Source organism: Thermobia domestica, chromosome 16, assembly GCF_964235325.1.
Source record: "Thermobia domestica chromosome 16, izTheDome1.hap1.1, whole genome shotgun sequence".
In the NCBI taxonomy this organism is placed as follows: domain Eukaryota; kingdom Metazoa; phylum Arthropoda; class Insecta; order Zygentoma; family Lepismatidae; genus Thermobia; species Thermobia domestica.
The window spans coordinates 94,017,806-94,161,984 of NC_137469.1; the positions used below are offsets into that span (position 1 = coordinate 94,017,806).

The 144,179-nt window shown below is 36.0% G+C and overlaps 2 protein-coding genes across 8 annotated transcripts in view; one reads left to right on the forward strand and one right to left on the reverse strand.

Annotated features, from left to right (window-relative positions):
• The first annotated feature begins 8,354 nt into the window (after nucleotides 1-8,354).
• On the forward strand, nucleotides 8,355-83,160 carry LOC145673253 (constitutive coactivator of PPAR-gamma-like protein 1 homolog). Of its 7 annotated transcripts, none has more exons than XM_081742772.1 (20): nucleotides 8,355-8,510; nucleotides 17,456-17,729; nucleotides 18,443-18,615; nucleotides 20,255-20,368; nucleotides 23,351-23,497; nucleotides 25,194-25,361; nucleotides 27,864-28,062; nucleotides 33,357-33,469; nucleotides 35,661-35,835; nucleotides 36,988-37,124; nucleotides 39,114-39,257; nucleotides 41,096-41,252; nucleotides 44,552-44,690; nucleotides 46,690-46,815; nucleotides 51,809-51,923; nucleotides 55,773-56,073; nucleotides 58,564-58,775; nucleotides 69,177-69,296; nucleotides 73,639-73,772; nucleotides 78,964-83,160. In XM_081742772.1, exons 2-20 carry the CDS (start codon nucleotides 17,525-17,527, stop codon nucleotides 79,163-79,165), a joined length of 3,081 nt encoding a protein of 1,026 aa, XP_081598898.1. In that variant the 5' UTR covers nucleotides 8,355-8,510; nucleotides 17,456-17,524; the 3' UTR covers nucleotides 79,166-83,160. The 7 variants fall into 7 exon arrangements, with proteins under 7 accessions (XP_081598898.1, XP_081598901.1, XP_081598903.1 ...); XM_081742775.1 differs by having other exon boundaries at nucleotides 73,657-73,772; XM_081742777.1 differs by having other exon boundaries at nucleotides 73,660-73,772.
• A 15,210-nt stretch (nucleotides 83,161-98,370) lies between these two features.
• Nucleotides 98,371-144,179, reverse strand: part of Gp93 (heat shock protein 90 Gp93) — a 46,295-nt gene continuing 486 nt past the window's right edge. Inside the window, exons 2-17 of the mRNA XM_081742780.1 lie at nucleotides 133,257-133,340; nucleotides 132,324-132,484; nucleotides 130,000-130,116; nucleotides 126,751-126,949; nucleotides 124,143-124,272; nucleotides 122,781-122,892; nucleotides 120,679-120,854; nucleotides 113,995-114,184; nucleotides 111,770-111,913; nucleotides 109,479-109,573; nucleotides 105,702-105,870; nucleotides 104,717-104,962; nucleotides 103,839-103,975; nucleotides 101,404-101,537; nucleotides 100,423-100,523; nucleotides 98,371-98,830 (exon numbers count right to left, since the gene is read on the reverse strand). Of these exons, the coding sequence (XP_081598906.1) occupies nucleotides 98,717-98,830; nucleotides 100,423-100,523; nucleotides 101,404-101,537; nucleotides 103,839-103,975; nucleotides 104,717-104,962; nucleotides 105,702-105,870; nucleotides 109,479-109,573; nucleotides 111,770-111,913; nucleotides 113,995-114,184; nucleotides 120,679-120,854; nucleotides 122,781-122,892; nucleotides 124,143-124,272; nucleotides 126,751-126,949; nucleotides 130,000-130,116; nucleotides 132,324-132,484; nucleotides 133,257-133,340 (2,309 nt within the window). The 3' untranslated portion in view covers nucleotides 98,371-98,716. The remainder of the gene's footprint in view (nucleotides 98,831-100,422; nucleotides 100,524-101,403; nucleotides 101,538-103,838; nucleotides 103,976-104,716; nucleotides 104,963-105,701; nucleotides 105,871-109,478; nucleotides 109,574-111,769; nucleotides 111,914-113,994; nucleotides 114,185-120,678; nucleotides 120,855-122,780; nucleotides 122,893-124,142; nucleotides 124,273-126,750; nucleotides 126,950-129,999; nucleotides 130,117-132,323; nucleotides 132,485-133,256; nucleotides 133,341-144,179) is intronic.

The following is a 144,179-nucleotide window of genomic DNA, read 5'->3' on the forward strand; positions in this document are numbered from 1 at the left end:
TGATTAAAAAAAAAAAAAATGACACGACACAGCAAGATATCTATGATAGCAGTTCAGAGCGGGAAGAAGACAGCAGTCTAGAGCGGGAACCGGGAATCGGGAAATGAAACTCCAAACAGTGAAATGTGAAATCATCAGCAGTCCAGAGCGGGAACAAGGCATTAGTCAAAGCGAATATGACGTATCTTCATCATGAAAACTGAAAAGAACAGGCATTTTGTCGCAGTTTACGGACAATGAAGTCCGGAGTATATACAAAGATTATCATGAAGGAGAATACGACTCGTACCGTACAGGAAGCTTCTGGCACGACACAAGAAAATTATTTATTTAAGTAACTGGAAACCTATTTTGGATTATGGGCACGCGCTGTCTACGAACTCCGCTTCATTTAAAGGGAATTCGGAAATGAAACTCCAAACAATGAAGTGTGAAGTCATCAGATTATTTGACGAGGCGCGAGAGCATGGAACATTAGTGCATTACTGGTATTTACAGTGCTGGGCTTTCCAAGCTGCAAAATAAGTTGGCTTATCAGATTTCAAAACGTAGACGACTTTCATTGAAAATCTTTAGAAACAAGCAGCTATTATTTCAGGAACGAATACGACCTTCATCAAATAATCTGATAATTGCACATTTCACTGTTTGGAGTTTCATTTCCCGGTTCCCGCTCTAGACTGCTGTCTTCTTCCCGCTCTGAACAACTATCATAGATATCTTGCTGTATCGTGCCATTTTTTTTTTTTTTTTATCATCTCTGGCGAGTGTCGATGTGATATCATTTCTAATTCATTTTCGTACTCATTGATAATTAAATTGCACCAACATGTCGCAAACGACTCATCTTCTGCTCCGACTGATGTTTGATTCTTAAATCTGCGCCTTAGTTTGTCTTTTAGCAGTTCAACTACATGAAGGGGGTTAATGCCAACAGCCCGCCCCATTTTTCCACACTGACTATCACACCTAACACTAATTCGAGCTTACTACCACACACTGACGCACCTGACTGATCTTCACTCAGCACCTATAACGTGCAATTTAACTGTTAGTGTTTCGAAGGATAGGTGGCGCTGTCGGCGGAAAGCGAGTTTTACACGGGAATGATACCATACAGTGGTCAGTACTTAGTCCTGTATATGTCTACCAAGTTTTATGTTGATCCTCGCGTTCGAACCGAAACATGTCCCTTGTGAGTGTAGTATGACTTTTACGTCCATGAGCTGTACTATTGTATAATAAACATGGTTGGACAGAGCAAGTGCAGATAACAAATAGACACACAGAATAGGGATATAGAAAACAAACCTTTTGTATCCTTTCACACGATTTTCCCATTCGAGAAGGACAAATAGACAGTGCGATGTTATGACGACACATTTCTCATTTTCCATTGCATGTTGAAGAATTGACTTGACATATCAAACTTAGTTGTTCTCAGGCCGGTTACGCCCGGCTCGTATGTGCCCGGCAAGTTTAGGGTCCGGCCCGTTCTCCTCCCGGCTCGAGCCGGGCACAGAATACAGATCCATCCGGGTCTGGCCGGACCGTCTTCATGCCTGGGTTTGCAGGGCTCTGGTGTAGGTATGGAGAAGAAACCAACTCACTCCGAGAAGGTACAAAAAAAAAAAAAAAAAAAAAAAAAAAAAATCGCGCCCGATGTGCCAGTATTAAGAAAATTGTGCCCAAATTTAACTCTATAAAATCATTAAGACATTTTTTCCCCAATTAATAGGGTCTATATTACTCAAAGTTACATATTAACATTGCCGTGATATTGAAAATATTCACATCTTGCTTAAAAATATCGAACAAATTTGATCTTTTCAGCATAGAACAAGGTATTAAGGAATTGAAATATCAGACCATTGACCATCAAAACGCTTGGATATCCTCTCAAAACAAAAATGCGTCATTTTGCATCATTCTATCGCTTCACCCTAAAACTAACAATTTTATGTTTTGGTTTCCTTCCTGTATAAGAACATCCAAATAATAGTAGCTAGTAACAACAGTAAAAATGAAAACTTTCAGTAAAATATATGACGTGACACTATTCGATAAAGTCTCCGCAAGTTACTTAAGTCCATTTGCTCAATAAAACTCGAAAGCAGTGACGACGCTAGAAAGGGGGCAAGGAGGGCGAGCGCCCCCTAGTAGCTACTTCTGCCCCCCCTGACTGCCACCTAGACTGCCCTCCACCAAACTCCTACAATCTTTAAACATTCTACATGAAGTATTTTATATCAGTATCATAACCAATCTCATTGTCAAATTGTAGTCTACTTTCCATGCATTTACTATGTGGCAGATTAGTCCTCAGGCGTTCTTCTTTGAGCGTCTGGGTATGCATGCATATTTCTGTTTTCTAATTTAGCGCCTTTTGAGGTAAATTTTAGTTATACAGTACTTCTTTCTTATGATTTTTAATTATCGTGCCTAGCGAAAAATAGTAGATTTGTTCGACTTGTTTTCTTCTCATTGGATCAACTTCGATTGGAAACAAAAGAAAGGTAAAACCAGTTACGTAACTTGTTTGTATTTATCCAGGTTTGAAGTTTCCAGTTTCATATTTTGTTTTATTTAAAGGTTCTATACTCCATTTTTCTGAAACATTATTCTCGGCTTTCAATATTCAGAGGATGTGCTTATAACAGCTTAGTTTGGAACTACCAGGGCTTAATTTTTTGAATTGGATAAAAAGAGTTGTGTTTTCCCTTCCTGCAAATGATAATAATAAATTTATGGAATTAAATTGATTCCCAATAAAATGTATTGTCAGAGTGCTGATCTTTAGTTAGTAATTGGTTTATACTAGTGCTCCCTTACTTATTTTGTTTCAAAGTACGGACGTGACGTTGACCATATTAACTAGGAACTGCGGAAAAAATCGTAGCCCAACCCAGAAGAAGTGCACGGGGAATGATGAAGTATTACTTCTTCTACACTTCCCCCGAGTGCAGAAAAGTTAAAAAATCTGAAGATTTCCTCGCACCACTACCCCTATCAGATCACAATGTAATGTAAAATAAGTCAAACGTAGTAAATATGTCATTTTTGGTATGGCAAATAGCCGCCACCCCGAAAATGTATCTGCCCCTCTTTGGTCCCCCTAAGAACTTAAAGCTAGCGTCGTCACTGCTTGAAAGTGCAACATTTAATTGTCCTCACCCTTGTCACTAGAACACTTAAAAAAAAAAAAAAAACCTTAAATATCACTAATAACAACACGAAACATGAAAGCTTGAACAAAGTAGTTTGAATATCCACCATTAACTTCCTCTGGAATAAAAAGTTCTTTTTCTGAAGCTATTCACATCTCTAAGCTCGAATCTACTCCACACTTATCACATGAAACTCTTATTAATTAAATAACATTGGTAAAAGATTTTAAAAAGCTTGAACAAAATAACGTTACTTTAAAGCTCTTATTATTTACCTTCAACAATATAGCTTTGCACCAGTTTACTTAAAAACATTCCAAAGCGTATCTTTTGATTCTTCACAACAAATGTCACTAGCGCGTTTTGCACAAACACTCGATTTACTGTCATTTGTAGCCAAGGGCGCCCATGTTGTGGTTTCCAAGGGGGGGCAAGTATAAGCGACGTTCAGTGGCGGCCGGTGGAATGTGGTTTCGGGTGTTGCAATACGAACGATAAGAGACAGAAGATATAAAGTGGACTCATTGACTAATCAGCATAACTTTAGATGCAAATGCTATGTGACATGTTAAATTAAATAAAATTCGGTTTTTAAAAAATAAAAAATGCAGAATATTTTATCCGACTAATCACCTTAATTAATTAGTAAGTTCATTCTCCTCTCTTTGATTGGAGCAAATCTGTCTAATACTTGCTGGTTGAACTCTGGTATTCTTATTGTCAGGTGTTTTTCGATGGAAAGCATAACCAGTGGTGATAACCTTTCTTGGGACATTCAATTCCTTGAAAGTGTCAATTCTTTTTCATGTAGAAAAATACTTTTCGTCTTTTGCTGACGCCATAGGTACAGTTAATATTAATTTCAGAATCTTTGTAGATTCACTAAATATTTTTTCTAGATTACTGCGAACGATTCATTCTAGCAAACTCAGTCCCTGATAGTGATCCGAATTCCTCTTCAGCATTGACTGAAGAAAGTTCGTAACAGAGATTAGTGTTATAAAAAATGTCCATTGAACACACTTTATTCACTGTTTATCCAGGAAAATTTAAAATAAATTGATGAAATGTATCTAGTGCAAACAACATTACTACCATAAAACATCCTGTAAATTTAAACTGGATTTTTTTTCGAACACTCTCCTGAATTGTCCTTTGCTTGTTTTGCCTAAGCCTTAATTGCAAGTTTTTCCTCAGTTGAATGCTGCTCAATGTTTTTTGTAAGTTATTTACAGAAGTCACGGTGTACAATTCATTTAGAATTTGTAGGTTATTTACAGAATTAAAGCGCACACAATAAAATTAAATCTAATAAATAAAAACCAAAACAGTGATACAAAAGAATATTGATATATGAATTCCGAATGTCACATATTCATACATCAACACACACATGTGCGTAAAAGAAAAAACTACATTCCAAATCATCCGTCTTGGTTGTTACGCAATGCACGATGAACACAATATACTTCCACATGAGGCGAAACAATGCTTATCAATGCAGAGACCTGCACGGGCCGAATTTTTCGGCCCGAGCCCAATCCAGCCCGAACGTATCTAGGCCCGGTCCAGCCCGGCCCCGCAAAGTTTTGGAGACTTTCGGCCCGAGCCCGACCCGGCACGAAAAGTTTTTTAAAATTCTTGGCCCAAGCCCGACCCAGGCCCGATAAATTTTAAAAGTTTTTGGCCCGACCCCGGCCCGATAATTTTTTTTAAAAAATTAGCTCAAGCCCCAATCTTTCTAAACATTTAATACTAAATTTGACCTAACCCTCAGAAACATTTTCTAAACTTTGGTTCACAACCTGACGCTTGCCTTCCGAATGGTACCATTGCCTCCTAGAACTTTGCCTGTCATCGAGAGAACAAAAACTCCATTCCCTGTAACAAAAATCTAACTTAATTGATTTTCAGCATAAAGTGAAGATACCAATATTGTTTTGCGACAGACAAAACATTCCCACCCCTTCTTTTTATATTTTGAGTTCAGTGAAGGTCAAGGTCAGAGCTCAATTTACCGCATAATGCCTGCAATCCTCTATAGTGAAAAGGAGCCACTAAGCAACACAAACTGTAAATAGCTATTGCATTCTTTGTAACATTTTTCACGGACACACTTCTTCAACGTTTGGCTTTATTCCAATTATCGTTTAACGAAAGTCAATAATTATTAAAGAATTGCAATTGATCGGCCCCAGTCCGGCCCTACCTGAAGAGAAATCAGTGTCGGCCAGCCCAAGCCCGGCCCGGTTCATAGAAATAATAGAGTCGGTCCGACCAAGCCCGGCCCGTGCAGGTCTCTATATCAATGTCATGTTCTGGAAAGGAAACCTTGAAACCCGCCACATGTAGGATCAGCATGTATACCTAACAGAAGGTAAAAGTCGAAGAACATCGAAACAAACAACACTGCCAGTTCTATACCCAGAAATGTGTGTTGGGAGGGGTTCGATACGTCTATGCAATATATACCTTTCTTATTCTGCATCCGAAAAGACGATAAATAATACCTGTCACCTATATTTTTAGAAAAAAAAAATGATAGAACGATTGTTTTTAAGAAAAGGGAGAGTACATGATGAGGCGTAAAATAAAATATTCAGCCTACATCAATCGTTTCTCTGTTAAACAAGTATATTTCTTTAGGAAAGTCTACAAATGTTAGTAAAGTTTCGAAATTTTTGGGAGGTCCGGACCTGGTGGACCCCCCTCGTGGCTACGCCCCTGAGCATTGCTAACTAGTCCCAAGTTCAATGTGGCGTTCCCCATCATACAGTTTTATGTGGAAATTATCAAGAGTATAAAATACACTTATTTTATAAAAGAAATATGTATATACTAAAATACTATGTATATACTATCCACAGAGGGAGGGAGGCGATTCTACATACTGACTTATTAATATTTGAATCACAAATTACTGTGGAAGAAGCCTTCATTATTAGGCCTAATATAAGCTAAGAATTAACTTGTAAATGCGAGTCTACTTTCATTTGTTTTCTGCACTACTACATATTTTCTTTCTTATTTTGTAATTCTGCAATCACTTTTTTAAATTGTCATTATATTGATTTGTTTCAGTATGGTCCTGTAATTTAAATATATGAATGCATAAAAACAAATTCCATTTGTTAATTGCTAGTGAAATAAAATTACTTATTTAGCGATAAATCAGAAATCTTATTTAGCGCGAAAAACCTTCTCGTTCACTGGAAACCATGCTGTTGCAGAAGCACTGCAACGACCAGTCCCTTTAACTTCTGAGATAGGGGAAAGAAGACTTAACATTTGCTCCAATTGCCGCGCTGAAGGAATTTGGTCGTTGTATGCTCGCTGCAACACAATATAAATTAGAGACTCTGTGACGGATTCTTTTTCGCTTTTTAAAACGGATTAACGGAACGGACAGTTACAGAAGTAAAAAATATGTTATTTAAAGTGTACAGTATATATGCGAGTATTAAAAAGTATTTTTCTGTTCTTTACTACTATTGATAATAATATTTTTTTCTTGAAATACTTTGGTCGTTGCGCAACGCTGCAACATTAACATTAGCCGCCACTGGCGATGTCTCAAATATAGTTTCAAATTTTGCTGTAACTAACGTAAAAATTCTATTGGGTTTTCAATATTCCCAAGTACAATTTCCTCTTGGGGGGGGCGAGTGCCCCACCTTTCCCCCCTGATGGGCGCCCTTGTTTGTGGCACGGAGATTTTGAAGCCACATGTTCACATATTTCTGAAGCATGAACTAATCAAGTGATGGTTCATTTGATTTGATAAACATAAGACTGGAGACGCGGGTAATCAGTAATCATGATCTCAAGTCCGGGATGTTATTAATCATCAAGCTAAATCCTCTCTCACTCCGCTGTGGAACATGGCAATATCAAGGTGACCAGAACTTTTACTTTTAAAAACGAGACGCATACGAATCGGCGACGAGGGGTGGGGGTGGGTGGGGTGACTTCCACATTTCATTTTGGGACTCAGCAGTGTTTTCAATTTACGAAATACACAAGTAAGAATGATGACACAGCGAAATTCTTCAACACTCAGAATTACCACTCAATTTCCACTTGAAGCACAGAACACTCAATTCTCATTTGAATATTTAGAAGTTCTAGGCACGGCTGAACCTTCCCAATGAGTGTTAGTACAGAAGAGTGTAGAATTAATATTGACCATTTATATTTTGAATAGTAATTACGGGACACCTGGACCATGTTTGCTTAAAAACGGGACATTTAGGCGTCCCGTTTGAGAATCAGAAAAAAAACGGGACAACGGTTGAAAATAAGGGACTGTCCCGGCTAAAACGGGACGTCTGGTCACCTTGCAATATGGAAATTGTTCTCATTACTGGTAATATATTTGGTGGAGTATTTTCGGCTGTAGGGTTGTCTGCCAAGTCCCTTACGCCAGTTTCATCAAGACTGAAACGCCTGTAGATTCTTTTAAATTCATGTTCTCCATTACATATGTTTTCCTTAATTATATTAGCAGAAGGTGACCAGAACTTTTACTTTTAAAAACGAGACGCATACGAATCGGCGACGGGGGGTGGGGGTGGGTGGGGTGACTTCCACATTTCATTTTGGGACTCAGCAGTGTTTTCAATTTACGAAATACACAAGTAAGAATGATGACACAGCGAACTACTTCAAAACTCAAAATTCCCACTCAATTCCCACTTGAACCACAGAAGAACACTCAATTCTCATTTGAATATTCAGAAGTTCTAGTCGCGGCTGAATTTCCCAATGAGTGTTTGTACGGAAGAGTATAAAATTAGCATTGATCATTTATATTTTGAATAATAATTACGGGACACCTGGGTCATGTTTGCTTAAAAACGGGACATTTAGGCGTCCCGTTTGAGAATCAGAAAAAACAGGGACAACGGTTGAAAATAAGGGACTATCCCGGCTAAAACGGGACGTCTGGTCACCTTGTCGTTTGTTATGGACAATAGCAGTTTTGGGTTTTATGAATTATCAAGGTTAATAAAAATCACTTGTGATGTGTGGTTTGAGACCATGAGAGTGATGTGTGAAGCTGAAATATCTAAAAAAAAAATAATTAAAATTTAACGTCGATTCATCTATTATGTCAATATATCTTAATCATCATTCTAGGGAACGCTTTCCATCACCTTATAGTTATGTATCAGAAGTGCATGTGCATGAGACGCAGTTTAAAATATAAATGCATTGTACTCGAATACGGCGCGAAACACTAATGCCATCTGCAATTGCACTGCCTCTACGTCATCAGCTCGTGGACGGGACCAGGATCGAAGAAAATGGTGGTGTACATAAAATAATGAATTTTAAGGAGAAGTAAGTTAGTAGTCCGTAACTTCATTTGTTTATAGATTGTAGTTTTCAGAAATACTGATTTCAGTTTGAAATATGTGTTTGTTTCTGTAGGGAAGGCTGGGTAACATCACATAATATACCTCCGGGGAGGGGCATTTACAGGCCATGCCGGCGGAATGTACATGTGTGTGTGTGTGTTGAATGAGTAATTTTCAAATTTTCTTGTAATATTAATTAATTTAAATCAATAACAAGTATGAAATCGTAAAAACAGGACGTCAAAATTTTAATGTACACAAAGAATTTAGTAATAAGAAATAACTTGAGTAATTCGGTCAAATTAGCGTACATTGCTTTGTAATGGTGGATATACGAGCACGTTTTTTTTCTGAATTCCATAATGGTTCCAGGGAACTTGAAGTATGGTGATTTCTTTTCAGTAGGTATGTAGAAATCTTCGTTCTGTGATTATTAATAATTTTGTTGTTTTCAAGATTAATTTTGTAATATAGTGTGCAAATTGTAAATTTATATTCATTTGATTGAAATTGCTTGGGACAAATTTTTAATGCTAATTTTGTAGTGTGGTTTTCATGAATGTTAAAAGTTTTAATGTAGTTTTATTATTTTTTTGGTGGCAATTAATGTAACAATTACACAATTTTAGAAATGATAAAAAGTTCAATTGTAAAACCAGTCAGTGAAGTTTCAGCTTGATTTCCGAGCTCTTTTTCCACTTAATTGAGTTACAATGATGGAAAACTGAAGTTTTTGCTGATCTATATAGGCCTGTATAAATATAATATATATATCTATGTGTGTTCAGCATTGCTTTCATATGAGTGCAGTTACCTTCAGTTTTTGAAGATAATTGCTGTGCAAGAAGTCATAGGTAATTAATCTAAAAGAATTTATTTACCTTCGGGTCTTGGAAACAGTTTGAACTTAATTTGTCTTGCACTTTCTTCATTAGAGTGAATAGATTCTTCTGAATAAATAGGCTGAACTATACTCTTGCCCAGGACTCAAAAATTCCTAGACGCCAGGTCGTCATGGCGACTAGAAATACGATTCTAGCTTTCTTCAATGTTAGTTCCCAGCTTTTATCGGATATAGTATACATGAAGCTGCATCAGTTTCCGAAGGAGCAGGACGCTCATACTTTTAGGGATTATTCATTGAGTATGTACGAACTTACAAAGGGGGTAACAAAGCGACTTTTATTTACTTATCGACTGATACGAAAATAAAAAAGAACGTATCTGTACTTTATATCTGCATGTGTAGTGCCCTTGTACTTTATCTATGACTATATGAGGGGGGAGGGGAATTTAACGCATATCACATGTCTTGTGCACATGGATACTTCTTACTATTCCACTACGTAGAAAATTTATGGTATTTCATGTAGAAGTGGTAATAGAACACAGAAGAAACTCAGATCAGGGGGTTCTCATGTATACTATTACCTCTGAAGCAATTGCGAATTATTTTAGCATTCTGGTGGGAAATACTAATCTTCAGGTATGGAATCGGAACTATGTGAAGTGAAAAGTGAAATCAGAATCGGACTTGGTTTAGTTTTTATATCAGTAACCGTGATTTAAGACCAAAATATTTATATTTATTTATCAGAATGGTAGGAAACCGGATTTTTTTTTAAAAAAATTTGATGATTGGGAGTACCGGTATATTTACCGATTAGTGTTCAGTGTCCAACGCTCAACCACTGATGAAACCGCCAACACAAGCTTCTTGGTAAGAGGATTGGAAAAAAAAAGGCTCATATATAAAGTGCAGGTTTCATGGATTTCATTGTACTCGATCTTCATAACTTATTCATTCATTATGTATGAACGTACGTATGTTTTAGGTAAAGCTAACTACGCATTTTATTTGTTGTTCCATGGAAAGAATTAGGGTAAACGGAAAGAATTAGGGTGTAACACACACTTGAGCTGCGCATCGATAAGTAGGACCGCTTTTAAGGGTATAGTAGAGTAGGGTAGCATAGAGCGGTAAGTAGGGTAGAGTAGGAATGGGTTAGCGTAATGTTAGGGAAGTTTTGACCCATTTTCATAAAATTAATAGTGTAATTTCTTCTTTCTGAGTGAGTATACCAGCTGGAGCGGGTATTGTAAAGTCAACCCTTTCAATATGATAGTTACATTCCCATTCTTATATTGTGAGGCCACGGTGGCTCTCAGGTAGTTCTGGTGCGATGGATCGCTGGTTCAAACCCCGAGCACGGTGCACAGCATTGCGTCCGTGTCTCTTCGTTTTTCCTCCAAGTCCTCATTCCACTGATTCTTTTGTAGCAAGTCTGTCTAATCATTCATCTGCTTCAGCGTAAGAGATACAAACGTAGGACGTAAAACTAGGAACTTCGTTCATTTTCGATTCCTTTACCTGTGACTGTGTTTTCTGAGGAGTTGATACGATTCCCTTCTACGAGGACAAGCTTTCGCCAAACTTAAGCCTAATAAATTCTCACGCACAATATTTGCAAATAATGTCGCAGTTGACTTAACACGAAATTGGAACTAGGCCTAGAAATTGAAGAAAGTGGATTGTTTGTCTACCTCTACGTCGAATACACTCTCTAACGTTTATATGTTTCTTAATGCAAGTCTTTAAGTTTGTAAAAGAACGGAACACAACTAAGAGAAATACAGCAAAAATCTTTTAACTTGATGACCCAAGAGACTGTAATAATTTCATCAAGGTACAGAACTGTGGTACTGATACAAACATGTGCACTGTTTATATATTTCGTTAAGGAACACTATTAAATTACTGTACGGGCCAGGTCACAATTGTGCGTTACCAGCTAAGTATTTTGGGCAAGGTTCTATAATACAGGTCCCCCTTCCCATTTAGCTGTAATAAAGACAGATAAACAACGTGCCCTCTAAACCACCTTCACTCGCTGACGCTCGCTCGGCAATACTATGTGAATTAAATATTAAACTTTGGCACAGAAAGGAATCAACCTAGCTACTAAACTATATGGGAGGACCTGTGTTCTAGAACCTTCCCAGTATTTTGTGTCGGCATTCATATTTAAAAATGATTTGTTGTGTGAGAAACAACAGTAGTGAGTATCTAAAAGCATATGTGGAATTTCTATTAACTATTTTCTTCCGCAATTTAGAAATACATGAAAGTTTTCTTTTTTATATGAACAATGTTCTTTTCCGTGAACATTGTCCTAGCGCTGTGTTCTTATGTGAACAATGTTCTAGCGCTACGATGATTTGAACATTGCCCTACATTTTGATTGCATCGTTGTGTTTCTTAAGAAGATCGCTGTTGAAAAGGTCTCTACATTAATGGTTAACAGCAAAGTTTTTTAAAGTAAAATTATGTGCTCCTTTCTACCGCTTGTTGTGAAGTGGACTTAGCTGCTCATGGCCTAGAGGATAAATTAGTATTGTCTGTCACAGTCTAAGTGATTAAGGTTCGAATAGAAGTATTTCTCAACATGTAACGATTTCTACTCAATAATCTGATAGGATGAATATCTTATATTAAATAATGTTTGTATTCGTTTAAGCACCCAATTTTTTAAATCTTCATCGTAGACATTTCAGCTACCGACTTCGTACTTTGTTCAGTAGTACTACTTTAAGGTATATTGCATTGCTTAGAGGACACATTACTGGTAACGCTTTTGCATTGTTAAATTATGATCAGAAATCTCAGTTTACTTCTGTATTTTTAAAAATGGCTAAAGAAGCCATCGTATAATCATTCTACTTTTCTTTCTTTCGTTGTCGACTCGTCTTGTCACTCTTTATTGCAAGTATTGAAGCAAATAAGTGATTCCTTTCATTAATCATCATCGGTATATTTTCTCAGGGACTACAAAAGTGATAAGAGATTGCGTTTTGAGTCATTCTTTTCGTGAATAACACGCTGAGATTAAAATTTCATCAATATTTCTCATACGCAAAGTATGAATAAAAACTAGCGTCAAATTAAATTGTTTTGAAACATTGAAAGTCATTGTGTATGTCCTTTTAGAACAGAATGGTCGTGAATCGAATTCATATTAGCGCCTGTCCTGCATTTAAAAAAAAAAAAAAAAAAAAAGTCCATGTCGTGGTTATAAGCTTGAATATCATTAACCACTTTAGTCACGAAAATGTGTGTGCTTGTGTTTAATTTGTTGTATTGAAATGTAGCGTTCCTTTCAGCTCCTAGACTATATGAAACTTACCAGCTAAGTATGGAATCCGAACCACATGGAAATCAAACCTGGGTCTCGTACACTGAAGGCGACTATGCTGTCTCTGGTCATATAATACTTCTGTTATGGATATGGTACGAGATGGTAAGGAAGGGCCACTATGATCATCTGTAAAGGGAAAGAGCCTAAGAAATTGGAACTTTTCTATTAATACAGTTGAGAACGGCTTTTAGACTTGAGTCCTATAGGTCGTGAATGGATTTCGGAAGAAGTAGACATAATGCAGTGCAACACTTCATTTACGTCACTTAATGACTGAAAAATTGAATTGAAATCTTTGTTTCACGTCTCACAATTATGAACAATGATTCAGAAAGCAACTGCGCCGATATTTCTTTAAAACTGACCTTAGATATGCCGATAATTTTAAAGTAGAGAAATGGAGCGGACGCGTTGAACTTGATCTACAAAACCACACCTGAACAGGCCTGGCTGTGTGTGTGTATATTTGGCAGATTGTCATCTTGGAAGACTTCGTCGTCGTTATGAAATATCGATACCATAGGATGTGCCTGGCCACCTGTAACGTTCACATATTCTTTTGATAGTAATTCGTCCTTTGAGACCAATAATAAAACCAACGAAATAGTCACCCACCCTAGCGCAGGGCTACCGCCATGTTTCACGATATCAAATGGGCAGTCCAAATAATACGTCTGTGAGCGTGTAGTATACATAAACCCAGCCTATTAGAAACAAGGATTAAGGTGACTAATCGGACCATATTACTGTTACACAAAAAGTGAAAAGCGAATGATTAAACCGGGACTCGAAGCTAGGATTTCCGACATATCGTGCCGATGCGTTAACCACTACGCCATCCAGTTTGCTTCCCAAGAGTCCATGTGGTCTGAGTGGAGAGCACTGACTGTAGGAGTGAAAGTGTGTGTGTGTGGCTGTTCTGGTAAGCGGATTGGGTGGTGTAGTGGTTAAGGGTCTTCACTACAGTGACATTAAATGACTGCTGATTTTAGAGTTTTTCTGTAATATCTTCAAAACAAATGAAAATATTCGAAAAGCAGAAACGTAGTGAACTAGACAATACGATTTTTCATGTGATACCTTTACCACAATTCACCTATCTGCTTTAGGTATGCCGCTGTTTACAGAACCCGCAAAAAATTCTAAATCTATCTACGGTTGCAAATCGAAATCAGATAGATGAGTTGTGGTAACGGTATCACATGCAAATTCGTATTGTCTGGTTCACTACGTTTCTGCTTTTCGACTGTTTTTGTTTTGAAGATATTACAGAAAAACTCTTAAAATTAGCGGTAGTTTAATTTCGGTGTAGATATGGCACGGTATGCCGGAGATCCTGCGTTCCGAGTCTCAGTCCATTCGTTCACTTTTTCACTCTGTGCGTTATTGAATTCGCACGTACAGAGGATATGTTGTGTAAAAGTAAGTTCAAATAGGTTGTTTCCTCCTTTCATTCATTATATATATCAACTATCAATTGTTCGTTTGGTCTAGGCACCATCTGGCAATCGCAACTTGACCGTAATTAAGTTTATTATAGAGTGCTTGTGGGAAGGAGATCGTCTCAGATAGACATTTGAGTTTTACTGCATCTAATTGTGCTGTACTTAATGACGGGCCTCTTCAGTATTCTGTGATACATTTCACCTGGGCTTGATTCTCATCCTCGGGTTCCTTTTGTGATTGTCTTGCAGCGAGTCCATTATGACCGCATCACCTTGACGTGCTTGAACTAACGATGCAATGACCTATTTTGTTCACCGTTCTTTGTTCTGTTGTACACAGAAATTTGTATACATCTCTTTGCATGCTATTCACTCACCCACCAGAGCACAGATATAAAGACAATTGCATCGCACGAATTGCTAGTAACTCTGAAGATCATATGCAGCAAGAAGAAGCATATTTTGAATGTTCCTTGGGTATAAAGCATATAGACATCTTCAGATAGCGTACGTACATTTTTTCTACACACTTCAAAATTTTAAATTTAAAATACCACAGGTTGTACTTTTTCAGGTTTCAGTATTTAGTATAATCACCCGTAACTTGTAAACGAACACAATCTTTCAAAAATAAAAGGTATGGGCTGGCACAGTAAACTTTCTCGCTCCAATTTCTTAAAATAAATCGTATTGTGAAATAGGAACAAAATTACAAGGAGTTTTCACAAAATTTCACCCAGGGAAAACTAATCCCCAAAAGTAAACTACCCTCTTGCAGATTTTTTCCATAAGAAAAGACTTATGCTATATGTTACGGTTATTGATTAAATATTTGTTTTATAAGATAGTAACAAAATCCCATGAATGTTGTTTTACAAAATTGTCAAAAGTATATATATATATATATATATATATATATATATATATATATATATAAAAATCTCAGGCATTTTGGAGAAAGTATTGTGAAAAACTCATTCCCAAGAGTAAACTTTCATGTAACGGATCATACGTCGGTCATCGTCGGAGAGGGAGGGGGTCGAGGGTGACATCATTTTGTCGTTCATGCATTACATTTCATCCGCATGTCCTCGCATGCCTTCTCAGCCGCGAGTACTGCTTTGTGCGCGTCCAGTGTCCAAGTCTGATAAGTATAAAAAAAAGTCCCAAAAAAATAACAAAATATAGAAGAGTAAAGAAGATAATAAAAGCTCAAAACGATTTAAAAAAAAAGTCCGCACCTTTTGTTATCCTGTAGGCTGACGGGGGTCTTTCTTTTTCATTTGACAGGATATTTCTTTTAGTTTCAACTTTCCGGGGCAACTCTTGTATGCCCGTTTTCTCTTGACCGTCTGCGCCCCACGCTGATCGTACGCTGAAGGTGTGCTTATGGGATAGCCAGGGGAGTAGCGTAAGTTCTCTTCGCAAACTTCCGGTGTTGAAGTTGCGGCGTTTATACACATTTTTTGTTTATAAATGTATATTTAACACCTTTTATGAGTATTAAAACTTTAAAATCGGGGCCAGAGTCACCCTCTCGTAAAAGACTCAAAACAGCGAAGAGAGACAAACTCAAGTTGAGATAGTGTAGAAAAGACAAGTATCGCGACGCCTGTAGTCCTGATAAAGATGCTGATAGTGGCAGTGCTGAAGCTAACACGTGTGTCTTTATTACACTAAATGTTGTAGTATTCAAGCTGTATCTTCATCCCTGTAACTGCCATTAAGTCATATTGTCAGTATGTATTTGTACAATATGTGTAGATCAGGGATGCAAATAAGCAACAAAATTGTACTAGCCCACATCTCAATAGAAATCATTTGCTTACCTTCGCTATATTAAATACTAGCCCGTACCGATGAATCACTCGCCCCGAGCGAGTGGTTATTTACATTCCTGGTGTAGATATTCTACTCCTGTGCCAAGTGGAATTAGGTGCGAGCCCTATACTTGAAAAGTAGCTATATGGTGATCAAATCTTTCCCTTAGAGTTTGAGTGTATAAAAGACGGTTCATTAATGAACTGATAGAGTAAACATGTACAGAACAACTCAGTGATTATGAGTAACTTTATTAAGCAGATGTTTGCTTGCACAGTTCAATTACAGTATTGTATTATTAGTTCAGTTTTTTATCAGATATAAGACATACAGTGAAGAAGCCAGATCACTGTAAGATGTTTGTCTCTATACGAGTAGTACCACAAAAATTATTATTCTCTACAAATAGTTTGCTCTCAGTAATAATAAGTTTTCGGCCTAATTTCTGAAACTGTCTTTTTTATTTTTTTATTATTATTATTTTTTTTTTTTTCAATCATGTTTGGCTTAAGTTTTGGCTATCATCTTCTCCGTGGGTCCGTAACCTTTAGATACTTCGGCTAAGAGTATTTTTTTGGGAATTCGAAAGTGCGTGTGCAGTATAATTATAAGTAGGAATTAGTTTATATCCCAAGGCTGCCAGATGATGATTTTTTAAAGTCTTTTCCAGCCATATGAGGTAGGCTTAGGTAACAGCTAGACAGACGTAAGCCACAAAAATGAAAATAATAGTGCAAGAGACGTGACTATAAAAATATGAAGAAACAGAACAGACAATTGTCTTACTACCTATTATGCATACTGGAGAGAGTGCAGGGTGTCTGTTTTTTAATCTGTACAAATATAAGTACAAACTGGAAAATGTTGTTGTATAAAACGTCAAAATTCACCACCATAAAATGTCTTAGAGGCTACCAAATCGCAGGCAAAACACGCTTCTATCGCTTACCTGAAAATTCGGCCTAATTCGCATCCAAATTCACTCTTGAGAATTTTACGAAATTTTATGGTTTGGTAAAGAAAAGGTTTCGAAAAAATCACGAAATTTAATTTGGAATTTAGTAGACATCCTGGAGTGGCTAGTGAGTGTACAAATTGCAACATCGTTTTTTTTAGCAGTCCATGAGAAGACAACCCTTGTACTGAAGGGACATAATTTATGATATCCCCTTATCTGTCAACGGAATGTGGGCCTATCAGTGGTGTGCTGCTTTCTTTAATACTGCTTGGGCGGTTTGGTCGTATCAACTATAATGTCTATTGATAGTATAATAGAGAAATCTCAAGATTCGGTACTGCATTGTTATATTATGTTAGTGACTAAATGTTGTGGTATTTAACAGGTGAGTAAAGGAGAGTAAGGATAGGAAAAAAATGTACATTTTCTAGGCCACGAAGTGATGATCTGGTGGCTTTTAAATGTTTTATAGTGTTTTTTAGTGAATAATTCCTCTTTAATTTTTCAGGAAATTTATGTTAGTTTTGTAAGTGAACAAGTGATATTTTGGTGACGAGAGTGATCAAAAGTAACCGACATGGGGATCCAGGACTTGCAAACGTTTATTGAAACTCAAGTATCGTCAGCAAGTGTTCCTGTTGATCTCTTAAAAATAGCACGTGGCGTCGCAATACAACGAAGACCGCCTATTCGGGGAAAGGGAGTGATTCCTCCAAACAAACTTAGTTTGGTTGTAGATGGAGAGTGCTGTTTGGATAGATTGTATGGTGGATATTTTTCAGGTATGTATATGCTTCTAATTGGAATTTACACATAAGGTAGTAGATTGGTAGAGATTGTTTATTGATTTTAATCAGTTGGAAAAATGATACAGTAGTAGAGAAAGTCCTATAAAATTATGTTTGAAGTTAATTTAAAAAATGAAAATATGCCCATTGTTGTTTTTTCTTTTCTATATTGCCCGCGCGATAAATTGGCAATAACTTTGCATCATATTTCACGTATTATTTTATTGTGGTTAATATTACTTTTTCCTGTTTTTCTTGAAGAAATCAATTAAATAATTTTCTTATTGGAGAAGTTCCATATGATACTAGAAGAACATCTAGTACATTTTCTTGTTTGCAATGCACGGTTAAGGAAAGCTGGCGTTTAATAGGTTAAAACACGTGGTGTGCTGGAGGTGGATGCTAAAGGCTCCTCAACAAGAGACAGCAGCTCTAATAATGTGAGAAGGTTGTTCCTGTGATTTCCAAATAAAACTAATTACTAGGAATATTTGACAGAAGGTTGAACGTTCTAGTACCGGCAACAGCACGGTCAGTGACCATGGTTGCTTAGAAACAACATGAAAAAATAATGCAGTGATCAGCAAACAAATTGCCTGTTCGTTTCGTTTATAGCACATAGAGCTTTGTCAGGCTCCAGTTTTCCTTAACTGTACAATAGTATTGACTAACTCGATAACTTATTAAAAAAAAATGTCTATTCTTAGACTGGGCTTGTGGTGGACAATGGAATCGTATGGTTCAGTTTCTTGCCGTCCTGATCCAAACTATTCAGAGCAGCAACATAGAATTGGCTGTATTCTTCAATGGGTGTCTGGAGCAACAGAGAATGAGCGAGTGGGTTCGAACTCAGCAGAATATGCGCAGGAATGTTAATCAGGTACGTATAAAGGCTAATTATTCTTTCTTGTGTTGCAAAACCAAATAATAGTAAAGTTCCTGAAGAAGAAAGTGTGGAACATTGCATTCAGTATGAACTTAATACTGAAGTTCTTTGACGTCCAGCGATTCTTGATCTCTTTGCCTTGTTATTTTACCAGCAGTTATTGTCTCCTAATAGTTTTCTGAATATCGAAATTTTGTAAGTAATGAGAAACTTTTACTTAAGAAAAAAGTTTATGGGTCCTTTGACTAGACTTTGTCTTTCCTAAGCAATGTGAGGAGCAATCTTGAAATAGTGAAATAAATTGACGCATATTTAGTATTTAAGCAACATCTCAATTTAAAAATATCGAACGATTTCGACAGAAGTTTTTTTTCTTTCTCAGTGGTTTAGAAATTCCTCTGCAAACTAACTTCACATCTCTGAGGGCGTAATACCATTTTGTACAGCACGGGGAGCTACATTTTTCATTTGTGCAATACCGGTGATAGTGCAAACTGGTATCACTGAGTCAGAAGGTGTGAAGTTAGTTCACAATGGAATTTTCAAGTCACTACGGACAGCAAGAGGTCTTGTCGAAACCAGTTGGTATTTTCAAATTGAGACTTAATTAATGGTAAGGTATTACTAAATATCAAATGGATACTAGTTTGAAGAAAACAGAAGTGCTTCAGTATTCTCCCTTGAGGAGTTGTTAGTGGAGCCCTGTGCACGTGTCTGTAGTATACTCGTATATTGAGTGATAACCAGAATAAGTGAACTGGATGTTGCTTTCCTATGATATATATGGTTTCTTGTAGTAGACCACATTTTGGTCTGTACATCATTCTAAAAGGATAGGTTTTGATATCCCCTTCACTTTCTATTGTAACTATATAGTAAGTATTAGAAGCCTCAGAAGCATATGATCTGGAATGGTTACGCCTTCTAAAATGAATAAGAAAATTACTTATACATGCTTGCCTACAAATAAATTTGCTCTATATTCGAGTTTTTTTTAAAGACCAGTGTTGTTCGTTATAGTTTTTCTCTTGGTCATCTGTACAGATCCTCACCTCTGCCTTGTTTGATTATAGATTGTGTATCCTGGTTTCACTGTTTTGAGTATTTGTTCCATTTTCAAAAAAATAAATTCGAATAGGAAATAGAAAGTCTTCAGTGGTTTTGGAACTCTCTTTCAATTGTCAGAGTTCTTTTTCAATTATCACTCGAAATAAGGTAGATATAGAAAGATAAATAAAAAGGCTCGATAGTTTATTAATTCCAGTTGACTTGAATTAAAGTATTAATTAGTGATTGATTGAGAGAGAGAGAGAGACTGAGACTGACTTAGTAAGGGTTCGTCTACACGAGTATCTACTTTTGTGAAAGATAATAACCGTAATATGTTGTTTGCAAAGCACGAAGAAAAATGAAAGTTTCAAAGTACTATTTCTATATTTATACAACTGATTCAATGATCTCGTGAGTAATTATAGATTTAGAAAAAAAAAAAAAGTCTCTTAGTTAAATTCTAAGGTATATGTGGCCAAATTAATGTATAAAAAACGTCAATATGCATTGCATAAGAATAATATTAGAAGAAAAGTTAGCTATAATCTAATTAAGTAGTTAAATTATTTTTTCTTTAAAACAGGTTCTCAAACATATAAATACAAAAGGAACGCCCCCTCCGAAAGTCTGGTGGGTACCACCTGTCTGCCTCCGCACTTGTTTAAGAATGGCTCTTAGACACCTGAATGTTACTGTGGTAAGTGTCATCTTTAGTTGTTTCGTTAACGTGTGTTATCCTTATTTCCCTATTGCAATTGAAGGAATTTGTATGTGAATTAAAATGAATGGCTCCAGGATCATTGGAGCAGAAATGTGAAATAATTTATTTAGTCTTGTTCAAGTGAATGAAATTGATACTACTTGCCCTTTCTGACAGCTCGCTACGCGCACGTGGTGCTCAATGCTGTGTTGCCAGCTTTTACGTCGGGTATTGAAACACGAAATTATTCACTGCTAGTAAATCTCAGTTTTATAAAATTAAATGACACAAAAGAAAACTAAGAAGAATGTTCTCAATAACCAGCAGGTCTACTACTAAAGTTGATATTCGACTAGAACGATGTGCATTTGTTTATATTCAAATTGGCATCGTGCAAAAAGAGTGGAATGTTTAGCATTGTAAAGGGAGAGAAATGAGGCACTACAGAAGGCTGTTTCATCCTTATGGTAGCATTGCAGTCGCCACCAGAGGCGCTAGTTTCGCGTCAGCAACGTGATGCACGCACTACGGAGTAGGCAGACACTTGTGTACAAGCCGTGCAGAGGAGAGACGTGTGAGAGCAGAATGCCGCCGAAAATCGACCCTTTTTGAGAGGGCTACATCGTAGCACTTTCTGACAGGCTACAGCTATAGCCGAATAAGAACACAGTGCAAGAAGAAAGATTTCACAGTGTCTGATAAGGGAATTAATGCAGCCATCCATCGCAATGCAAACCCAGAGCAAACCATTGCATGCGTCGTCAAAGGGGCAAAAGAAGCAACCGGCTCCACAACGCAGTCAAGACGTCATTGCCAAGGTCCACCGGTTTGTGACCCAGGAGAATCCACCCACCCAACGTGACATAGCGAGGCATGTTGGACGGTCAACTGCAACTGTACACCGAATCCTACGCGACAATTTGAGACTTAGAAGTGCACACAAGCGGCGGGTCCATATTCAGAAGCCAACGCACATCGCAGAACGGCGGGTGGCATGCAAAAGGCTGTATGAAGGTTACCTGGCAGATGATAAATGGTGTTATGTGATCATCTTAGATGAAGCATGGGTCTATTTGACAGGATCCCAGCAGATGCGTGCAATTTACTACCGCTGCAGTGATGGAACCAATCATTCAAAAAATGGGTTCGTTCCTGCAAGGAGAGTTTTCCAAACGGATTTATGGTAGTGACGGGTTTCTGTGCAAAAGGAAAGCTTCCTATACACCGGGTATCATCAAATGTCAAAGTGAATGCAGCGTATTATATCGAGCATGTACTGGAACCCACCTATCGCCAACATGCCCCGGCGTGGTGTGGGAAGGACACTGACGGTGTGTTCATCCACTAGGACAAGGCCAGCAGCCATACTGTCAAACGAACGGTGGCCTACATGACACGTATGGGACAGGAGACAGGTGTAAAGCCTATCCCATTTCAAGACATCCCCGTCAAGTCACCAGATGCATCCCCTATGGACTTCTGTGCTTTCGGCCTCCTCAAACGGAACATCAATAAGCGTCGTCCGACCACACTTAGTGGCCTTTGGAAAGTGTGCAAGGAGGAGTGGGCGAAATTGGATCAGGCAGTGCTCAATAGAGGTCTCCTTCAGTGGAAACTACGATGTACGATGTCGTGCAATCGTTCACCAACGGGGATCTTACATCAAACGTGATCGCTGGTGGAAACGGGGTTTACGCCCTAGGGCACGGGTTTGTACTTCACTGCCGTAAGGCTGAAACAGCCTTCTGTATAATTGACTGAACGTGCTGTTGCCATAGAAATACTTCTTGCCTGATTGTTATGACCACGTGCAGGAAGGGAAAAACAAGAGGAAAGCAACTGTCAGAAAGGACAAGTTGTATCAAATAGACTGTAGTGATAGCATAAGTTTTAGCGTGACTACAAAACCTGAAATTATTCTCAAAATCACATATTAATTAAAGTGCTTTCAAAATTAGAAACAAATTGACAGCTTAAAAACACGTGCAGATTTGTTTTGAAAAAGGGACTCTACGTCACATAGTTATTGCGGTCACCCAGTGATGGTCGAATCAGAAATGTCATTTTAGCAACAGTGGGTGGAGGGTTTCCGTGGAACAGACCTTAATATTTCAATGTTGCCGCTAGTAAATACGTATTTTAAGAAGAAAAGAAGCTTTCATGTCTTTGTGTGGAAGTGATTTGAAAAAAACACACAGTCCCCCCGTCCTCAACCTTTCCAACATGCACAAACTGGAACGACAAACACATTCCTTCATCCATCCAAACCAATGTTTAGAGATTCTCCTTTTCGTTAAGACTCAAGAGAACAGTTCGACATAATGACTTACCGGGATGCACACGAAGTGGCAACAGCGTACCACGTGCTTCTCCAAACGTTAATTTGTTTCTAGTTTTGAATGCGCTTTAATTAATGTATTGTTTTCCTGACTAATGAATTCAGTGAATAAATGATTCGATGTTTAGTTGGTACATTGCTCATCTGGATATCCACTGCATTTGTATATTATACGAACCTTGCACTAAATGTTAAAGGAGAAAGTTTAACCCTAACTGAATTTATCAGGCAGTTAAGTTACAAGCACACTCACCTGTGAAAGCACCCATGTGAAGAAATTTTATGGTAGTATTTCAGGACCTCAGTATCAGTATGTGGAAATTTTTTCAAAGCATTATGCTCACAATATTCCGGCTTCTACACAAGATGATTTTCAAATCACTACGACTCGGTGCTAGAGCGCTTACCTTTGGTTCGATCCTAGGCCAAGTGAGTTCGTTGTAAACAACGTGTCTGTCTCGAGGCTTTCCCGGTTTTTCCCCCGCGTTAACATTCCCCCAAATTGTTCAATCATAATTTCCTCTCATTAATCATCCATCTCTTTTAACCTAATGAGACATTATGGAACGTAAAGCTAGAAATTTTATTTTGTTTCTTTTTTAAATATATATTTTGGTATAGCATGTACCTTTGTTTTTTAGGTTTGTACTATGGATGATCACCACCAAGAAGTTATAGCATACTGTAGAGAAAATAATTTCCATGGTTTAATGGCCGAAGATGCAGAATATGCTGTGTTTGACCCACCACGATATTTCTCATCTGAACAGCTCAAATTGACATACAAGGTAAAATAAAACGGAATGATTTCTATGTGAGTGATGAAGGTTTATTGAAATATATTTTAATACTGTTTGTTTAAAAGTTTATTTTGATAAGGATGATGATAATGCTTTAATTATACATGAAACAAAATTAGAAAAGAATTGACAGTTCAAAACCACGTGAAAGTTTGTGTTTGAAAAGAGAAGCTACGTCACGAGGTTATTAGTCACCAAGAGAGAGAGAGAGAGGGAGGGAGGGGAGCATTACTATGTTGCCGACGACTTGTATTACATGTTCAGAAGGTTGTCAGCCGAGGTGGAAATGGCACAACGGACGCCTAAGCAGAATGCCCACAGCGTAGCAACAGGGCAAAATGTGCTACTTCAAATGTCAATTCCATTTTTGTCTTGCTCCAAGTGTAATTGAAAAGGTGCTCACTTTCGTCTTCTTAAACCTGATAACGGATTTCTTTAGGGAAAGACAAGCTGAGTGACTTTTTGAATGTTTAAAACAGCTCTTCAAACGGCTTATATTGACGTAAGATTTGCTTTAAGTTCGTATTCTGTACTTTGCACCTGCATTTATGTGAAAGACGTGTCTAGTTCGGTTATTGTTATTAAGCATATTGACATGCTAATAACATTAAGCGTTGGAAGGTGAATAGAAAATTTCATATTTTAATATCGTAATACAATCTGTAGTAATGGTTTATTTTTCAGTGATTATGTAGATGTTGAAAACAAGTTGGTGTGCGAAGGTTCCGTGCAAGAGTGCATATTCGAAGTTGAGGATATGCGCTTAGTTAGAATTGCATTATATATTTGCTTAGAATTAATGAGTAATGCTCAGCTAGTTTCTTATCTGGTTGTTTTTCTCTTTTCGTGGTCAGTTACAGATTAAATAGTTATATAAATGACTGGGAGGTCGATTACTTCATACTTACAGGGATTGTTTGCACTGTTGTGATTAGTAGATAATGTGAGAGTAAGGCGTAGTAAAAAAGACAATGATCAGATGAGAAACCATACACCTTACCTGGATTACTTTACAATACCTGCATGAAACATACTGTTCGATATGTATTTGAGGTCGAAATCTGATTGATCCGTTATGGGAATCACAGAAACAAATTATTAAATATATCATACCACCACCTGTGTCATTAGACAGCTAACTTGCCTTCTTTCGGATATTTGCAACCATCACGCATACTGATTTGAAAGAAATTACGCGTAAAAATATGATTGTGTTTCTGACTTCGTCGGTTTTCTCTTCTGATAATTGCTTTTTTAGCACCCTAAAAGATATGAAAGTTAGTATTCTTTGTGCAATTCCAAATTCTTAATTTACTATTACTATTACTAACCAATTCGAAATCACATGAGCCACAATATGTGCAGTTATTTACATAAGGTACTAATCAAAAGTTGGTAGTATATATGCCTACCCTGAAGCAAATAAATAAAACCAAATAGATTTTTTTAAAAATTGCATAACTGGTGTTTACAATATCTTTAAGGATATGGATTTTTTGAGAGCATATTTTATTGTATGCTGTTGTAGTCTTGTATTACCAGGAATAGTACATTTATCACCTGAGCACCCGTAAATTTTGAAGTTTTTATTGAAAATAGTCATTCAGTATGATTGTGTATCAGCAAAGAAGTTTCTTACGATATGTTGTAACGTAATTGGCATTTTTTTTTTCTTTCTTCTCAGGGCTCACTGGAAACCAAAGAATATATTCTGAACGAAGTAGCGAAGGTGCTCGATCTCAATCCTAACAAATTTTGTGTGTTGGCAGCTTTACTTGGTAACTACTTGCTAACCGAGGAAGATCTAGCCGACTTCTATCGTACAATATGTCCGGACTATCAATCAGGAAAGGTAGGTTAATGTTGTTGTACAGCTTCCAATAGAAGATCAAGTTCTGATACATTTCGTTAATTGCAAATTAATTTCACGTTTACTACGTTTTTCCTTACAGCTGTATCCGGGAAGAAGAACTTTATCATACGGTTTCGTTCCTCTGGCAACGTTATCATTGTCATCAACTTCGTTGCTCGAGTTGTAGTATGTTAATTGGGAAAGAAGGTTGTTACCTGTCAAACTTTTAGCTATCTTAGGGTCGATTATCCAAGACTTCCAACAAGAGAAGATTGATCGTTATATTAACCTGATTAAAATGATTGTTTCTGATCAGGGTTGGCTAGTTTAAACCAACTGGTTTAACTCCCCCCCCCCAAAAAAAAAAGTAACGAAAAATGCTTTAAATTGTGTGAACTTCATGGTGACGTTTCTACATATCAAACCATCTGCATTAGTTTTATCTCCTTTTCATCTTTTAATCAAGGCGTTCCATTTTCAATTCTTTGTCAAACCACAACCTCTCTTTCAAGTGTAAACCAAGTAGCGGTTCGGGTATCACTTTAAGCGAAAGTCTTCTCTTGATAAGCTTCGTATTACATAAGGATGTTAAACCCAAACGTGCGAAACGTCGCCAAATTTCTGCTTGCCTGAATGCTTGTTTTATAAAGAAACCAAGGTTGCTTAAATATATTAATAGAATTTGACAAAATTTATCGACTGTCTTACGTAGCTTCCAGCATTAGCTTGGATTGGACTTTGTTTTACTTTTATTGAATGATATCTACATACTAAATTTGTAATTTAATCCTCAGTTTTAACGTACTGTTTATGATACGTTTTCCTTAGAATTTTATATACCTAGCAATAACGGGATTTTCCCAATGGCTAAGGCGGGAGTTTCCCGATTTATATATAATGGTTTCACTTGTGCAGCTGTTTATCTTTTCGTCCCTCTAAAATGACTTGACGATTATATTACAAGTATGCAAAGACCAGTACAACGTATTTTTATCAGTAGTGCGTCGTGAGTGAGCCGACAGACTCATCGTGTTTGTGACCAATTAGTCCTGTGTCGAGTCCAAATGGAGGACCTTTTTCTCTCGGATGTAAGCCGAGAAGCAGTTTGGATTTAGTTTTAAGTCTATGTGATTCCTTCCACCATAACCCCGTTGTTGCATAATAACACCAAGGCGAAACAAACTTATTTCTGTCCGTATGTAATATAAATACATAGAGCAGATCATTTAAACCAAAAAAACAGGTTTTTTTGGTTTTTTCGAAAAAAGTTTTTGCCAACCCTGTTTCTGATTATAGAAAAAGTTAGTTTGCAGCTTAGGAGGAAGTTCATTTTTGTATTCTTAGCTAATTGCCCTTGTCTGATGTAATGCATCAATAATTAAGGAAAGGCCAGTTTTTCAAGGAAATAAGCTGTCTTTTCGATGGAAGAAAGAAACTCAAGAACAGCTGGCTTTTGGTGTTTATAAGAGAGTAAAATAGAAACCCTTGTTAAAAATTTCGTAAAACTTTGTAGGCACTGAGGATATTTATGAAATTGTAGAATACTTGTAACTCATGGAGCGAACCTTCCAGGAATACCTTAGTTTTGTGATTTTTTTTTTTTTTTATTATTATGAGAGTCATATTTCTGGTTGCAGGAAATATGTAAGGTATTTTTATCTCTAGTGTTCAATACGTATTCTATAGCTACTATTAGCAAATAAATTTTTCTTGCTTAAAAGCTGAGAGATTTTCGTAGTTCAGTAGTGAATTTCTGAGGTCTCTTTTTAGTAATCTTCGTTGATGTCAGTTTTTATTTTTAAATTTGGTATGCTCGTAAACGAATATACCTGTATGTGGTATAGCCAGAAAAGAAAATTTGCCTCACGTAGTAATGTTCAAAAATTTTTGGCCATTAAATTCATCATCGAGAGCTCATATTCAGTGCCAATAATTGTCTGTTTCAGTATATACATGTATCCCTCCTCGCTGGCTTAGTGGCTAGCATTTGGTGTATAAGTTCCTGGATTCTTTCTGGTGGGAGAGCTTTACAAAAATTTAACATACTAGGTAGTTCATATACTACCTTAAACTGGAGATCCACGTCCCATATGGCCTTGGTGCTGAAAAGGAACTATAAACTTCAATTAACGTACTAATATTTACATGTGTAATAAAGGTATATCAATCACTTACTAGAAAGGGTAGAGATTTCGGAATATAGGATCAGAGGGTTTTAAAGTATGATCCTGTGCTTGTTGTTAAGAACAGGCAATATCTTCAAGTTTCTATCCGTATAAGTCTTCCGTTAACAGTCTATCTTACTTTTTTTTCTTTCCTTTTCTTGTAGTACTTCTTACTCTCTTCTTCTTGTTGCAATATTTTATCACTGCTCATAAGTTCTTGTAGCTCATTTGCTTAGAACACTAGATACAATCTTCTGTGTATATACGGGTCTTCTGCCGGACATCAGACGTATGTTTCCAAACTTCGCAGTCTGATTTATTATTATTATTTTTCTAGATGCAGGTGGCAGCGGATATTCTTGTAAAGAGTGTGGCATCGTTCGTCAGAACTCTTTCATCCATTGATAATTTAGACACCATTGCTGCACAGGTTTTCGGTTCTTCTTCAGACAATCGAGCTGCAAAATTTAGACAGTGTGTCCAATACTACTTAAATGGTACCAAAGACGGATTTCTTCGATATAGACCTACGTCAGGTATGTATGAACCAATGTTATATATAATTTTTACTTTTATTGATCACCCATTAACCTAAATCTAAAGGATGCTGAATGTTAAAGTACAGATTTCATTTGCGAGTGGTATGCATGATACATGAATTTTGTATTGTACAACACCAGTTATTAACCTATAAGGCAGGAAATTTATGTGGTTACCGTTTATTTATGTATATTATAATTAGGACAAATTTCAAATAAATGTTGTTGTCATTTTATCTTATAATAATAAAAAAACTATACTAAGCTGCTAAAGTGAAATCCATTGTATTGCATACTCTTTTTCCAACGTTCTACGAGAGTAACAATCCTACGGTGATAATAATCGACGTATTTGAAGGTCAAAAACTTGCGGACCTCATTTTTCACGTTGTAAATTGTTTCAAATAGTCATGCTTATAGGAAATACGCGAGGGAGCGAAGCAAACGATTGATCGAGCTATGTCTACGCTGTACCCGTACGGGCTGTTTCACCGGTTCGAACCTCTGCGATTTCTGTACTTTTCGGGTAACTACTCATGATTGATGGTATGGTGCATTATGATCTGAAATAAAACTTCGTGCTGTTGATCGAAACCGAGTATTTCTATCGCGTAACACGACACGGTGCAGTTGTTGAGGGTAAAGATTCTAATTTTCAGCACGACTGTCTGGAACGAGTTCTCAGAACACTGGCCATCAGTAGGGGCAGGAGCTTTTCGCAAGTTGCGAAATCGCGAAAGCTTTCCGACAAAGCCGAGAGTTAGTTTTTCGACGAACTACGTCAGATTGAGTAAGAAAATAAGTATTTTGAAGTCGCGACAAAATGCGATAACTGACATTTTGAGCGAAATATTCCGCAAAACGCGACAAATTGCGAATTTTTTTAAAACGTCAATTTCAATTGTTAAAATACAGAAATAAAAAGTAAAATTTTCCAAGCAACGTTTTCCATTTGCAACTCTCAACATTGATTACTCTAACTTCCGTTTGAAGTTCATATCTGGTAGTTGTGGAATGTGTAACATTCAGCGTCGTGTTAAAACAGCAGAAATCTTCACTTCGGTGTTTTTTTGGAAAAAGCTATAATTTTAAAAATGGTGAATAAAAAGGGGACGGGTACAAGATCATGCAAGTGAATTTGCCAATGAAGGCTTGTACGTTAAGTGTAGTAACTGCATAAAAAACAACTTTGTCCTAAGTAGTATTATTGTTTATTACTTATATTGGGCCCACATATTAGAGTTAAAAGTTCGTATATTAGAGCTTGTAAAATAATTTAATTAGTGACATATTGAGAAATTTTATGTCTCAAAATGCGACAAAATACAACATTTTTAATTTAAGTCTTCATCCCGGCGAAATTAAAATACCGCTAATTTTACAGCAATTATTTGATATCTTCAAATAGATAAAAGATAATCGAAATGTGGAACAAGAGCGCCCTAGACAATATTATTTTACATGAAAAACCGTCATCACGTCTCACTTATCTGCTTTCGATTTCGAGCCATTTTGAAAATCCGCATTTATTTTCGCGTTTCTAAACAGCTGAAAACGGAAAGCCACTAGGTGACTTATGATAACGGTACCTCACGCAAAATAATATTGTCTAGGGCGCTCTTGTTCCATATTTCAATTATCTTTTATCTATTTGAAGATATCACATAATTACTGTAAAATTAGCGGTATTTTAATTTCGCCGGGATGAAGACTCTTAAAATGCTAAATGTTTAATTTCAAATTGCGAAAAACTCCTGCCCCTAGCCATCAGCAATCCACTATATGAACATGATCGTACTTCAAATCTCTCCATCTTCTTGGCGTGGTCATAATAGTTGATCGACCGGCAGACTATTGCAGAAAGATATGTTATCACCTATGACATTTCGATGCCAAAATCTATCATCACGAGGATTCTTCAGCAATTGTTGATAGAAGTCTTTTCCGTCCGTTTGTTGTGTTACTTTGGGGGGCTTAAGCTACAAACCTCATCTGACAAAGATTATGACACATGGTGTTTCGAGGTGATTCGTATTACCAATTGATCTGAGCTTGTGCATGGTTTGGTCGTTACAGTTTGTTCCAGGTAGTTCTAGTCTTAATTTGTGGCAGCTGGTCTCCCGGACAGGTTTCCGTTGCCTGACCTGAATCGCATAAGTGATTTGTGGTCTCTTTGAATATTCAGTTCTTTCCTTCCACAGCATAGATTTCCTTTCCGGTTTTCATAGCCATTCTAATGACGAAACTGGCGTTGTCTATACGATGACGCAGCCGATCCACTTCATACTTACTTAAAATTACGCTGGGTGCTTCTATATATCAGGATGATAGTCAGATTGGTTCAAAAACGAACAAACATTTGAGCTAGCCTGGTGGAACTATATTTTGTTCATGTAATTGAAAATGTGAAATACCAAATATTGGTTCTCAAGAAAGAGAAAAGGAAAAACAACGCTCTAGAGCTGTGCTGCGCTAAAAGTGCCATATAAATTATGTACAGTCGCCAGAAAAGTGTATACTATCTCGTAGACCTCTCTTTAACAATAACTAATAGAGCCTTTACATTCATAGCAAACAGTGTTGTAGGGTCTTTCCTGCGAGTCTTCCTTTAGCAGTGCATGCAAGTGAATGAATTAAAAGACTGGACACTGCAACACTAGTTTGACATGTAAAAATTGCTGTTCACTCCTCCGGAATGCACTACGTGCGGGACGTCTACAAGCCGTGGACAAGGTGCTTAAAGGAGCTGTTCAGGCCGACAGTGGCCAAAGATTGAGGCATTGGCGGAACCATTCTATTGCAGTATGGAAATAATTTCCCAACACGCCTACAAGTGTAAAGTAATACCATGGGCTTCGCTTTAAGTTGACTTCTGCTCAGAAACCAAAATGAGCAGCCTATGTTGCTTTGTCTCGTGAGCTGAAAAAATTAGTTCTTATGTGTAATGAAGACTAGGTTCTTCAGAGTGCTTTACGGCAAAATCATTGTTAATTGGTACGGTATAAAAACAGATCAACTAACCAAATCTACCACATTGTCAAGTTAACGGTCTGCACACCACAGATTCACAGAATAGCTCTGGTGGAGCGGCGGTAGTGCATTGCAGTAAATACAGTAGGTGTCTGGTTCGTGTCAGAATATGTGAATTCACAATGTATTCGGGTTTTCTTTGTTCCCCTGTTGTAATCACGTACTTTTCATTGATACGTCTACAGTTTATTGATAAGGCATGGGAGTGCTGTTAGAGCTATTGCCTTTGAGGTCCCTAACTCGAATCTTGCGGCCGAATATCCAACTAAATTCGATAATACTAGAAATAGGGATATGTTGAATCTTACCCTTTCCATAATCAAATGGGGGGTCCCTTCACGTTATCAGAAAATACAAGTTAAATCAGGCAATGAAGCTAAAGTTTACAATCACGTGGATTCTGATTACGAGCCACGCTCTCTACCGTCATATAACATGGAATTTACTTCTTTCTGCGCTTAAAACTTGAGTAAAAATTGAAGTTTGATGCGTAAGTCTCAAACATGCAGTTAGAGAAAAACGATGTTGAAACTTTAAGTAGTGTTTTTTTTTTTCTTCTTCTTCTTTCTTAAAACAATGTAATATGTAGCATTTTATTCCGATATTGAATTGAAATGTTACCATAAGGCTAAACAAGCATGGCAAAGGCTCAAATGCGTTTGATGAAAAAAAAAAAAAAAAAGCGTAAACTCGCTTACGCCCTTATTACATCAAACCCTTCAATTGTGTGTGTAAACATTTACATTCATAGAAGTATAATGACCATTCATTACTTAGGGTGAAAACCATACGTAGACTTTTCTCTTGTTCGAGTGGCATGTTCGTTCAATATATCAATCATATAGCTTACTAAGTTCACACTACTGTCTTAGCTTAGCGTTAATTTGTCTTTTAGTTGTCAGTAAATGTTATCTTCCTCTAAGCACCTTGCTGTTGAATAGTAACAGTAGTGGTCGTCGTAAGGAAGGATACTAAAGATACAGTTCTGGGTGTGGATGTGGTGTTCTCGTTATCACATACTGCAATCTGAACTGTTACATTAGAACGGTGTATTTTTTTAAAATTTTTTCTCTAGTGTGTTATCTCTGTACAGTAAGAAATCATTGCGTTGTTGCGATTATATTTCGCTTTTCTGCGGATGAACTATTCAGCAGAGCTATCTGAATCTGTAAAAGTCACTTGACCTATTCAGTGTTTTGTCAGTGTTAGTGTGCTTATAGTTTACCTCTCTTGAACCTATCACTTCATCAGAGCAACTCAGAAGAATGAGTTAGGAAATTGTAGTATGAGTGAAGTTTTTCTTCCTTGTAACAATAAGATCACAAAATGTTACCTTGTGTTCCGTGAATTAAAAAGATCCCAAGAAATTTCTCTGCCTTGTGGTGACTCAATAAGATCACAGGGTAGCAAGATGTTATCTCGTATTCAGTAAATTACAAATGCCGAAAAATTAGTCTACCTCGTGACAAAATTACAAGATAGAAAAGGTGAATTAAACCTTGTGTAACAATTTTGATGTGCGCTGTCATCTTTATCGCTGATATATGTGTAGATTTCTGTCTTCCAGTGGTACCCTTGTAAGAGAAACTAAATTTTCACTTTCTTCTTGAAGAAACACGTGCAGAATTGATAGGCAAGTTCTTAACATTTTGAGAAGTGAGGCTTTCATTTATTTTCTCGTAGAAGAGTTAGAAGAGTACCATTAGAAGGCAGAAACTTATCCATAAGAGTCTAGTCTAGCAGCGAGCTCCCTCGTGGAATCTCATATGGTTCCGATTCCACGTTAAGCTGTGGGTCCATGACTAACATAGCCTCGCTGCTGAAATGAACGCTAAACTTAGATCAAATCGAATCTAGTTCAGTGGCGAATAAAGGTCACCGATGACAGCGCACATAGAAACAATTCTGTAGAATTTTTGATTCAGTTGGAAAACGTAACATCTTCCAATTTATTTTTCTATAGCATCGGTTAGCAATTACCACAAAATAGGAGAAATTTCCTAAATCAATAGCGCCTAAAATTTCCTAACCCATTTTTTCGTATTTAAAGTTGACAGGCTAGAAAGAGAATAAAATTGTAAACACTGCAGCATTGATTTATATTCTACATCTGCATGACTTGCAAAACTAATATAATTTCTAGACTCAGTTTACAAGTTATTGTGAGAAGAGTATTGCATAAATTCTTTTGCCAAGTTTTAATAGTGAATGTGAAATTAGTGTAGTTTTTTTTTTCAAAGAATAATTTTATTATTTTTCAGTTCGAAAATCTGAGTCAGGTCAATATCCTTCTAAAATCTCCCAGCAAAACTCAAAAGGAAAACAGTCTGAACACGATAGCTCAAGATTTGCTTCAGAGACAGTTGAGAGTGAGGTAATGCACATTTTAGTTTTCTACTTGTAACAATATACAATATCTTTTATGCAATAGAAGATGTGTTTATTTTATATAAAGATTAATCTTCTTAAACATAATTATATTAAAGGTAGATTGTAGTAAATGGTGATTTTATCTATATTGCACTGGAAATGGATATCACAAAAAATTGTCACTTCCGGAAAATCATTGATACTGCTGTTATAATTTGAACTTATATAAAAGGGAGCAAATATTGCTACTTGTGTGGTGCGTCTTGGGGTATTAGTTTTCTATAATATTTCGCAAGCTGCACTGGTTGGTCATTCATAAGAGTGCTACAGTATCAAAAATCTCAACTTTGCAGGTTTGTAGGACAGTAATATCTCAAGAGAGATGCATGAGGCAATGCACATCCGAAGTACCTTACTAACATATACTATGGTTATGATACGATGTTTCGAGTAAGTAGGAAGGAAGTTAAGGTCGGTGTAAAGGGACAGGCTTTGCAGATAGATGCCACTACGGTCTTCGTATCTCTCTCATGCATTTTTTTACCTGTCACGAAGATTCACGATTTCTCTTACAAATTTCAACATAGAGACTTCAAATTTTTAGAGGAGGAACTTCATAACATATCGAAGGCAACAATCCGTGGCGATTTTTTATTTAGAATTTTCTTCATTGTTGCAATGGCTTGATTATTGAAATGAATATCCAAACCTCTAACAATATAATTGTTTCAACAATGAAGAAAATTGTAAATAAAAAATCGGCACGGATTGTTGCCTTCGATAGGTTATGAAGTTCCTTCTCTAGAAATTTGAAATCTCTAGGCTGAAACTTCTAAGAAAAATCGTGAATTTTCGTGAAAAGTACAAAATACATGAGAGAGATACGAAGACTGTAGTGACATCTATCGACAAAGCTAGTCCCTTTACACCAACCTTAAGGGGGAGTTAAAAATTTGAATTTTTTTCGAAGTGCGTTATTTCTAAAATGGGTCTAGATCACATCAAGTCAAACAGATGATTTTTCAATAAATGTAAAGATCGTAACGCCGTTAACGGCAATTTGATATCTCAAACCATTCCAGAGATAACTTAAAACATGAGCATAGAATGCAGAATTTTCTAAAATTTTCCTTTGCTTCTGTATAGCATTACAACAATAGTTTTTGTGGTTGTAACTACAAGTTATCACAGTTACAAACTTGCAATGTTCCTCATATCTCTAAAAAGATTTTCTTGAAAACTGTCCGTGATTGGATGTGATAAGCAATGTTCGGAAATAAAACTGTTCGGAAAACACAAAGTCAATTTTTCAATCCCTTGTAATTTCATTTGTATTCATTTTTAGAAAATCATGTCATGGTCATAGTATACAAGGGTACGGTACACTCGATGTGCATTTCCAGGCACGTCCGTCTCACTTGCGTTGTTACTGTTGTTGAGGCCTTCAAAATTTCGATGTTCAAAATACTGTAGCGTCCTTATTTTTATAATATTGAATAATAAGAATGGTATTGTAAGTTTTCGCGTTAAATGTAAGTTTGAAATGTGTAGTAATTGACGTAGTGTCATTTGAAAAATAACACGTTTGTTGGGTTGGCAAAAATATTAATATGGTGGTTTTACAGAGTACGTCAATGGCCTCTTGTCAGTCTTTGCATCTTGGAAAATTTCAATGTCTTTTGTCTTATTAGTTTAAACAAGGGGAGTTTTCAAGTTTCACCGTGGGTATATTAGTCGTTATTGGATTATTTCCCTGCTACGAGGGCACCTTTTCCCGCTGTTTTCTTAGAGCGATACAATGTATTCAGCAGCAAGTTTGAAGATGGTCTTACCTAAAATCTAACTAGTTATCCGAGTTCCTGGTTCTTGTCTTTTAAGTATAAAATTACAGAACAGATTTCCGCACTTTGCAGTTGTTATTTTAAATTCTGGGGCCGCGGTGGCTCAGTGGTAGAGCGTTCACTTCTGGTGCTTGGGAGTCCCGGGTTCGATCTCAGCTCCCGCCAAGTGAACTTTGTGGTGGACAAACACCGTGTGCGTGGGTGGTTTCCTCCCACTTTCTTCATTCATTACTCATCATCACAGTCTCCTTTAGCCTAACCGGCATAAGCGTGGGACGTAAAACTCAAAGATTACATTTTTTTTTTTTTGTTTTAAATTCTTAATATAAAACTGGAACTTTTTTTGTGTTGTAGAGAGACAGTTTGGCTGCATATGAAAAGGCCACTGCAGGTGCTAAGTGTACTCCTCAAATTGTCATTGACCCACCTGGGCCAGGAGAAGCGAATCAAAATCTTCAAGCCAATGGTACCACCACAACTTCGACTGTGATGAAAAACCACGAGGGAACGGAAGAAGATGATACTCTTGGTGAGTTTTCTTAAGTCATGTGTTAAAGGAAGAATCGTAGTAGTGTAATGATTTCAATAATTTTCATTTCGGGAAAAAACTTGAAGCATGTTGCTGAATCTTAGATATATAGCTGACATTCTCGTGTGAGTTGTAAAGTGTCCTTATGTAAGTCAGTATTTCTTAACTCATCTTTTTGGTCTGACGAAGGTGTCAGTGAAGTCGCCGACAAAATACAAATAGAGAACAACTTATGTGAGGTTGTAAACAGAATTGCCATGGATCTTCTGTTCACACAGCGAGGAATGTAGTATCGGTAAATTGAAATTGTGGCTAATAACTAATTACTGTTGATACATGGAAACTCAGTTGACAGTAAGTCTAATAAGTAATACAGTACATCAATAAATCGTACTGTGAGCATAAGGACCAAAGTTCATCTTTTGGCCAATATATGATAAAGAAGCAGTCATATACACTTCAGTCAACAAGTTTACTACTGCTAATTTTCCTTAGAGAGCTTGCTTGTGTCAGAATGGATAATATTCCTGCCTTCGATAGAGGGAACCTGGTTGTTTGTAAAGATATTATCGTTGCCTGAGAACCAGAGGAACGTAACTCCATTTTCGCAGGTTTACAGGCGAGGTTTTCGTAGGTTTGCGTAGAAAGATGTGTTTTTAATAAGATAGTAATTGAGCTACATTACAACAAATGATCGACAAGGAGAATAGATGGTGTTCCGCTCCATTTACACCAAGTGGAGTTTTCAAAATTATGTCCAAACATGGAAGAAAACGAAAACAGCACTTTTGGAGTTGCGTTAATCTGGTTCTCATGGGACGTTATATGTGGTTCAGATCTCACGTTAAATTGTAGGTCTTCCTCTCATACGGCTGCCGTGATTAAACGGAGAAGTAAAATAAAAACTACTTTCATATGAGGATCTCAGAACACAAGATCATCATCCCAGCTTAGTTATCTAATTTTTCATTAAGTACGTGTACTATTTTATTGTCTTACAGGTTACATAAAATTTGGTTGAAAGTAAAACTGAGCTCTACAGCTAACAATTGGCAGTCTGCTCTCAGTAAGTCAAATCTTTTCGGTTATCTGTTTAGTTGAGCCTTCATTCTACCTCTCAGTCGTTCAACGCACATTCACTTTGTTTTGTAGCTATGTCAAATACTAACGCACCGCAACACGCAGTGAACGGTGGGACCAGCCTTCTTCTTAGTTCATCGAGTTCCAGCAGCAGTTCCAGTGCTACATCCCCCAGCCGACTTACTCCAGACGTAGTATTTAATGCTCAGGTGAGTGTGTTAATATTTTGTGACAAAGACTGTCTTGTACTGTTAAATGAATAAACGTTACTGAGGTTTTAAATGTAATTAATGTTCTTCCTAATGAATCGTCTTGTGAATTATGTTAGTTCCTAAGAATAACGAGAGTCAAAGATTGATAATGGAACGCGAAAATTTGAGGTTTTGTCTTTCCTGTCGTTCCGCAAAGTCTGTGAGTGGATGATCTTAGCAACAGAAAATTTCAGCAAATGTAGTGGAATTGTTGGCTTCAGTAAAAATCGCACAATTTTTTCAGTGTATTTAACTCGTAGAAATCGTAGAATGATCATATCAGTAAAAAATAAAAATTATATATATATATATATATATATATATATATATATATATATATTAAATAAAGGATATGGCAAACCAAAAAGTAATCATGATCACTCTGAGCTCGATCATTAATGTAGAAAGGGGAAGATATAGCTGTATGTATTTAACACTTGTGAGGTGTGCATTCTTCTTTAACTGCACATTATAATGTGTATGAAAGGAAAATATTTGTAATGTATTATTGAATTAATTTATTTCTTGAGCTGATTCCACTCATATATATCTGTAAGGTTATTATTTTACACTTAGATAGAAAAAAAAAAAAAAAAAAAGTGAGACGTGTAGATGTTTTGTACAAAACATTTTAGTTTCGCGATTATTTATGGAATTCAAATTAGAAGTATAATTTTATCCGTTTGGTATGAATATAAAAGTCGAGAGTTCAGAAGAAAACAACTTGCTGCAATGGTTACGGTAATCAAATATCATACAGACAATAATATTAAAGCGATCCTAGTTCCTCTAAATGTTCTTTGTGGTAGACAAACACTGTGCACGTGGGTTTTCTTGGGGTTCACCCGCTTCTTTCCACTAGCGCCATTCCACCATTATCATCCGTCTCATTATCACCCTTTTCCTAAACTCGGTGCATTAGTGTGGAATGTTCAACAGAATCAAATTGAAAAAGAACATTCTGCCCTGGATTGTGTGCGTGCAATGATTTTTGGAACTTTCTCATAATACCTCTCTGCATTTTGTTTATTTCGAGAAATTCAAAGCTGACCAACTATTTACGAGGCTCATGTAGTGATAGTAGGGAAGCACAGTGGTTGCAGCAAGTCAATAATACCTAACGTGGACTAAACTAGAGACGCAAATCATCTTTACTACATGAAGGATTACTTCTGGATATGAAAGAAGTTTCTTTTGCAGCGTTGATGTTCTTAATTTCTTAATGTAGAAGTTTTGATAACTAGTAGCGATGAAAAGTAATAAATAAAGGACTTCCCGCGGAAACCGAAACAGTCGTAGCGAATGGACAATAGTGGACGCACATGTAAGTGGTAGAACTCACTTCTAGTACGAACGGTTGCTTTTTTGATCCCAGTGTGTGGATTTGTAGTTAGCAACAACTCGACACGATTTTACCAGTATTCGTCCGTTTCCTCCCACCATGTACTTAGTGGATCATTTGTTTCCTTTTATCATCTTTCTCCTTTAGTGTCAGGGCCATAATCACTGGATGTTTACCTAAAGATCCTATTTCGTTATTGTGGATGGTGCTTGACTTACTTCCATACACTTTTGTGTGTGTGTGTGTGTGTGTGGAGATTACGCGTTTCACCAGTGAAAAGAACTTAATTCCTAACATTATTTAATTGACTGTTCTTCACTGTATGATTAGTGATTTACCCAACATTTTCATATTAGAAGTTAATTAAAGTTACAGGAAGATATCTTGAGAGGAAATATACGAAAGGGATATACAAAATAAAATATTACAATGAATTGCGTTTCTAGTTGGTGAATTTTCTGTACTAATATTTCAATAGAACTTGGTGAAACTAAGTTGTAAGTTTAGTTGTTTTCTAATCTCTGTAATCACGCATTTCTTACAATTCCTGACTATATTTCATATGTTTTGTTGATAACTTTCTAAAATAGAAATTTTATTTCTAGAGTGGAAAGCCCGTTGAAGATGGCCCAATATCCGATTCAAAGATTCCTCCTCTTCCTGTGATACCTCCAGAGGTGATGCGTACTGCCAGTGAAAGGCATCAGAAAGGACTCATGTCGCCATTTATTTACCAAATACTTACACAGGTAACGAAAGAACGTTATATAATTGTTCTATTCTGTAGTCTAGGAAACATATTTGCATATTTTTTTTTTTTATTATTATTTGAAACTGACAGTTTTTTTTCTTTCTTTTATGTAAGTCTTGATCAGTGATTTTGAAAAATAAAATTGTCATTGAATGAGATGTACTAAAACTATACTACATTATATTAATTTTAAGTAATATGATGATGAGTTTTACTGAATTCTTTCATACCATTGTTTTATTATGGCTTTTAATAATCAGTTCTAATTTGGAAGGTAGTACAAAGAGGTAGAATTGGTTGTGATCTTGGCATTAAGAAAATAAGTTCATAAAAGACACAACTGCTGCTTCTGTTCAAAACTTCACCTGAAACATTGAAAAGTGATTTTACTAGTCATTTTATCTAAGCTGATAGATTATATATCAAAACAAACTTTTTCTTCAGCATAATCTCTCTTAAGGTCTGTCAAATGTAGATATTGCTGTTTCTTTTACTACTATTCACGTCTCTCCCCCTTCGATTATAATATATGTTTAGAAGTGTACTATGCATGGAAGTTTGAGTGAATTCAAATACATGTTTTATATCATTATCTTTCATAATAGTACATACATATTTTTAAAGGTTATACCTGTATTAATATTGAATTGTTTTGAAATAAATAACTTCCCATGTAATTATAAATCAACTGAATATACAATAGTAGAACACTAACGTGACTAATATCAGAACTTCAGATGATCGGGAAAATGCTTAGATATGTGTATTGTCTTAGTCTCCAATAAAGCAATGTTTTCTTATTAAGTTTATTTTAATTTTAGATATAATTGGTATATAACGATAATGATCTTTAATTCCTTTCCTCCAAGAAAGGGAAATGAAATGTGCTTTATTACTGTATTTTAGAAACATGTATCGGTTCCTATGAAATACGCCAACAAATAAACTCCTTAATTAATAAATCATTTATCAAGTATAGTTCCAAATTAGTAAATCATTTTGCAAGACAGTAATTTCATAAAGTTAATTTTAAACGATATTGAATATTTAACCATCCCTTCGAATCAGGTGTTACTTTTCTTAGTGGCAGTGGGTAGGTGTATTTGCCTATCAACTTCGGAGGAATGAAGAGTAGAGATTTTTTGTCTACAAGATGGAAATAAATAATCAAAGAAGACAAACATTGATCACAGCGTATCTTTATGAATCTTGTAAATTATTGATACAAATGATCACTTAGTGCTGGAAACTTGGGGGGAGTATGTGGATCGGAACCCACATTCAGGTCTCATAAATTCACATCTCTTATTGGGATTCATAAAATTGATTCATTTCTTAAATGCGTAGTAAATTGTGGTACGTGAAGATTTGTGCTGTTGAGATTGTTGCTAAGGTGTGTGGTATTTTATTTCTTAAACTTCGTTGACAACATGTAATATACGTTTTCCATTTCACATTAAACTTATAAGTATTCATGTCATATATCCTTAGTGCCGTAAAATGTAAAACTTAGTTCGTCACGTTAGCATTTAGTAGGAAAGTAATTGTTCGTGTAACTATTAATGTGGTTCAGTTTCAGTTGACCTCAATTTCATTTTGCAGGTTTACGCTGAAGTGTGTGAAAAATCATTGCAGTTTGTTTTATTTTTCTGAGTGGATATTGTTAACACACCCAACTGCAACTATTTGTGTGTACGGTAAGCAGTGTCAGTTTGGTAAGAGATACTTTTATTTTAAAACCAAGTAGCAGTTGGGCAAAGTATAAATAATTATGTATGCGTGTGTGTTCGAATGTACTGTTAACTTTAATTACATACAATTGCTTATATCTTTTAGGGTGAAATAAAACTGCCAATAGTCATGGAGGAGGAAACACACAAAGACTTGCCAAGCATCCATCTGTTTTTCCGACCAGTGAGGCAAATGGTCTATGCAATTCTATTTAACCTTCATCATTACACTTTTCTAGCAGCGAAGAGTAAGGAGAAAGGAGGTAAAGTGTGCATGAATTTTCCAGTTTTGATATATACAAAAAAGTTTGCAGACAAGTTTTTTGTCTTCATCGTAATGTACATTCAAATTTGACATGAACTCCGTCGTGGATATATTGTTCGCGTACGTGCTTTCAGCGTGGAAGACCTGAGTGCTATTGCCAGTAGAAACTCTTGTGGTTCATAACTCACTAAGCTGTAGAGCTCCTTCGTGGCTAAGCGATTAGCGTGGGACACACGGGTTCGATTCCCGGCTGGAGCTCATGTTCGGATTCTACGCTATTCAATAGGTCTACGACGTTAAACTCGAAATCAAGTAAACTTCAAACTTCACTAAGCTGTAGGTCCATATCTTAAATAAAAATTCAAATCAACAAGGATTTGATATAGCAAATTCTTTCGAGTGAAAGATAATTGTATACCTTCGTCTTTCGGGAAGGTTCTGCATATTAAATTGTATTAAAAAGAGAGATTCGCTTTCTAAGTGTATTTAAGACGGTGCTAAGTTCACCTGTACTTATAGTTACTAAACTGTGTTCTTGGATACATAGTTCAAAACTCAATCTCACATTGTAACTCCATTTCAGCTCTCTCTCGCGAATCGTTATCAAGTGCTGATATGACACAAACTAGAATCTATTTATGATTACATTTGTATATCACTCTGCAACCTGTAAATAGAAAAATTGACACGGAGTATTCTCTGGTACACTCCTGTCAATTTCAACATTTCTTTGTTTTTATGCTAACAAGCCTATTGCCTTAACTTCTTTAACTACTTCCTTATTTCTAACCACTGGCAGTTGGTTAAACGTGATAGTTTTAAGATGTTTTATAGAATAAAAGGAAATAGCAATTAGTGCAGCTATTAAAAAATAAAATGCAAAATAAAAACCCAAAACAAGTGTCAAAATTCAAATTTTACTGGAGTAAAACTGGTTCATTTAAAGGGAAAAAAATTGAGGGCTCAAATGTAAATGTTGTACATAGCAATTTTCAAGCATAAATAATGACTGAAGTTATAATTTTAGCGCTCTGAGTCCACAATAGGGTAAGTGATATTTATTCTATAGTTTTGTAAGTCCTAAAACAGGTTCAAGCAACTCACAGTGGTTGGAAATAAGGTAGTAGTTAAAGAGATTAAGGCAGTGGGTTTGTTTTCATAAAAACTCAGAAATATTAAATAAATTGATAGGAGTGTACTGTAGAATACTCGATGCCAATTTTTCTATTTACAAGTTACACATACAAGTTACGAGTGACACACAAATGTAATAATCGTAAATACCTTCCGACTTGATAGTTCCAGAGAGAACTAAAGTATTATGTAATGCTGTCCTAATTAGGAGCGACAGTTAGTACAAAATGGGATTTTGACTCATGCCTACTCCTTTTAATTTTGAGTAAATAACTTAGATAATGAACAACATCAAGATTAGAGAAAGTGAGCCGAAAGTATCTACAGGATGGTATTAAATTTATAAATGATTCCAAATAGTTTCATATAAAACAGAAATTTGGATGCAGTTTATTGGGCACCCAAATTTATGCACTATACGAATTGCAAATACTGTGGGGCCCACTTTCTAAGTTCTTGATGTTTTTCACTCTATTTGGGATTTTATTTTTTGATTATATATATATATCCTTCTGTTTCATTACGAAATTTGTAAGTTACTCTGTAAGATTTAAGAAAATGCAGGAGTGAACTTAGCGGAAGAGTCTTACGACAAGTTTCAAACTGAGATTTCGCGACATGAAACTAATACTTCCTGTCGATACAGCACAATGGATATGATGGGCAAGGCGGCTTTAGTTGAACGATGTATGGTCAGCACATTGGATCCCACATTGTTATATCGGGCTTTCTAGACCGAAGTTCGCTGATTTCTGAATTCAAGTAGTCCCATGATTTAGGTCAACACTACATTTTGAGCCTTATCGGGAATTGAATCTGAACCACACGTCTTAAAAAAATTTTGGTGGAGGAAGAATGTTGGTCAGATGGCTTAGGGGAAGCACACACGTCTCCTGCGAAAAGTTACCGGCTTCCTCCTCTTTTCCTGCTTGAGCTCCTTCGTGGCTAAGCGGTTAGCGTGCGCGTCTTTGGCGTGGGAGGCTCGGGTTTGATTCCTGGCGGAACTTCTGGGATCGGATTCCGCGTTAATCAGTAGGTCCCCTTGTCAAATAGCCTCGCTGCTGAACGGGACGTGAAACTCAAAATCAACTCAGCTCTTCCCACTTTTGGTAGTTTAATCATTCCACTAATATTTATAATCATTTACTTCCGTTGATTATATGTTTTACCTAGCCTACATGATGTAATCGTTTAAAGAATATATTTCGAGAGCTTTGAGAAACCTCCGTTTTGTGGTCAATTAAGTAACCACTCATAAAATCTATTTACATTAATAATTCAACCATACTGCATAGGGATGTTTTTCGATATGTCGTTTGGTTCAGAAAATAACCTGCCAACAAATGGTACTTACTACCTGTTTTCATAGTAACTGTTCTGGTAGTTACATTTGTAACCACCAGAACAGTTACTTTGAAAGCAGGCAGTACAATCTGTTGGCAAAACAGTGTAGACGTGTAGTGGTTATTTTCTGAACCAAAGGACATATCGAAAAACATCCTTATGCAGTATGGTTTAATTAATAATGTAAATAGATTTTATAATGAGCTTTAAAGGCAGTGGTTACTTAATCGACCACAAAACATTAAAGGGTAATGTGGAAAGTAACCGTGTTCATTATGCAATCAATACCTTTCTGCGCACTAGACCCAAAAATTTTGCGCGTTAAAGGATTAACGCTTTGGGGCATAATAGTTTCACCACCGTATCAGTTACCGAGAACTAAATCGTATTTTCAGATATAGTGATCTTTCAGTCATAACCATCGCTCGACTCGTTAAGTTTGTTGTGGCATTGAAGAACTTATTTTACGCTGTGTTATGATAGTTTGTTCATATATGTTAAGGGCAAAGTTGGAAAGTTTTTTAACTTAAAAATCGTCAAATTAGGACCTGTATATAATCCATTAGACAGCCTAGTTGGTTGCAACTGACTACAGTCCTTAACAGGTGCTAAGAAATATATGGTCGTTATTTCCAGATTCTTGTTCGGTTTCACTGAGTTTTCATAAGCATACAATGGTTTATTCTGTTACTCTAAAATTTTTCTTAAAAGTTTGCATTATGTATGCATGAAATAAATAAATTCATCATGAATTTAGATCAGGAAAACTGATATGGTGTATATACATTTTTTTTGTTCAAGTTAGATTTCGTTTTGCAGAAGGCGAGAAGTGTGAAATTCCGGAAGTGAAAATCAAGGAATGGGTTTGGTCCAAAAACAATCAATACCGAACGCCAGATATTGTGAAAGCAGAACAAGTTGGTTGGGGTGTTCCAACAATCCAAAGACTGTGGTTTGGGTAAGTTGAAAGAGATAAGTAATGTTTTAAATGGAATAATTAAAATAATAATAATAATAAATAAATAAATTATTTGGACAAATTACCTACTACATCGGTCAGTTCATAGTCAAATAATAATAATAATAATACTTGCAAACACAATTCTGCCGTGTTACATATTTCGTAAATATTATTAAACACGCTTGTTAATAGGTATAAAAAGAGTTATTAGGTTCATCGCGGTATAAACAAGCAGCCAATATCATCATCACATCTTTCTATTACGTTTGTTCATTAAAGTTCATATAAGTCATTCTTCAAGCTTTGAACTATCCTTCCACCTGGCCGTCTAATTAAATGTTTTCAAAGGTATCTCAGTTTGCATCGTGACGTACGAGACATTTTACGACTATTTTAAAACGCTTTGAGTTTCAGTTTGAGATAAAAAGATTTTGCATCGGCAGAAAGAATTTGCTTTACATTTGTAAGCTTTCCTGATATTTGGACAGTGTAAACCTCCACATTAATTTAAGCATGTAGCCGAACTTACATATTTCATAATATGCTTTAGCATACGTCAATATTTATCCTGTGAAATTAAGAATTTTTCACTGTTATATATAGTGTATTTCTTAAATTGAACAAGTGCGTGGACATAGAAGATTAAATATGTACAAGGAGTATTGAAGTATCAGTCGATTCTGCAACACACCTAGCATATTGTTCAACAGGGTTGGCAAAAACCATGGTTTTTATTGAAAAAAAACAGTTTTTTTTTCTTTTTTGGGTTTAAACCCGGTTTCTCTTTTCGTTTAAATAATTTACTCTATGTATTTATTTTAGATATGGACAGAAATTAGTTTGTTTCGCCTTGGTGTTATCATGCAACAACAATGTTATGCTGGAAGGGGTCACATAAGCTTAAAGTGGAATCCAAACCGCTTCTCGGATTCATTCAAGAAAAATTGTCCATTTCGACACGAAACCGGTACTAATTGGTCACAAATGCGATTGCCGACTCACTCACGAAGGACTGCTGATAAAAATGCGTTTTACTGATCTTTACATAGGCCTACTTGTTAATATAATTGTCAAGAGTCATTTTAGCAAAAAAACAGTTACACAAGTAAAAACATTATACAATTATATATAAATCGGGAAACTCCCGCCTTAGCTATTGGGAAAATCCTGTTATTACTTCAAATGTATTTGTATATAAAATTTTAAGGTCAGCGTATCATAATCACTACGCTAAAACGTATTAAATTACAAATTTGGTATGTAGATATTCAATAAAATTAAAACAAAGTCAAATCCAAGCTGATGTTGGAAGCTGCGTAGGCAATTGATAAATTTTGCTAATTTCTATCAATATATTTAAGCAACCTTGGCTTCTTTATAAAACAACAGGCATTCAGGCAAGTAGAAATATATAATTTGGTTTCGTTTCGTATGTTTAGGCTTAACATCCTTACGAAATACCAAGGTTATCACGGAGAAGACTTTCGCTTAAAGAGACACCTCGAATCGCTACTTGGTTTACACTTGAAAGATGTGTTGTGGTTCGACCGAGAATTGAACACCGGACCCCTTGATTAAAAGGTGAAAAGTACATAAACGTAATGCAGATGGTTTCATGTGTGGAGACGTCACCATGAAGTTCACACGATTTAAAACATTTTTCGTTCTTCTTTTTGGTTTAAACCAGCCAACCCTGTTGTTCAACCATATAGGTAGCAAAAATGTTTAGAAATTCTACTATTTGTAATTGTAATAATATAGGTTCGTATATCGGGTGTGATAAGTTCTTTCTTTAAGAAACATGTATCAACACTTTTCTGCATTACATTTTAATGATAAATTGAACATCAAAGTAACCTTAACATAGTTTTGAGAAACTTAGCTTCGCATAGAATTTACTATTTTGGATTCTGAATTCCTGAAAACTTCATTTCTGAATAAAGTTGGTGAGTTGTTCACTTAAAATAGCTTATTTGTGTTATTCCATGTATTGTAGATCTGCGATTGATGACAAGAGGAGGAGATTGCGAGCGTTCCTCACTTGCATGCGGTCTGATACACCATTGATGCTGAATCCTGCCTACGTTCCTCAGCATCTTCTCGTTATGGCTTGTGTGCTAAGGTAAATATTTCAGTCAAGGTTCCTAACCTTTAGTGTTAATTAGTATACATTTGATTTATATGTTGTTAATTAGTAATATATGTGAACAATTATCAGTCTGTCTCACACTTTTTCGTGAAGTGAAAATAAATTAGTTCGGTACCGTAGATGCGGACTACTTGGACCCAATTTTGCAATAAATTCGTTCTTTCGGCCTGTTTTCATCTACGAAAACTTGAAAGTTATTGTCATAACCCATATTAAGTGGAGCTACAGGCTTTATTGTACATATCGAGGACAGTTTTAGTTACGTATTTTGGAAACAAAGCACAGACGATTATTGTAAAAAATGGATCCAAGTAAGACTCGCGTTCGGGCTACTTGAACCCACCCCCATATTTTCTTACAGAAAACCATTGAAATCTGCTCTGAGACTAAGTAGGACGTAGGTGTTCCAAGAACAACACTTTTTATTTACTGCAAACCACAAAGAGAACATGTTAAGAGGTACTATCAAATATAATGACTGTAATAGCTGATTACGTTTTCTACAGCTATACGAGCCCTATCTATATTAGCAGCGAATCTAGTCGTTGACTGGAGGTGCAGTTTCTAAAATAACTTCACCCAATCTCGACTGGGAAGATTGTCTTAGAAAGCAATGACAGTTCTCCCATGCATGGCTAAATAGGACTTCACAATAAATCTGAAATCAAGTTAATTAACGAGGAATCCGAAATCACAAACTTTATCAAGATGACTAGCGAAGGCTAATTCTTCTTCTTCAATGAACACTTTCAGATGGCCCGGATTCTGCCTTGATCTCTTCTTTAATCTTCTTTCTATGGTGGAACGATTTATCTTGAAGTGAGCTGTTTCTTTTTGCGACATTTTCCCCGACTAAATTGCTAGTAAACATTCTTCAAGCTGTTATGAAAAATCAGCATATTTTCGACCTGCAGGCAATCGTTTATATTGATGTACCATTTTGTACTGGTATCCTTAAGGAAACAATGAAAAGTCCTTACTTGTGTGACACGTGACAACAGACCTTCATTTTTCATTGATAAAGATAACAAAGGATGGGGTGGGATAAAGATAACAAAAGATGTGGTGGGACAAAATATCCATGTTTTCCAGGCCATATGTACACACTTTATAAATAATGCAATTACGCACACATCTTATTGTATATGAGAAAGTTTACCATGTCAGTTTCATTAACCTATATGTAACTACTTATGTGTTTACTTAGCATTGGTTCCACTTCCTTGCAAATAGTGTCCACACACAAGTTTGGCGGTCAATAAATACACTCTTTTTGTCAACGACCTTTTTCACCAATGCTGCTCAATCGTAGCCTACCACAGAACTAGTTTCAATGTGTGTATGCCTGCATTATGATCCCATCTAACGGATCTAACTCTGGACTTTCTCATTATTGCATTGCATATGGGACTTTAAACAAGTTTTTGGTATGGGTCCAAGTAGCCCCTTAAGGGTCCAAGTAGCCCGCAATTACGGTATATGATATGAAGAGAAAGAAAGTAATATTTCAGGAATAATTGAAAGGAAAAAAAAAATGAAACGTGTTCGCTGATTATTAAACGCACACAATGCGTTATATTGTGACGTGTATCGTACCTACAGTAAAATTAGTAGAGTGGAACAAATTTAACGGAAGCATACAATCTAACCTAAGAACTGAATTCTGTAAAAATATATTTTTGAAGACTTTTTCTGTTCGCTAGGAAACAAAAGATGATAGATTATTCATACGGAAAATTACATCTTGAAGAACTTCGATTGTTGTTTGGTATTAGGTTGATTATCAACAGCGTTAAAAAGAAAAAAAAAAATAAATAAATAAAAAAATAAAAAAGCAAAGCCAACCTTAGAGTAATGAATAAAATCATTAGAAATTCGGATGGTGTCTTCAGTAGAGACATTTCTTTTTTCGATCTTAAAGAATTGATAAGACCTGCTGGTTGTGTAATTTTTGGTTAACTCCATTTAAATGTATGGTTTGGATTTTTGTCTTCCTCTTAAGCTCCGTACTGTTCGCTCATAATGGTACTGGATGTCGTAAGGAAGAAGAGTAAAGCACTGTTCTGGGTGTAGGTGTGTTTGGAATGTTGACACATACTTCAATCTGAACTGTTACAGATATTCTAGGAATTAAGAGAGATTTAAAAAACAGAAATACGATCGCTGAATTAACAGAGAAAGCACTGCTATCTCCCATTTGTCGTACGCTTACAGCTTCTGACGAATCATGAATATTCTTAGTAAGACTCTTTCTGCGTAACGGAGCTGTATGTATAATTCTTAGTTTCTTTTTCTGTTTTGCCATGTTCAATATGAAGTACATAGACGTTGTATAAAAAATTAAAATTTAAAGCTCTTCTCGAGAATGAAAAGTCTTCACTGAAAATATGCATAATTATTTTTACAAAATGATTACTAGAGACAGTCTTATTAGTTGGTGCTTGAACAAACACAAACTGCTCACTTTCAGTACTCAGTGGTAGTGTGGCACAACTCATCAAACTAGATGAATTCCTTTCTTCTTCAGAATTAGTCCAAACATTATTGTATATACAGAGGGGAAAAAAGAGAGGTTGGGAATCGGAACGTATCTAAAGTACTTTCAAAACTAGAAACAAATTGACAGCTCAAAAACACGTGCAGATTTGTTTTGAAGAAGGGAATCTACGTCACATAGTTATTGGGGTCATTCAGCGAGGGTCGATCATAAACGTCCTTTTAGCAACAGTGGGTGGAGGGTTTCCCTGACAACAGACCTTAACATTCCAATATTGCCGCTAGTAAGCACGTGTTTTCAGAAGAAAAGAAATTGTTTTAGTCTTTCCTTTCTTTCTACGTGGAAGTGATTTTTAGATTGTTTACTTGTTTATATTCGTGTTCATTCGAGTATTATCTTCGTATACAATCCTGTAATTATATTTATATGTGAGCTCTTTTGTTGTATATAACGTGTGCTGGTGTACAGTAACGGATTTAAAGGGGGAGCTTTGGGGCTGAAGCGCCCTTCAAAAAATGTCCGAGTAACAGAAATTTGACGTCATTGACACTAAAAATGCCTTTTAAATACATGAGTTAAAATATCAGGTAACACCACTTATTTGCCTCCATTAACTAATCTATTTTTAACTATATGTATGTGTATTATATATTACCATCAAATTTGAGCAGCAAAAATGAGTTCCACTGTTTTTGTAAATTATTTTAATCCAGCCCCCCTCAAAAACAATTTCTGGATCCGCCACTGCTGGTATGTGTGTTGTACGTTTATTTATGTACATACATATTTGTGTATATAACGAATACATCCAGTGAACTGGAGGACATTCTCCCTGCAAAACGGCCGAAATCATGAAACTCAGAAAATTCATTACGGGAACCAAAAATTGCTTATCCCATGGAAGAAATACTTGTTTCTTACAATCAGGTTTACTCAGTGTATTAATAATTTCCTCTTCATAGACACTGGAAACAAAAAATTATATAATTACGGTTTATAGTAATGATTTGAATATATTCCTTCGTGTTATGTATATTTACGTCCTGTAATGGAATGGACGGTTAGCGTCAAGCATCATCCTTATTTCTGAGTTTTAGAGCTTTTCACTCGAAAAAATGAATAGCAGTCAACATATGCAAACATTGTATATCCAATATGAGTTACTTAGTGACGCGCTTTTTCGTCTTTAGTGAGAGATTGAGGGTTCGCTTCCCGAAAGACGGTGTGGTTCGAATTCTACGTTGAACTGTAGAGCCACAAGTAGTAGGCTATGTTCTCTTGAAATTGGACGCTAAACTCAAAAAAGATAGAAATGAACCTTCTCTCTTCGCAACCAAGACGCTAATGGCCACGATTTCTTTACACACGAGATCTCTCAGTTCGATTGTTGGTGAGCCACGTGCCTCGAAAGGTTCTGATCCAACAGGCAGTAAATCCCATCTCAGCCGCACATAGCCTCGGCACTGAAACTTCACAATCAAGCGGAACCAAGATCATTTATTTGTAGAAAAATTCCTAACAAATGCATATCCTCCCAGCTCCAAATTTCAGATGAACGCAGACATTCAGAAGTGCTTTATAATTTCTTTTTATCCTCGTGATTTAAAAAAAAATGTTTTCATTTATTTTTCCTCATAAACATTTTTAAAATTGTTCTACTGCTTTATAAGAAAACACGTATTAAAGAAAACAGTACATTCTTTACAATCACAAGCAAGATCTTATTTCTTTTCTCTCTCTCACACATACGCAATCACACACAGGTTTCCCGCCTTCCCAACATGCACAAACTGGGACGACAAACATATCCTTTCATCCATCCAAATAAACCAATATTTAGAGATTTTCATTAAAACTCAAGACAGTTCCAGCTGAAGGCTCACCGGCGTGCGCACGAAGTGGCAACAGCGTACCACGTGATTCTCCAAACGTCAATTTGTTTCTAGTTTTGAAAACATTAACAAAACATTGTCATTAGTTATACAGGAGTGAGTGTGTGTAGTATAGTTTCAGTTCGATCGAAACTTGTTTTCATAAAAGTTGCTGGTTTTAGTTATGCCATTTTTGCAAATTGCGATGTTAGCATGTTCACTATTATCACATTTTACTGGTGTATTTTGTCCTTCGTAACAAGACAGTTTTTCTCAGACCTTGCGCGAACGGAAATGTAACATTATTGATCAGAATTTAACTTATTTAGGCTCTTTAAACCTTAAAAAATGTTTAAAAAAGTAGAACGTCTTTGTTAAAAGTAACTTTAAATTAAAAAAAAAAAAAGTCGGTTTTTGCAATTTAAGTGTGATGCGCGAGTGGAAGATGTTAACCGATTTTATTTTATTTTTTTTTATGTCGGATATTTTTCTTATTACAATATACAATTTTTTTTTTAGCACGAGAGCATTTTCGACCCGCCCTATAGATAGATATAGGTATAGATATATAATTCAATAAAACCTTTTCTTTTGCCAGGTACATAATGTCATTTCCTGATAAGCGAGTTCTGCGAAAACCAGAATTGGATGCATTTATTGCTCAAGCGTTTTCACCCGAGCTAATGAATGCTCACTATCTACAAGAATTACAGGTTAGTACTTACACTCAAGTAAGATAGATGCATTAGTTTAAGCTCGCTTTTGTGTTCTCTTTCTGTTAATATAACTTTGGTGTGATGTTGAAGAATTACTGAGTTACCGGTGTTGCCAGTTAGTTTTTATTATTTTATTAATTTTCACGTGATTTTTGGAAAAGCGGAGATAATGATTGTAGTTGGTGGATACTAAAAAAAGGATATTTCTTAGGTCTGAAGATTTTTGGAAAAGCGGAGATAATGATTGTAGTTGGTGGATACTAAAAAAAAGATATTTCTTAGGTCTAAACAAAGAAATTATCAGACAAATTAAACATTGAAGCTTCTTCATTTCATTTAATTCTATTCTGAAAGTATAGGAGTTGTCCGCAACGCGGCACGAGAATCGGTCGAGGATGTTGGTAAGCAGCGCCAGTTGGTAGTGGATACCTTAACGTTCAAAACAAGGTCTCGCTTACTTGCCTGCGAGTAATGGTTGAGTTGCTATCGCTCGCGTTGTATACACCGAAACAACGTCGCGTCGAGGATTTGTATTTGATTGATTTGGTACAATAATAATTAATAATAATACAACTGGAGACTTTAACGTTGCTACGGAAGGCGTATGGCGAGGAAGTGATGTCCCGCACGCAATTTTGGACTTGGGATACGGGGTTCAAGGAAGGACGGCAGATGGTCGAGGACAAACAACGCTCAGGGATACCGTCCACATCTAAAACGGAGGAAAATGTGGACCGTGTGAAAGCTCGTTTTTAGATAAAGACAAGCGTTTAAGTCTCCAGGTGATTGCAGAGGAGGTGGGACTGGCGAAAACACAAATTATTGAAAATTGTTACCGAGAACTTGAATATGCGATAAATCTGCAGAAATGGTTCCAAAGATTTTAACGAACGATCAAATGCAGTGTCGCGTGCGGAATTCCAGCAAAATTGTGGAACGTGTGGACCCCGAAAGCAAGATATAAAGTTCAGAGTGACACTCTCCGTGAACCCTCGTCAAAAGAAGGCCCCGACATCCAAATCAAAGGTGAAGACAATTCTCAGTCCTTTTCGACGCGAAGGAGGTTGTGCACAGAGTTTGCATCTGCTGGATCACCGTGAATGCAGCTTACTAGAAAATAGTGGTTAACCGTCTTCGTCTAGCGCGTCCGTTTCGACATCGCCGACGAGTGAGTATTTCACCACGACAACGCACCGGGTTACACGGCGCTGTTGGTATGTGAGTTTCTTCCCAAGGTACGCATGGCAACGCTTCCTCATCCTCCCTATAGCCCGGACTGGGCACCGGCCGACTTATTGTTTCCCAAGGTAAAAAGTGTGTTTAAGCGGGGAAGCGTTTTGCATCAGTTTTAAGAGATTCAAACCGTTACGACCGCAGGATTGAAGAAGGTTAGTCAAGGACTACCAGGACTGCTGCGAACAGTGGAAAAGTCGCTATACTCGCTGTATTGAGGCTCAAAGGTTGCCTATATTGAAGACTATTGTCAGCAATTGTAATTGTCGTCAATAAATTGTTTGCAAATAAATATATTCGGATACTTTCAGAACGGACTTTGTAAATTATCATGAAGTTACACGAATTAAACACATTGAAGCTATTTATATTCCTCCACGTTTAACCCAACTGCTCTCATGACGTCACTTCTACGTCAAAGGAAAATTATAAATAATTTAAAGCATCTAAAACTTAGAAAAAGAAAAGTCTTTCGCAAAACGAGGGTTTGATCCAACTAGTAGATAAAACAATGGAATAACAGTGTGCAGTATCTACTTGCAGTTTAGTGTCTGTAATTTATCTTCATATACAGTACGTGAAAGCTTTTTCAGCTCAATTTATTTATGTAGAAAAGTCCGTCATATTATAGAGGTTTAAAGAGATCTCTCTCGGCTAAGCGGTTAGCGTACATGCCTTTGGCATGAGAGACCCTGGTTCGATTCTCGGCGGGAGTTCATGGTTCGTATTCTACGTTAAGCCCTAGGTCCACGTCACATATAGCAGGGCTCATAGCGAGTCACCTTTTTAACTAAAAGTTACTTTTTTCAAGTTGGTCACTAAAAGTTACTTTTTTGGGAGGTAAAGTGACTTTTTCGTGTGATTTATGTTTTGCATTGGCAGTTTTCTAAGAAAAATATAAAAATAAATGGAATAAAGCAGAAACTTGTCACACATTACTCTTCTGAAAGCTAAAGTACTTGCTGCCACGTGTGAAACAGTCAGCTTTTATTCTTTCTAAAGCACGGTAGATGGTTGGTGGATGCTTAAGCTCTCAAGGTGGGGTTGAGAACCCTTCTGTGTCTATTCTTTCTTCTATCACAATAGTCTTTTAGTTTTCTCTCGTAATAGTTAACGCTCCGCTTAACGTTGTATGTGTTTGTGTGGTTCATGTTCGTTTTGTGTTATGCTTCTTGTATGTTCTTAAGAGTAGGTGATGAATGCTCTCAATGCCAAGTTAAATATAATGTCTGGGATGAAGAAATTCGGAAATAGGCCAGAACTGATTCCACTTACTCAGAAGCTTCTTACATCTGCTAAGTCTGCTTACCGTAACTACAAAGCATACTTAGAAAGCCTAAGAAAGGAGGAAGCTCAAAGAAGAAAAGATGAAACAAAACAGCAAACAAACAGATAGGTGATGGAGAAATTGACAAAGGAAAAAGGGGCATGATGAGATTTTGGTCACTTTTCAACTATTTACAAGAGACCAGACCGCTATGATCCCTGATATAGTCTCGCTGTTGAAAGGGACGCTAAGCTTAAAATGAAGTGAAAGAGAGGTTTAAGAAATAAAGCGCCAAAATACTGAAAAAAAACAGGCCATGTTGATAGCTCACGTGGTAAAGCAGTCACTCAGAAAGGGGAAGATTGAGGTTCGATTCCCAGCCAGTCCAGTAGCCAAATCACTTTGTTATTCATTGTTCTGTGTCTGCAAGTGTTGTAAAATAATGTAAATAATTCGTAGAAACAGGAATGTTCACCAAAGCAGTAATTAAAACTCACATCTCTTCATTGATGGTTTAATCAGAATTACTGTTACCACATACTAAAATAATGCGTTATTGTTTTAACTTTTTCGCCTAAGGCTGCTTTCCAACAAAATTTTGTGTAATCTGCATATTTTCCATGATATCGATGTAACCTGCCAAGTCTGCTTTGTGATTCATAATACAACGAAATCTCTGAGTAACGGTCACCGATAAGGCATGGTTATTTGTTCGTAAATGAGAGATTACACGAATTTAATTACACAGAATTCACGTAGTAATTGTGTTCACTGTCCAGTAGATACATTAGTTGTAAATATCTTCTTAAATTAATATCGAAACACTATACGCAGCGTTCGAATTACTGAGAGGAAGATCCCCACCTATAAAAAACTAAAGTATTTCTGGGGATATGGGCACGTGTTACAAAATATAAATTGTATGTGTGAATTTAATTCCTGAGTGTACATATGACTATACCAAAAGTCACGGAAGAAGTAGATGCAACATTTATTAATAAATACTGAAAACGTAGAACTCAACAATTATGGCTGTTAACGAATCTTGTGGGAGGAAAGTCTGCCGTGTACGTCCTGCAGACATTAATTTCTATTCGCAATTTGTAACTATTGGATCAGTTCGAGGCTCCATTGTCAGAGCAGTATATGGCTTTTTTTTTTTTTTTTTTTTTTAAACTGTGCTAAATACAGATTAACAGAGATTGATCCCTGTCTATTATGAACAGTCACTAAAACGTTTGGGAAGCGGGGAGGTCCATAAAAGGGAAGCTATATAAAATATTAAATAAATTTTAGATATTTTATCTTCGTTTATTATGATTAATTATGATTTTTATTTCTTTCAGCTGCCTTTAGTAACAAGCCGTGGTGTGCAACTTGCGGCTTTATTTATGCAGGGTGTTGAGACAGCTTTATTGGCGAACGATGCATGTGGTGCTCCTATTCCATGGTTAATGTGTTGCCCTTGGCTGTTCTTTGATGGAAAACTTTTCCACTACAAACTCCACAAAGCAGGATCTGTGAAAAACCTTTTGGAATTGTGTGATCACCATATCGAGCAAGTTGTTAAAGTGGAGAGAATGAGAAAGGCGATTTTGGAGGGTCTGAATGCTCAGTTTGCTCGTCCACCGTTCCCTCAAATGACAGGTTGGTTGTGTGTTTCCTTTGTCAATCACGATGTAGCGTTAAAACAAACATTTTCGTTTGATGAAGTTAAAAAAAAAAAAAAAAAAAAAAAATCTGTGTACTTCGTTTTTACTAATTCTTTGCCCTAAGCCTTCGACTCGCCTGCACGCCAGCGACAGCTAATAGCCTTACTCAAGTATGAAATATTAGCGTGACTGTCAGTAAGACGTCTTGCTTTTATATCTAGATGTTTGTGCAACTGTAACGAGATTTGCATATTACCGTTACTAACAAGAGGCGTCGTGCTGATACAATAAGGATTATTAGGAATGATAAGTTTTGTTTTGGCGTTAGATTCTTCTCTGTAGTTGTGGCCGACGAAGGGAACAGAAAGGTACTTGAAAATTTTCATAAGATACAGTCATAATAGTCAGTTTTGTTTCAGTAGTTGTAACTAGACTGCGAGTTAAAGAAGGAGAACTTGAACGTACGGGAAAAGGGAGTATACCATGAAGTGTTCCAGGTTGATACTAAGAGATAATCTATTAATTATCATGTTAACTACTAGGTTGTAATGTAATGAGACGGAAAAACATATTCTTAATAATAATCCAGCTAGCTAAATTTTAGACCTCATATAATGTCTTTCACTAAGTTCGATTCTCTGAAAACTTGCTTAATATAACTATTTTTATTTACGAGAATACTATTGGAGAGTTTTTTTTTTTTAATTGTTTTACACAGTGAAAATTAAGTTCATGTATATTTTAGTGTGTGTCTTCATGCATATTTCAGAAGTATGACTTGAATACTGTAAACTTGACTGGATTTTCAGTCCTTAAGTAAACTCACTTTTGATTGAAAAAATCTGATAATCACTGTGTGGATGTTCACGAAACTGATGTTGCAAGGTGACCTAACCCTTTGGCACTTATTAAATTAAAATGCGGTGAGGCAGGGTTTTTAGTGATTTTTTTTTTTTCAGAAGAAAAAGACACTCCATATTACGTTTTATAACCATTTACTGGAAACGTTAAGAATATTCCTATAATATTTGCATGAAAATAAATGATAATGTACTCTTTACCACATTTAAACATGCGTAATCTTAGTTGCTGTTGTTGAAGGACAAATACGTAGAATTTCATAGTACGCTATTATTTACATTTAATGAGCTTCCCTAGTGTAATTCATAGGTGGCAGTCTTAAGAGGCCCAAACTTAACCTCGCCTCATTTTTTAGTATGTGAGGTTGAGAGGCTAGAAGTATTTTTTAAGGTTGAGGAGTCAACGGTGGCACACGAGTGAAGGCAGAATAAATGTGAATGAAATCTGTAAATATAAACAAATACTGCAGAGGGTGTGCTATCTAGGCTACTAATGAAATAGTAAATTCTTACATGCAATTAATATCTGTAGGTAAGCTTACGACTAAAAATCGGCAGTTGAGGCAAAATAAAACGCTGAAAATGTTGCAATAAATTTAGAGATTGGCAGTTTACATTGCAAAAATGAATATATTCATTGTATTTTTATATCATTATTTTACCAAAACCTTATTAAATGCATTAATTTTATGACGTCGAAAATATCAATTACCAGAATACATTAAAACGAAGAGGAAGCAAATTACAAATCATAGAAATAACAATTATTACAAACCTAAAACTGCAAGTGAAATATGTCAGTCAATATTGCGACCAAAAACTACGTTAAAAGCTCAGTTCATAGTAGGTAAAGCAGTAATGCTATAGAAAACAGTTCATTTCTTATAGGACGATGTAAACATTTTCTTTACGTTGTCCATACACAAGCTATGTTGTTTGTCCGTTAAGATAAGTTCAAAGCATAGAATGATCATTCAAGAGCTACCGTGTGATAGGACCATACTTGAAGCATGTCACAATCGTGAAATTCATAACAACAGGAACCATCTTTTTTTTATTATTTTTTTTATGTATTTGGTTGGTCAGCAATGATTTTTGGTTGGTGAGGAACTTTAAAATTCGTATCTTGCTGAGTGAACTTCATTCCAAAACGGCGAACAATGTGACGTGCGTTTCTGGTAGAAAGGTGAACAAAACTTTAGAAGTAACCATAAAATGACATGCGGTCAATGATAACGATAAATAGGTTCTAGCAAAATAAGGCATTTATATCATTTCGCCACAGCTTTCGACGTTATGAGACCTTGCCTGCCCTCGTGGCTGGTTATGAGATTGAACTTGGGTCAAAAGTGCGCCTACTTTAAAAATTATTCTTGACAAAATGGTTCTAAATGTAGTACGAATCTTCCATTGACCAATCATTCCGACAAGTTTTCGCGAGTTAACTTCACAACAAACAAAACGCTTCGGTACTTGCTTAAATAGAGATTCTATAATTTTATTCCGTTAACTTCTTCAAAGATTTCTGTCACGGAAATTTATGTGTAAGATATTCGAGTTCTAATGGTAAATGGTGATACTCATTTATTTGGTGAAATTAATGGTATTTTACGTTTATTTTATAGGTTTGAGAATGACTGGACTGCCTCCTCCACCTAATGTAGTTCCAGCTGGTAGTTCTCTAGTAAACCAGAATCGTGGTCGCGGGCTAATTGGAAGACGTGCAGTCTTAGCTCGAGGTGGTCAGTTAGAGATTGCTGGAGTGGTCGTTGGTAGCTGGGGTCCAAATTATGGTAGTGTACCCCGTGGTGGACGAGGGCTTACAGTTCCTCCCCAAGTAAGTAGATTCTTGGCTTAACGCTGAGAAATTAGAGTTCTATCATGGATCCTGGATTAATATCATGTGAAAGGTGTGCTGAGTAATTAAACCGGCGGTGTTTCTAAGTAATTAAAATACAATAACAGGCATACCATCCTATCGCATACACACAAGTACTATTATTCTGTACATATTGTACAGTCTTCTTTCGGTTAAATTCATTGACCTATAGATTATTGTGTATAAATAAAACTTCGAATTGAATAAACAATAAAAAATAACTTCTGAATTTATAGTTCATTTAACTACTTTAGAAAAGGAATGCGAGAAAAATTCCGAACATTTAATTTATGTGCTTACCGATAAGAAATTAATTAAATGAAGTTCCCCTAGTTTTGATTTGTCTTCATATACTTATTGAGACACTTGTGTTTTTGATACCTTATACAGGATAGTAAGAAACTATTTGAACATTCGGCGATATAAGGTACCGAAAGCGTGGGAAAATTAACTTCAGAGGGCTGTAATTCAAAAATAACGCAATGTAGAGAGTGCGGTTTAGAACATACTCGAAGTTATATCTGCTCGATTGAAAAATGTATGTTTCAAACCTTCGCAAGATGCGTGCGTGGGATTCCTAAAGAAATATAGGAATTACTTGCCAGGTTATAGGAAATCCCTACGTTCCTTTGGGAACCACTCGCACACATGTTGCGGAGGTTTGAAACATACATTTTTCAATCGAGCAGATATGACTTCGAGTGTGATGTTCTAAACCGCACTCTACGTTGCGTTGTTTTTGAATTACAGCCCTCTGAAGTTCATTTTCTCACGCTTTCGGCACCTATATTGCCGAAACTATCCCTCAGTGACCAAACTTCAAGAGTTTTGCTAGTTTCGGTGTCGGGCATCAGCTCCCGAAGTTTGTTCAAATAGTTTCTTACCATCCTGTATATGTGCTCTACATTTTTAAACTCATTACAAAATACCTTGTAAATCAAATTATTTTTTCTCTTTTTGGATGAAAATATTCTTCAGAAATAAAATGAAATTCCGGATAAAAAGAAAATAATAATAAATTAATAAAAGTAGAAAGTTGATAGTTAAAATCTTAAAACTTCTGTAGAAATTCAAATTACTAATAGGTGATTTCGTCACATGAAGGAAAACGTTGAATTTCCGGCTAGTTCCCACCCGACACTCAACGGTTATTGATTTATATGATCTTCGGCAAATACATAAAATAACAGCCCGAAACCATATCTAATGATGAGGCATCTTTTATCACCATCTTTCGTCTGAAAGCTGTGATGCATTAGCGAACTGAAGATATGGTATAAGAAAAGAACATTTTTTTAAAAAAAATAAATTTACAGAAAATAATCTAATTGCAGTTACCAGCAAAAATGTATGTTAAAAAAAGAAAAAAAGTTCGAACAAAAATAAAACCAACTTTCTCCTTGAAGGTCAAGACCTAGCGTGCCATTATTCAAGGGAACAGCAAGTCAATCTTCTTTTGCCGTCTGGTGACAATGGTAAGTGGCTAAACCTTTGTAACTGGCAACGTTTGATTCATTGACAGGCCACACGTAGCTGTAACGCCCAAGAAAAGTTGGTTTAGTTTGTAATTCTATTGTATACGTACATGATGGGCTGAAAGTCATACGTCAATGAAAAAAAAAACGGCAGAAAGGAATAAAATCTCCCTACACATGTTACAGGCGAAAGGGAAAAATATCACAAACCATATCACGTTTCTGATACAATTGAGTATATATATAGGATCGCCCATTTTAATCTTTCCACGGAAATAACTGGAAAACGGTTGAACATAATTGAACCAAACAAAAACTCAAATAGGGAATGGCATGGGGCAGGTCAAATGATGTTGCTGTGGTGCTTCCCCCAGGGCCGGCTTTCATGGGGGCCCAGGACCAACTTTAAAAATTTAAATAGAAACATGGTGCGAGTGATACTTCGTTCGATAAATCTCCAAACACTTAAACAGCGTTGTGACAAAAGATTTTTCATATCGGTCACCGTATTCAAAGTGGCCGCCAAGACATATGGTGCCTGTGTCAGATAAAACGTCCACTATCACTAATATTGAAACGGTTGGAGATAATGAACAGAATAAAAAGTGATACAGGAAAATGGCATGAAGCACGTCGAATGATGTTGATTCAACGCGACCCATGCCATTTTTTCTGATTCACTTTTTATTCTGTTCATTATCTCCAACCGTTTCAATATTAGTGGTATCTGATACAGGCACAATGTCTTGGTTGCCATTTTAAATATGGTGATCGATCATTCCCTATCAGATTTGCATTATCAGCATACGCCATAACCTGGCGAATATCATTAAGCTCTAGGCCCTGGTTGCTATCTTCCGTATAGCGTACTCTAAAACAAAATTGAATAATATTGGCGATAATGCATTTTCTTGTTTCAGGCCATTCTCGACGTGAAAACTCATGGACAAGAATTTTCCTAAGCAGACTTCATTTGGAATTCATTTAAACACATCTTAATTAATCTAACTAGCATTTTCGTTATTCCAGGTTCTTTAAGAATGTACGTTTACCTCTTAACCGAATCGTACGCCTTTCTAAAATCAACACATAATTGATGTATTGGGGTATTGTATTCCCACTTCTTTTTGAGTACTTGTTGAATGGTAAATATTGTCGATCGATTTCTCCTAAATCCGCACTGATAATCTCCAGTAATTTCATATCCGTATGGGATTAATCTTGCTACTAGAATGTTTGAGAGGATTTCATAGAATGTTGACAGAAAAGAAATGCCTCGATAATTATTACAGTTAGTTTTGTCACTTTTCTTGGGAATTGGAACGGCTATTGATTCTTTTCGCTCTTGTGGCAATTCCTTCTTGTTTCAGATAAGGAGAATGAGTTGGTGTATCTTGTTCCACAATTTTTCCCCGCCAGTTAATATTAACTCAGCTGGAATTCATTCAGTACCATTGGAACCTGAAAGGTTAAGAAATAAATAAATAAAAAATAAATTTCATTTATTACATAGATTATAGATTAATAATTTTTAACATTTTTTTTTTTTTTTTTTTTTTTGGAAATTGAGAAAATAATAAAAACGTTTTAACCGATAAAATTGATGAGCGTGTAGTACGTAGCTATCTGTGGTCAATGAATTTTAGAAATAATTGTATTTATTACCTTAAAACTACACATAAACAGTACGTAGGAGACTTTTAGTGTGTACTTTAGTTTATGTGATCTCCGGAAACTATAGAAAATAAAAAGTAAAGGTTGAGACCATATCTAATGATGAGGCATCTTTTATCACCATCTTTCGTCTGAAAGCTGTGATGCAGTAGCGAACTGAAGATATGGTTTAAGGGAAACACAGTTTTTATAAATTTATAGAAAACCTGTCGAAGTACAGTTACTGTTAAATGATAATTATAAGTGAACAAACTCCATGGCTCTGGATAAGTAGAGTAACAAATAAAACACAGTTCTGACCAGAGCAGAATGAAATATATTAAAAACTATACTTACAATGTGTTACAGTTTCAAGGACCTAACGTCCTCTTCATCAGACACAAACACTTATAAGTGCTTGGCGAAAAGCATTACGCGATTGAGCACACGCCCTTAAGTAGTATCTAGCGACCAGATAGCCTGTGTAAATAATAAGTTTCTAAAATTGTGGTCAAGATTAAGATTATAACAAGAAATTGTTTGAAGAATCAGTTTTATATATATGTTATATAATATACGTATGTCAAAATATTGTTTGATACTTGATCAGGTTAGAAGCTATAAATACAAAAATAGATAATAAAATAAGATTCCATCAGAAAGTATAAAAGTATAATATATGTTAATGCGACTACAATTTGAGAGCATACTTTCTTGTATCTCTTATAAGATAAAGACAATCTTTTGATAATCCATATTTTGAAATTTACAAAGAATGAATTTCTTTCAAACCAAAGAAATTAAATTGAATTGCATGAAAATTCAGAGTGAAAAGCGAATCTGACTCTGATTTCAAGCTTACTGTGCTGATGCGCTAATCATTATATACCACTCAGTCTGTCCCCCTCTCTCTCTCCTAACTCTTAAAAGTCTTATCTTTTTTGCTGATGAGTATCATAATATACAGTATCTATTGTTAGGTATATTACCAACATAAGCAAGCTTTGTTTATTGTAAGAATAAAATCGCTAATACAGGTATGGTATTGACAAATGATGGTATTTTATGTAAATATCACAAGCTGGTAAGAAACCCATACCGTGGTACCTTCTGTGAACTCATTTTGGAAATGCTTGTCTGTACAGTTATTTGTTATTCAGTGATATCATGCCGTAGCATTGATCACGAAATCACACACATAATGAAATTTATAATTAATATAAATTATCGTTTAAGTAACATGTTTTAACTTCGGGGTCCTCGAAATAAGAATGATTTTTCTTTTAACATTTTTACCCTTTGGGTTCATCCTCATTTTAGTAACTGTAACAAAGTTTCCAAATGCAGAGATGTCAGCTTTTACGGATTATTTGTAATTGTTACTGATTGTAACGGAGTTAAGAATCTGACAAATGAGCTGCGGAATCTGTGGGAATGAACAGAAATGAAAGCGCAGCACCTATGATTGTTCTAGTGACATCACAAACATGTTACATGCACATGCTGTGAAAGTTATGTCAGGAGCTTTAGTGTGTTGCCTGTTGAAGTCGTTAAACATGTGTGTAAGTCAACCTTATAACGCCAGAGATAGTAACATGGGATAAGGTATCTTTATTTTTAATCTTTCGTTTCTTGTGCAAAATAGTGATTTGATTTTTATGTGGTGTAATATCCAGTTTATACGGTTTAATCTGGGGAACTCTCGAGAGTCGCGATCATAATTTTATTTAAGTATTACTTAATGATCTGGTAGGGTGCATATCTAATAATAATAAGTTACAAGCTTCCTCGTGGCTAAGTGGTTAGCATTTGCTTCTTTGGCGTGGGAGACCCGGGTTCTATTCCAGATGGTTCAGATCCCACGTTAAACTGTAGTCCATGTCTCATATAGCCTCGCTACTGAATGGGACGCTCAACTTAAATCAAATAACAAAAGTTACATACTTACCGAGCCAACCAAAAAGCCTTTCTAAGCGCAGATGTTTCAGTGATTTTGTTCCGCTTTCCTTAGTGCGTATCCTTTAAAATGTATACGCTGCTTGAACTAAATTACTGATAATTCTCCTTCGCTGCAGAATGATGCTTATGATTATTATAGTATTTATGTTAATATCTGTAGGTGCAAATAAACATAATGACTTCATCATAATGTAAATATTACTGATAAGCTTCTTCAAAGGTTGGCGTCTCTACAGGGAGAATTGAAAACGAGATGTAGCAGTTTTTGACGTGAGTTGCTGTTATGTACGGTCTTCAGTTTTGTCGATACTGATTGACAAATAAATAGAACATGAACGGCGGGAAGTTCGATATAAATTGTTTATACAGTATGTCATTTTCTTTCGTTGATGAATGTACAAACCAGTACAGTAACCAATTTGTTAATTACAGTATATATTATTAACAAATTGGTTACTGTACTGGTTTGTACATTCATCAACGAAAGAAAATGACATACTGTATAAACAATTTATATGTGAAATACGTTATCTTGTTTTGTCTTTAACTTTACATCAAATACTGCATTTTGAGTATAAGCTTCTGTAATTTTCGAATGAATGTCTCTCCTCTACAACAAGAAAACGGTCAATAAATTAATCAATTTGTTCGGAAATTACCGAAAAAATGTTGCGAACGAAAATACACTTTTACAGTAATTATGGTAATCAATCAGGGTTCCCATTCGTCCTGGAAATCCTGGAAGACCTGGAAATGTCCTTGATTTTGTCCTGGAAACCTCCGTGAAAATGTCCTTGAAAATGCATTTCTGTCCTTGAAATTTACAGAAATACTGAATATCAGATTTCTCATAATGAAGATTTTAATTGATTGCTGTTTTTGTTTGTTATTCCTGTTTTCGTGTTGAATAATTATTTTCATGATCCTGCATGTGTGGATCGTTGGCTGGGAGAACTTCTCTCTCCTTCTTTCATCCACTAGTCTGTCAACCCATTCTTGGATGCTGTCTTCACTAGCACTATCCTCCAGAAACTATGCTTTGTACCAGTATCAATCCTCCATAATCAGTCTATTTTGACAATAGTACGTACTCTTTAGTAAAATTTCATATGAATGCTATTTGTGACAAGGTTGTTTTTACACAGAACTGTTGAATGATTCGGAAGAATGTAAAGATTTATTGTTAATCATGAAGAAGCTTCTGGCTTTGTCTCATGGACAGACTGCTGGCGAGCGAGGCTACAGCATAAATCTGCTTCTTGAAAATATGAAGGAGAAATCATTGGTCGGTTTGAGATTGGTGTGTGATAACATTTTCTATAAAAACCTTACTTCAATCAACATCACGAAAGAAATGCTGCATCATGCTTTCCATGCAAGGCAGAGTTGGAGAAAATGACTGTTCAAAGAGGAAGTCAAGTGCAGAGCAAGAGGAAAGAGATAAGTGAAAATGTACAGCAGCTGCAGAGAAAGAAAAGGAAATTGATGGAAACAAGTGAAGCTTTCAAAACTGAAGCAAACCAGCTTGCACATGAAGCAGAGCAGAAGTCTTCCTTTACTTTATTGACAAAGTCAAATGCTAACAGTAGAACAGCTTCGCTAAAGAAGAAAGAGATTATGTCTATAAATGAGGAAATCACACAACTCCATTCTCAGTTCAAAAACATTTCCCCCCCTCCTAATTATATCTGTCATACTGTTATGCAATAAATACATGCCATGTACGAAAAATATATTTTTGTTGTTCGGTGCACAATTAAAATGTCTCGTAGAAAGAATGAAAATACATGTGCTGGATGTGAGTGGATCGCGTTGCTAAAGGGGAGTAGGGAGGGAAGAAAAAAAACACATTACGCTACGCTTTGTGTATTAGTACTGCAATTCCATTAATATTCACTGCATAAACTGCTGTAATTTTCATTTCACTGTTGAGTTTTGAACCTACAGTTGCAATCCTGTTATACCTTCCTAGGGGGCGAGGGGAAAAAACTCAATGGGAGGGAAAATATATTTTGTGTTTAAACCCTTTTTTTTTTTTTGCAAATCGTATTTTCCCACCCCAAAAATGGGTTTTTATAACCCTTTTATATTATATCGTATATTTTTATACGATAGTGTAGTAACTTCATTATTCGATTAAAAGTTACCAATAAAGCTTTTCACTTCCTTTTTTTTTTTTTTTTTTTTTTTTTTTTTTTCGAGCCTGGAGGCATTGTAGAATACGTCACGTATGCTTTCATGCATTCCTGCGTCGAGACAGTGTGATGATGTCATAAGTTGAAACAAGGCAATTTTTGTTAGGCCTACTTCTGTTATTTTTGGCGGGCTTACTTTTGCACCTAGATGATTGAAATTTTGCACACGCATTCAGTGCAACCCGTAGTATTTTTAAGATTTGTTTCAGATCTCTTCGTTAACACAGGGGGGTCCAGAATAAAAAGGTATAAAAAAGAAAAATTCTAACAAAAAATCCCTTTTTCGCGATTTTCCCGCCTCATATACATGATGGAGACATGTGAAAGGTACCATTTGAAAGGATGTTCTATTCTTAAGAGAATGAGGTACGAACCATGATCCTAGGATAAATAGGAATGCCTCAGGAAAGTTTTACCTGAGATTCTCTTTTATACGGAAATCTTGGGTATTGTGGGGATATTCTTAGCACATTGGTAAATATTTTTCACCTTAATTTTCAAGCTAGAAGCCTGTAATTTTGTACACACATTCAGCATACCCCTTAGTATTTCTCAGTTGATTTTGAGATCAGTGCGCTAACACAGGGGAAATCCAGAGGGATCCAAACTTCGAAAAAGGGATTTTTTCACACAAAATCCATATTTCTCTCAAACCGTTTCCCCTTGGGTACATAATAGACTCGTGTGAGTGGTACCGTTTGAAGGGCTATTCTATTCTAAATAGAATGAGGTAGAAAACATGACCCTATGATAAATAAGGATGTCTCAGGAAATTTTTATATTACATCCAGGTCATTTATGGTCATTTGGAGCATATTGGGGGAATGTTTTTAGTTCATTGCTAAATATTTTTCCCGCCCTTACTATTCAAGATAGAAGCTTGAAATTTTGTACACCCCTTAGTATTTTTCAGTCGATTTTGACATTGTGCGTTAACAGGGGGGCTCAAAATTTTTAAAAAAGTCAGAAAAAAATCCTCATTTCTCAAATTTCCCGCATCAGAACATGATAGGGAAATGCGAATGATACCGTTTAAAATGCTTTTCTTTTCTGAAGAGAATGAAGTGCGTACCATGATCCTAGGATAAATAGGGATGATGTAGCTGCTTGACTGAAAGTCTATAATTTACCTTTTAAAACAAGACATTCTTTAAAAGGATTAATAAAGCAAAATACGTTGTTATTTTTAGTTGATGTTTACTGATTTTAATTTTCAGAGTCTTGACCAGTGTAACGTATGTCAATTTTAGTTACTTAACTTCTTTGGAGTCTGGTGACACTGGAAACGTTATTCATTTACGGAAGAGGTGAAAGTTCGACTGGGTGAAAGGTCGACTGTGTAGTCAGTGTCATTTCTATTTTTGATATTTGATAAACTCTTAACTCTAAGAATGGGACGGCATAAAGGAGATATCTGGAAAGCGTACGCAGAAAAAGGAAATAAATCAGTGGAATGTAAATTCTGCCAAAAGACCTAGAGTTCCAAATGTGGAGAAAATGTCAGCCCACATATTAAAGTGCTACAAGTGTCCACAAGATGTAAATAGAAAGCTCCTCTAAACAAGCCAGAAGCGTACATCTCTATTTAGTAGGTCTATTCAAAACCAAGGGACAAATACAAATACTAGGCTACCAAATTTATACCAATCTAAATTCTAGTACATTGTCAGTGTGCAGTTCGACTGGAACTGCATAACTACAGTTAATTTATTAGACCCGCAACAAAGATAATCTCCAACCATAGCTTTGTGGGAAGCTCAAGAGAGTCAAGAGAGAGAGAAGTAAAAGAGCATGAGAATTATTCTTTTATGGATAGTATGGCTGGAAGAGAAACGGTAAGCGCATATTTTGAGCGTAAGAAAAAGTTTTCAGAATCAAAGTTTAGGAAAGGTAAAGAAAACTAGTCCACCCTACTTACATATTACTGACTTCAGGTTTGTATCAGCTGTAAGTGTATTTTGCTTAAAAATACACTTACATATAACGCAATAAACGCGATTTAGTGATACTTTGCCCCTCGTACATAAAATTATATAATTCTTACCGTTTGATACGTGTGGTAGACAAGTTTTTTGATCCTTGCAACAGTTTTCATCATAATCGGCTTTTCACTAGTTATGCACCGTTAAACAAACAAGCCGTTAACTTAACCTAATTCCCGTAATCGAAAGTCCAGCTGAGATTTATTTTTCTAAAACGGAAAAAATAATGTGTTTATATTAACAAATTGTTAGGGTTCTTTTGCTATTTCTTAGTGAAATCAAAGTAATTTTAATTGACTTAGCGAGAAGTTATGGCAGTGCGGGCCAGCCAACCACTACTTTCCCAGTCCAACCCGAAATTAGAGATATTTGTGGTCAAAGGTCCGTAGCTAGACCTCATACCGTAATCATCATTATTAGTCATTAAGCATATTTATGATACAGTGGACTTCATCAGTCAATACTCAATTACAAACTACAAACAGTATACTATTATTAGCATACTTGGTGTTCTCTTATTTCACACACAAATCATTTGGCTTAAGTTGAGTGATAGAGCCTACTTATTGTTTATTTGACTCCGACATGTAGCACGTCTATAGGCTACTATTTTTGTTTTGTGTGTTGTATTTATGTATACTTTCAGAAGTATCGTAAGTGTTAAGTCCTGAGAAATATTTCTTAATTTTCACAAAATAGTAAAATTTATGAGAAATGTATTATTACATTGCGAAAGAACATGCAATTTTCTTCATGTCAAGAGAGATAGCTACACTTATAAACAAAAAACAACTGTAGATAAGAGAGAACTTTTTCTAGTCGATTCATGAAAAAAACATATTTCCCAAAATGGGAAAAAAAACAAAAATATTTTCCCGGTTTTTTGCCCATCACTATACCTTTCTGTGTCGAAGTCCTGGAAAATTGGTGATTTATCCTGGATTTTTTTTTTTGGGGGGGAAGGGAGTGGGAACTCTGATCTATCCATGTAAGTAATAGAATATTGTGTACCACGAAATGCCCGCCTTTAACAATTCTTGTGTTCATTTATTGTATATGATACATAGTTTTAATTTAGTGCTCATTGTGTTCCAGCAGGTTACTTCCGTCGGGGGACTGAAAAATTTCCGTACCAACATTGGTAACTACCCAGTCGGTGTTGTTCGACCAACTTACCCAACACGTGGGAAGACCACAAGGGGACGTCGAACACAGGTATTTATAAATATAAATACGTATTGTATACATAAAAATTCTGTTACATTGAAAAAGCATGTATTGGTTGAAGATTCATACAAATTGTAAGGTGGGAGACGAATTTGTAAGCAGTCTATAATTAAAGTTGTAATTTGAGATTCATCAGGTGTACTTTGCAATCAAATCATCCTTATTTGCTGTTTTCTGCAGTCTTTCGAGACAAAATGTTAAATCTAATACCACAATATGCAAGCGCAAGTCAGGAATAAAGACAGTACTACGGAATCAAACGAATCTTCCATCCACTTTCCAAGGTAAACTTTTTATTTTTTAAAGTGAATGCCTCCTGGAAAAATAACTTTTCATATGTAGCACAGTAAACCCCTCACTGATTAGGGTGAAAGGGTAACATTAAAATTAGAAGTCAGTTAAATCACGAATTGTGTTGTGAACAATATATTTAAAATAGGATCTTACGCTTAAAATTGTACTTTACAAATAATAATAATTTTAAAAATGTAAAATATTAAATTTACGTACCATGTTAGTAACAAAACAACTGCGTATTAGAAAAGTGAAAGAAAGCTTCAATTTTCAGTTGCTATCTCGTCGAATTTTCTTTCGTAATCAAAGATCTAAACGCAGCTATGTGTACCAGAAGACCACAGTTCATTACAAAACACAGTAAACAAGGATATGATCGGATTGGACGCTTGAAGCTGCACGCTCATGAATTATCACTAATGTAGCTGAAGTTCCGACTCGAACAAACGATAATGGTGAGTGTAGTTCTATCTACGAACCACTGTCATATTAAATCACATCCATCGCCACGTCTTTTAAAAATCTGATCGAAGTTTTGGCTCAGCAGTTTATTTTCCAAATTACAATTTTCTGCATTAGGTAAATACTGTGAGGTTCAGTTAATTGATGGTTTATTGTAATTTATATTTGAAATAACGAGAAAAAAAATAATCTTTAGACTGGTGGAGATTCGGAACTTCGATCTCATGTTTTTCGAGTGGAATGTTGCTTACCAATATATTTGCAGTTTTTTCTGAGGCCTATATTGAAGTGTAGACTTTAAAAAACATACAGAAAATTAACGTTATGGAAAAGATGCTATATTCAGTTTCTGAATTATCTAAAAATTTGTGGCTGAGCAAGCATAACATACAATCTGCGAAAGTAATGATCAGCAGAGAAGTAAGAATTTGAAACTTCCCTAATCAAAATAATAACGCCGGTTTTGAACACAATGATAATTCAGTATATCAGAACTGCATCCAAATCATCGGTGCATCTATTAAATTTAAGGAGGTAAAAGAAAATAATCCTTAACAAATGAAAGCTAGTGAGATTAGAAAAAGATTGTGGTGGGTTTATAAATATTACGTTCTGTAAATATTATGTTTCATTTAATTGTTTTATGTTGGTATGTTTCTATTGTTTCTGTTTTCTCGAGATAACTTGTAATTTTTTTAAAATGTTGAAGTGCTATCTAATTTCTTAAGTATTATACTACTGGTTGTGTGTTAAACTTATCGTAGTGTTAATAAGATGCTTCCCTGTCGTAGAATATAAACCATAGGAACACCAAGGTATTTTTGGGTTACATGGAACACCAACGGGATGGGAGGGGCTCTGAGGCCCTCAACATAATGGACATCATTTCTCACAGAAAATAATTTATCTTGTCTGATATGAACTTGGGATGTCTTAAGACATCATATATTTTTATTCTCTATTATTACTAGGTTTCTAAGTACAGTGTTGCCAACTGTATGTGTGTAATTGTTTGTTACCTTTTTTTTATATTTGTCAGTAAATATGACTAGGGGCACGAATTTTTCGCACTAAGAATTTGAAAATTTCGCGTTTCGTTTTATATATTTCGCGTTTTGTCGCATTTTCCAAATAAAGTTTCGCATTTTGTAGCTCTTGTGGAAAAGATATTTCCTGACATTTTTACAATTGTTCGTTTTATACACAGATCACTACAGAAATAAACCATTAATTATCTTAAAACAAACAATATTGCACTTGACATTGTAAATTTGACTTATAGAAAATTATATTTGTTTTTAATCAAGGTGAAGGGAAATCAGTAACTAAACTTGCTATCAGTAGGAAGGTTTTCTGTCTTCTGAAAAAACATTGGCACAATTACGTTTAAGCATTAAAAATAAGCAGGGTACATGTTTCCACATATTTCTCCTTCAGTGTTGTACGTTTGTCGCTTATCACCAGTCCACACTTAAAAACCATTTTCATTGCTTGTTGGAAGCCACACATATGTAGGTGCATTTACAACAAACTTCAAACAATCATCACTTCGGAACTCTCCATCCAGCTTCAATGATGATAGCTGACACGCAGCATATCTTCTATAGTAGTGCCCGAATCACTCAAAATGCACCGTTCATGCCACGTTCTACCGTTCCGTCTGCGGAAACTAACGTTTTTAAATTAGTGAAAACATATTTTTAATTTCGTGCTGTTTCGCGTATTAGAAATTTCGCGCAAAGCTGCCAGTTTCGTGTTTTATCGCGCAACGGAAACCAATGAAAATACATAAAGAATATAAAACGTCAAAAAACTGAAATTACTAAATTCTGACGCATTTCCTTTTAACGCGCATTGAGAAAAACTCGTGCCTCTATGACCTATTTATTTTATTTGTTTGTGCAGAAAAACTATCAGAGAGATCAATAGTGACTTAGTATAATGTAGTATGTGTACAATAGCGGCTTCTAAAAGCATTTTGGTGGTGATGCAGTAAAGCGTGGTAGAACGGGGAAGAGTAGGGTATGCTTCAGTATTCCAATGAATTCAGGATTAAGCTTTTGTAATTTTATCCCGGTTATCCTTGGAATGGCGAAATTCTTTCCCATTCCGTTTCTGCGAAAAGATAGAGTTGAGGGACGTTCATTGGACACTAGAGGGGATGTCACCAGAGAAGCAGTGTTGCCCACACAAGTTACAGTTTTCTGGTAGCACAACGTCAAGTGTTTGCCTGTGGAATGCACATGTAAAACGTAAGCAAACAAGCTACGACTTGTCTGTCAGTTTTGTAAATTAACACCACTACATCATCATGAATGTTACAAGGGATTCATTGCAAGAAACGTACACTGCATGGATAATGCATTTGTTCCATTTGCATTATCAAATAAAATGTTTAAATTATGTCTTTTGCATCAAAATCTGACACGGTTATTTCCACCTTGCTATATTCGAGCTCACTACCTTCGATGTCAGATTCATTTAAAAGTTCTGTATGTTCTTTCTCAATTGAACTTTGGCGAAGAGCACGATTTATCATTGTTCCAATGCTGCTGCAGATTCTCACATACAGTCACAATCACAGAATAACGAACTGACAATTTCCTATGAAATATGCGTCTTGAGTCAGTGTTGCAGGCTGCTGCTTGTAGATTCTATGATTAAAAATGTATATATGTTTGTGATAATAGTATAAAGTGACATATTTAGCTGTTAGCAGGTTTGAAGAAATAAACTAATAGAAAATGAAATATTTAGGTGCCAAAAAAATAGCCAAAACAGTGGAATATAACAGTTAGCGTATGCTGTGAGTAGTCCCTTAGTACTTCCAGGCGGGAAGGGGGCTCTGAGGTCCACAACACTTTCTTTCTTTATAAATAGAAAAACCAAAACAATAAAAATTAAGCAGGTACGTTTTATGATGAATAGGGTCTAGCTTGACAATATCAATTTTTTAAAGTTTTTTTTTTTCAATTAGAAATGTTACAAAATGTAAAAAAAATAATAATTTGTGGGCCTCCGAGCCCCGCCCCTTGGTGTTCCTAGGGTTAACATATTCCATGAAGTTGACATTCTGCGTATATTGTAAAAATATAAAATGAAAACTCTTACCGTATCTGATGATGATAATATCACATATCACCATCTTTCGCCTGAAAGCTGTGATGAATTAACGAACTGAAGATATGGTTTTAAGAAATAAGGTTTTAACTTAGTTTTTCGTAAATAAGTTCTGATAAGATATTAAAATAGGAAGTTGTAACTATATTCAGTTCTTTAAATTCTGTGCGTACTGTTTGTTTATTGTTGACAGGAATATTGCGCTGTACAGCAATAGATAAGGCTACTGATATCAGTGGTTGCGATTAAATTGAAAAGTATCTAATTTGTTGAAGCCTTTCTTGTAAGCTTAGACAATTAAATATTGTACCTACAGAGTGTGAATTATCTGTACAAATAAAGGTAAACCATTCTCTTATACTCATTTGTACATGACTGTATAAAAGATGCTGCTCATCACATGTATCGGATGCACCACGCATGACTAAATAGTTGGATGAAGTTAATGATGTAGGCCAACTTTGTGTTTCAGCAGGTGGCTGGCAGAAGAAGAGGTGGTGTAGCTACAAAGAAGTATGTCACAAGGGAGACTGATCAAAAGCGAGAAGTGCGTGGACGTGGAATGACTGTTGAAAATCCTTCGTGCGGGTAAGTGTTGAAATCAGTGTCAAAAGTTGTGGTTCATGAAACCTTTAGGCGCATCGACACTTAGTTTTCTTCAGCGGCAGCACCAGATACATTTCTCCAATATATACTGTCTATAACAACTAATTACCTCGAAAAATTGTGCTTATAATAGCAGGTTTGTAACATAATAGCCGCTGAATTCAATTTTGTGATCCGTCCACAGGAGGAGATCTTTTTGTTCTTAGCATAAATCACCACGGAGATTTATTCCGGTAATGAAACAGTGAAAAAATATTCTAGATGATGGTTCTCACCCTACAAGTATTGCGTATAGCTTGAGTTCAGAGCTTTTTCAGATTTTGTGTTGAATTTGTGAAGAGGGAAAAGGGAGTTCTGCAGTCTTGGCTTTGACTTACTGAAATTTTCTTTGAAGTCGAGACACGTTTGCGACCAGTTTTGATCCGCCCGTTATGCGTCACTAGGATCTAACGTGCATATATAGTTCCTTATATTTCAGCCATTGGGTTCGGCGCAGCGGTAGGTTTTACTTCCAGGTTTAATGCTCATTTTTGTAGCATATTTAGTACAATTTGAACTAAAATGTTGCGCCGTATATGCTTTGTTTGTGGAAATACCACTAAAAGTCACCTAGTTATATTCAAAAAAGCATTTTAATTGCTGCAGTTATAAGAAGTGCTGTGCACGATATTGTCCTCTTCTGGTTGTATAGACCATAATAAAGCAGCGTCTAAAAGTATGTAGACACGTGTGAAACTTGGTCTTGTCAAATATGTGTGATCTTCAATCAGGGAGTTTCCGAGCTGTTCATGCATTCCGGATCGGAAATTTCTTGTTCGACTGTTATAGGAATCTTGTGTTAATTAAAGCTTTTACTAGTTTTAGAACGTTAACACCAAATCGGGTTTTTGGAACTAATTAACATGATAAATTATTTAGAATAAATACGTGTGATTTATTACGGTTACACTTCAAATCCCTGGGGAAAGAAAGAAACAAACAATAGCACATAAGAAGGGAGGTTAATAATAATAGCAGGACATCACAAGGCTACTTGATAACATTAGCACTGTAGCGCTGTCACTAACCGTGACACAAAGTTGTAGCAGCGGCCCTCTTAAACAACGCTATTTTTGCCTCAATTTTTGTTCTGACACCATTTATTAGATATCTTCTAAGAATATACGTTAACAAAATGTTTAAGCGGTATCTCTGTTGAAATATATGTACACACATGTGTGCCATTAGATCTGAAATGAAATAAAAATACGTACCATGTTGTAGCTGTGTTAATCTTCAAAATAATTTCGCGAATCCGCAGCCTTCTTCATCAATCGATATAGGAAAAAATAGAAGTTGATATATTTGAATTCACATTATTGAATGGATACCCTTAGAAGCATGTGTTCTAAATGATTCAAAACAGTCTGGCCATCCAGTCTTTAAAATACTCATGCACTATGAATTCTTCAGAGTATGATTCGTAAAAAATGGAAGGTCCTAATTATGGCGTGAAACGATTTTTGGTTCATTTGATTGTGTGAAATAAATCATTAAAAGGACAGCTTACGAGGACTGTTAGAAAAGTTTGCAAACTGCTACTTACAGTGAGGCTAGGGTTCCGATATTATAAAATCAGAAGAATAAGGCTTTTTGCGTTTAAATTATCTTTGTTCGTTTAAGACTGTTTATTAATTTTTCACAAATGCATCAACAGTTGCTTCAGGCGACACACCACATTGCTCACCACAATTTTTATTTTTCATGTGTGGGAACAAAAATAAGTTATGTGTTAAATCAGGTGAGTACGGACAAATCACTAATTCATTGTTTTACTGAAAAACAACAAGTTTGGTATACTGACTGGGATCTGAACTGGCTGACATGGTGAAGAATGATGCAACGATTTAGACGCATGTTATTGATGACCTGTAGCAAATAAATTATTTATAACTCAGCATTTACAATCCATCGATCTTCTGAAGCTGTGATTGGTACATGTCCGGTGCAACCGAAGAAACAAGTAATCCTTTGCTTGGCAGCATTTTCTAATGAACAACTTTCGTTGGTTTCGGCACACTTCGAAACACCCAAAGAGTGGATTGCTGTTTATTTCGTGTTCGTATGAATAGATCTAAGTTTCTTCCCCTGTAACAGTGCAGTACACCAAATTTGACTTACCTCGGTTGAATTTTTTTGAGTATTCCTTTTACACCATTAAGAAAACCCTGTTTTTGAGTTTCGGTCAAGTTATAAGGGATCCAACGTTGTAAAAGTTCCCGTACGTTCAGAGACCGTCAAAACCGTATGGGTTGCTATCATGTTAATATGCAAGTTTACCTGACTCTCACGATATGTCACATTCCAATATCTCTCAATCAATCCACACGATATCAACATTTCTGGCAGCAACAAACTTGGATAGGTGACCTTCAGGAAATTCGTGATAGAGAAATGTGCAACCACGCTGGAATTCAGAAAACCAATTATATAAAGTTTTATTTGATAGTGTTTCATCCTTAAAAGCCAAATGAAGTCGCTTGATACTTGTTTCGGTGTTAAACTACATTTGAAATAATAAAAAAATCATTTCCCGAAAGTGTTCTCGAGAAATTTTCATTTCTTGCACAAAATAGCTACTTCAAAGTGTTGTGAAAAATAAACGAATTTGCTTAAACAAATAATCGAAGATGATTTAAATATAGAAAGGTTTATTCTTCCGAATTTTATAATAGCGGAACATAAAGCGCCACTGTAAGTAGTAGTTTGCAGAAAACTTTTCCAAACGCAGTTCGATTTTGACCGAACTTGGTACGGTGATAAAATTTTACAGCTTGTACACACATGAAATGTGATGTGCAGGCCTTTGGTTCCTGAGTTATTGGCCATTAAATTTGGGGTTTGGACTTGCCCAAACTCCTAGTTTGATAGTCAATAACTGAGAACCAAAAGCGTGCACACCACTATATTTCATAGGTATATTAAGCTTGTTAAGGTCTACCAACATTTTAAATTTGGTCAAGTGGAGAGCTTTAGTTCACGGGTTGCTGGGCACCAAATTTTGAGTTTGGACTTAAGGAAACCTATTATGGGAAGTCGATACAGCACGTATTTGTGATCAAAATTTGCTAAAAAGCCAATGAAGGACAATTTTTTTCCTCTATAGGGAAATGTACTAGTTCTAAAATAAAATTCCAGACAGTCTGAATTATTTTCATTTTCATAACGGTCTTTAATTTCGAAAACTGTAGCATACACAGTTTTGAAAAAAGGATGCTTGTGTTACAAAACAATGCAAATTGCAATGTTAGATGTTATTCAAAACTTCAGAAATCACCAAATTTGAATCGTTGTAGCTCCTAGTAAAAAATTTGTAAATGGAAAAAGTTATACCTAGAAAATGTTGGATTCTGTTAGTGATAATCTGGAAAGAGGTGAGTGACATCTTCAACTACATACATTTTTAATACGCGTGTAATGAAACGGGACGTCTAACAGTTAAATAGAACACGTGGTGAATTGGAAGCTCCGTTCCATAGGCTCTGCAGCCATAGACAGCAGCTCTGGCGACGAACTTGGAACGTGTAACAAGTCATAATTCTCTAATCCTAATAATATGATAGGATTATCTGTAACGTATGATTTCCAAATAATAATAATAATAATAGTTGACAGGAAATTCAACATTCAACTATCGGTAACAGCGCGGTCAGCGACCTTGGTTGCCGAGGTACAACCTGAAATAGTACTCCAACGATTGGCGAATGACGCTTCTCTTCGTTTTGTTTGTAGTACCCGCAGCTATTGGTTAGATGACAGCATTGTAAAGTTGGTGAACAGGGTTCCTCCTGTGCTATTTGAAAGTTCTTATTTGAGCATATGCTATTAGTCAAACTTGAACGAAGACCCCTTCGTGGCCAAGTAGCTAACGCGTGTGTTTCGGTCTGTGTAATCTCGGGTTCCATTTTTGGTGGGGCTTTGTTTGGTATACAAACCTCAATACTTGTACCGATTTCACTTTTAAGCCGTCGGTCACGTCTCGTAGCATGGGTACTGAAAAGGGATGTTAAACTCGTCAGTTGACCAGGTGACCCTAATTTAATGTAAATCGATCAGAGTTTTCCGCAGTCCAAAAATTTCCAGTAGGGTTTTGGAGGCAGAATCGTTATTTTAAAATATACAAATAAATCCAAAAAATCCACCTCCAAAAATTTATTTTCAAAACTTGGATTGAAATAATAATATGATTACAATTACGTTCTTCAATCATGTTTTTAGTATATGTTTAATCATGTTTTTGTATATGCCTCGGTTCAAAATTGGCTTAAGATTAGTTTAAACGTACAAGTTTTGCCGATAGATGTCATTAGTCTCCGTATCTCTCATGTATTTTTTACCTTTCACGAAAATTCAAGATTTCTCTCACAGATTTCAACTTAGAGATTTCAAATTTTTAGAAAAGAAACTTCATAACCTATCGAAGGCAACAATCCGTGCCGAGTTTTTAACACTTTCATCATTGTTGAAATGGCTTGTTTATTGAAAGGGATATCCAAACCTTTAACAATATAACTCTTTCAACAATGAAGAAAATTCAAAATAAGAAATCGGCACGGATTGTTGCCTTCGATAGGTTATGAAGTTCCTTCTTTAAAAGTTTGAAGTCTCTAGGTCGAAATTTGTAAATTTTCGTGAAAGGTTAAAAATACATGAGAGAGATACGAAGATTGTAGTAACATCTATTGGCAAAACTTGTCCCTTTACATCAACCTTAAAATACATATTTATCAAGAGATTATCATCAGAACAGAATTAAAAAGAAAAATTGGAATGCATAACGAATTTTGTGCGCACCAACAGCATTCAATTGTCACGAAATCAGTTGTCAGGCGAATAAAATGTTCATATAAAATATATATACCGCGGAATACGGAGGGAGGATGCTAAAAATATCCACCTTTCAAAATATTTTCCCTTAACATTATTATGAAAGTGAGTCCAATATATTGACACTCTCCTCTCCGTATTGTTGGGATCAGGTAGTAGTGGATTGCATAGTAATGTTTGGGAACGAAAACAAAGATTACTATTCAACTGGTACAATATATAATTTTCTTAGTCCATTTTATAAGACACAAGCATGTTATGTACAAAATGTTTAAATTGATTTGTGGAAACATGGTCTTTGTTTTAGCAAATCTGTTCCTGCTTCCGAAGTGATCAATGCAGTGCAGTCTGGAGGTGGTGGTGGTGGCGCTGGCGACGCAGTGAACAGTAAAACAGCCCCGGGCCAGTTTGAAGATGCCGATTCTAACAATTCTAGTCCAAATTCCATCCCCGGAACTCAAGGTCAAGGCGATGCTTCCGTTCCAAGTATTGCCCAAAATCACAAGTAAGAACAAATGGATTCGGCAAGTGGGGAAGATGTATACTGATGCAAGCGAATAATACATCCAAATCCCCAACGTTATGTGTGCTGTGTTTTTTTGTGGATTACGGATTATAATATAATAGTGTGCAAGATTATGGTGTTGACTTTTTAAAAGAAATGATGAATGCATCATTTTTTCAGTGGTTTTTAAAGACTAGTTTTGTTGGAAGAAGGAAGAAAAACCATGAATAATTGGTGCATTATAGACCTATACAAAATGCATGGTTGGTTTTGAGGACCATGTGTTTTTTAAAAAAAATCCTGCTGTGAAAGACCAAGAAAGAAGATACTTTGACTGGTTCTTTAAAAACAAAAACTATGCACATGTGCATGTTTTTTGAACTGGACAGGAAAAGTTCATTAACTAAAAGATGATAAGCAGAGATGTCTATTTTTCTATGTTTGTTATTTTGTTACAAAGATATATGATGTAATACAGTCATGTTGTTAACATGTTTTATAGAAAGAAAGATGAAGTGGGAATGGTGGTTGATCTCGAAAGGCGTGTCGAAAAGAGTATTGGCTGGAGAGTTATTAAAAAGAAGAAGAAAAAAAACTTATTGGCATTGTTTTTCAGAGTATCTTTACATGTTGAAGTGCTGTTCTTTTTTTTTTTTTTCTCATATATGTAAGAACTTGTTTTAGAGGTAAATCTTCTATGTTGATTGGAAAAATAAGTCCTGCCATTCCCACTTGGGCCTGATATGCAGTAATCTATGCTTCGTGGTCATGCGTGGCTAGATAGCCAAAGAGAACGATTTAATGGCAGCGATGGAAGAACGAGATCACAGAACCGTACTTTTTTTTTTAATACAAGAGAAAAAAATGAATATGGTATTACATATTTCAGGCATATTGGGGAAAATGCCAATCTTGGAAATGTTTTTTGCTGGACGGTTTGATTATGTGTATTTTTAATGAAAGGATGTTTTTTTTTATATATATTATGTACATATATGTAAAAGATAATTTACTAAATAGCAAAGCGATCATAGTTTCAATTGGCTTTGTGAAGGTCTAAAGAGTTTTTCAATGTAACCGAGAAAAGAATCCTACGAAGACGCATTCAAGCCTTCAGTTTTATCATAGTCCCTGTCGAGATCTATCGAGAATTCGGTTCTTCCTAATGGAAGTGACTTTATGAGATAAATAATCAATAATAATAATAAATAAATATAATAAAACCCGATTGAATCTTTATGACTAACAATTGTGTTGATGTTCATAACAGTTGAGAGAAAATGACCTTTTTGTAGTTTGTAAGTTTCTAATCTCTGCTGACAGAATTGTTTCACATATATGATGAAATTTCAGAATGACAAAAATGGAGGATTTTTTTTCCTATGCAATCCTCAAGTATGTAAATCAATGAAATGTAAAACACTACAACAACCGTCATACTTAAAACTTAGGGGTATTACAAACGTATATTTAAGTCACGGAGAGAAGGATTAATAATTCTCTCTTGCAACATTTAAGCCTATTACGATGAAAAATCATTCAATTGTTTCCCCTTGTTTTCCTTTTTCAAAGGATACAACATGTACGTGCGGAAGTATATATATATACATTATCTATACCAATGTATATGAACCTCCTTTAAAAAGAAAGTAAATATGATATAAATATAGCAACAGTTGAAATGACATAAGAAATACAAGGTTCAGCCTTGATATTAAAACATTAAAAAAAAGTTTAATGTTCATGTACATGATAATCGAAATATTTTTTTTTTTTTCTGAGGGGCCCACTTCAGTCTTTGGTCATTGTAAAGAATGTTATCTTTCCTTCATTTAGGTTAGGAGTTGACGTATATCGTCCTTGTATAAAATTGAAATTAAGAAGTTTTAGGGGCGTAAGGTTCATTTTTGTATTATCACCCAAAAGAATAACTTGCTTTTATTGGGTGTATAAAAAGTAAGAATTGAACATAATATATATTAATATAAGAATTTCTGAGATAAACATAATAGCAGATAATGCTATGTAGCATTGTGGTGGTGGCGAAATATAGTATTTGAAGAAAAAAATCATGCTACCCAAGTGTAACAGTATAGTAAAATATATAAATAACTATAAATATATATATGAATATATACATACCCAGATATATATATATAAATATATATCTATATTAAGAAGCACAGTATCTTAAATAGATTCTGTTGAGCAAAACAGGCAGGATTTTCTTTTAAATGAACAACAAATATTAAAAGGTTTAAAAAAAAGTAAAAAAAAAAAGAAAGCATTTACTATATCTTAATTAGCAACCAAACCAGGTTGTATGTTGCTAAAGCAAATATTGAGAAAAAGAAAAAGAACTTGTTAGCATACACTGATCAAAACTATTTATTAGCAGGTGTCGTGTTTAAACTAAAGAATTGTCAATACATGTTTTTTCCATCTGAATTTTTTTAATTGCACACGAGCTATTATGATGAGATGAAGGTTTTCATACACGAAAATAAAATAAAAGAAATGAAATTCTGCATTTTTCTGATTGTGTTTGTTCACTGTCTCATGTATGGACAGTCTTTACGTCAGAACTATTAGTAGGAACTTAAGCCCATGTTATTAAGTAGCTGTAATTACTTGTTCATTGTTCTGGTGAAAAATAATCTACCTTGTTTGATTGTATTTACATGTAAAGATATGTGTCAGACAGTTTATAGTGTTTATTGGAACTAAAAAAAACAAAAACTATACTTTTGTGAGGGAGCACTATTGTGGAAGTAGGAATTTAAGGAAAAAAAAATTATTGTGAACAAGATTCTTAAATCTTGTAACATATTATTAACAGTTACACAGAAAAATCAAGCATGTGTGTGTTAGTCATATACATTTTTTTCTTTTTGTTTTTAATTTCTTGGGACATTTTTCTAGCTTGTAACTTGCTTTGTCTTATAATGTAATTGTCTAAATAACAGTAAAATTACAGCAAACAGTGGGCCCCTGTTCTCCTCTTCAGATAAGTAAAAGAAAAAATATGCTTTGAAAAAAGATTTATATAGGAGAATGAACCTAACTTTCTGCTGAACTCATTTTAAAATAGGTTTCTTTTTTGTTGTTTTCAAAATGTATAATCTTAGGAATTTGAATGATAAAAGCATTTGGAGCAAACAAGCTGCAGTTTAAAATATTTCGTAACAAAAATGAATTCAAATAAAAGGGAATAAAGTTGTTAATTCAAATTGGCCCTTGATTTTTTTTGTAATGTTAAATGAAAAGAAAAATATAAAATAATAAAAATTTCAAGTTAATGATAAGTATTTTGTAATAAACTTATCATTTTGTTTTGTTTGCCTTATTTGAAAAGGGACAAAATATATGATGGCTTGTATGACTCCATAATGCTCCTGTGTTTATCTTGTCTGTAATGTTAATAAATATCCCAATTTCATAATTTGAAGCCAGCGTTGGCCAAGGAGGTTTTGGTTTAGTATGTCTCAGGACGTTTTGGCTGTAGATTTGGACCTAGGTTATACTAATTTGGACATGTTTCGATTTTTTGGGAGAACTCTTGTCAAAAACAAAACAAAAAAAAAAAAGTTAAAGAATTATTTATGTATACATACATTGAAAATTGTGCTTAAAAGCCATTGTCTGAGACGTCAAAATTTCAGTGTTTGAAATAGTGTGAGATGGGAAAGATTTTATTAAAAATGAATCAAAAAATAAAATAAAAAAACAGCATGTCCAAATTACAGTTAAGAAAAGAGTGTATAGAGCATGTTATGGTTTGGTTACAACTTCGGCCGTAGAAGTGTAATGGAAGGAGGAAATTAGTTTTATAACTTCAAATTATAAGCAGACAAAAGCTTGGTAATATGTATTTTTTTTTTTTTTTTAATTGAACACCACAACTCCTTCCTGTAAACTTCTGGCCAAGAAGGAAAGCCTTGTGTGGTTCTGAAGGAACATTGCAGGTATTTGTGGTGTAATAAAGAATGATATGTTCAATTGTTGTGTTCTTTTTCCCAAACTTTCAGATCATTACCATAAGTAATAAGGTGCATTGATTCATCACTTACAGATTAGGTATTAGATGTTTCTACATAGAATTTACATAAAATTTAGTACTGGCAAGTTGAAGAGGTATTACGCTAAGTTCACATGTAGCAAAAAACAGGCTGAAATTCTTAGCAAGACCTTCCTTCCCTCTTGAATGTGAAATTAGAATTTCACTGTTGCAGAGAAAGGGACCGGTAGTACGATTAGAAACACATTTTTCTTCTGTCCCATCTTTTGTTTCACCCAAGCGAACATCGGAAATTTTGACAAGAAGTGATAATAAAAAGGATGGCAGGAGGTTGGCAGGGAGTACTATTCTCTTTTCATTCTTTTTAATGAGGATAAAAGATTTAGGAGTTGAGGGTATCAACAAAATAATGTGTAGTTACTATCCTCAGAATCTCTGAAACACGAGGATACGAGAGGCATACTGAAAGTCGTGAGCAACATGTTTTCACAACCGTAATCTTTAGTTGTAAGTGAAACAAGTATATCATCTCAGTCTACAGACCTTTTTCTTTCTTTCTTTCCAGACGTTGACGCTGTTTGTTGCTAGCACGTGCCACAGGCAGGATTTCCAAAATGGTGGGCAGCGATGTTTCGTTTCGACAGTGTGCTGTGATTGAATTCCTTGCTAGAGGACCAATCTGCTTCTGAAATTCAGCGCAGACTGCAGCGTGCCTACAGAGGTGTGTACATGGGTGCCAGCAGTGTTAGAAGGTGGGTGAAACACGAGGCGGTGTTAGGAGGTGAGGGTGAATATTTTGAGGATGGAAACACGAGTGTCGAAGATGAGCCTCGCAGCGGGCGCTCTCGAACTGCCTCCACAGAACGCAACAAGGTAAGGGTTGATGAGCTTATTAGGGGAGATAGGCGTGTTGCTATGAATGAAATCACTGCAAAACTTGGTGTTGGACATAATACGGTACAAGAAATGATTCACAGCTTAGGTTGTCGGAAGGTTTGTGCCGTTGGATCCCACGTTTATTAATCGAGGACCACAAACGACAGAGACTAACCATTGCCCAAACCCTTCAGAAATTTCGACATGAAAGTGATGACTTTTTGACGACTATTGTGATTGGAGATGAAAGCTGGTTCCATCATTATGAACCTGAAACAAACGACAGAGTATGGAATGGCACCACTTGAATTCGCCATTGAAAAAGAAAGCGAAGGCAGTGCAGTCAGTAGGGAAAGATATGGAGAGCGTCTTCTGGGATGCACAGGGTTGCATTCTGGCTGACTTTCTTGAACCTGGTCAAACCATAAATTCTGCTCGCTACATCCAGACACATTTGAAGCTCCGTCGTGCCTTGCTTGATAAGCGTCCTGAAAAGATCATCCGTCAACAGAATAATGCGCGTACGCATATTGCACGTCCCATTATGGAGCAGGTCAGGAGATTCAGGTGGGAAACACTTCCACATCCTCCCTACAGTCCCAACATGGCACCCTCCAACTACCATCTTTTCGGTTTTGTGAAGGAACATGCGAGGCCATCGCTACGAGACACTGGAGGATATTCAGCAAGCAGTTCGTCAGTGTCTACGGGCAGCTGGAACGGAATTCTATTGCAAGGGTATTTTCAAACTTGCATAACGATGGGAAGAATGTGTAAAAAAAAAAAAGACTATGTGGAAAATTGAAAGAAAGGTCTGTAGATTGAGATGACACATTTGGTTTCACTTATAAATAAAGATTACGGTTGTGAAAGCTCACGACTTTCCGTATGCCCCTCGTAACTGCAATATTTTTCTGTTTCTTAGCTTGGCTCTATGGTATTGTGTTTTCACCAAACGCCAGGTGTCACCGTTGGATTCGGTTGTGATAGACTGTAGCGTTATCACATTAGTCCAGTTTGCGTTGTTGCTTCCAGCTAGCCAAAGGCTAGTATATATATATATATATATATATATATATATATAATACAAATAACGCCAAATGTAGACTACAGCTGTAGATTATAGCCTGTTATTTCTAACGTTGTCTTCCCAGTTTTTGAAATATGAATTCTATTTACCAGCGAAACCGGTTAATTACGTTTGGAATATTCGCTGAAGGGAAGGGTTTGATGTAAGGGAAAACCGGTGTACAGATATTACAGAAAAGCTTTTTTCTTTCTTTTCTTCGATATATGATTATTGCAGTGTACGACTAATGAATTCAAGTGAAGTGCTTGGTTGGTTGAAATGAAGTTATGTCCTTTTAAAATCTAGGCTATACGAGACGTGGACATACAGCTTAATTTGGGATCCGAACCGCATGAGATCCGCCGGGAATCGAACGCGGTTTCCCATGCCAAAAACGCGTATGCTAATCCCACCCATGCTCACGGGGAGCTTATACTAATATTCTATTTCAGGAGAAGGGTAATTATCATTTAGCTGACAGGGAATCAGTAGAAACTTCTCTTCGAAGTACTGTATATGGAAAGCAATCGACTCTGTAGTGTAACATGCATACGAATATTTAAATATATATATATATATATATATATATATATAATATGTAAATAGTTTATTTGTTGTATACAATTGAATTAAAAATGCATTTAATATGTGCCGATAACTTTAATTATTGGGTCGAAAGAAACACATTATTCTGGGTCGATTGCTAATATACAATTTATTATTTTATACATTTTTTTCCGTGCGAAATTACATGTGCCTCAAAATTAAAGCCATAACAGAATTTCAACCATACTTATTATTCGATTAATATTATAACCTGCATATCTTGAAACGTTGATAAATGCTCTTCATTATGTCCGTACAATCACTTAATCGTTTTATACTATAAATAGTAACTAAATAATACTTGCGTGTACTAGTGTTACCCAGGAGACAGTTACTTGACTCCTCTCAAATTTGAAAATGTACTCCTAAGTCGTGGACAATACTGTCTACCAAACATGAACTCAGGCTCTCTCTTCTCGAAAAAGTATGATGAAAGTGATACCTTCTCGGAGTTTTCGAGTAAGCGAGATAACGGAACGTTATCCGATGCATACGGTTCTATCCAATCGAATACGTTACGAGCGTACGACAGTTTGACCCGTTCGGGCGGGTATACCCGATAGACCAATTGAATCCGCTAGAACCCAGTCCCGTTAGACCCAAAGACATTATGATGCGTACATACAAAATAAACATTGGGTTACAATAATAACTTGAACTTTTTTTTTTTTTAATGACAAAGTATGTTTTCATTCAGACATTGAACATTGTAAGCTTCTTTCTGCTTGAAAAAACAAAATCTTGAATATCAAAAGTACACATCCTACTCCTCGGCAAATATCAGTGATTTTTAAACTGATAGCTTTCCATAGTAGAAGTGTGTCTTTGTGACTAACATCAAGTAACAGACCTCGTGCATTATGAGCATGTCATCCAAGGTTTGATTTAAGATGGAGCATAAAGCCTCGAATAAAGCTTTTTTAGTAGGGTTGCCTACGAAACGACTTTTAGCTGCCTTTTTTCAAAAACGTGTCGTGGAAGTGCGGTTTCGTTTCAGAAAGTGGGTTTCGTCTCGTCGTCTCGTGGGACACCCCGTTCCAATATTGTGGATTCTGTAAGCAGAAGGCTCTGTTTCACATAGATTCGGTGTTGGACGGCTAAAGCACAGATAATCAATCAATTTTCAAAGTATCGGGACTCTGTATAGATTGAACCGGTGCGTCTTTACCTTTATTGTGCTCCTCCCCTCCCCCCTTAAAAGAAATTCCCTGAAACATTTACCTTATTTTTCTAAAGCAATACGATAATGCACTAAATAATTTGTGTATACTGATGATCTTTTTTGGCAGTACTTTTCAAGACTGGTATAAGGTTTGCTAACCCGAAGTTACAGCTGTATTGTGGGGTCTAGTAGAAATTAGATGTCTGGGCCTTCGGGGGTTATGGCCATGTTAGCCCGTCACATATGAGGTTATGATGTCCCTCGGCGATCACACTGCCCGGGGAAATGAAGAAAGTGGCATGGGACCGTGGTGTTCGTTACTATCCTGGCATGTGTCTGGTGTGAATGAGGAAAATATGTCAGGTGACTGGCCTGAAAAAAGTTTTAAACTTTTTCGACCCGAGTGTTCTTACTGGGAATCGAATTCGGGGCTGTACATCAACGACGAGAGCGTTAGTGACTACATTACGCGCTGCCACTTCTGTCTGTTAGTGTAAGTGGTGGATGGGTTCACGGATTGAATAATTTCAAGAAGATAAGTTGTTTTGAATACAACTTTCCTCACTGACGAGTTGGTATGGTGCCTTCCCAATATCTTCACCACAACTGCGCTCTTTTCCCTTATTTGTTGAACAACACACGGCAAGATCCAAAAGAAGAAAACCTTTTTTCAAGCAAGTGTGGTGTCGACTTAAAAATTGCAAGCTATACTAGATACTTACTAGCGTTTAGCGTAGGTAAACAATATTCAAATATCAACAAGGAGAATGCACAGAGTAATTTCTGAATCGTATTTTATTCAAAAAGTCATCCGATGTCGCGTGATAAATGCAAATCGTACCGTTTCGGTTCGTAGTTACATACAGTAGTATAATTTTTACAAACCGCCAGTTGAGTCTTCGTTTGGTAACATTCGAAGTTATGTTGGGGGGCCGCGGTGGCTCAGTGGTAGAGCGTTCACCTCTGGTGCTAGGGGTCTCGGGTTCAAACCCTGCTCCCGCCAAGTGAACTTTGTGGTGGACAAACACCGTGTGCGTTGGTTTTCTCGGGGTTCTCCCGTTTCCTCACACTTTCTTCATTCCACCATTTCATTCATTACTCATCATCACCGTCTCCTTTAGCCTAACCGGCATAACCTTGGGACGTAAAACTCAAAGATTTCATTTCATTTCATTTCGAAGTTATGTTGATGACTCTATAGGTGAACTATGTGCCTTATGCAGAGTCGTTCTGAAGCGTGATTAGTGCCATACTAAAGAGTTCGACTAACATGTTTCCTGCAGTAGTCAGGCCTTTAGTATGACGCTAATAATACGTCAAAACGACTCTGCATAAGTTCTTATGTTTCGATATTTGAAACTTTCCGTAGGTAGATAATCGATGGTTACTTCCTAATTGGCACGAATAACGACGTAACAATAAATACACCTAGGTGGATTGTCAAATTCTACCAGTTTGCCGTGTGTCCCGCTTATTTATTTTCTGGATCTAGTTACCCTACATGGATTTCAAATTCACATACGTGAAAAACAGTATTACCAATTTAATTTACTTTCTATAGCGGGTAGTCAAAGTTTTAATTGTTAAGTAAAGTATTTAACTAACTTTGCAGCTACATGTCTGTAGTCCTGATATACACTGAGATCCCCCATACAACAGTACCGTCGCACGCCGCCAGAGCCGGAACAAAATGGCAGCGCATTGATAAAGTTAAGTATTGTGCGGTAATTCGTTTTCTGTATTTGAAGAGAAACGACACTGCAATAATCGATGCTGAGTTGGTGGAAGTGTGTAGCAACAATGGACCATTGTATGACAGTGGTTAGGTCGCACACACTTGTAGTTTGGTTAGATAAATCTAAATGACGAAGAACGAAGTGGCAGACCATCTCGATGAAGAACCGGCAATCGCAAAAGAAGTGGAAGCCCTTGTGCTCGCAGACTGGCGTATCACAATCAAGGGATAGTGGAAAAAGTCAAAATTAGTCATGGATCAATTTACATCATCTTGTACATTTTGCACATGACAAATATCACCACCCCTGTTTCGCGACTACTCACACCCTTTCAGAAAACCCGCCAAACTGAGGCAGCAGCGGAAATATTGCAGCTGTGTCCGGTTAATCCCGATGACTTCTTAAAACGTCTTAATCCCGATGGACGATTGCTGGGTGTACAACTGACCCGAGACAAAGGAACAAAGCAAGCAGTGGAAACATGTGGATTCACCTCCGCCGAAAAAAGTGAAGACATAACCATCTTTGGGCAAGGTGGTGCAAACATATTAGATTCATAAGGGCAAACCATCACAGGATCATACTACCGAAAGTCTCCTGACGAGGTTGCGGGAGGCTATCCAAGGGGGTCTTTTTGCTCCACGACAACGCCCCAGTTCATTCTGTACAGGGTAGTCGGACATACTGCTTGTTTGGGCTATCAAATTTTGCCTCCCGCATATTCTCCGGACATGGCACTCAGTAACTTCTTCCTCTTTCTGCGTGGCAGGTGTTTTCGGAATGACGACGAGGTGATTTTAGACGTGAAGCGTTTCCTGAACGATGACTTCTACAACCAAAGTCTCCAAGTCATCACTTGTTGGGAAGAATGTGTAGCATTAAAGGGTGAATATATAGAGAAGGACTAAAACCATCACCAAGTTTCATGGTCGCAGCTGGATTTTTTCGAGGTGATAATTAAAACTTAATGAGTACCCCTCGTATAGTATCAGGAGAAATTTATTTATGCCTTCAATTTGTTTTATGCTAGGCTGAATATTTAATATAATTTAAACGTATTAACAATGAGCAGGAGAACAGATATCATCTTTGAGTCGACGGCCACACTTCCCACCTTGCAATGAGCTGAATACTTGGTTTGCGAGAAGAAGCTCTTTGGGTGAAGTTTTTCGACTTGCTTGATCTTACGGAAGAACTGCCTTTCGTATCATCGCAATCGTTAGTGTTCTTTACTGTCTTCTTATTGGCTGAACGTTTAGAAATACCACGACGGGTCTTACTCATATGCTTCACGGAATATGAACACCTTTGTAATTCGGGCATCTTTTCCACACGAACACATGGCTGATACTCAAGACTGGATGCTGATTCGATGCTTAGCTTTGCAACAACACTTTCAAACTTTCGCCGAGATGATTACAGATAAAAGATCTCCTCCAGTTCCTTACCAGAGGGTAGCGTTCCCAAAACTGATGCAACGTTCCCTCTTTGTACTGCCATACTGACGTGTTGCAGCAGAAAAGTGGTTGCTCTAACGTCTCCTGACGATAAATAAATGCGGTGTCAGACTTCTTTGGGACCCCAGGAACCACCTGATTCGATAGCTATAGTGACAAAATGACATTTGTCAAGTAAATTGCTGTACTTCTTGCGTTTTTCTTTCACGGCGAGCAGCCACGTAGCCAGCTTGTGCTGAAGAAGAATGTAGATTTGATGGTGCGAAGGTATCGGAACAAGTAAAATCCCATAGAAGTGCTTCTCCTTTCTTCCACGGTATTAGGGTCATACCATCTGTCCTCTTACCGTCTGCACGACTGCATCCTAACGGTTCGCGTGTAGAAGGAACGCCTGCTGAAATTAGTGCCCTCATGATGATGTCGTTGACGCTGGAGTGGCGTGAATGTCTGCCCGCACTATTGGAACAGGAGAGTCCGTGAAGGCCCTTCTTGTTTACGACACTTATACAGGCAGGACATCTGTGTTGCTCAAAAACATCTGCTCCCAAACGCAGTGCACTGGCAATTCGAAAACTGTCATTGGAAAGATAGAATAGCATAGAGCCAAGCGCCTGCTTCAGGAGATGATGTAGCTAGGAGTCTGGCCTTGTCTTCTGGTTATCGGATGACTGAAGGAGAGAAGAAAAGTGACGATTTATAAGAGGATCGTCCCAAGAGGTTTGTAATCCTCTTATCAAGATCCCACGATAAATGACCACTTAAAAATGCTGTCGACATCCGAATCCGTTACAAGCTAAGATCTTGTTGGAGAATGGTCTCGATCAATGGCTTAGCGCCATAAAATGAAGACAGAAAGGATGAAATAGCCAGGTCCATGGCGCGGCGAATACCGAGACCTCCGTGGTTAACAGGGAGGGACGCCTGCAACCAAGAGTTATTGTTGAGTGAGCAATTCAGGATAGATTCTAGACCGGTTTTTAAGGTATCATAGCATTCCAGAAGATCAGCATCCCGCCAAGATGGAGCACAACGAAGAAAGTATAGCAGCCATGGCATGAACAATGAGGCGCGTAGCAGGTAAAAAGCAGTGTGTGCTGAAATCAAGGAAAGACGTGTAAAGAAGAATTCTAATTTAGAAATTTTGTCTTGTTCGTCTTGCCTCATTAGATAATGCTGCTCCTAGTAAGCATTTGAAGATCATCTTTCTTGGGTACTCGACATTATGAATGGATGATTGTGACTTCCGTGAAAGCGAGCATGATTTGGTTTTATTGATTTGATAATGGCACCTGCTATTGTGAATTGCTAGGCCTTTCAAACTAACACACAATTTGTTACAAGCTTACAGGTAGTTTCGTTACGCCTGTTTGAAAATTCAATGCTCTTGTTTAAAGCGGTATCATTTTGGGTTTGATTTTTTTGGCTAAATTTTGATCCTGATGCATTGCTTACATGGGAGATATCAGCATTTATTGACCTGCAGTCTTTATTGATGTCATCACTACTAACAGGTAAAGGATTACTGATATTAGAAGAATCCCGATCATCTTCCATAATTATAAAATTTTAAATTTAAATTACACACAACTACATTGTTGGAATAATATTGTTTGAAAATTAACGACCATCAATTAAAAATAGCAAATTTTCAGTCAATCGTCTGAACTACTGAAGCGATTCGAAAACATTTCACCAAAAGTCCAATCAAAACTTGAACCACACTTCACCTCGGACCAAAGAAAGCACAACTTCACCAACACTATTGAAGAGAATTGCGCAGAACACCAAATTTACTAGGAGTGAAAGTAAATAGATGTTTTGTAATTGGATTTGCAGATAATTTGAACTAAGCAAATGATACTGAACAGGTATTTTCCTTCTTTCCATATTTTACAAAGATAAATAGCGTTATATACGTATCATATCACTGTGCAGGATATATCGATAAATTGTAAACTTTATTAATGTAGTTTTCGAATGTTATGGAGTAAAGCCCTTCAGGAGCATACGCTATTCGAGGACAGTGATTGCTTATCGTGACGTATCCTTTGTTCCACGTCTGTAACTTAAATGCAATTGCGGCTTATGATTTGTGGTTTTACGTGAAGTCCCAGCAATATGAGCTCACACCGGAAGTTAAAATCCCATTCTTCCACCGCAAAAATGAGAAAAAAAAAAAAAAGTTTATCTTTTAGCCACGAGCGAGCTTTCATTAGAATTGCAATAAATTTCTTCGCACTTCATTAATATATATCAACTTTGGAGCATTTCTAAGAATACCACTGACTATATCTGGTTATATAATAAAAATGTAATATCAGTATTGTACATTTACGTATCAAAATACATTTGTTTTCACCATTTCTAATTAATTAATAAAAATGGTGCGTGTGATTGATGTTGAGTACAGTCTCGCAAAACAAAGACTGTAACTATTAACATTAGCAATAAGAAAAAAGGTCTCAAGTGACTTCTTGTTTCTACAAGTCAGACCACGTTGAGTCGTTTCTTGAAAATCAGAGGGAAGTGAAAACGCCGTCCTTCCAGTATGTAGTTGAGAAGAGGTCCACCAGATGACCCCTTCTTCAGCAGGCTTATTTCATTGCTCGCCCTTCTTTTCTTTGCTCAGTCTTTCTACGTGGACAGTTTTCAACGTAATTTTGATTTTTTTTTCAGTTTAACGTCCCTCTCAACAGTGAGTTTATGAGACGTGGACTTACATCTTAACTTGGGATCCGAACCACATAAACTACCGCCGGGAATCGAACTCGGGTCTCCCACTCCTACGTAAAACTGACATATTTACATAAATCTGAGCTAAATTACCGTTTAGAGGAGTACTGACCTCACAAATGGCGCTGCCAATGTGTATGTGTGTGTGTGTATGAGAGAATTGGTCATGTAATCAGAGAAAGTTTAGAACAGCAACAGACAGTTCGGACGAGGAGCTGTTACTGGACAGTAGTGTGAAGGTGAAATGCAGACGAATATATCCGATACACTTTATTTTTTTATTTTTATTAATTTATTTTGAGTTCAATAGAGGCAGTGCTGCAACATTCAGTAAATGTATGAGGTAAATGCAGTTGACGATACTAAGTTTGTTTCGAAAATTCAAGGTCAGGGACAAACTGTCGAGATGATCCACAATCTGGATGTCCAGCAGTATTTTACGATGATTTTGATCTAGCCATAAGACTGATGCATGCTGCAGCGGAATTAGCAGACACCTTCCAGGTACACAGGACAACGAACGGAAGGCAGCTTAAAGCATTGGGTTTCACCACAAAGTTCAATCGTTGCAGCTGAATGCATACCAATGAGAGGGAGTGAGAAGTGACCGGTTTCCTCGCTTTCTTGGTACAGAAATGCCCAGTTCTTATCATGCATTGTTACGGGTAATGAGGTAAGTAGGTTTTCTACCAGAACTAAGTCGTTGCAGGACTGAGTCGCACTTGCGAACTTCATTCCAAGAAATTGTGTGGCGAGATGTCAAAGAAATAATACTGAGAGGTCCTGGATTTTCAAATACTGATTAATGCAGTCTTCTACTGTGAACGGTTGGACAGACTGCCAGCAGTATTACAATTAAAGGTTGAGCATTTGTCAAGCACCCAGGAAACATCACCCACCCATGATAACGCCAAGTCACATGCTGCTGCCATCAATCCAAAAATTAATGGAATTTGGTTGGGAGATTTCATTTACCCGTCCTATTCACCTGACGTGGCTCGTACAGAATATCACTAGTTTCGCACATTGCAGATCTTTCGCTTGGAAAATCTTGTATTGACAATGTGGAAGCTGTGAAAATTGCCTAGCAACAGTTCTTAAGACTCCAAACGTCAGAACATTTATTGGCGTGGAATCAGCGAAAGGTCAATGATCACCGGTAGTAAAAGGTGACGATGATGTACAGTTCTAGGTGAGTTAGTGTTGTTTGCACTTTATTTGCATACCATAAACGGTTAAAAATCTTACACTACTCAATATATGCCAGAAGTTGTAGAAATTACTTTCTCAGTTTAATAAATTGCCAATTACAATAGTTTAATTTCTTGTAGCCGAATGGTTAATGCTCATAGTAATGAAATTTTCATTCTAAGGATGACAAATTGTTTAGTATACGTCAGATAATTGAGCAGAAACTCCTACTCTCGAAAACCAAAAGTAATGGCGATATGAAAGGCTGACTTAGTTTCTAAAGTTGGGACTGTTTCTTCATGTTTATTTTTGTATACATTCTTCCCAGTGAAAAAAAAAAAAAAAAAGTAAATGGATCCTATAAACACAAGTTTTGTTTTCAACGTTCGCGATGTTTAAATATGGATTAAGTGAAATTATTCCTTGACTAAAATATGAGAGTTTTCGGTTTGGGTACTGAACTTATAGCGTTGACTCACTATCGGTTTTCGTGTTGGCAATTCGATCACTAAGTCAGAAATCATAGTTTGAGATTGATGCACTAAGACGAATCAGCCAGTTGTGTGAGGCATGTAGTCCAATTTCATAGAACAGTTTGTGAGGTATTTTATATCGCGTCACATATGAAACTGGGAAAGTTGTAGTCAGCTCCATAAGTATCTGTACCCTTGACTGCTCTAACACAATATTAAGTCGGGTCGAGACTTTACCACAAACGCCTGAACACACGCAACCCAACTTACACGCAACATTCAAAGCAGGCTACGACGGTGGTAAACCTGTGAAGCAATAAAACAGGCGTTTGCCATCAGTTGATATATGACAAAAAATTCTTCAAAATTTTTTATTTGGAGCGAGTTGTCATTGGAGAGCTGTGTCGAAAATGCACAATGTATTATTTCACTGCATAAGAAGAAACAAAACTGCTCATACATGAGTTAGAAACTAACTATGGCTTATGGAACTCGGAGGTTCAATGCCGCGTTCATAAAAGCTCTCCATTGACTTCTGTTAGCTAACTGGTTCCAGTTTCTACTTAGTACTCCTATTTCTGCGAGATCCATATTGTTCTCCCACCTGCGCTTGGTCTTCCTAATGGTCGTTTTCAGATTGAATTTCCGGTTAAAAATTTGAAAGCATTCGTACTTTCTTCCATTCTGGCTACGTGATCTGCCTACCTGAGCCTCCTAGACTTGACGACCCTACAATGTTTGGTAAATTGTATAGTTCCTCGTTCTGAAGTTTCCAGCCATTATCCATTCTAGTTTCTCTTGGATCTAGTCTCACAATTTTGTCAAATACTTTTAGTTTGCGTTCTTCCCTCAGATCAAGCGACTATGTTTCACAACCATATAAAACAGACATGATTTGTAGTTTTATATATTTTAAGCTTCAAATTCCTCGACAGAATTCGCGACAATGAAAGATTTTTGAAGTGAATAATAACACGAATTCCCTGCTTTTAATCATTTAATTTTTGTAGATATGGGTCTTAATACTGAGCGTAGACATTTGAAAGTATTCACTTTGTCGAAAATATTTGATAGTTTAACGTATCTATAATTTTCAGTATTACGATCCCGGTGAACTTTCATGTATTTAGTTTTCTTAGCATTTCAAAACCTATGGCCCTGCAAGTATTTAATAAGATCTCTGCATTTCTTTCTATTGTTCATCTATCATCCCCAATCAGATTTGACATATGGTTATATCATTTTAGTATAACCTGGCGAATACTATTTAGCTCTAGGCTCTGGTTGCTAACTGATTTTCTTTATAGCGTATTTCAAAACAAAGCTGAATAATAATGGCGACAACGCATCTCCTTGTTTGAGGCCATTTTCGACATGAAAGCTCGTAGGCAAGTATTTTTTTTTACTTAGAATTTACTTTGGGATTCATTTAAACACATCTTACTTAATCTAACTTCATTAACATTGTTAGATGATTAAATTCGGAAGTAATACGCAATTTTAAGTGGTCTAGATCCGTAATTTTTTTCAGTTTCCTAATACCTATATGGTTAGCATACGCGCCTTCTGTGCGTGAGACCTACGTTCGACTTCCAGTGCTAGGACCAAGTCTCAGCTTTGATGCTGAAAAGAATGCTACACTAATCAACCAATCAACCGTAATATTTCAGGGAAAAGTATATATTCTCTAAAACAAAAATCCTTTAGGCTGAGATCAATCTTTGTAACTGTGGTAATGTAACAGTCTCTTTTGAAGTACGAACACACATCCATCCTTTGATACCTTATTCATTGTAAACTAACAAATGTAACAAGGTTTAAATCCTTTATAAAAATCAGTTCTTGCAACGTATTATTCACGAACCCCACCATAGCTTAAGTCAACTATTCCTGCTCTAGTAAATTGAGAACCGAATAACTGCTAGTATGAAGCTACTTACTATGGACTACATTGTCCCTCCGTCCTCACTATTTGTTTCACATTCCTTTCTCTCCTCTCGCACACTCATTTCCTTTTAAAAATTCTTTTTCACGTGCATCATGGAATTTGAGAATGATCAATTTTATTACGGTAATTATTAGGGCCACGGATCTTCCAGATACCCATGTGAATTCCTTAGTGTTGGAATGCAGTGCTCTTAATGAAATTACTTCTTATTGTAAAATTAATGAGACCATGTTGATAACTATATTCATGTGGGGTATACGTGATGGATGCTATTTTAAGTTCTCACGCCCCACTTTAGAGGACGTCACCCATAATTACCTGATCTGTTCTAGTCTTCCAACTATAAAATTCACTTATCTTCCATTGGGACATATGCAGATGCTTGATAAATTACATGTTCTTATCCAGTTTCAATTTGTAATAGATTTTAATATTCCTTGTGATGAGAAATCCTGTGCCAAACTGTCAGGTTATTTCCTAAGCACTGTATCAATGAAAATTTAGTTTCATCAACTTTTCTTGGCTTTGGCACATGATTTAGTTTCGTCTACATCGAATTTTTACTTTGAAACCTCAACTGTCTCAATTTCCCCTGCCTGTGAAAGTGAACATTCCGTGTTCGTCTAATTTCTATTATTTGCTTTCCATTTATCCACGTTGCTTATCCGAGGCTTATTAGGGTTTCGTAACAGGATACTGCAGGTAGACTGCCAAGGTGATTTGAGGGTACTGGTCCCAGGAGGCCATAAATTTCTTCTTATCTTTGGCTTGATTATGGATAGTCATGTCACATTTTTGCCGCGATATTTTGCTTCTCCCGAAAATGTACCAATGGGAGCCGAGCACCATATGTCATGCTCATGGTCTCACAGTAATTTGTGACAATGAGCATCATATGATGCTCAAGAACCTAAATAGGTTAGTAATTTGTGATATCAAACATGAGCATCATATGTGGTGCTCATGGCCCCACAGAGAAATAAGGTGAGCACCACATATGATGCTCATGTCAGTTAACCTGTTAACTACACACCCAACCCTCACCTTAAGAACTGAGTAATTTTCTGCCGGGGTAGTATTCTCTGCCATGTTTTTTCAATACCTGTTATATTTAGTACTCCTATCCACCAGCAATTGAGCCTGCTGCAAGTCTGGCATCTCCCGCACGCGTTTAAATAAGAGCTGGAGTAAGTGAGGAGAAAAAAATATTCATGTGCGCTGAGTATTCGCCTTTGTCCAACATGGACATACCACGGGATAATGTTTGATATAGAAAGATGAAATGAATCAAAGGAGGGATGTTATGCATGCAGTCAATCTTCTGTGTAAGATTCACCGATCAAGGTTTATAGATACTATAAACTTCATGGGGCATTTAAATAAAACCCGCTAGATGAGCATAGGACGACTGCGTGTCGATACGTTGATTGAGTTTTCAATACTATAACATACTAGCAAGCATACATGTCCATGTATAGTGCTAATCAATTATCTTGTATCTATCTTTCTCCTCTCAGAGCAACTCTAAGCGTTGGTACTGCCCACACGATACTGAAGCAATTTTGTTACCACAAAATTTGACACATGACCTATCTTCCGAATTCTATATGGAGGGAATTCTGCTGTCTCGGAATGCGAGAAACTGCTGAATGCCCCAGGCGCTGACGCCTGACAAAGATAGCATTCAAAACATCTTCATAACTATCTGCTATACAAATTTAAGGTGATACATTTATTACTGTTCTGGATAATGCCATTGAGCGGGTTCCATTTAACACCCCAGTACGTCAATAGGCTTCTGCACTTTAAATATACCTACCTCAGACTAAAGTCCAAGAAAAATAGGGGGAAAATACCATTTGGATAGTTGCATTATGACAAAAGCTGGTGCCAACAAATCTAGGCTCTATTCTTGGTTTGAGCTGGCTTTGAAAATCGAATTTTTGTACAAAAACAAAAAACGAATTTATTCGTTTGAATTGTATACAAATTTCGTTCCAACAAAACAATTCATTGTTGATCAATCACTACTTTCCAAAGGGAAAAAAACACCTTACTACTATTGTCCCGAATCCCACGCACACTCAATCAGCTCCTGAAGAAAAGGAGTTCTGAACATTTCTGTAATTTTTCTTTTCAATTAACTAACAATGTCAACGTTCACTCCAAATAACTTAGACCATCACGAATACACACAAACACAAAACTCATCACGCACTGTGGAAGATTTAGTCCGGCACTGGTTTAGTGTCTTAATTTCATTTTGTTCCTAGAAATTTGCTTCTATTACAGTTCATCGTGGTCGTCTTTGTCTTCTGATTCTTCCTCATCACCTTCGTCACTTAATTCTTCATCTGCTGCTGGTTCATCATCGTCTTCAAACTCTTCCTCATCTTCGGGCTACAAAAGAGACATTTATTTTAATATATTATCCTTAAGTTATTATTGTATCTAACAGAGACCAAGGAAAAATCTTACCACAAGGAGCAAATGTTAGAAATATAAAATACAATAAAATAAAAAGTAATCTTTTCGCAGCGCCGGTTTTAGGAGATGCGGGGCCCAACAGGGGACAATTTAGGGTCAATTATATTCGTTAGTAATTGTCTTGACGGAAGTTAGTATATTTTTAGCTTTGACCAACTGCAAATCGATTGCAGTACATTAACATCCTAAGCAGCATTTGTTCCCTTCCTAGGTTCTAGTTCATTTCTCCCCCTCCCAATCCCAACCATCAGAGCATGTCATCCAACAATAATAAGCGAACACTTTCAACTTATTGTGCACAACCTAAGAAAACGGAGTTTCAAATGCGTTCCAGTTAGAGTAACTGTAGTTACTTCGACAACTCTGCTTTATCAGATGTGATTCGTCCGAGGTTTAAAAATTGCACATGTCTGCTGTTACATGTAATCGAAGAAAATTTTAACCCAGATGGCCGTAAGAATGCGATGTTAATGTTTTCCATTGATAAAATGGAAATTAGCTTCTAAGCTTGTAACACACTACCTTCAAAGAATGATAGATCACTTATGAATTGAACCAAAATTTAAGCAGTAAGTTGTAACATTCATATGTTCTCGTAGCATATCGCGCGTGGTCTTCTGTTAGATTCCCAGTAAGCATTATATTGGCACTAACCCATCACAGTGAGTTGAAACGTAGGAACTCAGGCCTAGAAAGTAATACCGCGACAGAAGTCAATATTCTAATCATTCTCAAATCAGAAGTGCTTGATCTGGACATCTTGACTCACATTCTGAATTGATACTACTATCTTAACACATCTGTAAAAAAAATAATCTCTTCAGGAGGAGACTACGAGCACATCAAATATGAAAATTTCACGCAATACTATATCCCCTTATATTATAAGCGAACTTTGATTTCAGTTTAAGTGCTCAATACACTCCCTACTTATGCATTAGTTATCTTACTGGCTTTGAGAAATAGTCATACAGTATATAGGAAATATTAAACTAAATTTCCCAATCTTAGAGATCTGAGTCCTCCCCACTGGTCTAGTGGCTAACGCGCCCATCTTTGATACAAGAGGTCCCAGGTTCAATTCTCAGTGGGAGAACCTTCAAAAATTTGAACGCATTATGTGGTTCGGCTTTAAACTGTAAGGCTCAATCTATGCTGAAAAGGAACGCTAAAGTACAAAATTGCAGCTAACTTACAGATCCGAAACTTGAAGGTGCACTTTTACATTATTGCCAAGCACTCAAATTTCTACATTATGTGTATTATTATTATAATATTAATAATAATAATAATAATAATAATAATAATAATCCTGTTAATTCTCTTAGTACGACTTTTAGTACGACTTCATAATTATTACATGGCCTACCCTTAAATATCAGAGAAAAAAAATAGCGGCCAAAGCGTAGTGAAGCTTAAATTTCCAACTTTGGTCGTTCTCAATCCTACATCTATATTCAACTCTTTACATTAAGTTATCCTAACAGTTTACAGGTAACACTCACCCTTTCGTCTTCAGGAATGCCTAATGTTTTACGCATCATCGATTCTACACTTGCTGCAAAATCAGCTGTGTCCTTTAGCATATATCCCGAACGCAATGTTGCTGAAATAGATAAAAAAAAAAATTTTTAAATCCTAATTACAATGAATAATAATAATGATACCATATAAACTAGCTCAACCTAATTTTAGTTTATAAACATAAAGCAATTTACCCACAGAATGAAAGTTAAAAGAAAATAACCAAATTATGGCAAACTTTCTATGTGTTTCTCAGTTATTCTGCAATGATGCTGTTAAAGAATTCGAACTAGTTCTAGTGATTAAGTTCCTAGGTTGCAATACAAAGCACTGCTAATAAACCTTGATCAATTCAAGAACAAGAAATGCACACGTCAGTGAATGTCAAAAGGCACACACATGGTTGGATAAATCTGCTCAGAACTGAATTGATTTAGTAAATTTTGCAGAAAAACAGCCTAATATCTACAGGGTTCCGTTATGTGATTGAACCTACATTTTATAACTTACAAATATTAAATATTTAAGCCATTATTATGAGGGTGTAACACTAAGTTATCCCCTCAACTTCACTGATTTGTAAGTAGTGTGAAAATATCAATATTCTGCTATACTACATTTTACCTAGCTTTATGATTCTTTAACTCTGTGCGCTAAACCACTGAAGTAATGTAAGGGAATGTTCCCACACAAACGTCTTTATGAATTAACTCTCGATATCTTACACACTGAATAAAATATGGGCTGAGTTTCTTTTGAAAAAATATTAAGAGCTGTTTTGCAAAAGTGCTAGTTACATTTGCACCTCCAAGAGTTTCCAGCGAATATATAATACTGGTGGGTATATTGTCGCAGTTCTGCTTAAATTATAATTAGCTAAACTAAGATCTGAGGAAGAAGTGAACTATGGAATCCAATGGTATTTTGAACTAAATTTAATTATGTTATGAAGTTCAACGTACCTGTACGGAACAATGTAAGAGCAATATCCTTAGCAGATTCATCTGATGGATTTTCTTTCACCCTTCTAAGTAATTCCTTCATGAGTGGGTGTCTGGGATTAATTTCAAGCGTTTTCTTTTGTTGCAAATAGTATCTGGAAGAAGACAGTTATCATTAGTATTAACCTGGAAATGGTTGGAATTTCTGCACGAATATATATATCACAGAAAGATGTAAAACAATCATGTTTCAACTTTTCTTCCAGTTATGCACTAAATTTCTAGACAGAATTTCCCAAGAAACTTTCAATCATTATTATGTAATACACAATTATCACTACTATTATTACATGGTGCACATAAAGGGTACGTTTGTTTTAGCGCTGAACTTAACACTGACGAAGTTGTACAGCGGTGGACACTTCTAAATGGTACAGCCATATGGAGATTTACGGCTAAGGTGTACCATTTAGAAGTGTCCACCGCTGTACGTGAGGGGAAGCATTCTATAGTATTCTGTGCATGCAACAGAGGTATAACTAATCAGTGTGGAGTTGCATACGTGAGAGTAATAAGTAAATTACTACAGTTATAGAAAATTCCACCAAATGAGAGGTGGAGTCTGATCATATTTCTCAACGCAAAAGTACGCAATACAGCTGATATCATACCAAATGTGTATTGCGAAACATTATCTTGACTTCAAGTTCCATGCAAAACGGAAGGCAAAGAGGAATACTAGGTCTAGAATTATTCTGATATATAACGTCTGCTCATACAGTTCACAATTCAAAAATTTCGATGGGAACTTTATAATCGCTCCTCATAGTACAGCCCTTAGTGATTTCTGTTTTGTTCCTCTACCCGGAAACTTGGATCGTTTCGCAACGTTTCAATAATAGTGAAGACTTCTCGACTTGCTGAAATCTGCGTTGCATATTACACGGAGGGTCTACAAAATTATGTGCTATTTTACCAAAAAAGCTTGGAGCTTAAATGTGACTAAAATATAGTCAAGTTATGTACTTTCCGAGAGGCAATAACATTTTTCTATTTTCTTCTTTGCAATAACCAAACAGCCCTTTTTATTGACATGTGCCTTGTATTAAAATAATAATAATAATAATAATAATAATAATAATAATAATAATAATAGTCACATGATGATACTCTGAACTGAAGGAGACTGAGGATTAACGAAAAGTTATTCGGAAGTTCTGGTGGAATGAGAAAGTGGGAGGAAACGAGAACCAGATGAAAACCAACGGATACAATGTCGTCTAGAATACGCTACACCGAGAAAATAAGCTGACGTGTGTCTTGTTCACAATTGACATCAGTTTAGTACTAATGTTCACAAGGTCTAATAGCAGTTTAACAAAAATGGACTATACGTCCACACGTTTCTAAACATGAGGCAGATTCCGCTTCGTTTAAAAAAAGGCAACACTGACAACCCAATAACCTTAAGTGTTGATTAGTTTCATTCTCTATGTTAGTGTATTTTCACAGGCATTATTTCATTTGATTGTATTATTCGTGTAATAGAATTCTAAATCCCAGGTCTTGATTTAGCACTTTTGACAGTCTCGAAATGGACACCTCTCGGAACATCACTGAATCCTTGCAGCTACTGCCAATGCGTCCTCACTGTGGGCGGTATGCCTGTACGCTGGCAGTCATTGACACTTCCCGTTTATAATTGTAACGCTGAATGATACGTTATACAAATTGTTTACTGATTTGCAGCAGTTTCAAGGTGGCGAAGACACGTGGTGGTAGCATGCCCACCTTGCGTAGGGATGTGACTACAACACTATTCTTGTAGTCGCTCCACTCAATTGTTGCATGTTTCCAAGGCCACAGGTCTCACCGTGGAATAAAAAGCTCAGGATTCACTTATACCCAAAATAGTCGAACTCTGACCATATTTATGAAATAACTACGTATATTGTATGTATGGGTTGTGCAATTGGTCTTAAACATGAAAATGTTACGGGATATCATTTACACATGAAAATACGCTTCCTACCTCTCCAAAGTTAAATTTCATATTAAAATCCCTGTCCTTAGTTCTATAAACTTATCTTCATACCTACTAACAGTATTTCAATGAAACTTTGAAAGTAGGGTATCTTTTGTGCAGGTATCTGTTTTTGGGGTCCCATAAAGGCCCCCCAAATTGTTTTTCACGAAGATTTCGGAAATTTTACCGAATTTATGAGTCGTGACATGTATGGTACTCAAAAACTTGCTTGATTCTGATGATAAAAGATTTACAATTTCCTTTAAAAATTAATTTTCAAAAGGCTTAAAATTCTAACTTACATCTTAAGACATCTTAAGAATCCTTTTACAAATACCAGTATAGGAATGTGACGGCTGTAAGACTACTTCAACCCTTTGCATTATTTTGATCATATAAAAAGGTTCAACAGAAAATTGTGTTTACTTACGATCTCATCGCATCATCTGCCTTTTGATGAGCTTGTGACAAAGCCAATCTTTCCATATTTCCTGTCCAACCAAACATAGGAGCAACCAAGGCACAGGGTGAATCTGAGAGTCTTTCAGAGAGAGAAGCTTTCAAAATCTGTAAGAAAAGTTAAAAGCATTTCAGCATATATATCTCCAGATCTTTTTTTGGTGATACTTATCTAACCCAACTTTGGAAATATACTACTATTACTTATACAAAATATTGTTAGTTTGGGGGGAAAAAAATATCAGAATGAGATACTAATCGACAGATCTCATTGCGCTAAACGAAATAAGGGCAAGTAAATCCTCATGCGCAGTTTGAGAAAAAAATTCTTTGTAAACCTAAGAAATTAATGCTGAATTTCTTTGAATTAATGCTGAACGATATCCACGCCATCTATTAAGATTAAACTAACGCTGAAGTATGTCATGTTTTTCGTTGACATTAGAACGACAATACACTGTATAGTTAACGAGATATAGCTCAAAATTAACTTTTTGTTTCACTATAAGATTGAGACATTAATAGGTACGTCACCTCTAGCTGGACAAAATTAGATGCTTGAGTAAATTCTCATACGTAGTTTTCGAAAAAAGAACACTTAATGGCACTAAAAAGGTGTTATTACTTATCGAATTGATACTTTTTGTTTTGATAGGACAGATTTATTTAACCTATGCACCGTATACGTCGAAAAACTAGCCAATTCTATTATTTGTATCAAAGAGCGACACTTAGTTCTGTAAAGTACATACTACTTGTACTCATATCAGTCGTGACATTTTTGAAATTCATTATATGCAACCACTGATTTTTATAAGTTTAGAGTACAGTTTAGATAATATAGCTTACGTGATCTTTAAGGACATCATCTTGCAACCATTGTGTGAGTGGTTTATAATCATCCTTCAGAGCTTCAAATCTCTTCTTTGCCTTTTCACCTTGGTCAATTGTCAAACCTTCTTTGGCAACGTTTTGGAATTTCTTTCCTTCGAATTCAGGAAGAGCCTGGATGGCGTATTCATCAACTGGTTCAGTCAAGTACAAAACTTCGTAACCTTTTTTCAGCAATCGTTCAACGAACGGTGAAGTTTTAACCTGGAGAAAATACGAAAATTTTAATTTTTAGGATAGTCTTTGAAGGGTAGTTTTGTTACTTAGGGTAATATAAAAAGCTTGAATTATGATCTGGTAGCTCAAAAGCTATTGAACAAATTATTTTACCAGTCTTTTGAATTTATAACAATTTGTTAGTGTTCAAGGAAATCTTCAAACAAAGAATACGTGCTATATGCAATAGAGTAATATCTGCCTAACTATACGATTTAAAAAAATGAATTGTCAAGAATCTTCCAACCGAGAACAAAATGATTACGTTATCAAGGTACATGATTTGTCAATTGTATATTACTTTCCTAATTCATTCGACCGACAACAATCATTCAAGATTTTTAAAACTACTTTCGCCATTCATTCGATAAACAACTCATCCACCAAAAGTAACTAGGAAGTTACCTGTCCAGTGGTTTAAAATTGACAATATAATGCATTTTAGTAATTACTTTTATGGCCTGAAAACATTCAGAAGAGAGACGCACAAAGAAATTGCACGAGACTACCAGTATACTAGTCTTGCTCCATTTTCTACCCAACAAATATAAAGTATTACTATTTCTGCACATCATAGCTTAGTTATTTACACAATATTCTCATGAAGTAATGGAAGATCATTACTTTGTTTTTCAGACTTCCTTCGTTTAAGAGAGTGACAATTACTTGGAACATTTTAACGTAACATTTTGCAATATTAGAAATAATGAAGTGCTCAAATTATTACCTCATCAATATTTGCGCCAGCCACGTAATAGATGTGTTCTTGCTTATCTTTCATTCTTTCCACATATTCAGCAAGACTTGTAAGACCCTCTTGATTTGAAGAATAGAACATTAATAATTTTGCGAGACGTGTGCGATTTGATGGATCCTCAACAACTCCCAATTTGATGCTGGAAAAAGGATAAAGAGTGTTACTAAAGAATAAATACAAGATATCAATTATGGCTAGCAAGTACCTTAGTGAACCATTTGTTATTGTTTTTAGTTTGAAGCTTTCCTTCATATTCTTTTAAATACTTAAAATTCTATATAAAAGGAATGGGTACAATATTATCAATTTCGATAATCAAAGGACTCTTGTTAGAGTCCGCACCAGGTATACGGACGAATTTCCCCCTGAAGTCTCAGCAGAACACTGGAAACTTAACTTTTAAATACATAAAGAGAAGTGAAATGGCAATGAAAACCAAATGTGTTGCAGATAGGCACCCTATTACCGAATTTATGCGTGTACTGTGCGCATGCATGTATAATGCAAACTGTTTCTCATTTAGAAGTAGTTCGGTACGGTTGGATACATATAAGACGCAGCATACTAATTTAATAAATGAATCATTTAAGAATTTTGGAAGAATTACTAATATTTGCTTTGGTGCAATATCCAATATTAGTGTCCTCCAATCCATTACATTGCGCCTAAAGTATGCTTTACTGTAATTATCCATGGTAATATTAATTTTTCCCCAACTTTTATCATGAAATCTACGTATCGTATACAATGTCTCCGTGGAAACATTTGTAGTTTCATATAACTCATTTAGTACTATAGATGTGAATGTCCACTCTGCAGATGGAAATGATTTAATACTATCAAATGAAAACTGGGAGACCAAAGGGAAAAAGAACAACATTACAGACTCGTATAAAGCTGATCATGATGCATCAACAACATTTAAGACTTCTGAAAACACTTGGACAAAGAAAGGAAAAAGACATACCAACCAGTAAATGCCATTGAGTAGGACAATGATATGCGTGAGGGTACGAGGTCATGCGTAGTGAGAAAACTGTGGTAAAACAATTTCGTAAACCTAAAATTTGCTGTAAACGGTAAATTCTAATGCGTAGTTTCAGAAAAAAAAATCTACGAAAGCTTTTATGGCGCTAAAAAGTATAGTTCGTTGTCAATAATTAGTAGTTCTGCTGGATCAGATTTTGTAATATCTTGAAACATTTGGTTTTAGCAATTAGCTTTTTACCAATGTCCGTGTGTCATTTCCGAAACTAGAAATCGTGGATATAAATTTATAGAGTAATCGGACTTTCGTAATGCAAGTAGTTAGAATTCCATAATTCCTACCATCTTGATTAGTTAAAAATTACATACGGAGTTTAAAATTTAATGTACCGTACATATCAAGATATGACGCGGTAAATAACCAATGTCAAAATATTATTAGAACCATCTCCAGAATAACAAATTAACAAAAATACATATGGAATATATAAACTTTAAATGACATTAAGAAAAAATCTAATGGAACTGGCAGTTACACAAGGAAAATTCGAGTTTATTTCTACTCTTACAGATTATAAAAATTAATACCGTTTTGCGGTAAGAAGTTAGATGCTTTACAGTGTATTTTTCTCCAACTGAGTTCTACTATAGAAATAAGATTTTGTTTTAGATTCACGATATAAGTTAATGAAGTGGGTTTCTAAGAAGTGTATTTTCTAGAAAATTGATTTTAAGACTCCTAACTATTTGGTACGTTTAAAAGCAAAGGAAAATATCGTATTCATGAAGCCATCGCACAGTACGTACTGGATATTCTACAATTATTAGTGTGACAAAAAGGAAATTCCAAGACTGACTTCATTAAGATAAACAAAATGATACGGCCGAGAATTCTCATGTGTATTTTTGGAGAAAATCTAAAAACAAATTTCTTTTTTGTGTGTACGTTAAACTGAAACTGATTCCGAAGTACACTAATCAAGCTACTTGTTATGACACTAGCACGACTACAGTATATAGCATGGCTTATGAGATACAGCCCAAAATTATGATCTGTTTTATTATGATACTGTCGAAAGAAAAGAAAAAAAAACCGACATATCACATGGGGATAAAAAAATTACATGTTTGAAGGTGAGTTATGCGTAATTTTAGAGAAATTCGTAAAAATAAATAAATAAATAAATAAATAATATATAAAATAAAAAAAAAACTGTCAATCTTATTCAGTTGATACTTTTTATTCTACTGGAAAAGTTAACTTATGCACCGTATAAAAATAATATGAACCAAGTAGCAAATTGCATCTATCTTTGATTTCTTCTGACGGTGATGCACATACTACTTGTAAATAAAAACAAAAATTAATAAAACTGCCTATATGACTACTGCAAGATTCAATGACGTTAACCAAGGGTCGGCCAAGGTCTAGCAGACTACGCACTGTCCGAGTTCCAAAGGCCATAAAAACAGTGAAGGTCAGAATTTCTTGAGATCTTGTGAGAAACCAGAAAATCACGGCCTCTAATTCCAGCTTAGAGGCTGGCAAGAAAAAAAATGAATAAATGCCTTGTTCGGTATGCTCTAACAACACAAATCATGTTCATAGACGAACAGACATTCTCTTACATCCGCCAAAATGAAAGTATTTGTTCTCCAATCTCTAAACCAGCTTCTGAAGCTACTCGAGGGATTTGAAGAGGCCATCATGAGACTTCAGAGATTGTGCAGTTGAGAGTAAGTTACGATTTTTAAAAACAAAAGGATAAAAATATAGGCAGAGGACTATTAGCAAGATGTTATGTGGTATAATGAAATCCCATTAATATATTCTCTTTAAACACGGTCTTCAACAGGGCTGTTTCCGCATACAAAAGCCGAAACAGCACTACAATAAGCTCGCAAACAGTACCAGAGTTCACTAGTTGTACAGGTTGACCGGCTGGGATTCCGAAACTATCCGCTGGATTACTACTTATGAGACTATTTGAAAATAATGGCCTGTGCTAAATGTCACCGCAATGCGCAATTTCGATCCAATATCCAAATTGAAGCGATTTCCTCTTAATGGTGCAAGATTCCATTGATAAGTGGCCTGTTTGTAACTTTGTATTTAAAGGCAATTTTGAACAGAGTTTTTCATGCTGCACTTTGATGAATTTATGAGTAATTTTAATTTCTTTAGCCTAGTTATTTTTGCAGATACGAGTCTGTGAGGGAGTAATTCGTGGCAGTACAAAGTAGTAAGATTTCATCGTAAAAGCATGCAGCCCTGTTCTAAAGAAATGGAAATTTAAGTACCAGCATATAACTAACATTAACAGTGTTTCATGAAGTAGTTGTACTTCAGTTTCAGGGTGCGCTGATACCTTTGTCGATGACAGTTGCAAAACTGGAAAAATATGAAGGTTTCTGCCTTCCTGTGGAACCTTTCTGAGAGAAGTTAACCTCTAGCAGAACTCTCCTTCCTGGAATTAAGATCTACAATTTATAGGCTTGTAACAGATTTTAATTCGTTGTTCTTTGTGCAAGTAATAACTGGAATGAAATTCGTAACTAATTCACTTTGCGGTCAGTTCAAAAGTGTACCGAACTGCTGCTTGCAAGGACAAAATCAGCGACAAACCTATAGACATCGTATGTTTTAAAAGTCAAATTAGTTTATCAGCAATTATTAGCATTTACATTTCAGGGATAAAACAAACTTTACTTCAGACTGTGGTGTCTCAAACTTATTTTAGAACAAAAGCTTTTACTCACTTAGTTGAATATTCCTTCCAAAATTTAGAGTAGTCATCCTTCTCAAGTTTCTTCATCATATCAAGAGCCTTCCTTATAAGTTTCTTCTTAATAATCTGAAAAATACAATGGTTGAAATTTAGATAATTTACAACTATGCCTAGTGATAATATCAACCTGGAACACCTAAATTTATAATTGCATTCATAGTGTATCTAAAAGCATGTGATTCAAGTTATACATTATTTCGAAATGGCAATACATTTAGTTTGTTAAATTTCTGTACTGTTTTGTCATCCTACCCAACCAATACCAGATGCAGTCAGAAAACTTTTTGTAGATTTCAGAAAAAGTGCTTCTAATGTCACGTAATATACTCCTGAAGCTCCGTGATATAATGCTATAATCTAACTTTGGCTCTCAAAGTAGTCTACAACTTCCTCTTCCCAATTTGATACCAAGTTCGTCTTTCAATTACGAGTGGGCACTCTACAGAGAATTCCTATTACTATCACTTAAAAAATGAAATGAAATCTTTCAGTTTAATGCCCACTATTATGCCCTTTACGCTAAGGGAGTGATTAAAGTTAATGATGATGGAAGAATTGGTGGAATGACAGGGTGTCTACTAAAATTCCAAAATGAAATTTCGGGACTTTTTCGTGTCCTTTTTACCAAACCATAAAATTTCGTAACGTTCTCCAGAGCGAATTTGGATCCGAACTGGACCGAATTTTCATGCATGCGATAGAAGCGTGCTTTGCTTGCGATTTGGTAGTGTCTAAAGCCGAAAACACATTTTTGGTAGTGAATTTTGACATTTTATAGAACAAAATTTTCCAGTTTGTACTTATATTTGTACAGATAAAAGAAATCGTGACCCAAAAGCTAAATTTCCTGACTTTTTTTTACAGTTTTCTGATTTCGTGACTTTTCCACGACTTTCGTGACCGATAGACACCCTGAATGAGGAAGTGAGAGGAAACGGGAGTACCCCAAGAAAACTACTATGTCTATACGAATTTACTTGGCCAGAGATCGAACCAGGATCTCCAGGCAACGGAAAAATCAAGACTCTTTGCTTTCAGGCAATCTGAGAATTCTCAATACTTCGTCCCCTATTCTTATGAATATGGAAGAATATTGTATACTATAACCATAGTACGTACCTGAGAAGGAAATTGAGACAAAATTGATGCAGTCAATTTCGTAGTATAATTGGCATACAACGGGGAAACATTTCTTTATATCATATTCTCCATAAGTGCGAAGTCAATGAATCAAAAAAGTGCGACTGGATAAAGAAAATTAAAGATGGTCCCCTGTATGATGCGGATGCGCCAATGTGCTATCCAATCTGTACTCTGTGCAACCATATTTCTCATTCTGACTGAGCACCTTCAACTAAAGCAGCATGGATTTACCGTTTAATACTTTTATACACTGCACAAGTACAGAAGTAACAAAGCTAAATATACATACCTGCAGTAATGATCAAGGTGGATAATGTTAAATCCTTATGCACCTTTAGTAAGATTGCAGTTCTAAGGGAACCGTCTTAACTGTCAATTTTTTTAGGAGACTTCCTGTCACATTCGATAATCACCCTTCTATTGACGCCAATAAAGAAACTAGGACAAAGTAGGATTTTTTTTTTTCCAGTCAATCATTCTAGATATGTATTTACTGTATTGATTTTCTTTGCATATCTCATTAACTTTCCAGGCTGATTTTCTGCGAAAACTAATTTTAGCCTATCCTGTTTCAGATTCTCTACAATTAAGCTGCATACGTATAGTACTTAATTTTTTTAAAAATTATTTTTCATTTTTATTATACTTCGGTAGGGCTCTAAAGTATTGCCGGCAGTTTTTTTTTTTGGGGGGGGGGATATAACCCAGGATGACGCACACAACATTAAGTGCGTAAATCACTGCTAGAGACTGTTTTGCCGGCTACTGTTAACTAGAACAGATTTATGTTCATGCATATAGAAGGCCTGATCATTACATGGGAAAGTAGTTAAATGATGTGGCATATAAAAAACAAACTTAAACAATGTAAGTGTAACCAATCTACCAACCATCGTGAGACTGGTTACTTTACAATTCTTATTCATGTATCTTCAGAGTTTACATATGGCTATAAAACAATTTCATATAGTAAAAACTGTTTTGGATCAATTCGAGTCTCACTCGAAAGTAGTTCTCATAATGCAGAAGTTCAAAACTACAGTCTTCTTTACTGAAGAGTGTTAGAGCACTTATTCCTAGTCAGTTAATTGAATTCAATTATAAATTTTATTAACTTACCTTAAGAAGCTTGCTGTGTTGCAGAGTTTCTCGAGACACGTTAAGTGGCAAATCATCAGAATCTACGACTCCCTGAATAAATCCCAGGTAACTAGGCATCATATCTGTGAAGTCGTCGGTAATAAAAACTCTTCTAACGTATAACTGGGGAGAAAATAAGTACAATATAGATTTGTAAGACGTGCAGAAGATTAAAATTTAATACATAAAGCTGCATTCCTATTACTTTTTCTTTATAGGTGTAAATCTTTAAACAAAATACATTAACTGTGTTCTGACATTAAAATCTTACCAAGCAACGCATAGTTTTCAACTTGAAAAATCTTAGTTTATTATTTATTTACCTAGATATTTATTATATGCTGTTTTCTAGGTGTTAAGTTTTGATGCATTGGTAATCTGTAAAAGGAAATGTCTATCTACTGAAGAAAAAAATCCTGATTATTATATTCCACTTGTAAAAGTAGTCAAATGATGAGGCAAATACTCCTCCGCCAAATTCTCACCTAAGACTGACTCTTACACGGTAAATTCAACTCTTACTACCAGGAATCAGTACGACTTAGGATGTGAGAAAATGACAAAACTACCAGGTTTGTAAGCACTTAGAAGTACATAAATGAAAAATCTCAGTTTAACATTCGACGATTATGCCTGTTAGGCTAAGGGAAATGGATGATTTAGGCAAGTGAATGATGGAAGAATTGTGGAATGAGAAAGTGGGAAGAAATGGGAGTATCCTGAGAAAACCCACGGACACGTTGCTCACCACACTCGCCGGGGAACGAACCAAGGATCCCACGGGCCAGAGGTAGGCGCTCTATTACTGAGCCATCACGGCCCCCGAAGTACATATGTAACTCTTGTTTCAACGAGTTGATCAAGTACCACTAATCTTGCTAGCATCGGGTTAGGCAACGCAGCATTTACTCGGCACAACGTGCCGCTATAGCAAGGCGCATGCATCTTGCAATTTAAAAGGTCGTTCAGCATTAGAACTTATGTCAGTTTTGAAAAATGCAGTGGACTCTTACTCCTGAAAAGTGGAGAAACTACGTAAGACATGTTGAGGACATTGAACAAAGTTATCGTGTCTTGCAAAATGTTTTTGATGGAAACAAGGATTATGTTGTCATAGAGTTAGATCAATCGTTCTCAGAAAGTGAGGATAACGAATGAGGACATGTTTTAAACTCTTGAAGTGGTAAGTTCCAATTATTTTTTATTTTTATGTGAGAATTTTCAAAATATTCAATCAGGTATGATATTGTGCTTTATGCGAGTGATTCTAAGTTGCATGAAGGGCATAAACAAGAAATTATTATTATTATTATTATTATTTTAACAGGGGAGAAAATTACTTGAATGACCTGTATGTATTTTATTTCTATTTTAAATGGTTATTCTTTTATTTATCTGCTTATCTGTTTGCAACACTCAGGAAGAAGAGCTTGAGACTTCATTGTTTACCCTGGCGACAGTGAGGGCAGCTAAGCTTTTCTAATACCGGCAATATCCAACTGGTTGACAAACCGCACGTGGCCGCTAACAACTAGATGACAATTTTACCGCTGATAAGAAAAGTTGGTTTAGCTTTGAAAACAAGTATAAATTGGCTGGCATATACAGAATCAGGAACTGCTTTTGCTCACCCATACACATTTCTTATTAAAATATGATTAGCCTACTACCACAATACCCATATATAAACATTATCTGCACTTATGCTTGCAAAAATCTGGAGCCTCACGTTGAACTACGCATGTGAGAGTAATGTTGCCAAATTTACGCGGCCACTTCGGCAATTGTTATAATGACATGAAATTAAGTTTTACGTCCCACGCTTATACCGGCTATGCTAAAGGGGACTGAAATGAATGAAATGGTGGAATGAAGAAAGTGGGAGGAAACCGAGAAAACCCACGCACACGGTGTTTGTCTACCACAAAGTTCACTTGGTGCGAGCTGGGACCGAACCGCGGACCCCATGCACCCGAGGTGAACACACTACCACTAAGTCACCGTGACCTGAGATGGTTATAATGACAGTTACGTAACTCAATTGTGGAAAAAATCAAGTGGGGAAACAAGGGTTTACTCCTCGTCTGAATAGGATATAAATTTTTACTGTAATTTTCAGCATTATCCTACATACATTATTGCGTGAAATCAAATAGCTTTGATTACTATATTTTATGCCGAAATTTTCAGCAGATCAAACTTACCTTAATATTTTCCAATTTCTTCCCATATTTATTGAAGCTGTCTTCGGGCTGCTTATTAGGAATGAAAAGCAATGATTTAAATGTAACTTCACCCTCAGCAATAAAGTGAGTTTTAGCCAAAGGTTCAGTCTTATCTTTGGTGAGAGACTTATAGAATTCATTGTATTCTTCATCTGTGATCTCAGCTGGTCTAAAAAGAAATACATAAAATTAGGAACTTTAAAACATTTTCGAACATAAATATTTTTATTTTGCTACTCAAAGGGTAACCCAATCCTTGTTTCTATCGGAACGTTTTACACTGCTTATTTTTGCATCGAACTGGAAATCAACATCTTGGGATAAGAATACGAAAATTGCTCAAGACTAAATATAGCCATCATTTATATGAAATCTATTATGATTCCTTACAACACGTGTTAATATAGATAGTTTTTTCAGAAAACTTTTTTTTCTTTCTTCACATAACCTTTGAACTCGCTTAAGATCATCGTCTATTTATTTATATTAGGAGTCACACTTCGCTATGAAAAATCTACCATGAATATTTTAAGGATACTACATACAATGAAACTTTAGATCTGAATGTTTTAAAGAACTGAACACAATCTAAAATAACTGTTCCTGGATTAAAAACACGCTTTTGAATCATTAAGACGGAGCAAATTCTGAGATAAATATTGGCATCCTATTACCGAATGTTTATCAGGTACCCTTCACGGCCAAAATTTGAAAATATAAAACCAGTATAAGTTGGCGGGTGTGCAAAATAAGCAGCAGTAAGTAAGCGATTCAAGTGGGTGAATTATACTTCAAAGGTCTTTTTGCATCCGTCGATGTTAAATTCAGTAATAAGTCTGCCATGAAAGAATAAGAGAAAACATGCAAACACAGCGATGAAAGAAAAAAGTAGGATACAATTAGTAACATTGGAATATTAATCTTTTTGCAGGGTTTCGCAGCAGGGTTAAAGAAGTCAAATACTTGTCGGGATTGTCAATTTAACTGGAAACTAAAAAAAATTCTCAGTGACGAGACAACTGACAGGAGGAAGCAAGAAATCAGTAAAGTGAAAACACTAGGACAATCGCAATGCGGGTAGGACATCGAGAGATTGTTCGAGGTCATATCCGAGCAGTGTTGGTAAGTGCTGGTAGGGCAAAGTTAGCTCGATCTGGACATGATTAGGACAATCTATAAGCAGATGTTTAATTTTTGTCTAGTTCCTCTGGCCGCTTACAATGGTGGGTCTTCACTACGAAGTAGAAATCTGTGTTAAAAAAAAAAAAAAGTGCGAATGTCCAATGCGAAGTTGAGTGAGAAATCATTCCTCTTGAGATCTTGAGCTGGTGGTCCACACACACTAAGTGCAGGTTTAAGTACATGTAATCTGTTAATAGCCTGGTCTCATTCGAGTTGTCAGCGCTGATTATTTGAGCAGTAAATAGTGAATGCACATCTGTGCTGTGTACGGGAAGATGAAGCTCTTCATTCATGGGCAGCAACTTTCGCTGTATAATCTGCCTTTTCATTACCAGCTACCCTAACATGGCTCTAAATCCAGCAGTTGTACAGTCCGCAGTAAAATACCTGCAACATGAGCATGTAAGTTTACTGTGAAACTACGCCTAACAGCTCAGGGAATCAACATAACGCCTAAGTGGCACGAATCACGCCAGGAGAAACCTCGGCGTCCTCCCCCGCACACTTATTTTGGAGCAAAAGACTCGTTTCACAATAAATTTACATGCTCATGTTGCAAGTTTTTTGCTGCGGACTATACCTCCTATCCCTCTAACAATCTATGACATGATAGGATTTCCTTGACGAAAGGATGTTTATCTTACACATCAAGGAGGCTACTCAAAGTACTTTGGATGAGAGTCGCAACAGATTAAGATCCTGCGTATATGACAACATGAAGTTCGTGAAATTGCAACCAGTTCAGCAGTGAATATTGAAAAAGGTGTAACTTAAGATCATAAGTGCAAGTAGTTGTAAAAAAGCACACCACAGAATCACTGGAGCTAAACTTGAAGTTTGTAATTGCTGGTGCATGGATCTTGTATTGGCCAAGATGCAGAGAAATAGCTGGACATAAGTATCTTTATGTGGAGTGACAAAGAGGGTATTTCGATGGGAAGGTCATCCAAAAGTTCCAAAGGCCATTTCAAAATGCCTGATAGCGTTGGTAGCAATCTCCAGCTTCAAATGCAAAAGATGGTGAGGCACTGATTTTAGATTAGCAAAATTGAGCATCAGTCGATGATCGATCTGAGTTAACTATAGCTCGTGGGCTTTAACATATAAGCAGGGGATAGGACTGGTACGGAATGCAACTTACGCCAAGATGAACATTCTTCAGTTAATGTAACGTGGTTGATAAGTCTGGCAGATCCAGAGTCCAACTTTGAGCAGATTAGGGTACGACACAGTCGTAGGACAATGCACACCAAGAAATGTGGAATATCGCTTTCAAAGATAGTGCTCGTAGACCATCATGTATGTATTTTAGTTCTCTTTGATGGACTGCCGAAGATAGGTGATCCAACTGAGGCCTAAAAATCTGATATCAGCAAAAGACAAGCGTGTATGGCCCGGGTAAAGATCAGGATGATATGCGTAGTTGCGTTAAGTGACAATAGCGGACACAGTCTTGTCAAAGTAAATCCAGTGGTCGCGGACCAATGGGAAAGCTTGTTCCGAGTTCTAATTGTCTAGTAGAAGCATGGATATTACAAGAGGACAAATTGCCAGGTCCTCGATATACAACATTCCATAACCGGGGGTAGTATTTGTCAACACAATTTATCGATACAGGAAAGAGTCACACTTACGACTGTCTTGTTGAACGCCATTTCCTTGCAAGAAGCGGTCGGAGAGTGAATCCTAATCAGATTCGAAAGATATCTCCAAGAAACTGGTCTAGAAAGCTCATACGTTCTTGTACTCCCCAAAGTAGCTGACGTAATGCCAAGTTGTGTCATAAGTCTTCAGAAGATAAAAGATTGCGATTAGATGTTTGTGATGGCGGAAAGTCCTGGATTGTAATCAAGATTAACAAGATTAGTAGTGGAGTAGAAGTTCCGAAGACTACGTTAGAGATTAAAATGCAAGGAGTTAGTTTCCGAATACCAATACTGGGCGTGCATTGATCATTTTCTCCAGTAAGTTACATAAACAACTGGACTATAATTGCTGAAAAAGTTGCAAATTCTCTTTCTTCGAAACTCGATACGAGAGGAAGCCCGTAAATTAACATTAAGAGTTGAAGTCGCCTATCAGAATCGTGGGAGTTTGATACATGTCTAAAGCAGCCGATGTGAAAGCTTCAGGTTGTGTGATTCATATTTTGTAGAAGTGAAAGGTTGTTCAAAGGAAACAGCTAGAACTTGGAAATCCCTGTTCACCTGGATGAAAATGGAATATTTGTCCTCTATTCCAACTGCTACTCCGCCAGCTGCACGAACATCGCCGTCCTTGTCATGGCGGTACACAGTGTAGCTGAAAACAAGAGGTAGTAGCAGTAAGGTGAGCTTTTTGGAGACAAAATAAGTTAAAAAGTGTTTAAATTCAAAGTGAGAGGAAAAGCCATATTCCACTGTAGAAGAGCATTATGGGTTAGAATTAAGAACGAAACCTTTAGAAAGATGGAAATCAAGATCGATCTCCTTTATAGCTTCCATCAGTTAATTAAAATTACCAGCAGTTTCTTTGCATCGGTGAGCCAAATATCGTGGGATATATTCCACGATCTTCCCCTCGTTCACTTTCTCTAATTAGTATTTGTCTGCTACGGAAGTTTGGCAAAATCAACCCCTCCACTTCCCTTCCCAATCATCGTTCTGGAAGAACAATGAGGTGGGCAGGTACTATCTACAACAGTCCTTGTCAGGACGCAGAGTCCAATATGCAAGGAGTCAGCGCCATTTCTTTTATTGACTGATGGGCAAGGTCCGTCGACCCTACTGTTCCTTTCCTCTTTTAAGGTCGCGTCATAACTACCCTTCTTTGAAAACCGAAGATGCAGTAAAATTGTGACGTCACGGCGGGAGCAGAAACAGCTTTCGCCCAAGGTCTTGTCATTCACCCTTGCTTGTTTCTTTGATTTTTGCAGGAAAGTGAGTGATTCTTGCTTTCCCGTATTAAGAAAACATTAATTACTGTAGTGCTCGTGTTAGCCTATAAGCATGTCGAATTGTACACTAAGTACTTGTCACAATTATAGTAGAAGTACTACGGGTTCCAAAGTTATTTATCATGTATTTCCCTCGGATCCTTTGCGGAAAGTTTGGCAAAAGAAATGCTGTCGGAAAGATGTCTTTAAAGTTGAAAACGCCAGCGTCTATTCCGATCATTTTATTCTCAAAGCTTATGGACATAATTTAAAATGTGAACTTCTAAGTATTCTACCCAAGAAAAAGTTTAAACAAGATGTGCCTTCACTAAACTTACCATTACCATACGGAACCGTGTTGATGTAAATAATGAAAGAATTAAATGTACGGAAGTTAAGTGTTTAAAGAAAAAACAAATCAGACATTAGGGTGCAGCCAGATTAAATAACTATTGTGACTGAAACAAAAAATATAACTCTTTGTTTATGTTATTTTCCATTTGTTCTGTGGAGAGTGAGGGGCATAAACCAAAAGAAGAGCTCTTCTTTTTGCATAAAGAGAACGAAAAACTAAAGTCTAACAGTGTGTACAAAGCCAAAATATATGTTTACAAACGAAGTTAAAAGAATTGGAAAGCAAATATAATAAAGAATTAATTTCAAAGGCCAGTTCTAAAATATAATATTGTGATCGTTTCAATAAAGTGGTTAATAACCGGGTGATGATATTACGAAAAAGTTTTATATTAGGCCAAGAATATATGCTAATAAATGGCAAGAAAAAACTAATATGGATTGATTAAAATATCATTCATGCATTAACGAAACACGCCTCATTGATAAATTATACAATCATCTGTGGTTACAAGTTCGAATCCCCGTACCCAATGTGTCAACATTTCGACGTTGTATGCAAAAATTAGTTTTTTCCCCCCCTGGTATTCTTACCCCAGTTTTGAAAATTTTTATTAGCAAGGGCGCTACTTAAAGAGAGTGGAAAAATTTTCGGTGCTTATATTATGAATTGAATGTTAATAGGCGCGTATGCTATGACCAAGAGGTTTATTTTTAGGACCCCACAGAAATGTCCAGGTGGCAATGATTCGAGGCTTAATAGATGTGTGGAAACAGCCAGTAAATTATGATTTCCATAAGACTGAATAGTAAAAAAATACTCTTCGAAATCATATCGAAAGTTGAAGTTTCAGAATTCAAGATAGTTGTGATTCTCTCGAAGTTCAATGGTGGCAATATGAGGCTATGTGGTGGTCTCGTTTCACCTTCTTCCAGGTGGATGGAAGCAATAAAATAGTATAAAGTTATATTTCGAATATTTCACAAAAAACTGTGAATCGAAGAAAAGAAAAAGAATGATTGGCCGACCGTTTTATGTCCTAAGAAAGACAATTCGCTCTTGAAACTATTCGACAAGGCTAAGACATACTTCAGAATCCGGTTTTTGAATAGAAAAACACAGGAACTCCGCAGGAGGAATGTTCTTTAAGATGGTGGATGCAAAGCTATTCTTCAAGTGCTACTCAATGCTATAGTGAGTACATATTATATCTGTATGTAGTCTATTTTTATTGCATTTAAAAATTTGTTTTCCTTTGCAAATCGCTACGGCGGAACATAGGCTTAGCACACGATATTTGTCCCTGCTTCACCGCGGTGACGTCACACTACAGCTGGAGAAAGTGGCTACGCAGAAACAGGGAGTTATGAAGGGACCTGTAAAAGCGCGTAACAGTAGGGTCGACGGACCTTGACTGATGGGTACTTTTGGGCCAGGGCTCTTTCAAGGCCGCATTTCTAGCTTTCTTTCAGGGCATCACTTCATAAGACCCCAGGACAACCAAAATTAAATCGACGAAATCACTGCCTGGTCAAAATAATTTAAAAGAAATCAGATCCATAAACCAAACCGGAGATCATAAATCTTTGCAAGGTTTACAGAAAATCGGACAAGCTTCATCTGAGGCAGATTTTACAGTAACATTCCCCTGCGGTAGATTAATTATCTAGACTATCATCCACAGCAGAGGTTTTATGAGAGAGTGATGAGCCCCCAACCTGAAGGATCAGTGGCTATTCCAGTTTCGAAGAACTGGGCTATGGGGTCGCCACAATCCCGACGCCAAGCAAGCGACAGTCAAGACTATTCGAAAGACCGCTTGAGCAAATTATGTTCAACTCTGTGCGAACTGAGTCACATTTGCTTGACTAGCCTTGTAAATATAATTACAAGTCGTCATTCACTATCAATGAATAACTATGCTCGGTGAATTTAAAGTGATTTGAAGACACCAATGAACAACTGCATGCCGAAACTACAGATACTAAGAATGAAGGAATCTAATATTAATAGTGTTTACAACTAGAAAGGTTTTCTAAGGAAAGATTTTATCTTTGCATATATAGGATTTTAAGGAAATCACTGAAAATACACTGCGAACACTAGCCTGTCTGCTTTCACAAATAACGAACTACGTACATGAAGAGTAGCATGCAAATACCTAAACAACATAATACCTCGTGTAAACATGTAGAATTGAAAATTAACTCACTTTCTTTGCCATATAGGCTTGTTATCATTGAGAAGTTCCCAGTCCCAGATTGTCTTTTCTATTTTCTTGGGTTCTTCCTGTTCCTTTTCTTCCTCTACTTTCTCTTCACCTTCTTCAACCTGGTCTTCATCTGACTTCTGTTCCTCTTCTTCCTTGGGAACTTCTTCCTCTACGATCTATAATCAATCATACATTAATGTTAATAGTGCTCAATGATTTGGATGTAATAAACTATTCTACAAGAATCTTCTACCAACATTGCATCGAGTTTCGTTATGCGTATTTAATTTGCTAGCTAGCTGTGATGTTTATTAATCTGAACCTAGGCTGTGTGTAAAAAAAACAGGTGACATTTACAAGCATCCTCATTTCATAAAGATAAAGGAATGCGTTCGAATTTATTCAAGTTTAGTGGAAACAAGAAGCTAGGCTAAAATGTTCGTCACGACAGTCAATGGCTAGCTAGCATATTTATAAAGGTAAAAATACGAGTGACAAAAATACAACAAAACAAAATTAAAAGCAGGTCGTGGAAAATTTGAAAGAATAAATAAAAACAGAAAAATAAGAAAACTTTTTAAAAAAAGCCATACTACAGGTAACAAAATCTAAAATAAAACTTTGCGAGACCGTTAAGTATCTCAATTGCATGAATAGACGAGGATATGGTCAATAAAGCTAATGTTATTTCCCACGACCTGATTAGTATTAGTTAAACCTAAACCTTCTCCAAGGCCTGAGTATTCTGAGTATTATACTAAAATGCGCAACTACAAGTGGAAAGATATATTCTTCCAAATATGGACGGTTCGAATTAGTATATTGAAACTACATTTCGAGAATATGATTTAACTTCCCATAATTATGCTTCGAGGCTAAGGAAAACTAATGATAATGAACGAAATGGGATGTGTAAGAAAGTGGGAGGAAACTTCAGAATAATAATAATAAATAAATTAAATAAATAAAAACAGGCACACAGCGTTTCTACACTAAAGTGCAATCCGAGTGAGTTGGGACCGAAGCAGACCTCCAAGCACTAAAGATAAGCGCTCTACCATAAACCAGTGCGGTCCCATGACATCCTTCATTAGAGATTAGTATATTCATTCAAATCTTAATTGAAAAAAAAAATGCTGTAGATATGATAATTCATGGTATAGCTCACTTCTGTTGTGAAGTCCTTGGGTCGATCGAATGCAATGTGAAAGACTTTTTCCATGCTTTCAAACTTGCTTTCACTGACCCCATTTATTTGCAACAAAGATCCTGCTATCCCTCCCTGCTGCTGGTCACGAGTTTGATTACTAGTGGGAAAGAAAAATTTGAACGCATTACGGTAGTTCAGATTCCACCTTGAAACTGTAGGTTCGCCTCACATAGTTGCGGTGCTGGAAACTGACGCTAAACTTTCTGTTAAGCATAACAAGGGAAAGTGATTCCATAGCAACTCGAGCGACTCCGAACACTTTAGAATTAACTCAGACCTTTTCAAAGTAAACTCCGAGTTAAACAAGACAAAGGACTTATCTTCTACACATTTTTTAGTTCACTAATTCCATTACTCCGATTTTTTCAAACCTGGAAACAAAACTGAAGACTATGGCAATTTAAAAATTTCAAGAGAATTATTCTTGAGAAATTAGACAATATCAGGAATTGAAGTCCAGCAGCGAACACTGCAACATTTCTACTTTTTCTACGTATACAAGTTTTGAGGTTAGATTTTTCTTAAGAGATATTTTAACATTAAAATAAGTAAAACCATTTAACATGCTAAATCAGTGGTTTCCAGCCCTTTTTCACTTGTGACACTTTAATGAAAGCCCATCACATCGCGATACTACTAGATATTTTTTAAGCAACAAAACCAACTAATATAAGACTGAACTTCTATGAAATAATGACTAATACTAAGTATTTTTGTTGCTACTAGAGGCGTTGACTGGTATGGTTTGTCTTAAAATTTATTTTAACTAATCCTTACATGCTTCATGACTTTTCAATTCTCAAATTTCGCGACATTATGGAACTGCGCGACACATCGGTTGGGAACCACTGTGCTAAACTGGTTATTAATACAGAATATTAAAAATTCGTACCTTGCTAGTCCACAAGTAGATTGGGAAACTGATGAACTGAGAGTACTTTTTCACTAAATTCTTCAAAGTATCTTGCTCTAAGAAATCGTAGGCCTCTGGTTTCAAATGAAGGCTGAAAAAAGATTAACATGGTATTACTGTTACGAAATATGCTTAATGCTGAACGGACATTTCAGAAAGTCTTATTCGAAAGTTATTTAATGTAAAAACCTAATGACAACTGAAAAATTATGTCGGGAACTGCCTGCACTAAATGTGCGAGCTCAAATAGATCCATGTAGTCCGCAGCGAAAAACCTGCAACGTGAGCATGTAAGTTTATTGTGAAACGACAAAGTCTTCTGCTTCGAAATAAGTTTGCAGAGGACGCCGAGGTTTCATCTGGCGTGATTCATGCCACTTAGACGTTATGTTGATTCCCTGCGCTGTTAGCCGTAGTTTCAAAATAAACTTACATGCTCATGTTGCAGGTTTTTTGCTGCGGACTGTACAATATAAGGACCAGTGAATTAGACCAATAAATTGATCCGTTTTCTGTGTGCACGATGGCATTTGGTCACACTCGAAGTGTGAGATGATTTGGTTTGGATCTCTCGTTAAGTCGAGCAACGTCAATACAGTTTAAATGTAATTATACGAAGAAATTAGAATATTCGTGCAATTAATGAATTAAAATACTATAAAAGAATACCTTCAGCTGAACAAGTCGAATATTTAAATTGATCAAATTTATTCAGTGGGGAAAAAATTACAACTGTAAAAGAACACAAATTGCAACTTTTCTTTATACAACTCAGACCTCAAATCCCTAGATTGAATTTAAAGTTTATATCCTACAGATACTTTTCTCAATGTGACTTAAAGGATTACTCTTAATTCAGTTACTATTTTCTTTTTAATGACATTTCTCTATTTGCTATTGTAGAATGATAAACTTTAAATCTTTCAAATGTAAATATAATTTTAGTGACTAGTATTAAAAGCAATCTGCTCTTTCACTTTATATATTTCAGGCTCCTATCGCTGTAACACACAAAGCAAGTAAAATCGTACTTACCTACGTATCCCCCCCCCCCCACGCATTTGCTGGACAATAGTTTACAAACAAGAATTCTTTAATTTCAACGAAATAAAGCTCAAATTGAAGAGAACCGCCTTCTTGGAGCTGTACAGTCATGAACATAAGTAGAGGTAAGAGTATTTCTTATGGTTTCAACCTCTACTTATTTATGTTCGTGGCTGTACAAGATAATTGTGGCTTCATGATTTAAGATATCGAGTTAACTAAATTCACGTGTATTTTCGAGAATATAAAAAAAATGAACTTCAAAAAAAAAAAAAAAGTTTTATGTAACAAACTCACCTCACTTGAGTTCCTCGCTTCAATGTATCACCACGTGGATCCTCTACTACACTGAAACTTCCAGAATCTGATTCCCAAATGTATTGTTTATCGTCATTATGCTTTGAAGTCACTACTACACGATCGGCCACTAGAAGGAAGAGTGAATAATTGTATAAAATATTTCCTACATGCAAATTTTTATGCACAATCTGACTGGGATGTTCTAGTAACTACCTCTATGTACCCAAGTCAAAGTGAGAGAAAGTGAGAGAGAGAGAGAGAGAGAGAGACAGACAGAGCTTACAAAACCTCAAATTTCACTACTTTCAATATAGAAGTGGATGGAAAATTCCAACTGAAGGTAGACAGTCTCGATAGTTCTTGTGGGAAAACAGCTCGGAAAGTTATCTAGACTACACTTTTGCTAAGCAGAGGCCAAAAGATTGGATCAAGAACTCGTCAATCCATACATACCGCAGATTTTAATGAACTTTGAACTAGCTGACATCTCTACTTAGCCTTCTTAGAAAATATCACGATTGTGACATGGAAATTGTAGAAGGGCCTTGGAAAACATTGCAAAACTATTTCATAGAGTTATAAAGAAAATCTGGTTGCATTGTTAAAGCAAATATTAATCTTGACATGACAGGCAGACTGCTGCAGAATATCCTATAATTGGCAACCCTATACTCACTAGTTATACACATAACACTCATCTAGCCACGACCCACTTACTCCTGATGGTGCAGTACGTACTTACAGCATGTTGCTGGGCTATTATTAAAAATATTTGGAAACCTGACCACATAACACAATGCCAATTTGAAAACTCGTTAAGAAGTGAAAAGACTACTCAATTTAAAAGAGTTCACGAATTAGTAAACACGTATTCGAAAACTGATTATTCATGGTTGATTTAATTTAAGCTTTTCTGAACAACTGAGTTCCTGAATGTCAGACTGATTGCGGTAGAAGCAAGTGTTCAGATATTACTATTATATTACGAATATATTAGGTATTCTTCATGGAGTTGTCGAGAATAAATACCAGGTTTAGCATTGAAGTTTGCTTAGGACTTCAGAGACTGATTTCGCGTTAGAAGTATTCTTTATTAAGCTTTGCTATCACGGTTCAATTATTTACATTGGAGAATAGTCAGATTTGGCTAGATATTTATGTAAAGCCTGTCCATTCGGTGGAAGTTAAATATTAGTAATATTTAACGTAGTATTTATAGCATGAAGTAGTTTAATATTTATGAATTTGGTAGTTTATTTACTAATCAATAAGGTTCGACGAAATCTAATGGGCAGAATTTCCAGCATGGCTGAACTTATCCTTTCTATTCATTTTGATACAGTTAACTACCAGGAATTTTATCTAGCTGCCGATTTACATATGGCAATTTAGATCAGCATCTTAAATGTTAATTATCTGATAATTTTAACATTTTACACACCTGAAAAAGATTTTTCATTGGTTATTTTTTATTTTTTGGTAGAAAGAGTTAGTTTATATCAATTATCTTATTCAGTATGTTATTTCCATTTACCTTCATCCATATACAGGGGGACCATTGATCTTGATATACCCTTTATGATTTTTCTAGGACAAAAATTTTGTACCGAGCAAATATCAGCAGGGTGAATGTAATACTGTAATACCACCAGGTTAAGAGTGTTGCAAACCAAACCCAACTTTTTTTTTTCCTTTCCTTCAAATGGTACTACGTTAGGCTGTTATATATTTCAGATCTACTTGTTGAACGAAAACTTGCTATGCACTGTTACAAACTAAGGACTACAATATCAAACACCACAATTTTGGTGGCCTCTACTGCAATAACGTGGAGCAGTAGTGCGATGGACGGGGCAATGTATATCCGGAGTATTTTAATATCTAATAATATGATCATTATGACTGATTTCAAATAAATGGGAACAAAGCAGATTGTTTTCAATGGATGTGAAGATTATAATACATATTACAGCAACATATCAAGCTGTTCTGGAAATATGGTAACCACTGGTAAAATTCGCACCAATGCTTAAAATTATGTAATTCGCAGAAGTTTATAATTACATCTACCAAAATATCGTTGTAAGTATTATAGACGCAAAGTAAATTAAAATGTTTTGAAAAATTCCCCACAAATACGTCATTTTAAGTAATATCAAATTTTACCATTTTCTGTCCTACGACTAGCCTTTTGGTATCTTCCGAGGTTCATCCGTCGCGTTGGTTTTGATCTCTTCTATAATGGTGGAACTGGTATCTTTGAGATCCATTTTTAGCTTTGGAACGAGCCAAATATCTAATTGTGCTAAACTGTTTATAAGGCTATCAAAGTCTGAAGCAGATTTCTCAATTTATACATGAATTTTATGCTTGCGCGTTGCTCGAAAACTGCGCCTACGAACCACAGACTCCTCTGTTCAGCTACATAACTCTTACACTGTCTTATTACCTTGTCAAGTTCATAATTACCAACTTAAGGAGTGTACGAGATTCATTATGATTGTATCACAGCTGCCAGTACTACAACAATTTCGTGAATCATTTTGACTGTTCGTCGTATACTAATTAAACTTACAGAAATGAATTAACTTTTAAAATAACTTACCTAAGAAGCATGCGTAAAATCCTACTCCAAATTGGCCAATTAAATCATTTATCTCTTGCGTAGAAGAAATCTCTTGTATTTTACTAAAGAATTCTGCTGTGCCAGATTTCGCTATAGTGCCTAGTTGTGATACTAAATCATTTTTAGTCATTCCTATACCGGTATCAATAATATGTAATATATGATTGTCTTTATCCGCCTGAAATTACACAAAAAATGAAACAAATTAGCGAGAAACACTTAATAGTAATGAAATTATTGTACTTAAAGCATCACGTGAAATTTATTCCTGTGTACTGTTTCGGAGTACCAAGTTACTCTTTCGCCCACTTCAACAACTCGTTGCTATATGAAATGTAAGCGGTTTAGACTTCCCTATAATTCATACGGAATGAATTCATGTAGCATCGAGTTTTGAAGTGCGGAGAAATTTGTGCTGCGAAACAATATGCAGAAATACATTTCACCGTATGATTTAGTACGGGAAAGTTTTCCAAATTAAAACATACATTCTATTATATCATTAAGTAATTAACCACAATGTAAAGGTCAAGTTTCGTCGCTACACCCATAATGTCCCAATCCTACTACAGTTTTCATATTTACAGATCATTCCACACCTTAACCAATACTTACATTTGAAGATTTACACGTACAGAAAGTAAAACAACAAGACTTCTATTGTATAAAATACAGAAAATACTAACATTAGAATTATTACATTTGTAGTCAACTAGCATGTACTGAAAGTTTACTACTATAATGAAATTCTTTATTACGTCAACATTGTTGAATGTATTTCTATAAATATAATTTCTTACTAGCAGAGGCTCATCACTACGCGCCGAAACTCAAATACGGCCAATCGTTACAAAAAAGCCTTATGAATTAATCAAGCTAAAATTACTTTCAAACTTTCTTCCAAAACTACATCCTTCGTTTTGGTTTATTTTTTCTTCCAAAATTTTCAAGGTGTTCCTGACGTGGAGCGCGAAACAGCCGACAGTGTCCAAACAGATAAAATCAAACTTTCGAAACAAACGTGAAAAGAAATAAAAGTCACGGAGCTAAGGAAGTTTTGAGAGAGAGAAAGAGAAAGAAAGAGAAAGAAAGAGAAAAAGAGAAAGAGAAAGAAAGAGAAAAAGAGAAAGAGAAAGAAAGAGAAAAAGAGAAAGAGAAAGAAAGAGAAAAAGAGAAAGAGAAAGAAAGAGAAAAAGAGAAAGAAAGAGAAAAAGAGAGAGAAAGAGAAAAAGAGAGAGAAAGAGAAAAAGAGAGAGAAAGAGAAAAAGAGAGAGAAAGAGAAAAAGAGAGAGAAAGAGAAAAAGAGAGAGAAAGAGAAAAAGAGAGAGAAAGAGAAAAAGAGAGAGAAAGAGAAAAAGAGAGAGAAAGAGAAAAAGAGAGAGAAAGAGAAAAAGAGAGAGAAAGAGAAAAAGAGAGAGAAAGAGAAAAAGAGAGAGAAAGAGAAAAAAGAGAGAGAAAGAGAAAAAGAGGGAGAAAGAGAAAAAGAGGGAGAAAGAGAAAAAGAGGGAGAAAGAAAAAGAGGGAGAAAGAAAAATAAAGAGAGAAAACGTTACGGATGAAAAACTCGGGAAGTTATCGAAATATAGATTTCTACATACTACATGTTAAAGCATTCTTGACCATTTACAAATAATCAGCAGCAGATGGCTGACTAGTCTGTGCTAGAGCAATAGAGCATTAAATAAAGGAGAAGCTCCCTTGTTTCTTTTAGCTCAAGTGATAAAAAATCCTCAAGGCAAACTAGATTAGGATTCGTGTTACTCTTACCATTTTCTCTTGCTTCATTACATTAAGTTATTCCCAAGTTATTGCACGTTTAATCCCGAAAGACTAAAGTTGTGACAAAACTATCTTTACAAGAAATCGAATATGCCATTTCTTATTATAATCACTGGCCATATTTGCATGGTTGCTCCAAATTTGGTTCATGTTTCTACTGAAAATACCAGCCATTTGTTTGGTTAATTATTGTGGGAAAGCTCACCTTTGAGATGGAATTTAACACTCCTCATCGGAGGGAATAATTCTTGGCAAACCAAATACATTAAAAGCATGGTTCGGATTGCTATAAAGGTCAAGATTGCGACAGGTTTCAAATCTGACCCTCTCACATCGACAATGTGTGTGGACAACCTACAAACTCTTATTTCATGTATGACATGGCTTTTTATCAAGTGCCAAGGTAGATTTTTCATAATATGAGCTCAGTTCTTTAAAGTAGCTATTAGTCATTGTATTCATTAGCGTATTTTCTGTATAGTTATGTATATTTCTAGTATTTCTATGATTTGTAATTTTCTTTCTTAGTTTTGAGGTGTTCTGACTGTTGATACTTTCACTCATACTTCTATTAATGCTCTTACAATCCTTAATGTGAAATATCGCATTTAGTGAGAGCTTTTGGTAAATTGCATAAATACAATGAATATGTTCATTTCTGCGATATAAACTACCAATTGTTATTTGTATTTTTAAAATTTTGCCAGAACTGTCGGGTCTTCATGTAAGGGACTGACTACTAGATTTATACAATAAAAGAATTTGCAAACGATCAAATTGATGTACTTATTAGATTATAAGCAGACATTGATAAGCCAACTCTGGAAATCAAACTAAAACTGAAATTTATTAACGAAGCCAAAGGAATAAATTATCTAACTAAGCACTGAGTGCTAAATGATAATGAATTCTGATAAATTCACACGCTTTTGATGTAAAGAAATTGATTCCTCTTGCTACAAATACTTAAAATATCTGCTAGATCCAAATACGAGCATACAATTTGGATTTCTTTGTTGATAAAAACTAAAATCCACAACAATTAGAAGACGCTTCATTCACTTGATAACGCTCTACACGATAGTAAAAACTTACGACTTCTCGCGATATCTTTCGGAACTTTCTTATTGCGTCTCAACTATAATGACCGAGTTAATGATACCGCGAGAACGGTAAAGTCGAGAACTTTTTAAATAAAAAATTACAAGGAAAATACAGTATTATCTGAATGATTGGTAGAACAAGTTATACTGAGAAAAATAATTAGGAAAACGTTGAAGCAGCATGCATTATATAATAGGACATTACATAGTATTAAATTACTATCTTCAAAAATACTTTAATGAAGACATTTGTTTTGCATACCACATTTATTTTGATGACTGATTACAGTTAGTTGATAACGCAAATAAAGAAAAAAAAAATCAGTAACAAGTTAACTATTCTTACCTTTAATTTTATACTTAATTCATTCGTGGTATCTAGTACACCTTTATCAGTAAGTGAGAGTAGTCTGATCTTGTCCAGAGCATCTGATGAATTTGAAATAAGTTCTCGCAGGAAAACCTATGAGACAAACAAACAATTAACCATACCGTTCATTAATAAGTAAATAAGTAACCTGCATAACTAAATGAGTTACAAACTACGAATATTTTTATTTCTGCGAGTCTCCCACAACAGTTATTATAAAATTTCACTACGATACACTAAATGTAATTCTAAAAGGTGGTCCGAAGACCAAATTGCTGACATCAGTTCAATAGCCATTGGTCACTTTCACCCTTGATAATGCACTGTTCAAAACTATTTAGGGCACACTGACTTAGTAGTAGTGCTCGCCTTTAGCCCTTTGGGGATCCTATGGGTCTTTTCGACCCATACGCGTTTTTCATGGTACATTGCGTTATTTCTCTTCTATTTGAGCTTCTTCGTCCCCCCCCCCCCCAAGTCCAGAGGCATTGTAGAAGACATTACGTATGGTTTCAGACCTTCCTGCGTCCAGACATAGGAGGTGATGACGTCATAATTCTAAAATGTATTTTTTCATTTACTAAGCCTATGTTCAATATTTTTTGGCGGGCTTATTTTTGCACGTAGAAGATTGAAATTTTGCACAAACATTCAGTCCACCGAGTAGTATTTACCAGATTTTTTTTTCAGATTCGTGAGTTGAAACAGGGGGGGGGGGGAACCAGAGGGGCAAAGGGTTGAAAAAAGGGATATTTTTACCCCCAAAATCCCGTTTTTCAGGATTTTCCCGCCTCACATACATGATGGGTACACGTGAGTCATACCGCCTGAAAGGCAGTTCCATTCTGAAGAGAATGACGGTCGAATCATTATCCTAGGGTAATTACGGACGTCTCAGGGATTTTTTGAAAAATATACTTCTATATAGGGAAAATGGGACATGGTCGGTATATTTTTTGGCGGGCTTACTTTTGCACCTAGAAGATTGAAATCGTGCACAAACATTCAGCCCACCTAGTAGTATTTATCAGATTTTTTCAGACCTCTGCATTAAAACAGGGGGGTCCAGAGGGGGAAAAAATTGAAAAAAGGGATTTAGACCAAAAATCCCGTTTTTCACGAATTTTCCGCCTCACATACATGATAGAGACACGTGAATCATACCGTCTGAAAGGCAGTTCTATTCTGAAGAGAATGACGGTAGAATTATTATTCTAGGGTAATTAGGGACGTCCCTGATTCTTTTTCCAAAATATACTTCTGTATAGGGTAATATGGGGCATTTTCTGAATTTTTTGATTTGGCGGGCTTATTTTTGCACCTAGAAGATTGAAATTGTGCACAAACATTCAGTCCACCGAGTAGTATTTAACAGATTTTTTTTCAGATTTCTGCGTTAAAACAGGAAGGGGGGGGGGGTCCAGAGGGGCTAAAAGTTGAAAAAAGGGAAATTTAGACCCAAAAAATCCCTTTTTTTCGGGAATTTCTCGCCTTAGATACATAATGGAGACATGTGAATGGTACCGCCTGAAAGGCAGTTCTATTCAGAAGAGAATATGGGCGACACATGACCCTAGGGTAATTAGGGATGTTTCAGGAAATTTTTTCCCTGAGATAGTGTTTTGTGGTAATTTGGGGCATTGTGGGAATTCTTGATAAAATTTCTCCCGCCCTTACTATTCAAGATAGAAACTTGAAATTTGGCACACCCATTCAGTATACCAAGTACTATTTATCAGATTTTTTAGATGGCTACGTTCACACATGGGGGGTCCAGGGGGGAGGGGCAAAGTTCGAGAAAAAATTTTTCCCTTTATCATTTTCCCCGCTTCTGGTATATGGTATGAGCATGCAAGTGATACCATTTGAAAGCCAGCTCTATTCTGAAGAGAATGAGGTATGAAGCATGATCTTAGGATAAATAGTGACGATGCAGTAGCTGCTTGACTGAAAGTCTAAAAAATAGCCCAAAAAGCCGGGATTCGGAAAGGGTTAGTGCTACGCGTCCCTGGTTCGATCCCAGACCGTAAGTGTGATGAACATTGTGTCCGTGAATTCTATTTCTTCTACAGTCTCATTCCACCAATTCTTCCATACACATTTACTTTAATTATCCATCTACTGCAACCTACAAGACATAATAGTATGGTGTAAAAGAAAATCTCAATATACTTTCCTTTTATTTGCTCTGTATCATCGCATATTCTATACAAAAATCATCTCTTCCGATGCCCACTTACCTAAGATTAAAAAAAATCTATACATAACTATTATAACAGTATGTTAATATGTAAACTTACCTCCTTATTCCTGTAAAGAGAGTTAATGATCAGTTTCATCATACGATTTACTTCTGCCTGGAATTCAAATTTTTCTGCTTTATCTCTCAGTTCTTTTATTTGTGCCACATTTAAACCATCCAATTTAATAGCTTCCTCCTCGCGTTGCACAACTTCATCATCTACGATTAAGTAATTAAAAAAATCATGTAATGATAGTTCAGATAATACAACTTTCAATCTCAATTCCACATATTTTTAACATCTAAGAGACTAGCTTTTATGAAAATGCATACCATGTCTATCATTACACACCAAAATATGCTAAAAAACTATATTGAAACTCGCGGGAAGTCAGTGAAAAGAAAATGAACGCGTAAAACTAATTATTCAATTACATTAGAGGAAAAATGCACTTTGTATCACTGAATTTTCCTTTCTTCAACTCTCATTACTCGTATATTATCGAGAGTATGCTTGTATTCTTTTGTAGATATTTAGATAATTCTTCAGACCTTTTTGTAATTAACTATCTAGTGTTTACTAACCTGGATATTTTCCCTTAATACTAAATTATCTAGGTATCTTGTATTTTCAACAACGTAATATGCAGTAACAAATGCAAGTTCAAACATTATTGTGTCAATGTTGAATTTAAAACAGATTCCTACTCTAGATTTGGTTTAGAAGATTGCATCCAAGATTAGTTGAAAATTCTAACTATTGATTAGATACTAAGTCTTCTGTCATTTTAAATTTTGTATTAGCTATCCTTCAGTTTGGAAAATGAAGTACTGCATACTTTACTTCACACAATAGATTTCATATTTACTAAGATATTGAAATTAAACTAATCATGACAGGATTTTGAACTGCTTTTTAGATTTCTAACAAAGATCTAAGTACACTAAACACACACCAATATTCCTAAGCCACGTTATGCATGAAACTTACCCGTCCTCGATCCTTCCCGGCTTGCTCCGAGATCATCTTCAACAGTTCCACTACTTGCCTTATCTTCATCAGCTGTTACAAATCCTATTAAAAATAAAGTACATATTAGCAGTGAATACTATTAAACTATAGCCGCAGTTCAATATTTATCTAGTGAAAACATTATTCTCCATAAATAACCAATAAGCATAATATATTGAACAAAATATACCCAAGTTACAAATTCCCACTGTCGCGTCCCACGTATTCAACGGAAGATATTGGAAAATTAAACATTTTTAGCTTTACTTTCTATAGTTAGACCTGTAGCTAAAAGACGGGTGATTAATGAAAGTGAATGATTATGAAATAATTGGTGGAATGTGAGAAAACTGGAGAACCTCGAGAATACCCAGATGTCTACAACACACTGACATTACCAAAGATTGAACCAGGACCTCTCGCACCAAAGTCAGCTCTATAACTGAGCCACCGTGCTCCTTTGTTATCAGGATAACGATAAAACTACTTTTAAATGTTATTAGTACACATATTTTTGATTAAAGAAATCCAGTCTCTCCCATCCGAAGCGGCGAATCTGATCTTGTGTGAGCTTTGCTGTGTGTGGTTTTGCGTTGTTCAAGAGCACAAACTTTCAGTCAAGAGCCCTAGACTCCTTCGTCGAATAGGGGACTTGAGTTTGGTGAGGGTGTCGCAGTAGCATATCGCACTGATTGTCCCTTCATGGAGGAAATCAAGGAGAATCACCTTTCGTGTTCCAGAACACTGTGGCCGTAACCTTTCCAGCGGAGTGTGATACTTGGAATTTTCTCCTAGCTGATGAACTTTCTGAATGTGGAAGGACGCTCACTTCGAATTTCATCCTACATACACTGCCTTCCTTTACTGAACATGCAACACCAGCGACCAACCATTTGACATGACCTCTTCCCCACTGGTCTGTAGGCGTTCATGCGTAACGGACACTAGTCCAACATGTCTATTCATACCGGATACCAGCATGTACTTCCATTGGCGACCACGTTAGCACACCTAGCATCGTGATTTGCACTCGAATAATCTCGGGCACACCGGTCTGCTGCTAATCTTCCTTCGGCGCTCTGTGTATGCGTCATTCTACCTTCGCTGACGCTCCTTCCGTAGTTGAATACGTATAAATTTACGTCGTTGAGATGGAACTCAAAAATCTCATCGCGACAACGGAAAATAAAATATATTTCGCGTTAAAGTTATGATTAAATTCAGAAAGTTTATTTGTATCAATATGATTTTCACGTGGGTAAGGGCGATGCAATTAAGTTGGCAGTGTTGCCAACTTGGCAGAATTTCTGTTTCCAAATGACACCGTTTTATTTGATATTTGGTGTTCATCAATGATTGTAAACATCGCATGAAGCACCACATCGGCACAATTTTCGAAAACATGTATTTCATTAAAAGGTTTTATCTTGTGTGTTATTGATAGTTTGCAACATTGAGTCTGAATTTCACTTTATATTTACTATCATTAGTAAAACCAAAATGTCGAAGAAAAACCACGTCTGTGTAAGTCGTAATAATAAAAATAATAAAATTTCCTTTCCTATTGTTGCAGAAAGCAAGCTTCATTTGTAGTATTACACCCTACTAATGAGAACAATACATTTGTGTCTTCAATGGGGTAGATCATGAACATTCAGTACTGCAACTGCAGCAAATTTGAAGTTGGCACAATGAACACAAATGCAGACATCCTTTGGAGGCTATGGAACAACTTATTTAGGTCTCAAAGCGTAGAATTTTGAATGTTTGAAGTTCATTCTCGGGGGTTTCTGAGCAAATTTCAGGTATATTTCTCTGATAGATCGAGTTAAATATTGACTTCCTTTTGTTGTTCAGTCTCCAATTGAATCTTTTACAGTTATACAGTCCGACTTATTTGGACTTTGAACCGAATAATCAAGATAGTCAGCTGTTATTAGTCATTAGTTCACGGCTGTCTGGAGATCGTTATCTCAGATGGAATGGCCACCTTAGGGATCAGGTTTGGCATATATTCCGTTGTTCTTAATCAAATGTGTTTGCTCATGATGTAATTTGTTACATTTGGGAACTTAGTATTTTGTTTATTTATTTAGTTTTTTTTTAAAGGAATTGCACCAGTCAAAAGGTGTAGTAGGTTGCAGATCTGCTGAGTTCAATGCCAAATTTATATTTTCTGTTCACTGTTCATAGGAACTACACGAACCGCTACTTCCCGGTAAATCATCTGCAGTGCTGTAAATTTTCGCAACCTTTGTAGTCGCGAATTTAACAAATTCTTCGCTCAATTCTTTACGCTTTCTTGACGCACAGCTTCGCTGTAGTTTAGGTTTCACAGATAACGGTCCCTTTCATGGCGGGCGACATATTCATGTTTAGTATACTAGTCTGGTTTGGGGTTTCCAAATTATTCAGAGGAACAAATTCTTTAGCATAATTTCATCTTTACACTTTCTTCCGTGGTCATCAATATCTCACACATTACGCTCTTCACTATAAAACAGTCAAAACATCCTTTACACAAATAATCATTCTCTCCTAATACTACGTTTGGGCAAACACTCTGGACACAATCCACATATTTTACCGTTAACATAAAAATTTTCGAGAATTCTTTCTGTACACAATCCTCGTACGCCTTTTAGCATAATCAACACATTTAACACTGTTCTTTCTGCAATAGGACTTCTCCAATTTTATTCACACAAACACTAATTAATGCACTACAATGTCATGTTACTAGTGATAATTCTCTTGCTTCTAGAGAAAAACAAAACCTTTTAATGAAATACATGTAAATTTTCGAAAACTGCTGATATGGTGCTTCATGCGATGCTTACAATCATTGATGAACAACAAATATCAAAAACCATAGTGTCATTTGGAAACAAATTATACCAAGCTGGCAACACTGCCAACTGAATTGCATCGCCCTCACTCACGCAAAAATCATCATATTGATATAAATTAACTTTCTGAATTTCATCATAACCTTAACTCAGTTTCTCATTTAACGCGAAATATGTTTTATTTTTCATTGTCGCGAGGCGATGTTGGGTCCAAGCTGGAAAACCTTTAACTCGAAAATGAAGCGGAATTATACCCATGTTTGTAGGAACTTTATTTGATGTCAGGACTCATCTCTCAAAATATTTATACTGCCTTCCAAATCTCTGTACAGGAAGTAAATGCCCATAGGAAATATTTACATCCCAAGTACAAAAATCGAACTATCAGTAATTAATTGCGAACGTTTGGGGCTGCAGTCACATGAACGGTTAACTGATATTAAACACCTAGGTACTTCTCCAATAGCTGTAGAAAATTCAGATTTTTAAATGGTGGGGTTTGAGAAAAAGGCAGCCAAACATGGTCTTGAAATTTTCAGCTTTTCATCACATTATAACGTGGGATGTAATAAGTAGAAATTGAAGTCCTTTACATTTTTCAAGAGACCTTATCGAGTAGATTTCGATGCTAGAAGCAGATGGTTGATATGGCTCGTGAGTACAGAAACAAAGATTTTAATTAGTAAAATTTTCAAACTCGGCAACATTGCAAGTCAATTGCGCAATTCCTATTGGACCACCAGATGAATTTTGCCTCTCCTCCCAAACACTACTTTACATTCTTCCTACTATTGCGATTATGTCACTAAGTACACTCGTCTCTCTACAATAAAATTTTTGATTACATTTTTAAGTTTTTGTAGCAACCCGAGAAGAGGGGGAGCCATTTTGAAAGGCTGTATATCGAAGAATTTTTTTTCACCAAAAATAAAAAATTCAGGTCTAATTATATTGTATATAGATTCCATATTTAAAAAATTGAAATCAGACTGATGGGGACAAATTTGGCTTTGCCTGGACGATTTGAAATTGAATCTGTATGCTGCATTCCTGCCCAAGCTGTTCCATTGCATTTGTGCTCTTTTGTAGCCCTTAGCACATGCTGGTTGGTCCCTTTTGTAATAGTCCGGACACACAATTATATACGTAAGGGTTCATATTAGTTTAAATATATATTAACAATCTGTACGCATTTATCTGGGCAAGCGCCACGGAAATAAAAGTGCAAAATATCTCAAGGAACCATTTAGAGCACACAAGTGAATATTAGTCAGGCATCAATCAGTAAGGAACCAAATAAAATATCCATGTGAAGAATACTATTTGGTAAACTGAAAACACTCAAAATCTCTTATGAATATCAGCGGCTTATACTTTAAAACCGTATAATACTCAATGTAAACTTTCATACAATCATGAACTTTTTATGAATATAAACATTTGATCGAATTACTCGCACAGAGTATGATATCATAATACCACAATATGCAATATTTCTTGATTGTAAGGTGTATAATAAAGAACTTTGCTTGTTCTGTTTACAAATATAGCGAAATTTCTAGAATGCAGGCCCGAACGTACAGGCTAGGTGACAAAGAGAGCAGCCAAGGTTCCTTCTTCACATCAGGTGGTCCAAAAAAAAGTATAGAGTCTCTTGCTTACGATATGGGGTTAGTGCCCCAAATTTCAGGGTATATGAATCGCAGCGGATCAGGAATAACGCCACCTGATAAGTGACAGGCTAAGCTAGTACATGTGTGTTATAAAAACATATTGCGCTGCGAAGAAGAGAATGTTAGGCAAAACTACTAAATTTTACATTTTGATAAAGGCGCAAACGTTGTGTAGGACCGTGAAGAAATTTGTTATTTTTAAGCAAGACCTTATTAAAAGCAACAGTAAAAACACCGTGCAAACGCTTTAGTTCTGAAATTTTGATAAATATGCTCCTCGCAGTGACAACCAACCGCAGCAAAAAACGGATGATACTCTGGCAAAAGTTGAGCAAGACCGTGAACTGCACCTCCTCAACCCGTAGATGAGATTGGTCAGGAAAATGGCGATACTTATAATTTATATGTAAACATTTATCAAAATTTGGCCCGGCATCAACGGAGTCGCCACCCTCGCGCGTAACGGCTTGGGAACTTCAGAAGGTATCCAGATTCAATATGTATATACATATATATGATTTTTGATCAAAGACAGACTTAGAAAACAAATAAAACATATACACATGCAGTTTTATCGTCTATTGCAAAAATATATTACATGAAATAATAACAATAACAGTTAGTCAACATGCTGAATAAGAATGACTATGTAATCCATGCATTTGGTTTATTGATTGAATAACTTGCTTGATCGTATCTTGCTCCAATGTTCCCATGACATCTCGATAGCTATACATTTCTGCTCATAAATACTGCTTATTATTATTATTATTATTTGCACAGAACAATTACTCATCTCCGCCATTTTATAAATAATATTCTTCCTCTCGTAGTAAAACATTCATCATCGTAATCATAAATATTTATCGTATTTTTATCTTCTTACTAGTATATATCTATCTACATATATTATAATCATACTTCATTTATATTTTCTTATATATTTTTAATCATTTTACATAATCAAACAGCATAGATAACTTTTGGCGGATTTATGTACTCCAATAAAATTAATAATAATAATAGTTCTGTATTAAAATAAATATACTATCATGATGTTATTTCAAGTGATAAACTCAGTTGTTATCATATATGGAACATGGTAAATATTATGTTAGTGTGCACAATTAGATTATATTTTTCATCAATAGAATCCAAATAATGAACTAGAAACATGAAATTTAGGAAACTTATTTAACTTTGAATAATTTTGAATTTAATTAATCCATTTATTGGCAGTGGTAGCACATTTATGGAGAATAGGGAGAGGGAAGTCTCTCCCGACCTGAATTTTAGATTACAACTGCATTTTTTATTTGGATTACTCTTCTTGGAAACATTTAACTTTTCTTTATTTACTACGATTACCTGGAATATTTATCCTTTCTTTCCAGCACTTCTCAGCAGATTTTCAATATGTTTATCAATTTAATCACTTTCCATGTACAAATTCTTAATTCATTCCATAATGTTCTAGATTAGTACATTTAGTTTGTTTATTATTTTCGATTAGAAAAATTTAAATCAAGAATTATATCTTCTGATACGGACCGATGTCCACACTGCTACATACAATTTAGAAAATCTGTAATGCGGTGCTGATGCACAATAGCGGGGCATTACAACCGGAACATGAGCAGAGATGACATCACCAATCACAAACATCAAACAACGTTAATTCATTAAATAAATAAATTAAAAAAGAGCTACATCTGACGTGGATGATCACGAGTGGTGTGGTGAAAAGGGGATATGTACAACAATATGTGAAGAACCGTGGTCGAAGCGAGAAGCTCCTCAGTCTGTGGCAAACCAACACCGATATCCCGGAGTGTTATGTCGAGTACGATGGGACTAAAAGAGCACCATGCGTTGCGAACAGCTGCTGTCACGTAAAACTATACACTAACCTGTGCTAGCAAAAATTAGAGCAAGTGCACCTAGCAGTTCAAAAGTAACGTACGGAAATTGTGAACAGAAAGCGGTGTTATATACCACGATGATGCCAAACTGCATACACCTTAAACGAGGCGTCAGAAATTGAGAGAACTGTAGAGCGAAGTTTTAATGCATCCACTGCACAGCCCGAATCTGACACCGCCAAACTCATTTCTTCAGCCTCTGCAGAGCTCCCTGGAAAGTGATACGTGAGTTTCAAAAGGGCCTGTAAAACCAAGTGTCGATTAGACCAGAAGCCACCGAATTTCTGCAGCGATGGGATTATGATGCATCTCCCCCGCCCAAAGTCTTTGAATAAAACTATTCATTCTCTAAATTCTGACCTACAAAGGCAATACTTTGCAGCCATCCTGACAACTAATAATTTCTTTAGAACAAGTTTCTGAAACGCTGAGGTAGGCCTAGCTATCCACTTTTAATGAATTTATTGTATATGAAGTTCCTATTTTAAGAACGTACGGGACTAGCGAGACTATCTTCGGCATATATTTCAAATCCCTTCTTAGGACACGCATTTTGACATATGATGTGAAAGTGCGTAGTGATAACTACGTAGAGTTAATTTCAAATGGTTTAATCTTTTTCCAATGACAGAACAGATTTGAACGTAGGGAAAAATTTCCTTGCCTTCCCGAATTTTCGAAAATATTGGGACACTACTATTTTTAATGAACATATACTTTCATCTTTAACTCGAGAGGCTTCTGAGAATTTTGGTATAAAATTTTGAAGAAAAAAAAATTATATATATATATAATAATAATAATAATTTCAAGTAGTTTATCTCGACATGCGTATAGAAGTTCCAGTTACGGTAAAGGAACCAACAAATGCATTACCACGACACGCAGTTTTTTTTTTTATTTATTTTTTTTTTTAATGCCACCCATATTGCCTTACAAGGTTACATTCTGGCAAATGTAATAGGAAATTTAACTTGTTTAGGCCGAAATAAAGAATTCAACTAGCATATAAATCAATGGTTAATGACACTTTAAGCAAGACTGGTGTTAAAAACCGTTAAGCGCCGCGGTGTAGATGCCGAAAATGGTCGCATCACCACCATCTTGAATTCAATATGACTTGTGTTCAGCTCCACGAACAATCTTCGTGACCAAATATGAACTTTCGTTACTTCTGGTTCAAAGTAAACTCTTCCATCCTTTTCGTGGCCACCTAGCACATGTCAGCATTCTTGCACCATGTTCTTCATGCATATACCCTTCATCGCTTAGCGCCCGCTAGTAGCCGTACCCGGCCTACCAGCTCCACCCTGCCTATACTCGGTTCAGACAAAATCTTTGCATTCCGTGACCACGTAGTAACACAGGTTCGGTGTTTTTTTGCCCTATTGCTTTTACGGTACATGACCGCTCAAAAATAATTTGTACTGAACTGTAACCAAATCTGTGCTTGCGCGGAAACATTACATCATGTAGGAAAACCAAATCAACACGTCAAATTACGTTCAGGTATATATAATTTACTTCAAATCTCGGCTAGAGTTCACTTTAAGCCAAACACGTGATTCTGTCACAGGTTATGGCATTGGAGGAATGTAATCACTTATCTGTAACAGGTACGAAATCTGTGTTTTAGCGGTTCGTGGCACTGATGTTGCCTCCTGTGCTGTGGTTGGTTGTATTGAAGTCGCTGATTGGTTATGTATTCGTGACTGATGTTCGAATGTTGTACGGTTGAACATGTGTGTTGCATTGAAGTGTGATGTTACGTCAGTTTGGGTGTCGTTTTGTTGTGATAATCTCAAGTGAGTTTCGGATATTATTATCAGTATTATTATTATTTGTTGAAATATGTTTGTGATACTGAAGTGAATTCCTATAGCTTCGCAATATTGTGTGGATTAACATTAAGAACTTTGTTATTTACTTATTTATTACTATTATTATTTTGTTTGTAATGTTTCTAATTATGATTTCATTATCAACAAGTATTCCAGAACTTCCACCGGACTTTGTAGGCACATTGTTTCGGATTGGTTGTGTTTCTGTATAGAGGTGCGTCTTGAAACAATAGTTATAAATTCTAGTGATCTTACCGGAGGTCCTTGAGTAACAGTTGAGGTGGACGAAAATTTAATGTGGGTCGAATGTGCCGTAGTCAGAAGTGGAGAGTTTGCTACTGGTTGTTCCGGCTCCCTCTGGCTGGCTGGTGAAATTTATTTCATTTTCTTTCGTCATGCTGGATTGATTTATAATTAGTGGTGAGTGTTACTTTATTTGTTCCTTAATACGTTAGATTTATAGTAGTGGTTTTATCATTTATTGTTTGGGTGTTTTCTTTTGGTCCTTGTACGGGGAGTTTGGGGGGCCGCAGCCCCCCCATTTAGATTTCAAAATTGATTGTTACCGTTTCACCCGAATTGATTTCTCGGAATAGTTTAGCGCCAGTTCAAGGACATTTCCATTATTCGTAGCAATTGAAGAGTAAATTTTTCTTAAGTGTGGCATCGTAAACTATTGTCGCTGTTGTGATACATCTTAGTTTGCTGATGCGAAGTTAGATTACAATTGCTTATTAGGTAGTCTGCAGAACTTGTCCAGAATTTACTTTTCAATTGCTTCGATTGATGGGATCATTTTTGGGAACTGATCTCTGAACTGTTCCGAGGAATCGGTTCCAATGAATGTTCGGCATAAAGTGCACTCTTACCCAAATCTCAACGCGACCGCCTGTGGGATGCCAACCACTAATCTCAATCTACCTAACTTATTATGTACTGGCAAAGGTTAACGGAAATTATTCCGAGTACAATGCGATGTAACTACATTTGGACATGTCCATATTTGCATATACTATCCTTCAAATTTACCAAAAATGATGAATTGTAAAATAAAGAGGGTCACTCGAGCAGATTGTCATATCAAATAGAAAAGTTATAGGTAAAATTCGAAGTGAAACACTTTTCGTGAAGATATGAGTGTGAACATGAAGTCTAATTACTATCGGTACATAGGATACTGAAATGAATTTTAATTGATGATGGTGTACGTATGAGCACGCCCTTCCACTATCTATATTTAAGCATATACTTCGTCGCTGACGCGCCTGCTCCCTACGGACTCACCCCCTCGCTACTGCTCGGGCCTCCCTGCTGTGTTCCTGCCCAGACTCATAGCATTAGTGTTTTTTAGTAGTCACCTACCAGTTGGTTCGGGTTTCATGCACTGTAGTTTTTAAGACACGTCCACACTATATTTACATTCACCCCTTCTGAAGTCAGTCTGCAAGTAGTAATGGAGCCCCTCATTTAATGCAGGCTCTGCTAAAGAAAATACAAAGCTCTAACCTACCTGAACATGTAAGAAAGGTGTCAAAATTTGGTAGAACCGTCTGTTTGAGCAGTATCATATAAAGATATACTATTTCCACATACACGGAAACTTTGCACTTTTACTATGTTAAACTTTACAATACCAACTCGAGCTGCGCATCGATAAGTAGGACCGCTTTAAAAGGGTGGGATAGGAACGGGTTAGGGAAATTTTAACTCATTTTCATAAAAATAGCATAACTTTTCGTTTCTGAGTGAGTATATCATCTGAGTAGCAGGCATTGTAAAATTAATCCTTAATTTTTTATATACCAACAAATCGTTGAATATTTAAACTCGTAGCTTCTGAGTACCCTTACTAACAATGTTACACTTATGTGCAAAAAACACCCTCCAAAACAAAATTTTAAAAAAAGAAAAAGGATATAGTATACATGAAGCTGCATCAGTTCCCGAAGGAGCAGGACGCTCATACTTTTAGGGACTATTCATTGAGTATGTACGAACTTACAAAGCGACTTTTATTTACTTATCGACTGTTACTAAAATAAAAAAGAACCTACCTGTACTTTATATCCGCGTGTAGTGCTCTTGTACTTTATCTATGAGTATGTGTTTGTATGTGTGTGTGTGTGGGGGGGGGGGGGTTTAACGCATATCACATGTCATTTGCATATGGATACTTCTTACTATTGCAATACGTAGAAAATTTATGGCATTTCATGTAGAAGTGGTAATAAAACAGAAGAAACGCAGATCAGGGGATTCTCATGTATACTATTACCAAGAAAAAAACTGGTAATGCGCCCAAGTCTAGAACACTCTACAGAAGTAACTACAATGAAAATACTACGTCATTCAGTACATTAACCTATTTTCTTTCCTTTTGAACATGAAGTACAAGGACATAATCGTTAAGACTGAATGAATACTTTTAAATCATTTATATTACTAAATAAAAGTACAGATGTCTGAAGGGCGGAGTGGAACTGTCAAATAGATTCAGCAACAATTATTTAGTGGTAAGATTTATGTGAAAAAGCACGAGAACTTATAATTCAAGTATAATCATGCTACATGAAGCTGAACTACACACAGTTATTGTCAGTACAATTTGCAACAACCA

Coding starts and splice junctions, on each gene's coding strand:
- LOC145673253 (XM_081742772.1), top strand. CDS start 17,525: ATGGGGATCCAGGACTTGCAAACGTTTATTGAAACTCAAGTATCGTCA. Junction 33,470..35,660: donor CAGAGACAGTTGAGAGTGAG/GTAATGCACATT, acceptor TTTGTGTTGTAG/AGAGACAGTTTGGCTGCATA. Junction 69,297..73,638: donor CAAGGGGACGTCGAACACAG/GTATTTATAAAT, acceptor TTAATGATGTAG/GCCAACTTTGTGTTTCAGCA.